Source organism: Hydractinia symbiolongicarpus, chromosome 5 (assembly GCF_029227915.1).
Source record: "Hydractinia symbiolongicarpus strain clone_291-10 chromosome 5, HSymV2.1, whole genome shotgun sequence".
Taxonomy (NCBI): Eukaryota; Metazoa; Cnidaria; class Hydrozoa; order Anthoathecata; family Hydractiniidae; genus Hydractinia; species Hydractinia symbiolongicarpus.
In genome coordinates, this window is record NC_079879.1 from 3,783,575 (window position 1) to 3,927,753 (window position 144,179).

A 144,179-nucleotide genomic window follows, 5' to 3' on the forward strand; every position below is an offset into this window, starting at 1 on the left:
ATAATGAGGTAGGACAGCGAGACAGTCTGACAAAGGTCAGCGACACTGTTTAGTGAAGGACACCAACTGGCGAAGGATAAGAATATTTAGGACTAGCGAAAAACCTTAATTTCACATGTGCATTATGTTGAACAAAATCAAAGTAATTGAATATTTGCATTACAAATCTCAAGTACACGTTTTAACTTGTAATTATCTTAATCTTCTTGGTTGTTGATTGCAAGAACGATATACAATCTTGTTTTTTTTTACGGAAAAACATATGAGCTTTGTTTTGCTGCTAGACTAAAGTATTAATCATCCAAAATAAAGTTTTTTTAGAATGTGCAACAATGTGGAATAAGTTCGATATAACAATTGTGCCTTAATGTTATGGTGAGATAACCAGGTCATTATGTAGCCTAAGAAGGTGATCTCTTAAATAGAAATCTACCGCAGGCAATTTTCTGTAGAATAAAAGCTTGCAAGTAGCTAAAGATATTATGCAAATAGGTTTCTTCATTTTTTTTTACGTGATTTAAATAATTACATCGTTTGGGTGATAACAAAATATTAATGCGACATTGAAAAATGTCGCCTGATACTATTGTACGTTCTTTTCCATGAGGAAGGATGAAACAAGATATAGATAAACGCATCTGAAGAAAATCCAAAGTAGTATAGAAATGGCAGCAATCTATCCAATAGATTGTGGACAGGTCGTTTTAGTATGTAACTGAAGAAATAAATCAGATCTGGAACAATGACAAACAAAATGAAAGTTATTATTAACAGTGTGGGTACTACGAAACCTCTCATTTTTCTAACTCTCTTTCTTCTGTTTTGGGTCCCAGTGTTGATGCAACATTCTGTCATGTCGAATCTTACCGACGTTGAAAGTCTCTGTAAACGGTTCTTGCGTATTAACTTTAAGACATAACTGTAAGTAAATGTTGCAACAATAAGAAAGATCAGTTCCGCAATAGGAAAATAATATACGTAACAAAATTTAAAGAATTCTTCTATAGTAATGCTCTGTTGAATGGCAATTGATATTACGCTGACGATAACACTAACCAACCAAACGAAGCACATTAAGTGTCTAGAACGTTTTCCATTCCAGAAAATAGGATAACGTATATTCAAATATACTTCAAAGAATCTATCCGCAGTTAGTATGATCATAATAAGGTAGTAAGCTAGGATGCAGCCTGTATTTTGAACTAATATCATATAAAAATCAATTTTTTGTGAAGTTTTTAGAGCGAATAAGCGTCTCAACAGTCCAATTCCAGCAATTAAGATTTCTGATAAACTCAAATTGATTAGGAATAACCTTTGACTTTCACTAACTCTTCGACATTTTCGCTGCAACAGCCAAACCACAGCAATTATATGCAAAACGACGACAAGTATAATAATTATAAATTGTAGTAAAGACCAGTTCATTTTGAATCAGTTGAACTGTCAGTTTTCGCAATAAAGTAATTGTAGAGCTACCAGCTAGTTCGTCATTTTTAAATAAACAATATGACGATGGCGGAATTTTCTACCTTGTTTACGTCTGATGAGTTTAATCGTCAACTAAAAAGAAGAAAGAATGAAGCCACGTCTGAATAGCGCTTACTTCGTCTTATTGAGCTGAGAAGTAAATATTTTGAAAAATATCAGGTTTAAATTATTTGATCGCTTAATAAGCCCTTTTTTATTGTGGCTTAATATTTTTATTTCAAGTAAGTTTTTCTTCATCTTTTTCCTTTTTTTTCATTTTCCTGTTCGTGTTTTGTAATTGAAATGCAGTAATAGTGTACTTAAAACAGTGATATGAGAAACATCTGCTTGAACATGTAAATCATAATGCTTTCCTGCGTTGCTTTTCTTAGGCTTTCGAAATGTGTTTTATTCATTACTATATTTGTTTGTGCCAAGTGATCTTTATTCAGTAGAGTGTTAGTTTAGTTGGGAATAAGAGTTCCAAAATAAAGGCGGACATTTAATATGCGTAGAATAAGGTCCCCTCGAACAAATAATCATGTTAGCTTCAAGTTGGAATCTGGAAAATTTAGGCAGCTTTAGATTGATATACCTTTTTTTATTTTTTTTTTATTTTACACAATCTTTATACAGGATAAGTATTTCAATATTTACAACATTGCTATTAATAACAGCCTGTTAAAATATATAACTTTAAAAAGTACTAAAAAAAAAGATAGAAATTAACAGCTATAGTAGTATGTTAACAATTCAGACTCTCAAAAAAAAAACTTTAAAAACTTAATCTAGATAAAATTAAAAGATAGAAACTATTAGTTCAATTATATAAATTAAAAACTTTCTTTTAGAAATCATTAAAATTTTCTGTTTTCCGAATTTTAATCGGAAGTTCATTATAGTAGTTGGCACCCATACAGAAAGAAACAGACATGGCGCACTACAATTTCCTTGATGGAATTTTCAGCATGCAGCCATTATTTATTGTTTCCCGATCATGGGATCTCATATCTTTTTAAATACTGGATGAAATTCCTTGAAATTTTGTGGCATTTCCTGACTTTTATTGGAATTTGAGAAAATAAATAAAAAAAATTCTAAATATTGTTTTGCCAATGTCACTTTGTCCTTTATTGACAGGTGGTCATATCAACTTTTGCTGTAGTGCTAAAAATAAATGTTTTCTAAACTAACCAGTCGTATAAATATGTTATTATGTATATGATAGTGACAAAAAGTCATCATACAATATCGAAATGCATACTGTGTAATTTACAGACCGGAATATTGGTAATATACAGACCGGAATATTTGTATTTTCCTATTTCTCTATTTCTATTGTCATATGATGACGTCATAGGTAATTTTATCACATGGCAATCCAAATTGTCTTGATTGAGTAGTTACTACCATAAGTGCTAATAAATATAACAAGTTTTCATCCATGACAGCTACTAAACCTAAAGTTTTCAAATAATGGTTTTTCAAAATAATGTATTGAAGATTTGAATTTTGATCGATTTCTATTTTCTCCATGGAGAAATCCTTTGTTTTTATGCCACCTGTTAATGTTCCTAAAAATATCTCACATTTTTATATTACTTTTTTAATGACTAGTACTGTAAATAGTTTTAAAAAAGATAAAAAAACAAGATTTCCAAGAAAGACATATTTTCTTCAACCATTGTCTCATTATGACGTCATCACTTCCTGTGATGACATGTCAACCCAAATATTTTATCACTAATTAAGTCACAAGATAAGTGTCGTCCCTTAAAACCAAACAGAACAAAAGTTACGGCCCGAAAAAAACCCATACCAAATAGGGTTAACGTGGTCGCCAGTTTGTCAATAGATTGAAGTTTCTGCAACTGTGTTTGGGTCAAATTGGGATTAATAGCATAATTGAAGGTAACACAGGGCAAAATCATTCCACGAAAGATCTTATTCATTGTTGGTTTGTCGAGATAATTGCGCAAAGAAAAAAGCAAACGTAATTTTGACATGGTTTTTTGTACATTTTATCAAAGTTGGTGGACATTGATAGGGAACTATCCAAGATTGTCCCTAAGCACTTGTACGATTGTGTATTTTGTATTTCTTCACTATCGTACTACAACGAAAGATCTTAGATCCACATTTAGTTTTTAGCACTAGTTACATGCAGGGCGTGTCATTTCGGTTACTATTTTGAAGGGACTATACTTTAAAATCTCCTGAATTTTGGACAATCTACACCGGTTTTTCTGAAGGTAAACTATATTTCCTTCAAGATCAAATTGTTTTAAAGCAGCTCTACCTGAAAGCAAAGCTTGCAATTTATTTCTTTTTTTAAATTTACAAAGGGCTAAAATCAACTTAATGCAATATTGTGTCGAATGAGTCTCCAATCTTGAAATAGAGGAAGATCGACTTAAAAAGGGAAATTTGGATTGGCAGCTATGGAAGCAAGTCAAGGTGCGTGTTCGATATGTCTACAATCAGGGACAAAAAATGTGGCCAAACCATTAAAAATAGTGAAAATATTACCTGTAGCCCTTCCCCCACTATCAATGTTCTTTTGTGTCATGCACTGAATTTCGTTGAAACATTGATATAGGGGGACAGGGGGACAGTTCCTGCACAATGAGCTTGTATTTTTGTTGTTTGGCCACATATTTATATCCCTGATTGTAGTTGCCGTTACCACAGCGTCCATATTTTATTTCTTTTTTTAACAAGATGTTAATTTTAGTACACAATTCCATTTTAAGAATATTTGCAGAGTTCCAGCACCTTTTTTTCGCAATATGCAGAAATTGAGGTAACAGGTGCAAGTCGATAACAGTTAGTTTTCCATGTATATCTTTACGTAGCATATGTGTTTTTGCTTTTACGCTATCGTCGAACAAAGAAAATCATAGTCTTAATTTCTTCATTTAGATCCGTAGCAGAGATAGTTCATTGATGATACTAAAGCTACGCATCTTCTTTCCAAGGTCGCTTTTCCGTTTAAAAAAAAAGAAAAAAATGCTGTCGAGAAGAAAAATTGAAAATAAAGCGATATATCGCTATAGCTACTGATTGTTGAATTTTCTGCTGATATTTAAAGCCGTAACATAAAACATGTATTTTAAGTAAAGAAGATCAATTTCAGGTGTTTATAATTGTGATTACATATTCTAAAAAATAGGTTCTAGAGGGACATAACAATTTATAAATATAGAATGCGATACAACAGCCTTTAAGTTACGTACCAAGAAACTAAATGAAAAGACATTAAAGTTATCTTCGTAGTTTACAAAAATAAAAAAAATATCTAAAAGATAAGTTTGCATACGGTTGGACCACAAAAAATCAATAGCAAACCTACAGGAAACTTTTTCTTAACTAGCGATGTACCACAAAACTGAGGTAGCGTTTATCTGCATTCCTAGAAAATAGGCGTAGTTTCTTATTATTGACTAAATTCTCCGTTGCTGCTACTAGCTACTGGCATATTAGAAAAAGATTTAGTTTTCGATAGCATTGATTCTCTGGGAGGTAAGAATTATTATTTTTTTATGTCGAAACTAATAAAAAGAAAAAACCCATTTGACAACAAACAGAGTTGCACAATTTTAAGTTATCCTAAAAATCTATTTACAATTAAAAAGGTTTATTAGTAAAAGGAAATGAGTTTCACCCACTCCAAATTTGTCATTCAGGATCATGGGAATTAAGTCCGTGGGCAGCTAGAGTCACCTTTAATACTAATGACAAAGCTACTAATTAAATTTCTTATTACATTAATTACGCAATAGAGCCCATTAGCACCTGAAAGTTGCCACATAGGGTAGACTTACTAATAAATTATGCTATCTTCTGGATTCGAATTTACGGAGTTCTAACAAATAACAAGTTACAAGATATGTCTAAAGCTGTAAGTGAAATGTCATTTGCCGCGTTTTTTTTCACACGAAGCCGTCGTGGTACACGGTTTTTAAAACACCCCAATGTCTCATTCGTAAAAATTGAGGGGGTTTCCAATGGTAGATTCTTACATTGGATCCAATTCAAGATTCGTAACGCATCTCTTTTTCTTCAACAAAAAATGGCAAGACAAACGGCTGGAACATTTACAATCAGCGTTAGAATCGCATTGACGAAACAGCATCTTGCAATGTCGCAACGAAAATTTTACTTTCTTTTTTGCCCATTTTATCTAAGATAAATTGGTTTGAAAGCATTATGATTTTCTTCGTGGAAACTTTTTAATATTTCAGTATTTCATATTCCATTTGCTTAAAATCATCCAATGAATACATATTGCTTAAGACGACGATAAAATACTAAAAGTATTAGAAAGCATAAAAATAGCTCCGTTTTTTATTTTGTTTATTTCCAGTTTGTATTTCCAGTTTTTCTTTCTTACTTATGACCTGCTTCTAACTTAACTGGAGAAGTTTTTGATATAAAGAAATACATTTTTTAAAAAATAAAATAAAAAAACAACTTTGGTGCGTGTTTAGCAGTGCTATCGTATCTAAGTCTATGTAGATCAAGACCTTACCAAAGCCTCTTCAGTTTTGCCTTTCACTTCCTGTCGCATTTCTTTCAAAACATCAGGAGGATTAACTGTGCCTTTTAATGGCGACGCACAGACATATCCTACCAGCAGTACGAAGAAGAAAATCATCCAAGCCTAAATAGATACAGACATTATATTAAACAAACAAAAAAATTAATAAAAAGGTTTTCTGATAAACTAAATGTTGATAGACATCAATTTTTAAAATTGATCAAATTTATTTTCCATGAAGAACAAAAAAGAAAATGAATAAAAAAAAATCTGCTCCATTTGTTGTTTAATCTATCGTGCTGACGAATTAGTTTTAAAAAAGAAAGTCAATTTTAAAAATAAGGATTAAATTAAAAAAAGAATTAAACAGTAAAAGTTTTTTACACTTGTAGAATGTAAAGTACACTCATAAGACGTTATTTAATATTCTACCTTATTCTGCTGTTACAGGTAAATATTTTTGTTCGTTTGTTGCTACATGTGACAAAATATGTTAATACTTACTGTTGTTCTAATTTTGTAACGACTTGAACATACAAAATGTACATAGCTACTTACCATTTTTTAGATATTTAATATTCCGAGATTTAGAGATCAAAAAGTTGCTGAAAACATGTGCTAACCATAAACTAGTGTTTCTAACGCAAATAACCGAATAAAAAATGTGCTGAAGCTAGAACTATTTTATATATTTCTGCGAGATGCTCCTTACCGCGCATGTCTATTTTAATTACGTCCGCCCACTGTCAACAATCAAATATAATGGATACTCAAAAGTGCAGTTAGATGTGTTAATTTTCATCCTCGTCAAAAGGATTATAAGGTGCACCGCAACTTGCTTTTTCACCCACGACAATATTTAGCATTATAATTTTCTTGCAAATATCGCCAAACTACATTTAGCTATAGGTAGTGATTGATTGACTTCCTAATCAGTGGCATGCCCATTTAGTAAAAATATTTTATTATGTAGTCTACAGTGAAGATTGTTAATGGGTGACGCTACATTTGTTATGACAATTTCCTTTATCCTATGCAATTGTCTCTCACTTACTATCAAAGGCGGTGATGCAAATTATTGTCCCTTTGTGCTTGCATAAAATAGGAAATATAAGCGCCATTACCACATTCAAACATTTTTATGTTTAGCGTTTACTGAGATTTTAAAACACAATAGTTGTATAGAATTCCGCTGTAATTAGCTAATCTTGCTCCTTTCGTAAGATAATTTCACAAAATTATTGTAAACACAAAATTGTTAGAGTTAGTGACATCCTTCAGTATAAATATCTCACCTCGTTTCGGATAAAATAATTTAGTGCGTCTGCTAACGGTATCCTTACTCTACGTTCGCTTTCTCTCTATTTTAAAAATTACATTTCCTTCGTGTGCTGATGGTTTTAACGGACCAGAATCTCATTTTTCTAGAAAAGTAAATGCAATGCCGAATAACATCGTTTAAAATAATTACACAAAGTAGAATGTTAAAAAACACGTTAGCAAAATAAGAGATTCTATTGAAGTGGACTTTGTGCACTATAGTTGAAAATCAAGTCGAATGGAAACGAGCGTGTAATAGAGAATTTACAGAATTAAACTGATCTTGAGAACTTACTAATGAAGACTACTGAAGTTAATAGTCAATATAAGATCGAAAGCCAATAACAACCACAATGATTTCAAAACTTTGCATTTCGTAAATATTTTACCTTCAAGAGTATTGCAAAATTTGAAACCACAGTTTTTGCAATAACACGATGCGAAAGGATAAGCGCATATAATTAAAAATTTTGTGGCTAATAAAACACAAATTCTCATTACAAATTTTTTTCCTCATTCACGATACCACTTAAGAATTGCAGATGGAATCACAATGTAACAGGTAAAGAAAGAGATATATTCTTAAGCAAAATAATAAAAAAATGCGTGGGGAAACTTGGATTTTTAATCATTCATATACCACATACGTTTATGTCATATCCTATAGCAAAATTTAGGTTAAGCATTACTTGTTCAGAATTACCATTTTTAAATTGAAGTTTAAATTTAAGTAATGTATTATGAAATGCAATGACTGTTACATATCGCACGTTAAATAAAAACAAGCGGTTTGGCACACCACGATCAGATATAATTTTTCAATCTCTGTACGTGATCGTGGCATACAGAATAATAATAATAATGATGAAAAACAAACGGGTCGCCAACGCCTTCATTACTGTTAAAGTACGCTATGCCTCTCAGTAGTTACAGCACAATGTCGATTGCAATTAGAGGTATAATTCTGGAGGTCTTTAACTTGAAGAAAAACATCTAAGATTTATGACGTATCTAGTGACCAATGTTTCATAAGTAGTTTATTATTAGCATGGAAAATATAAAATAAATTCACTGTGGCATGTTTCACTGTCACTTTTTGTCCTTCCCAGAATTCTATGGAAGTGGTACAATTACAACGCCGTCCAAAAAAAAAACAAGATCCCAAAATACAGACCGCCCTAGAATAAGGTTAAAGTTTCTTGTGTGAATTTAGAATTATGCGCTAACCAAATTATATCTATTTCTCTTGGTCGATCGTTTAACTTTGAGATTTGATGACATATTGAGAGTTTGAAAACAGTTTTGCTTGAAAGAGTGGTTTTCCACATTCTATCTCTACCTCTTTTTATTTTATCCGTATTTTCATCGATTTTTTTATTAACATTTAAAGCTATTTGCTACAATTACTTGTACATAAATGAAACAAACCTCTACCTACACAACACTTTGTTGGCATGGTGGAAAGAAATCCACAAGTTCCGGCCATTATGAAAAGATTTTTAATATTTTGCATTCCGTATATTGAGAATTGCATAGTCAGAAATATGATCCATATCGCATTCCTCTTAGCCAGTCCCGCTTGGAGTATTTTTTTCCTAACCATAACTGTGGTTACTTGGGAGCTCTTTGAACGCAACGATAGTTTGCACCTCAACTTACTATATTCTTTTATCGTGAGTTGCAACTAAAGCTCGAGTCACAATGGTGCTATAAGACCTCTTTATTACTTACTAGTCGATAAGGCCCGTGGAAAAATCCACTTAGGCAGAAGGACAATGGAAAAGTAGGTTGTTTTAGATTTTTTGCTGACGTCAGCAGTGCAATTACAAAAATATTTGGCGAAATTTAGTTTATTCGTTGCCTGTACTATGCAGATGTTAAAACGCTGACCAAGAAAATGTATATGATCATATCTTTTTGATAAGCAGTTAATGAGACATAAGGGTTTTAACATTTTGCTTATGTCAGCAATGGCCAGTCAAACCCCCCAAATTTTTTTTTTAGAAATTTGTATACCTGCTGCCTTCATCGCATAGATCTTGAAACGCTGATCAAGAAAATGTATAGGATCATGTACTTTTGACAAACGGCTGCAGAGATATTAGGGTTTGAAGGTTGTTTGATGACGTCATCAACCCGTGCATTCCGAAACGGATTCTGGGACATATGTTTGGAAAAATCACCCAAATTGGTCCTAGGTGGTCCCTAGTTACCCACGCGGTGAAAAATCATTGACGTCACCACCTCGTTTTCAAGTTATTTGGCCTCGAAATTTTAAGTGCACTGTAATGGCTTCATTAATTTAATATAGGATATTGACGTTAAAGTAGTGTTATTGACGTCGCGCCGTATTGTCAGAACTTTTAGCATATTAGACATGCATTTTTCGGCAACATCAAAGGAAAATGAACACATCCACTTTGCCTGTCACAGACAGACGGACACACTTAGCGTATTATTATAAGAGACTAGTCAATAAGGCCCGTGGAAAAATCCACTAAGGCGCAGAAGAACAATGGAAAATTAGGTTGCTTTAGATTTTTTGCTGACGTCAGCAGTGTATATACAAAAAGAAAATTGGTGAAATTTAATCATTTGTTGTCTGTAATGTGCAGAGGTTAAAACGCTGATCAAAATAATGTATAGTATCGTATGTTTTTGAAAAGAGCCTAAGGAGATATAGGGTATAAAAATTTTGCTGACGTCAGCAAAGTTCCTACCAAAAGTTCCAAAGAAAAATTTCTTCACAAATTCGTACACCCGTTGCATTCATCATATAGATCTTGAAATGCTGATCAAGAAAATGTATAGGAACATGAACTTTTGACAAACGGTTGCAGAGATATTGGGGTTTGTAGGTTTTGTGATGACGCCATCAACCCGTCCATTCCGAAACGGATTCAAGGACCCAGGTTTGGGAAACTTACCCAAATTGGTCCCAGGTGGTCCCTAGTTACCCACGCGGTGAAAAATCATTGACGTCACCACCTCGTTTCCAAGTTATTTGGCCTCAATGTTTTAAGTGCACTGTAACGGCTTCAATAATTTAATATAGGATATTGACGTTAAAGTAATATTATTGACGTCGCGCCGTAACGTTAGAAAATTTAACATATTGGATATGCATTTTTCGGCAACATCAAAGGAAAATGACGATATCCACTTTGCCTGTTACAGACACACGGAACTGGCGTATTATTATATAGACTAGTCGATTAGGCCCGTGGAAAAATCCACTTAGGCAGAAAAATCTAGTTAGTAGAAAGTACAACATTGACAGTCACAACCCAGACAGTTACGACAACAATAATAATAATGTCAGAAATAACACATATCTCAAATATGTATACATCTTATTATGTGATTATGTTGAAAACCTTCAATATTTTAATCTGAAGTGTCGAAAAGAAAGGCTTGCAACAGCAAGCACAGATCTATGAAATAAGTTCTTTAAGCATTTTAAACATTGTCTTTTCCCTAAATGCTTATACAACAATACAACCTGAACAATATCAAAAAGCCAAACTTAAACAAACACAAAACACCTAAAAACAAAAAGTTAAACTTTGAAAAATCATTTATTCGGTTGCATACCATCCTCTCCAGCAAAAATATGCACAAAATGTAAAAATTAACCGGTTAACAAAACAATTTTTTGTCTAATGATCCGTACTGACTTTACCAAACATTTTAACCTGAAATGTCGAAAAAGCAATGAGCAAGGAGTAAATTTCAAATCAACAAAAATTATTATTTTGAAAACATTGTATATATATATGGTCCTTCCTCACAAAAGTTTACAATAAATGTAGAACACAAAGGTTTATGAGGAGCAAATCAAAATATGAACAAAAATCAGTTCAATTGGCATGTTCTATATTGTCTTCAGCCATAAAATCTTCCACAAAATTGATATGAAACCCATCAAATTCAACTCAGAAAAAGCAGTCATTTAAGTGCATACAAAAATACAACTTGTAGAATATCAAATTATTATTTTTAGTATATATAATTGCATATGGTCCTTCCTCACAACAGTTAAATTTTTGCACTAAAATAGCAACGCAAAATACAAATTCTAAATAATTCCTATGGTTTTCCTCAAAAGTTTAATCAAAATATAAAAGATGAGAGGTGAACGACAAAATCAAAGTTTGCAGAATTTAATTATTTTGGTATATATATGTCTATTGATATATGCCCTTTATAACAATATTTCAATCCAAAATGTGAAAAAGAAAAACAGTTTGCAACAAAATCAGTTATTCTGATGATATTGCATACACTTTTTCTCCACAAAAGTGTAAAAAAAGAATGGTTGTAGGAAATACTTCTGATTCAACAAAAATCAGTATTTGCATCTTGTATATACTCATTAAATATTACCCAAAATTTCAAAAAACTGTGATTTGGAACGCATCAATTTATAAATAGAGAGGGATCAGTCATTTCGGTATGTTGTACAGAGTCCTGCCCGGCATGAATTTATACAAAATATAAAAAAAACACTTTCGGTGTTGTACTCCCTCAAAAAAGTTGAAACTTTTCTTAATTGAGACAAAATGCCATAAACAAAAACATTTTAGTCAGAACATCTAGAACAACAAAAATCACTACACTTAAGGTACCAGAATTACTACATGTTAAATAAAAATCGTTTCGTCATATTGCATGTAACCGATGTATATAAGTTTAGTTACACAAAATGTGAAAAATACATTATTTGCATACACAAATTGTGAAAAATACATTATTTGCTTAAAAACAGTCCTTAAACTCTTCTTAAATATTATGTAATACTTTTTTAAAAGTTGTTGTGGCTTGTTAATTTAAGCTTAAAATGTCAATTAAAATAAGTTACAGTCACATTCTTAGCAAAGACCACTAAGATTAGCTTACATGTAAAAAGCAACATAAAACTGAAGCTAACATAAGGTAGCTACAGCAGGTAATAGCTGGTCACTTAAATATAAACTGGAGACTTAGCTAGGTATAAACAACATGGCTACATATTTATAAATTCCTAGCTACCTAGCTAGTTGTTGTTGGTGTGGTTGATGCTAGCTAACAAACATGTCTCCCATCAATAATATCATCAAAACTGAAAAAAAACATAAACAAACCTTACAGAAACCTTTCTATACTTCATTTATATACCATGCCCCTTTTTAAATGCTTTTGTAAAGATTTATTTTGAAGGCAAGGGAAGACAAATGCTTAAAAAGGACAGCCATCTTTTTTGCAAACACAATTTCCGTTACTTTGTGCTAGAACTTCATTTAACAAACCACACAAAACTCGCGGCTTTTCACGACAAAGAAGACATATTTTTTTCGGCAACATCAAAGATTTTTTTCGGCGACATCAAAGGAAAATGACGATATCAACTTTGCCTGTTACAGACACACGGAACTGGCTTATTAATATATAGATGATTGACGGTCTAGCATGTGCTGTCTCTCTGTTTCTAAACAGCAAAGTTATGTTGCAAATATCGTCTAAAACATGAAATCTACAAGAAAATTTTAATCAACACAAACAAAAGAACTTCTTACCGTTATAAAATTTTATGTCTGTTATGTGTCTATGTTTTATACGTTGCGTGTCGTATCTGTTCTGTAAATTTTACACATAAGTTTTTACCTTGTTATTCTTAATTCTGTTATGGTCTACCTTACGTACGTAACAAAGTCGATTTGAATTTCATGTCACCCTTGTGTAGTGTAACGTAGCTCTGTTGATATTTATTGGGGGAATGATCTGCTGTAGCACTGGGGATGGAGGAAAGTGGGGGTAAGGAACACAAAGCGTCGGAGGCCACAATTTTATAGGTTACCCGCAAAATGCAAATAATTTTTCTATAAAACTTGACACACTGGTTCTTCATCACAATAAAAATAGTACTGACTTTTAATTTTGGTGTAATTACATAGTTGCCACCTGTTGAAACGTAATGAAGGGGTATTAAATTTTTTAGGTATTAATGAAAAATGTACGCTATGTTCTGAAAGTATAATAAGTATGTATAAGATGTACAAAAATATTATAATTATAAAAAGGTCTAATTAACGGGTGGCTAATTAAAAAAAACAATGGACTCTTTATTGTGACGTCACGGGTTAATAAACACAGAAAAAAGAAAGAGTTAAAGATCAAAATAAGAAATTTTTTGAATGATATGTGACGAACATGCTTTATTATTTTTTGTTAACCATCTGGATTTTTCAAGCGGGCAATACGAGCTTTTAGGCATTCTGATTGGCTTAGCGCTCTTCACGACGGGCTGATATTTTGCGGTATTGCCCGTCGTCAAAAAAAAAAAAAAAAAAAAAAAAAATGGTAGCTTGAAATGTAAACAAGCACGAAAAACAAGTTTTAAGAAGCATTGGAAATGATATATATAAATCTAACTCCTACAATACAGTTATCGCTAAAAACATTTTGATAGGGTAGAAACAAAAAAATAATGTCAAGTTTAACAGTTAAAATAACCAGATTCAGCAACATTTCGTCTGGATGCTTCTTCAACATAGCTAGTTAACTAGCTATATTGTTCGTAAAACGATGATCTGATATCCAGTTTTATCAAAAATACTAAATACAGAACGACGAAATTATAACAAATACGTCTCCTCTTATTTTCGGATTCGCTCCTTCAACTTTTTAGGTTACCGAGTCAATGTAAAACTCGGCCCATGTTATTCTTGGTTAGCTAGCTAGTTAAAAAAAATACCTCAATATTCGTTGTCACTATATTTTAGCTGCGCATTCAACTTTACACATTATTCTGTACGTGTCAAACTTCGTGATGTTTTGTTTACAAAGTTTTATTTTATGGGGACTTTCGAATTCTAAATAGAATGTTTGTTTCTAGACAGGACTGTTTCGAATTTTGACCTCGAATGTTAACAAAAGTAGTGCTAGTGAATTATATTATTATAAGAACACTAAGCTAAAATTCTTATTTTTTATTTTTATCTAACTCATTCGTAATTAAAGATAAAGGGATATTATCTGTTCGATTTGTTGTTTAGTGTTTCTGGTATTAAACTGGGTGTCCCCTCATCACAACAAACTTTATCGGTTAAAGGTAGTAGTATGTTGTGGAAAATTGATTCAAAACACAAAACAAATGTTGTTGGTCATGACAGATATTTCTTAATTTCCAAAAAGTTTAAACGAACATAGTAAGTAAAATATTTTTGGGTTTCTTGACTCAAGGATCTTGTTTCAGATGTTTCTTGAAAAAAACATTCAAAACAAACGTACTTATTTTCACCCTATACAACCACAAGAAAATATACGGATACTTAGTTGTGGAAAATATTTATTTATTTGTTAATATATTAGTTATCTTTGTAAATTTTAGGTTTTAGAAATTTATAATTTTCTTCTCTATCGCTTAAAATTTATTTTGTGACTGTCAAAAAATGATTTTTTCGCCTCTTCTTAAGCCACAAAACCGCAAAATTTTTTTATTTAAAGCGTTAATTTGTTAACGAAAAAAGTACAAAGGATATCATATCCGGGCGGAGGGGCGGTAGTTCCTAATTCATGTGACAAGATTTAAAGACATGAGATACACAAATTCGACTTTGTTATACGTGTTCTGTTACGTATAACTAGATTTTTATCAAATTAAAAAACGCATCCATTAAACAAACAGTCAGACACTTGGGAATTATATGTCGTGGTTATCGTTTCTAAATGTTCTTCTTTGCATATTTCCCGAGCCTTTAGGGAAGTGAAACGTACGAGAGCTAGAAAGGGTGTTATTGGATGGTTATTCGATATTCGGTGATATTTTTTTGAGCAAAAGTGCGATAATTAGGTTGTCATATAAACCGAGCAGAAATCAATTTACTTGGTATGCTCGGTAGACTTTCGTTCAATTTCTTTGTTCACTACAGCAAATTAAATGGGTACAAAATAATATATGAAATCGTAAAATTTAATTTTATGAAAATTTTTCCTGTTTTAAATAATCGATTCATAGAGATGCAATTGAATTGAAAGTAAGTTATAAACCTCTCTAAAGTCACCGTACACGAAGAATTCTCGGCGTTGGAGGGAACAGCTCCCTCATGGCAATCCAATGTCTATATGCGAACAAAAGATTAATTAAAACGTGTGAATATTTATTTTGGTTTTATAAAAAAATGTTTTAATTTTAGAATTAATTTCCCGAATAGTTCTCTTTATTTCAAGAGAACAATAACTTTTAATTAGTTAAGCAAAAAATATGCGATTTTTACACGCTCTTTCCGGTAGTAAACTTTTTGCACTGTCGAATTGCGAAATAAGTAAAAATTGTGCTCGTTTCTTGGTAAAAAAAAATATAGCGTACATTTCGTGTATATTAGATAATAAACGTTTATACAATTTACTCATTTAGTTAAAGAAATATGGAAATCTGCTAGACATGTGTGACGCGCTCTTCATGTACTAAGTAACAGACGTGGTAGTGAATCTGGTATTGTTGTTTTCAAAAACATCATCATTGTTTTTCGTGAAAACAGTCAAATTCAAAGCCATTTTGCTAATTGTTGGAGATCCCAAAATGGTGTTTTCAGTTGAGCTTCGAATCCTTGTGTTTTCAGTTGCGCTACGAATTGTCTTTGAAGTAAGTCCTGGTTTCCTTTTAATTTCAAAACTGATCTTTTTTCGTGTACACAATGTTAATCTACGAGATAGTCTTTTGATTTCCAACTTCATTTTAGGATGCATAAAAGCATATATGAATACGTTAACACAGCTATTCGCTGTGTGGAAGACCTTCAGAGCGGCGTTAATGTTAAGAAGTTTTTGATCAAATACCATTTTGGGAGGGATCACAAGAGAAACATGATATGACAGTTGATACAAGTCTCTCGGGTAAATGCAAAACGCAAAAACAGTGCCCATTGTCAACAGTAAACGCATAGCTCGCCTATTTTTTTCTTTTCGATATTTCTTCGTGACTTCGTCAAATCCCATCACATCTTTCCTCCGTAAAATAAGATACACCCTTGTAATTGTAGCAACAAAGATAATTAGAAACAAAATATCACTTATTAGCAAAGAGCAGATTCTTGGTATAATGTATGTTAATAAATGATCGCCGTACCCTTGACATGTTTTTTGACCATGGGATGTTAAATACCAAGTATAATCAAAATATGACAACATAGAAAGTAGCAACGCAACAGCAACTGCCTTATAGATGGTTTTACTTGAAAACGAACTTTTTAAAGGTGTCACAATTGCTCGATCACGATCAAGTGCCATGATTAATATAATTCCTTGTGACCAACTCGTTGCAACAGGACCAATTGTTGGAAAGATCTTACAGCCAGCCTCGCCGAAATCCCATCTGCCATATTTTGTAACTGTATAATATATAAAAAGGGCTGGATTTGCAATCGATGCTATAAAATCCACCACAGCCAATAATAATATCAATATTTCCTGCTTCGAACGCAAGTCTTTATATTTTGCACCAAAAACATAAATGACGAAAGAATTGCCAATAACACCGACGCAAAATATAAGGGAGAATAGACCAACAAGAGCTTCGTCTAGTGTACTTAAAGAATTTGATAGAGAGGAAGTAACATTGTTTGTTTCACTAGAAATATTCATTTCGACTTCTTTAAATTTATATGCACGCAAGTGTTTGCACAGGAGTTTACTGTTAACATTTTTCGTAATAGACCAGAAATATTGTTCTTTGCTTGTTCGCTAACTTAAACTTGTAATTTTCTTGAAACGCAACAAAACATTAATAACGAACAATTGTGAAAAATGTTTGATATTTATGATGCGAAACAAATGTCTCTTGAGAAACACCAATTGTGCTCGTTATAATATGGTGTTATGTTTTTTTACAAAGCGCTAACGGGCGTATTTAACAGAGCCAAAGAAAATCGCAGTTGTATTTAACAATTTTAAAAGTTATTTAAGTTATTCTATGCAAAAAAAATGTCGTGTTAAATATATTGACAACTATTCCAATATAACCGCGATTGTCGGCCACCTTTGATTGTTGCTTGGCATTTTGGCAAATTGGCAAATTTTACTCGCCACTCATTCTCTTTTCGCATTTCTTAAAAAACGAAAAAGTCTGTCGAACCCTTTTTTGTCTGTGAAAATACCCAACTGTGAATATTTTTGATAAGTAAACTCTCCGATATTGTGGAAACAAAATTATTTTCGCAGTCTTTGAAAAAGAATTTTGTTGGATGAATATTTTAAAAATACTAAAATCTGTGTAAAAGCAGTTCGAAAAAAGATCCCCCGAACAACTCAATAAACCACGTGGTAAATAAATAGACCAAGACTAATCAATCATGATATGTCAAAGAGAAATTTCAGTTAGACAGTTACTGCATAGGACCGTGTATGTCCAGTGACTGAAAAAACATTGAATCCGAATAATAACTGGTTTATTTAAAAAAATGTGGCAGAAAAATGCACCTGTTGTTTGCGTATAATTGAACGAGATATCATACCCAGATTTCGGTGCATTTTTCAAGCAATAGAAAACACCAGTTTTTTGTGCAGTATTGTCACTCGTGTAGGGTGAGCAATAAAACTGTACGCTAGAAATTGTAAAATGGTAAAACAGGAACACGTTGTTGTGTGTTGTTCTGAAATAGCAAACGTAGCTTTACAGTACTGCTGAACGTAAAATTAAACCTAATTGGGACCCAGTGAACTATAATTAGTCAAAATTTTTTTTATAGTTGCACGCATGAAATACCAGGACGTCTGAACTTGTAAACAAAAATTATGTAATAATTTTTGTTATTATATACCTGTCAACTCTTTTTTATATACAGTAAATCTAAATGTTCCGTACAACCGTGCAATAACTGACGCGATATTCCACGCTTGTTTTGGTATTTTCAATTTACAATGCAATGACTTCCGTAAAATGCAATGACTTCCGAAAACAAAAACGAAATCGAGATATCGTTACTCTCTTTCATGGACCTTCTATTTGGCAAAGATGCAATAGAGAAATAGAAAATGCCTGACAAAAAAAGAGATGTTAGGTATATAATAAAGCATTTATTACCCGGGAAAAAGGGCGGTATCGATATTTTCGAAAATCGTGCAATTTGATTGGTTAGAACTTACGTCATAATGGGCGATATTCCACGGTATTGCCCGCTACCATAGCAACGATTTTAAAGCTTAACATGGTAGCAATAAATGTAAGTAAACACGAAAAGAATTCTATGTTGTAGCTGCAATAAAAACCTATAATGCTTACACGATATTCGATTTAAAAAAATATATTTTTAGTTCGAATGGACGTTTCATATGGGAATAGTTTCTATAAAGACATGGTTTCTGTATCTCTATAATAATAGCCGTCGTCTGTCTGTCTCTGCGTGGACCCCCCGCTGAGTTAGAAAATGATGTTGCGGAAACACGAATATCAAATGCGATATATTTTTATCCACTTTGCTGCGACAGGTAAATATAAAGGACGGGCGACTAATCAACGACTAGTCTCTATAATAATAGCCGTCGTCTGTCTGTCTCTGCGCGGACCCCCGCTGAGTTAGAAAATCATGTTACGGAAACACGAATATCAAATGCAATATATTTTTATCCACTTTGTTGCAACGGGTAAATATAAAGGACGGGCGAACCCGTGGATTTTTCCACGGGCTAACGACTAGTCTCTATAATAATGGCCGTCGTCTGTCTGTCTCTGCGCGGACCCCCCGCTGAGTTAGAAAATGATGTTACGGGAAACACGAAATATCAAATGAGATATATTTTTATCCACTTTGTTGTGACGGGTAAATATAAAGGACGGACGAACCCGTGGATTTTCCACGGGCAACGACTAGTCCTACTTATAATGTTATATTTTTTATTGTAAAATGCAGTACCCGGATAATAATCCATATAATAACTCTGTCACGTATTGCCCTTGCAAGCTCGGGCAAAACTTTCACTTCGGTCAATATTATCCGGTATTGCTCACATAAACAGTTATTATAGGGTTAATATTGCATGCTCGTTCGTCAAATATCAAGATTTATCCACTCTTGGTCTCGAGATACGCACTTTATTAGTGAAAATTTTGCATTCGCACTACCTGTAAACCCGCCGCTGCTTTTAATGGGTAAACTCGTTTGTAAAACAAACTAGTGGGTATATGGAAAAACGGGTCCTGAAAAAATGTTCGTATTTAACATCTATGGGCACATTAAACCATGAGCAACGGTGAAATCCACCTTGGACCGCGCATACTTGAGCACATTTTGAAATTCGCCGATTTCCTTACCCGTGTCGCTAGGCCTAATTACCAGGTCTTCGAAGGTCGTCAAGTACAAGCGTTGAGCGTCAATCGCGCTGCCTTGGTTGCCGAGAATGCCGGAACTCGCGTTTTCTTGACTCTCGAGGATGAGGTAAGCGTAGAACCGTATACTTTGCGATAACCGTTCAAGACCTATACGAGTGAGACCCTGGGATTTTTCCAGGATCCAGCGGCTCCAAGAGTCCTCGTCCAGATAGCTAGGGCCCGAGTCGGGATAGTCCGAGCGATGAAGTTGCCAACTGCTGAAAAGGGTCTCGTTCCTCCATTCGTGTTCGCTGTCGCTTACCCCAAATTCACGAGCTAGTTGCCGGAATTTTTCCTTGTGGAAGGGGTTGTTGAGACGTTGGAACCTATCGAAGCCCGGTAGAGAGATGTCGAGCTCCGCTAGAATTTTGCGTATCTGGAAGTAAACGTGGAAGTAGTACACAGTACAAACTAGAGGCAAAGAGGATTGTAAATGCTGCATGGAAATGCCACAAGCGGATGTTGCGCAAAAGACGGCGAAATGAAGCTGAGTAGACCAGATATTGAAAGGGTGGCCCCGCCACTCCTTCACTACTGTGCCTGAATGAAATTCGTAGTCGACGAAAATGTCTGTTAATTTCACCATGAACGAGTACCCCTTTGTGTCAATAACGATGCTCTGTACTGAAAGGTCATCTCCCTTGAGCCTCTCCAAATAGCGCCCATGGGTAAGGGCGTACTTTTCCTTTGGGTTGTACGAGTAAATGTTCATGTTTGTTATAACAAAGGAAGCAACTCTATGTCACAGATATAGAAAAGCCTGTAATCTTCTCCGAGAGACTGGAGGAAAACACCAATATTACCCCGTGGTCTCTGAGTATCAGAGGAACGTGGGATAACCTATTCTCTAAGGGAAAATTTACTATACGTAAGCCGGGGTCTGAGACCGTTATAACGATTGAAGAAGGGTGGTATCGCATCGAGGACCTTGCAGGGATTGTGAATAGCCGGGCCGGGGATCGAATTCGATTTTTTGTGCTCAGAAATGGTATCTGCAGACTCCGTGTTGGTAATGGCTACACCGTGCAAATAGACAAGCATATCAGAGATTTGATGGGTTGGACAATCAAAAATGATTCATCTGAGAAGTTGGGTGCGAAGAGCAAAAAGCACGAGAGCATCAGACTATTGGCAGAGACCAAGCTCAACTCCATCGTTGACTTGATCTCGAGAGCCGTGGAGAATGGTGTGATTAGCGATTACGAGTTCAGTCTAATCATACAAGAGAAGCAAAAGTACATGGCGTTGATGGAGCAAGCCCGACAACGAACGCGCAAAATCGTGGACTCGATTAATGAACGGGAACGACAGCAGCTTGTCGCGCGTGGTCGAGAAGAGTCGAAGGAGGAACTGCTAAAAAAACTTCAATCTGCACAGTATGTCAGCGGTACTTAGAGGAGCCGCCCGCGTATTCATAGGGTCTACTGTGTTAAGCAACACACGAGATCACCTTACTCGATTTCGAGCACTTCCCCAGTATTATAGTCGATGATAAGACCACAGTCATGTACGACACGCCGCTGTCTTTCAGTGAGCTGTCTCGAGTATTCTTCGAGGTTCTTCCACCACGCGATCCTGACGCACGGTTCTCAAAAGGGGCCGTCTGTTTGTGTCGAAACGGACTTGTACTTGGCCTTACGGATCGCATCGAGAAGACGGCTCCTATTCATAATTAAGTAGCAAGGAACGCGTAGTGCTTTCGCTTCTTTTTTGTTCATATTTGTTTCTACGGCTAAAGATAACCATAGAACCCTTACGCGCCCTTACAGTATAGTGAAGCCCTCTTCATCATCATCAGAGTCACTAAAGTAGCAAGTGCCGTATCCCTCAACCTCCTTGTATTTGCACTCTTCCAAGTAGGTCTGCATATAGTAGTTTTTCCCTTGGTTGTATATACTCGCCAGCTTGATGATAGCCTTACACTCGCAGCTTTTTTGTGGTATCTTCTTCTTATGGAGGTTGGTTCTGACTTTACCATCCCACATCTTGAGCTTGGTGCTGAGGTACCGCCCTTTTTTCACGCTGGTGTTGGTCAAGCAAATCCCCTCCAAAGACTCCACCTTGTCCAAGATCTCCTCGTATTTTTCTAGCCACTCAGGATAGCTGGCCAGATCGAACGACATAGTTAGCGCGGAACCTCACTGTATCGAGAGACACCCTTGGAGCGGATCTTTTCAGGGGTCAGTATCAGTAACGGTGCTAGGTTGCCGTCTTGATCCTGATAGCCAATCACGAAGCGCTCATCCTTGATTTTGATTGCTGGTATGGAATCGCTCAGTACAAGGTTTTCGACTTGGACTTTTCGATTTTTAGTGGTTTCGAATGGGTGTAAAAGTCTTCGGATTTAACAGTTTTATCCCCGAATTTTATCAACATCTCTCTATTGTAGAGACAAAACCTCAACCAGGGTCTTCTACTCGGAGATAAATCGATGAATTTTCTGTCATATTGCCTACCTGGTGCATATTAAGTGGCCAACTTGGTATGCACACTATGAACAATAAGAGCACACTTTTGTAAATATTGAGTTAGAGAAGATTACGCTCTGAATATAAAACTGGCGACGAGTATTCAAGCAGTATAATTTACATTATGGCAGTTGCTAATCTAACTATTCCTAATTTTCCACAATTCGATACCACCGATGTTACCACAATCCCAACAAGACGGTTAAAATAAAAAAAAAGATTCAAGAATTTATGTGTGGCGCTCAATGTTGAGGATGATAAGCAAAAACTGGCTATGTTATTGAATTACGTTGGGGAAGAAGTATACGATATTTAGGATAGTTTATTAGTTCCTGGCACCGATGAAACACTAGATAACGCATTTGAATTATTTGACACACATTTCAACCCGAAAACGAACGTAAGCTATGAAATTTATATATATATAGATCAATGATACAGTGTGAAGAAGAAACCATCCAACAATATTTTATCAGACTGAAGCAACAAGCGCAAAAATGTGAATTTGGAGCAGCACTCGATACCGAGCTAAAACGTCAACTCAAAATCTCAACGACAAGTAACAGACTCAGAAGATACTCATTCCGAAATCCTACCTTAACTCTAGCACAGTTCCTAGTTTACGCAAAAACATTAAAAAACACAAACACCCAAACTATTTTAGTGGAAAAAGGCGACCAAAAGGATATTACACAAATCAAACAGGAAGAACCCAACCGCATCGACCGATCAAAGGAAACCACACCGGGTAAGAAAAACTTTAATCTGCATAGACAATTTTCAATCCACACCAAAATAAATGCCCAGCAACTAGTAAAACCTGTAATAATTGCCACAAAATCGGACATGTTGCGAGAGTGTGTCGTTCCACAAGCGCAAGCTCGTACCGCAGCTATTCTAGACGCAACCCCAGGCCACTAAACAACGTCGATGTCGATACGTCCGACGAAGAGCAAGTCGCGCGGTTGTTTTCAATCCACTCTCATGTTTTTAGCATTGCCAAGTTCCATTCCCGTGTAAAAATCGAAAAATTTCCTGTCAGTGTACTGATCGATTCCGGGACTACTTTTAACGCTATTAATAGACAGTTCAACGGAAAGTTGAGACTGAGAAAAACAGATACGAAAATTATCACATACGGGGCGGAAGGACCATTAAAATCGCTGAAAGGGGTTGTCACGATGTTAGTGGAATCAGATCGGAAACTTCTAACAACAGAATTATATATTGTGGACACTCATCACAGAATTTTATTATCAGGCGAAAGTGCGCTCAGTTTGCAGTTAATCCAGTTGCCACCCGTTGCAAACATCAAAGAAATTCAGCATATTTCAAAAGATCAAAAGCCACCTGAGAATGTACCGAAGCGCCTCCAATCTCTAGTACAGCAGTACCAGGACACGCTATTCAGCGGCAAAATAGGCCAACTCAAAAATCAAGAGGTGAAGTTTCACATTAACAAAAACGTAGTCCCAGTCGCTCAGAGAGAAAGAAGAATTCCATTCACCCTACGTAAGAAGGTTCAACAAGAAAGTGAACGACTCGAAGAGTTATGCATCATAGAAGACGTAACTGGCAAACCCACCCCGTGGTTGAGCCAGTTAGTAGTAGTACCGAAAGCCAATACCAGCAACGTTAGGCTATGTCTAGATATGTGAAATGCTAATACCGCAATAACCCACACAAGATACCCTACACCAACGGTCGATGATTTGCTTGTCAGCTTGAAGGAGCCACATGTTTTACCAAGCTAGACATGAATGCAGCGTTTCATCAGCTGAACTTAAATGAAGACTCAAGATACATCACCTCATTTCAAACAGAAGACAAAATCAAAAGATACAAACGACTTATTTTCGGCGCCAATTCAGCATCAGAAGAGCTTCAACATGCCCTGCGTACAATTCTATCTGACCTGAAAGGAGTCGCCAACATTGCTGATGACATCATCGTTTTCGGAACAAACATTGAAGAACACGACAGCAATTTAAAAGCCGTTCTAGATAGTTTAACAGCTAAGGGTTTAAATTTAAACTTACAAAAATGTATTTTTTCGAAAGAAAACATTGAATTTTACGGCTTTATTTTTAAGGCGAATGGCATGAAGCCCAGTCCCTCTAAGGTAGATTCCCTTCAAAACTTAAAAAGACCTGAGAATCAAAAATCCGTACGCAGCTTTCTTGGATTATGTAATTACCTGAAACGTTTTATTTCAAACTTTAGCACAAAAACTCACCCGCTAAGAAAATTGCTCAAACAACACGCCGAATTTATTTGTACCGAAGACTGCGAAAGCTCATTCCAGGCTCTCAAAAGCGCCATCACAACCGACTCGTGTGTAACTTATTTCGATAACGAAAAAGAAACTATTATTTATTGCGATGCAAGCAAAGTGGGAGTTTCAGCAATTTCATTACAAAAAACGCCTGGGCACAAAGATTCTAAAGTTATCAGCTATTCATCAAGATCACTCACGGAAACAGAACAAAAATTTTTGCAAATGGAGCGCGAATGTCTCAGTATCAAATATGCATGTGAACGCAATCGCCTTTACCTGCTGGGGAGAAAATTCGTTATCTACAACGATCATAAACCGATTGTAACCTTACTACAAAAACCGCTGTCCACTCTACCACTACGCATCGAAAACATGCTTCTGAGTATCCAAGGTTACCATTTCGATTTAAAATACGTCAAGAGCGAAGACAACATCTCGGATTATTGTAGCCGTCACCCTGTCTCAAAAAGTCTTCCGTCCGAAAAAAAGGAGAGATACGTAAACTTTATCTCCGATATATCCACACCCAACGCGATCACTCTGGATCTAATAAAAACCGAAACCGAGAAAGACGAATTCTTGCAATGCCTGATGACCTTAGTTTTGGAAGGTAACTGGCATATTTTAAACGAAATTGATAAACATCCACAACTTAAAAACGTCAACTCCACCCACCTGAAGTTGTTTAGCAAATTCAAATAAGAACTGACAGTCACCGCTGACCGAAAGGTTATACTAAAGGGCTCCCGTACTGTACTGCCCGCTTCTTTACACAAAATCTCAGTTATGCTCACTCCGGGCACCAGGGTCTAACCAAAACTAAAGCCCTAATGCGATCAAAAGTATACTTTATAGGTATGGACGAACTTATCGAAACGAGAATAACAAGCTGCGTAGCATGCCAAGCCACAACATCAAACAGGAAATACGAGCCCGTATAACCAACACCCACACCCCCCATCCTTGGCATACCGTACACGTGGACTGCCTAGGCCCACTTCCCAACGGATACTATATTTTAGTCTTTATGGATTGGAAATGGAAATTCCCAGAAATCGGGTTTCTAAAAGGCACCAATTCTGCAGCCGTCATTAAACTTTTCGAAAGAACATTTAGCCTATTTGGTTACCCGAACAAACTAGTTAGTGACAACGGACCACCATTCAAATCTTTCGAAATCCGTAAATACATGAAAGAAAAAGGAAATACGCATCGCAGGATCACACCATACTGGCCTCAAGCCAATGGTCAGGTCGAACGTTTTATGGGAGCACTGGCAAACAGTCTCAGAAAAGCCTCCATTGAAAACCGAGACTGGCAAATCGCATGCTGCAACTTCCTGCTATCTTATCGTACTACACCTCACAGTACAACCAATGTCGCCCCGGTGGACCTGATGTTCAACCGTATAATCAAAACCACTTTAACTGACTGGACAAATCACGTTGACATAAATACTGAAGATTTAGCTACTGGCCACATCCATAAATCGCAACGCATGTTTAACGAAGGTACACCAACGAGGCGGAAAAACACCTTCAAAATCGGCGACAAGGTACTAGTACGACTGCCCTACCGAGATAAATTTAGCACTAAAATTCGATCCGCATCCATACATCATCACACAAAAAAACCACTCCATGATCACCGCAACTGCTGCCGACAACTCTCATACTATCACGAAATAGGACACACTTTAAGCCATTGCCCAAAACGGCACCACCAACAAAGAGGAGCAGATATCGGGGAAGAAGACGAAAACAATGCAGAAGAACAACCAAGCGGAAGCAGCCACATAAACGAACCCACCGTCATACCACGCCCTCGAAAACAATACCTTAAGAGACGCATGAGACCAATAGAACAATGGAGAAAATACTAGCAGTAGATTTAGTTAACAGAACTGCACAGGACATATAAATGAAGAAAGGGGAGATGTAATATTGCCAACCTGGTGCATACCAAGCGGCCAACTTTGTATGCACACTATGAACAATAAGAGCACACTTGTAAATATTGAGTTAGAGAAGATTACGCTCCGAATATAAAACTTTCGTTTGGTTATCTGAAACCCACATGGGCTGCATGTTGGTGTAGTGGAGCCTCGCGAGTTGCGTCTCTTCGCTAGGATATTTTCCATTCTCCCTATACTTAAGTGGCACCTTGTGGTCAAACTGCCACTGCCCCCGGTTTCCCCAGTTTATCCCATCCCTAAACTAGGCCTGGATGTGCTTCATGAATGTAAAAATATTGCACCCCAGGTACTCTGTGGGAGCTATCTCTGTATCATAGTTTAAGGCCTTGTGAATCCTGCTCAGAATGAGGTGATGTTGATAAGCAGGGCGATCGCATTCCTTGCAATGGCGTCTTCGTTTTTGATGTGGGCATTTGGTTCGTTTCCGTAATGCCTTTGCAATCAAGGCAACCGATACACATTTTTGCTCGTTGTCCGTTGGGTTGGATCAACTTGAAGTTACATATTGGTAGGTTTTTCTTACAGTGTGTGCATGTTTTATCCTCCTCCATCTTTTGCGTTTTGTAAAGTACTACCCCACAAAACTCTGGACGGGAAAACCTCACTATTGTTTTGTGGATCATACAGATAGAAAAAAAATTTGTGGAAATGTATAATCAAACATGAGATTCTCTTGGCTTGGCAAGTTCGATTACCTATACAATGAACAAAATAAAACTTTAGTTCTGAACATAATCAAAAATACAAGAAAAATCGTTAAAAAAAAGACTGTCATTTTCTCACTTTTCGACCACGTATTTGTCGTATTGCATTCTACTTTCTCAGCTGCTTTCTTAGCGTCTGTACTCTACGATATCGTTTGTTTATCTTGTGCACTGCCGGTTGCCGAAAGCGTTCCGCGAACGAAGTTCGAAACACTCCCCACCGCAAAATACTCAACCTATAGTTTGTCTCTCTTCGGCCGGAATAAGCACTATTAGTCTTTGAACTGGTCGTTCTATTCTCGTATATCGAATACCTCCGTAGCTGTTAGCGTCGTTCTCGTGGCGAATGTTTTTGTAAGATACAGTTACACGTCTCACCTTTTCGTCGTCTCCAGGATGTGTCTCTGTGACCACTCCCATTTTCCATTCTCCTCGGAAAGCGTTACTGTCCTGGATAAGTACAACGTCATCTTTTTGCACGTTACGCCTCACAACATGCCATTTGGGTTGCATGACCATGTTGGGGAAGACATCACGGGACCACTTCTTCCAAAATGAGTTAACTACAGCTTCAATAAAGTCGAGCCTATGTTTGTTGCTAATTCTTTCTTTAAATGGCCTTTGCGGCGATTTGTTAGAAGCCCGCCCTAAAATAAGATCGTTGGGGCATAGATAAGAGCCATCGTCCGGTGTCGTTGGGTGCGAACCGATTGGCCGTTGATTAAGAATTTGGGCCACTTCAAACATGATGGTTTGTAGCTCGCTAAACGTCATAATTTGCTCTCCGATTGTTGCATATAGTACTTGTTTCACTGATTTTACTAAAGCTTCTGTCACACCATTGAACCATGAGCCATCGGCTGGAGAAAACCTCCACGTCGTGTTGTATTTTAGACCATATCGCTGAATCGACGACTGGCTCATACCTTGAATTGCAGTCTTTAGTTCGTTAGATGCCCCCCCCCCACAAGTTGTGAACCTTGATCGCTGTAAATCCTGCGCGGCCAACCCCGTAAACTAGAAAATCGTCGTAGCACTTGAAGAAAAGCATCTGTTGAGTAGTCGTGGCTTAAATCGATATAAACTGCTCTTGACACCATACATGTCATTATTACACCATAACACTTTCCTCTGACTCGTTTTTGCACTTCACCACGAATGAGGTATGGTCCAAAGAAATCCAAACTGGTTGAACTAAACGGTGGCGATGGGCGAAGTCTCTCAACAGGGAGGCTACTCATGACTTGAAGACTCTTTTCCTTGCGTTTCCTTATACAGATAACACATCGCGACAGTATTCCTTTCACTATGGCTCTCACTCCAATGATCTAGTAGTGCGACCTAATTCTTGATATCGTCGCTAATATCCCCAAGTGTCCACTCAACTTATGCTCTGTTGAGGCAATAAGATAGGATAGCCTGTGATTTGCTGGTAAAAGGATGAACTTTTGCTTGTTCCACGTCGCCTCCATCCCTCGCTCTGTCCGACCACCCACCACCAGAATTTCATCTTCATACTTCGGACACAGCTTAATATACTTTTCCTTCTTAACTCCGTCCTCGATAGTTCTCTGAGCTTCCTTGATCCAAAAATTGTCTGCATATTGCCGGTCCTCTATTGTCAGCTCGCCTTTGCCTATTTCTCTACCTTGGTTGGTCGACAGGAATCTTTTGTATAATCTTAGGATTCTTGCTGTCGTATTTCTAAGTAGCTCGAGTTTGCTGAAGCGCTCAATATCGATCCTCTCAGCTAATGTTTCCACAAACTGACCATCGGACACATTGACAAAAGAAATCTTTGGACATTCTGGTAATTCTTTTAAGGTGGTGGTACTTTGAACGGGCCAGTTATCAACGCATCGAGACAAAAATCGTGGTCCGGTCTGCCAAATGCTTTCCCTGTCGAGATCTTTTGGATGTTTTTCCCTGGTGATCCAATCAGCTATGTTTAGATAACCCTTCACCCAAAACCATTCTGATGGACTGGTAGAGTGTTGTGTTTCGCCAATTCTGTTTGCAGCAAATGTGTTGAAACCATAACTTTCCTTCGAGATCATCGCTTTTATTATTTCACTATCAACTATGTGATACACTTTTGAGAACTTCAATTTAGTCTCCTTTTTGATAAAGCATCTGATGCGCTTACTTAAAACAGCAGCAATTAACACCAAGCGCACAATGTCAATTATCCTTATGGGTGCGACTCTATTCTTAGCCACAATGATTCTACTTCCAAATGACCCGTCAATCAGTTCCCATCTGGCTTAAGCCACGGCACCATATGCTGTTCCAGATGCATCAGAAAATATGACCAATGCAGGTTCTCCAACAGCTTTCTCCGGTTTGATGGCTCGCGGGTAAGAAATCCTTTGTAATTCAGGTAGGACTTGAAAGAATTCACGCCATTCATCCGCTAGATTTTCCGGCAGTGGGTCATCCCATGATATTTGTCGATCCTTTGTCCATAGTTTTCTCATCATGATTTTGGCTTGTACGGTGTAGGGTGAAAGAAGTCCTAAGGGATCCTATATACCGTTGACAACGGATAATATCTCTCTTCTTGTGAATCTTGATGGCTCTGAAGTCTGTTGGAATCGGTAGAGGCGTTGACTTTGCTTGTTAATATCAAAGAGTAAGTGGTCAACTTTAAATTGCCATTTCACTCCAAGCACTTTCTCCGTATCCTCATTATCTAATTCACCAATTGGATGAGTTCCATCACTACCTGGTTTCTCTAACCCAGATATCGTCCATTCCTTAATCTTAAAACCATCCGTTGCAAGAATGATATCGATCTCCCGAGTTCGCTGAATTGCTTCCTCCGCGTTATCAGCGTTGTCTGTGATGTCGTCCATGTAACTGTTGTCTATAATTGCTTTACACGCTATGGGGTAGTTCTGCCTTTGCTTTTCTGCCGTCTTTCGTAGGGCGACCATAGCCATAGTCGCGGAAGGTTTGTCTCCAAAATTTACAGCTGTCATCGCATATGTGTTTGGTTCTTTATCTGTCTGAAGATCTCGCCATAAGAACAAGTGTGTCATCTGATCACGAATTGGTATTTTTATAGCGTGAAACATTTTTGATATATCACCAAGAAGGGCTACACGATTTTCCCTGAATCTCAGCAAGACCCCCAGCAACGTGTTCAACATATCTGGGCCTTTAGCATAATATTCGTTGAGGACATGGCCGTGGAAGTTGGCACTGCTGTTAAATACAATTCTACACGGTGTACTTTTAGAATCCGGCTTAAGGACGGCATGGTGGGAAATGTAATGAATTGGTCCGCGATACTGATTCAATTCTTCCGTACTGACTATTCTGGAAGCTCCCCTTTTAATCATGTCTTGAATTTGTCGATTGTAAGTATCAACATGTTCTAAGTTCTTTAGTAAGCGTTTTTCGGTTGACTGTAATCTTGCTAGCACAACCGATCTATTGTTTGGAAGTTCATGGGGGTCCTTTATCCATAGATAAGCCGCCTCCCACCTTTTCTCGGTTTCATCATATTTTAAGTTATCTTCAATTAGCCTGTATTCTCTCTCTTCCTTCAGTGTCATATCCTTTCCCCCTGAATGACAGTTTCCACATTTGCAAGAACCACATCTAGGTGTACACTGAATTCCTAAGCTTTCAATAGAAAAGAATTCGTTTAGATGCCCTTGAACGTGGCAGACCTGTGCATTTTCCACTCTTTTAGTCTCACCTCTTCTCACTGGCTGGCAACCACCTACTAGGCAACCAAATTCTGAAGTACAAGTAAATGTCCTGCAAATTTTATCGGCACTGGATGGAAAGCTGCGTAGTCGTATCCAATGAGACAATCTATACGACCTCCAAATTGCGGTCTGTTAATACTGGTATGTGGAATGTCTGCTGTCAGTTCAGGATTTTCATTCGTGTGCAATCCAGCAATGTCATTAGAAATAACGTCAATCCCTAAGACATTGATTCGAATATACCGATTGTTCTCATCAATGAGCGTAACATTGTATTTCATAGATTCGATAAGAGAAACTTCTCCACCGACTTTTGTTATCTCCACTCTTGTACTCCTTCCGCTCAAATTTAGTCTTCTGGCTGCGTCAAAAGTAATTAGTGAAATAGTGCTTCCTCCATCCCACAGGACATAACATCTTACTTCCTGGACTTGAAGAATGACCTCTCTTTTTTGAGCGAATGAGCGGCCATGAAATACAGCTCCAGAAGCGTGCGCTTCATGTAGAAGTTGGTGATGGGGCAATCCACACTCCTCTTCGCGACATTTGAATCCTCTCTTGCAATTGTTAGCCACATGTCCTACTTCAAGACATGCAAAACAAGCGTTATACTTTTTGGTTAGATCAACTCTTTCTTCCGGAGATTTGCTTTGAAAGAGTCTGCATCGCCAGATAGGATGGTCCCCGTTAACTTGGTGCAACCAGCAGCGCTGCTTCAATGTATTCTCAAGGCTATTTCGGGGATCTCGAGAGTCGCTTAGATTAACATTTCCCCGAAATTCATCACATGATCTGATATTGGAGCACTTGTATTCAATTCTTTCGCGATACGTTAAGAGTAATTTCAATAGTGCTTCCTCAGCCTCTGATTTCTGAATAAACCAATTAGTTTTTTCTTCCAATTCACCATAGACGTTATTTAGTTCCTCTATCTAATTATCTTCCGTTTCTTGCTGTTCCGATGCCAAGATCGAAACAAATTGATCGTGCTTCTCCTGCACCACTATCCAAGCTTGTCTGAGATCTGAAAATGTATTTTTAATAGTGGCGAGAATAGCATTATTTTCAAGAGATTTTCGTAAGTTGTTAGCTTGTCTTGTGTAAGTTCTTTTAGCTTGTATGCGTTCCCTTTTCGCATTCGACTGATCGGGTACATCGTTTTCTGTGGTGCTCATTTTTGGGGCGGATCCGCAGTTTATAGCTGGCCGGTCCGAAATAGCCCCAAAGTAGCGTTTATTTGTCTACAGTGCTAATTGAAGCTACGAAGTCGCTTCAAAATTTTGGCTTCCTCGTAATTTTTTTTAAGATGGCGATTTGGACAGTGTTCTTGCGTAACATTAACAGTGAATTAAGTACATATATAAATTCAATAAATTCGGATGTTCAGTTGATTTTATAATCGCCTTTGCGATACATCAAGTGTAGTCAGTAATCGAATGTTTTGTGGATCATACAGATAGAAAACAAATTTGTGGAAATGTATAATCAAACATGAGATTCTCTTGGCTTGGCAAGTTCGATTACCTATACAATGAACAAAATAAAACTTTAGTTGTGAACATAATCAAAAATACAAGAAAAATCGTTAAAAAAAGACTGTCATTTTCTCACTTTTCGACCACGTGTTTGTCGTATTGCATTCTACTTTCTCAGCTGCCTTCTTAGCGTCTGTACTCTACGATATTGTTTGTTTATCTTGTGCACTGCCGGTTGCTGAAAGCGTTCTGCGAACGAAGTTCGAAACAACTATGTCGTCGTTGCGCAATCGCAACTTCCACCATTGTACGTGATGTACTCCTGGTAGCAGGACCAGCAGAGCAGCCTAGCTCTTATGAAGAACCTCCGTCCACAGGAGCATCTGTCATAGGTTTCGAGCAGGCGTTCATATTCATCACAGTGTACCATTTATGTTACAGCCCGAGGGTTGTAAGATAACCAGTGATCTCATCTAATTCAACTCCCACGTGGACAACCAGGGGAACATTTCCTGGGATCTGAAATGCTCCGAGACATATTGTAGTAGCAAGGGCATCCGTCCAACAGACCCTGTACATGCTTGAGCAGCCATGGTACTCTTAAACCGCCCTGGTGTACATGTCTTGGGTCTTAAAAGCGTCTGGAACAATCCCGAGTATCTGGGATTCCTCTTCAACGGTCCCGATACACATTTCCTGGGTCATAAATGTTTCTGGAAGAAACCTGAATACCACAGGATCATTTTCAACCGCACTAGTGCACATTTCATGGGTCTTGAAATGGTCCGGAATATACCCGAGCATCTGGGTTTCCCCACTAACTGCCCTGGTATATATTTCTTGCGTCTTGAAAGTTTCTGGAACATGCTTGAGCAGCCATGGTTTTCGGGCGCACATTTCCTAGGTCTTGAAATGGTCCGGAACAATCTCGAGTATATGGGGTTTCTCTTTAACCTCTCTGGCCTACATTTCATGGGTCTTGAAATGGTCGCGAGTTGCATTCTCATGATGTCGGCTCATCTTTATTATTATATCCCAGGCTCAACTAGCACTGTCATGGCTTTGAATAGGGACTTTCCCCTACTCGATTGTGCATGCGCTAAATTTATCGGTTTCCGTCGGCTGGGTCACGTGTTACTGCGCATGTCTTGGAATTTGTCGGATTTCTCGGAATTTCCGGTTTTGTCGGATTACTTGGAATTTCCGGATTTGCCAGATTTGGGGAATTTCCTTTTGCAATGATGTCGTGTGCGTGCGCTTGAACGCACCATTTATATCTCTCTGGAGCGCTTAATAAGAGCCGTAAACTGTGTCACACAATCAGTTGGAGTGCTTTAGTACAGGTATACAATATGTTGTAAATCAAGTGAAGCGCATACACAATTATAGTGTTGCGACTATAACATATTTTTTAAAAGAAAGAAAATTTCCCCCAACGATAGCTGAAATAAAAACAGAGTTTACAAACCGTAGCTACCCCGTCATATCAAAAACAATCGGTCTGTATTATTTTATTTTGCGAAGTAAGATTTTGTGAAAGTTTAAAAATTAATCGTGACAACAGGCTTAGCGCTTATTACAGTTAAATGGTGTCGCACATGCGCATAGGGATAATACCCTTTTGAAAAACACTTCATTGCAGCCTCTGTTTAAATAAAAACCCAAGAAAGAGTCCATTGTTAACATATGGCTGAGCGGTTAGTACAGTTAAACAGAGTTGAACGGGCATATAGGCATATTACCGTTTTCCAAAAAATCTTTATCACAACTTCGTTGTCGTTACCCCGTCCAGTTAAAAATATCACTCAGGCATTTAATTTTGCAGAATAAGTTTTCATGACAATAATAAAAGGTGTAGCTACCTAACTGCATTTAGCATAATAATTTTGTTGTAGCCAGCTAAAAACTGCATTTGGCTGCTTTCACTATTTGCCAGAGATAGCTATGAAGATCTAGCCACAACCAAAACAAAATCAATATAACAAACTGAATAAGAACATCAAAAGAGTGAGGATAAAAAAGGCTAGCTATAGCTTTAGCAGAATGCTGCCTTGAAATGTATGTTCCTAGCTAAAATCTAAAAATTGGTTTGTTTAAAATTTATACATTGCTAAAAATGTGACGATATGTTCACCTTAACACGTAAAAACATCGAAATAAATATTCCTATAGATACAACGTATTTAGAAGAGAAACAGGTCAAAAGGAGATTTACTAACCGGTCAACATCACCTCCAAACTAAAATGGCTTTCGAGCATGTTTTCGTTATTTATCCGGTTCTGGCGTGATTCCGAAATTATTCCGAAATTATTCTGCGTCCAACCGAAAAACTGATGACCGTAAAAATCGGGCCCCGCGATAATTTTCCGAAAAAACCTTCGCGCAACCATTTTGAACAGAATACGGCTATTATTATAGAGATTACCAATACCAATTTATTCTCGATACCAAAGGTACTGGTAATTATTACCAATATTACCGATACTAATTTATTACTAATATTAAAGTGCTAATGATAGCTGGCAATTAAAAAGATTAATGCTATACACGATTAACCCCATAGCTCCCGATTGCACATAAAGAAGACTGGACACTAGTTTAGACAGGACAGAATTTTAGCACTAGAGTGTTCTCAAAAGGGTTTCAGGAGAGGAAAGATGTTTATTCGAATACATAGCTACAAAACTTTTATTTCTAAACAGTTTTTTTTAACTACAATAGGAACAGGAAATTGAGCTGTTGTTGGATGCACTAAAAACTTGAGGATATTAGATAAATGGAAAATTAGTCCTTGTAAAACTCACAATGGTGTGCTAAACAAAGAATAAGGTTGTGAGTAGCCTTTTGAATTATATTGCTATCCTGAGCCTGTTAGATATATGGAAAAGAGAAGAGAGTGGGTAAAGTTTATTAAAAACATTAACCAAAATAAAAGTGAATGGCATCCAAAACGCTGTGATCGTAATGCAGTGTTCATTTTGTTGAAAAAATACCTAGTGTGGAAAACCCTGATGCTACACTACATAGGGGTTACGAACTACGTCAAACTGCTTCAAGATGAACACTGTTTATAAACTTGTTACCCTCAGCAAAAAAATGTCCTAGAAAATTGATCAAGAAAACATTGGTATTACTACTGAAGCAAATGCAAATCTTTTTATGTTACGATACCATCATCTAGTCGTACCCCCAGGAGCCAGATTAAAGTCACAAATGACTTTTAGGGAATGTAGTAAAACAAAAACTATGGCAAATTTATGAATACATGGGGAAAGGTTAATACGGCGTATTAAAATCTATCGAATCCTACAGGCAACTTTAAGAGCTACAATGCTGTATCATGTTGATGATATTGTTCGTATATGTGCAGCACATTTTTTCACATTCTTTTCAATAAAAAATCAAGTACAACATCTGTCGGAAACTTATAGCCAACATGATACACCATCTTCCTCAGATACCCAACCAGAAGAGAGGTCCATTGGTATAGCGTAGTTATATTTGCATTGCAATGTATTTACTTCTATTCTCTTCTATGTTCAACTAATAGCTTGCTAACTATTCTTCGTTTAACTGCTCTTCCATCTGCGCTGCAGTTTTCACAGGCTTTACGTTGTTCTCGCTGGCAGCAAATACCCTTGCTACCAACTCACATAGCCTTTAAACCTCGCATTCTTACGTATGTCTTCAATTATTTTACTCCTCTAAACTAGTTACTAGTCTTTTCCTTCAACGCGGTTTCATGATGGTGGGCGGACGGAGTTAATTGGTGTATTGAAATGTCTATAAGGAAACTTGCGGTTGCTTATATTCTAAAACTCCGTATGCATGTGCAATTATGAATGAAAAAAGTAGGACCATTTTTTAAAGTTTATAATCTTATTATTCTAGGCTAACAATGCTTTAGATGCTTTCTAAGAATCATGCTTTTCTTTCTTACGATAAGAGATCTTAAAGATACAAATCTTTAGCATACAAAAATGAAACAAAAAGAATCATTCTGCAAATCAAATTATTCATAATGGCTCATGCCCGCGTTTTCAAGAATATTTTGCTTCAAAGTATTTCATGAAAAAAAGCCTATAAAATGTGAAAGCATCAATGGATCAACTTGAAGTTTTCAGAGACGTTTTCGTAAAGATCAATTATGTTCTAAACACATATTGATGTTTTTCCACTTTCTCTCAAGAACACAGAAGTTTTCTTGTGCTTTTAATGTTTACATATCCTTTAAAAGATGATTGGCTAATAAAATTTAGAAGCCACTTACACCTCAGCCTTCACAGAATAGGTATTTGGATGGCTTTTCAAAAACGTAAACAAACGCAAGTGGGCCGCAAATCTCTGTATATCCAGTGGACTTTGTATCGCGCATAGCTTCAAAGGACACCGCTTTTAACAGAAATGTAAATACCGAATTTGGCCTATGTGGTTCTTCTTTTCTTGCCTGTCAGTATGCGCGCGCATATACGATTTTTGCAAACATGTGCAACACGTCTTTTATCGTCTCAAAGATAATATTTGACAAAACTATTCAAATCAACTAAAAAAATTGAAATAATGTTGAGAGTACGCGGAGCCATGATGTATAAGAACTTAATTTACGGTTTTAATATTAACTGTAGCATTTTTAGCTAGGTAGGGATTTTAAATGCCACATGAAATCTCAGCCAAAGAACTATTTGTTTAAAATAAGTAATCAAAATACGCTTTTTAGAATATTTACCAATTTTATCAAACTTCACAATTTCTCTTTTTCTCTCGGAGAGGTTCGGAAGTTGAGAACGTCTATTTCTAACATATTAATAAATATTTTGACTCAACACGCTCAGTGCTGTTAAAAACCTGTCCTACCATTTTTTTTAACATGGTTCATTTTTTGTTAAAAGGATTGCATTTAAGGGAGAGGTTTATATTTTCTGCGAGATTTCACTTTAAGATGCTTCGGTCGCGCTTTTAAAGCATTAAATCAACTTACTATATTGAAAAATTTGTTGAGGTCAGAGTAAATATAAATATAGCTAATCATGTGGAATGAAAATGAATAATTGATTCAAAACAAGAAACACGAAATTTACGACATGCACTGCACATACTCCTGTACCAATTATGATTGGTTAAAGTTTTACACGTGATTAGATAAACACTGTTTATTGGGTATATTTTTGGACGATAATAGTAATTTACTGACGTCAATGGTAACTGGTTTTTCTTTCTTATATTATCTATGATGCTTCACACAGGACACAATAATATATTTTGCCACGTTTGTAACACGATGGATTTTAAAGTATTTTCTTTAATCTTATTTTTTTTGCTGTTAAATACATTGTCACAGATGATTATCTTCGAATCATTCACAACGTCAATTCCATTACTAAGGGGCGGATCATAAAGCATGCTGAAGGATATACAAGAACAACTTGTCTGTTAAAATGTCGTAATGATGAAAATTGCGACAAAGCATATTTTAAAGCAAAAAGGGGTGATAACAGCGTAGGAGAGTGTTGGTTTGTCAAAGAAGCAAACAACGATGAGTTGCAAATGAAGCAAATATCAAATGGTGAAAAAGTGGAATCATTTCAGGTAATGTTCATAAAAAAAGAAGAGAAGAACAAGGTTGAAATTCTCCTTTAATAGCGACTTATTATCTCCATCTGGCTCTAACACATTTCTGTTTAAATGGAAAGTATACCAAATATAGGTGTGGAAACATTGCACGTCAAATATTAAGTAAAAAGTTTAAAAATACGTGCAAAGGTTAGGATAATAAGCTATTTTTACCAATAGCAATTTTTACCAATATAATAAAACCAATGTTGACAAGTATGTTAGGTATTCTGCATAAGCGTGACAGGATTACTCCTTGTATAAATGCATAATATAGCCCTGATTCTTTATAATAAATTATCTTTGCCACGTACTAATTTTTCCTACAAAGTTAATACAGCTCTCTATTTTAAGGTGCTAAAAAATTATTCGTCAAAAATTTTTTTTAACTTCTAAGGTTGACCAAACACATAAAAATACTAATATTGGAAAAGACTAAAAAATTCTCAAATTGTGTACCAATATTGAAACACGGCCAGGTTCAAGCTGTAAAAATAAAGAAAAACTTGCTGAGTAAACTTGGGCGCTTGCGTCAGCATTTAAAACTTTTTTCATTATTGTTTACACCCGATATCTATGTGTTGTATTTTTAATTACTATTACATAATTTTTAAAAAAAGATTTTTTAATAATTTAGTCTCCCAAAACATTTTCTGACGTTCACCAAATCATTTCAAACGTACACTTTAATGTATACTTTACTATATACCAAAATATTAAATATAAAAAGATGATTTGCAGTATGGAAATATACCAATTTGTACCCAGTGAAACGTAAACCAAGGCCTTGCTGGCTATGTTAACTTATTTCCATGTAAATGATGAATATGATTTATCGACCACATAAACAGACTGACCATATATTCACTGAAAGAATACGTCTGATTTTAAGACTTGGGTATTTGTATCCTAAGAATATTCGAAATAAGTCTAGAAACCTATTTTATTGTTTATTATTGGTCAGTTTTCAACATATATATTAGTGATATTAATAATCAATAAAACACAATTTATTTTCACGAAGCTTTCCGTAATCTAAGTTACATTATCAAGTAAAAAATGATTATTTCAAATCAACTAGCTTATATACATATCTACCGTAGAAAAGTAATTCGTCAATTAATAGGCTACTAGCTGTTTCCCGTGGAAGAATCCACTGTATTCCATTTAATTTATGTAGCAGATATATGTCCATCAAAAAACAAACAATACAGCAGTGCGCATCTTACATCTGCATTATTATATAAATGACCAAAAAAATTAAAGGTTTTCAACAACTGCAGTATTTATGTGACAATTAAAATCTAAATCTACTAAAATTACTTGCTCTGACCATCTGACAAATGCGAAAATTATTCGGAAAGAAGTTTCCAAAAGCATTTCAACATACATCTCACCCATAAAATTTAAATCACTTAAAACGCCACATATATACAAAAAAGCTGATCAATGTCAAACACAAATCTCTCTCATTGTATATGTTAAAATCAGTTAGTTTATTGCAAACCCTGCCAAAGGTTGACACACAATGTGAAAAATAAACAATAAATTGTGCCTCTGACAGAACTTTTTATCTAAGGTGTAAAAAAAGGGATTTGCAAGGACAAATTATAATGCAATAAAACATTATTTGATATATTGCATACAGTCCCTCCTCACCAAACTTTAGACAAAATGCCAACAAAATAACGGTGTTTAAACCTAAAATTAATAAAGTCCTTTTAGCAATTTGCATGCTGTTTTACCATCAATAAAGTAAACAAAATTTCAAATCTCACATAGTATTCTGTCACAAATTTTCATAAAATATATATATAAGTCATAATGAGTCATGTTAAACAACAGCAATCATTCTGTATATAAGTTCATTTTATGTCAATTTTTGCACCAATTTTGCAACACAAAATACAAATTCTAAATAATACTAAAATCTCTTATTTTGGTCCTTCGCATACCGACGGTCTCCCACAAAAGTTTAATCAAAATGTAAAAAATGAGAGGTAACGACAAAATCAAAGTTTGCAAAATTTAACTATTTCAGTACATATATCTACTGCATATGCCCTCTAAAACAATATTTTAATCCAAAATGCCAAAGAAAAACAGTTTGCAACAAAAATCAGTTATTTCGATAATATTGCATACACTCTTTCCTCACAAAAGCTTTACAAACTGTAAAAAAAAAGAATGGTTGTAGGGAGTGCTTCTGATTCAACAAAAAAAGTTTTTTTGACATATTGCATCTAGCCCTTACCCATTAAATCTTACACAAAATTTCCAAAACTATATACGATTTAGAACACATCAAATTTAAATCGAGAAGGATCAGTTATTTCGATATATTGCACGGAGTCCTCCCCAGTAAGAATTTATACAAAATATAGAAAAACAAAGCTTGCAAGGTGTAAAATTGAATTCTTCTTCTGTGTATATATATATGGTCCTTCCTCGCAAAATTAACATAAAATGTCAAAAAGGTTCAGATATAACATCTAACACAACAAAAATCAGTTCTATCAGTATATGTCATGCCATTGTCTTCCACCAAATGTTCCCCTTAAAGTTTCACAGACACAGCCTGTAAATTAAAAACAACTAAGATCAGGTATTTTGGTCTATTTCATACCATTCTGTTCCAAATAACTTATAAAATGTAAAAATTGAGTGGTAAAACAGAAATGTCAAAAAGAAGAAAAAAATAGCTTACAAAGAGTATAAAATTGAAATCAACAAAGTAGCTCCTTTGGTGTATTAAATATAAGCCATACGCACAAAAGTTTACACTAATTGTAAGAAAATGGTTGTGTTTAGTAATTCTAAATTAAGAAAAGTCAGTTCTTTTAGCATGCTGATTAAGGTTTTTGCCCACAATTTGAAACAAATTAAATTTACATTTTAAAAATAAGTAATTTCTGAACTTTATTTTCAGAATATTTGGAGGAAAAGAACTTCGCAAACCAAAAAAAACCCAGGAAAATGTTTAAAATTTTCAGGGTTAATAACGTTTGATGTGTTTTGTGGGAATATATATACTGGGAATCTTTAGTTTAAAGCTAGCATTAGCTAGCTACAGTAGCTGATAGCTAGTCACTTAAATATAAACTGGAGACTTAGCTAGGTATAAAGAACATGGCTACATATATATATATATATATATATATATATATATATATATATATATATATATATATATATATATATATATATATATATATATATATATATATATATATATATATATATATATATATATATATATATATATATATATATATATATATATATATATATATATATATATATATATATATATATATATATATATATATATATATATATTCCTAGCTAGCTAGCTAGTTGTTGGTGGTGGTTGGCTTTTTATGATGCTAGCTATAAAACATGTCTGGCAACAATAATATAATCAAAACTGAAAATAAAACATGAAAAAACCTTACAGAACCTTGCAATGATTAATTTATAAAACCATGCTCTTCTTCAAATGTTTTTTTAAAGATTTATTTTGAATGAAAGAGTAGAGAATACTCAAAAAGAACAGCCATCTTTTTCGTAAACACAATTTCCGTTTTATGCTAGGAACTTCATTTAACAGTCCGTATGCTTTGTGAATATCTAATACCGTTTCATATGTAGCGATACCTATATATATATGCTAACATAGAGTTTTTTGGCATAAGGGTATATGTATTTATATCGTTATTAGCAGCGGGTTATATATTTACACCTTATGTGCGATTTCTATGCAGTACATCCCTAATTTTTTTAGTTAAATTTTAGCGTACGGCCACGTCATAAGAAAGTGACCCGTGATTTCCGTGTCGTGGACTCCCAGTTTTACTCACGCAAGGGAATTAATATATAAGATAAGATTATTACCCTAACGGAACGTATGAATGAGAATGAACAACTTATGAAACAAAAGAGACTAGAATGACGTAAGAAACAAAAGACAAAAAACCCCGCGAAATGAGAGGACGAGACACATATGACTAAAGAATAAAGGCAATAACAGCAATTAAAAGCTGGAACAACGCGAATAAATCTGTGTACGCGTAAAATGATGAAAGAAATCACGTTATGCTGTTTCTTAACAGAATAAGGCTTTTAATATCGGTCTGGTCGTTAAGAGATGGCTTTTCTATTGTTGCATAATACGCTTCTAATATCTTGCGTTTTCTTGTGTTGTTATTTGCTTTTGTGAGAATACGCCAAGTTAATTCATGATCTGGATATAGGACAAGATGTTTAGATGGTTCAGATTTTCCTTTGTTAGAGTTGTTTTCGTTCCATCTGATAGTTTCTCTTGGTTTCGCCTATATAAGATTCAGATCAGAAAAGTTGTCAATAATATTAAACGCTTTACGGAAGATAAAACCGAAATCACCTATACTTGGAAAACGTCAAAGATTAGATCATTGTTCCCACTTAAACATGAAGTTTCACACAAAAGCAACATTATTTATAAATGTTCATGTAGTGAATCTTATATATGAATTATATATCTTATCTACCTGAATATGAATCTTATATTGACGAGATGTATTACAATGTCAAAAAGATGTCCTAAGAAGAAAGCTTTTCTTTAATTTAAATTATCGATTTGAAAGCATTTTTAGATCTTCAAATCTATATAATAATACGCCAGTTCCGTGTGTCTGTCTGTCACTTTTGCAAAGTAGATTACATTCTTCAAAATTTTCTTTAACAAATTCTATAAAACATCGCCTATAAAATTGTTCTGTAATTTACCAAACTTTACCGATAAAATAGTATTGACGTCAAAGGAAAGTTAATTAAGATTAGTGAAGCCATTACAATGCACTTAAAACTTTGAGGCCAAATAACTTGAAAACGAGGTGGTGACGTCAATGTTTTTTCACCGCGTGGGTAACTAGGGACAACCTGGGACTAATTTGGGTAAGTTTTTCAAACCTGGGTCCCCGAATCCGTTTCGGAATGGACGGTTTGATGACGTCTTCAAAAAACCTTTAAACCTTGATATCTCTGCAACCGTTTGTCAAAGATACATGATCATATACATTTTCTTGATCAGCATTTCAAGATCTATACGATGAAGGCAACAGGTATACAAATTTCTAAAAAAATATATTTATTTTGTATTTGCACTGCTGACGTCAGCAGAAAAACTAAAACAACCTGTTTTTCCATTGTCCTTCTGCCTAAGTGGATTACTCCACGGGATTTATCGACTAGTATTAAATATTAACGCTAAAAAATACATGTGTTATTAACATGTGTGTACGTTTTTTTAGGAACTTTCTTATTATGGAGCCAAAAAGCCCTGCGAAAATTATTTACGTACACTTTATATTGTACATTATCATGCGCATAAAAGATATCTCCAACGTGATTGACAAAAGAGAAGAAATGTATCGGCATTTATCAATAGGCTACTTTCGTCTGTCTCTCGGTCTGTCTGTAACTGGTAAAGTGAATGTGTTCACTTCCCTTTAACCCTATTTGGTCCGGGGGGGAGTGGATTCAAAAGTACATGATCCTACACATTTTCTTAATCAGCGTTTTAAGATTTTGATCTTGATATTTTTTTTGTCTGTCGACGGGTCATTGCTTACGCCATCAAAAATAAAATGACGGGCTTTCTTTATCGTTATTCTGCCTAAGTGGATTTTTCGACGGGGCTTATCGATTAGTGTATTATGACCATTGCATTGCACAAAGATTGCAGCCAAATAACTTAAACAGGTGGAAATAACTGACGTCATCACTTTAGTGGGTAACTAGGGACTACCTGGCACCAAATTAGGACCAATTTCCTAAAGCTTCGTCAACATGCCCATTTGAAAACAGAGGGGTCAATGACGTCATCAAAAAACATTTAAATAAGTAAGGGTACTGTTCCTTATTGTATAAAAATATTTTTTATCATGTAAAAAAAGTTTTTTAAGAGAATGATATACTTAATTGTATTGTTTTAAAGTAATGAACTGTAACCTTTTTTAAAAATATATTCTGGAACGAAACTCTCTCTGTACACCTGACTAATATACCTTTCATAAGACCATTCTAAACTTGAAACTGAACAAAAATGTAATTGCGCGAAAAAATTGGTCCACTTGCAATCCAGTCTTCCATTGAAATGTTTATAGCAGTACAGTGTATTACGATTGAAACATTTTGTGTAAAAATAGTCTGCGACTTTGCGAGATTAACATAAGCTTAGAATTTCTTACAAAGAACAAACCGAAAGGTTTTTATGTGTATAAATCTTTTTTGACGGAAAAAGAATAAAATCCTTTTTATTTCCTTTCCTTTTTTTTACTTAATATTAGCTATTTCTTTTTCCTGATTTGGTGTTTCCCATAACTAAGACACATTGTTCCAACTTTAGCTTTGGCTGTGTAGCGATAGTAAATTTGTTTTAGAATTGAATTTCAAATAAATTTAAATAGTAATGGACTAACCAAAAAACCATCGATAAATTTTGTATCTATGAAACATTCTAGGCAAGGATTGGAAGTTGCAAGCAACGAATGTTTGTTTCGGTGCCAGGGATGACAGTTATGGCACTTTCATGTTAAATCATACTGGTACGCTTACAAAGTTGAAGCTTCAACATACAGGCGAGGCTAATTTAAAGTGTGATTATAAAAACAACATCAGTTCTCGGTGGGGTTGTCCTATCAGTCCAGAGGCTATTTACACTGTAATTACTGACAACGAAAATGCTATCAAAATTCCGAATCCACCTCCTCTAAAGCGTAAATACGAACTTGCTGGATATCATGGCAACTCGTCATTTGTTGTATTTGATAATTGCAGCTTACCGACAAGAATTGGAAATGAATTAAGAATATGGCACACTCAAGATTTATTAATTTCCTCACCATTTGTCTGGACAGAATTTGTCGAGATGTTCCGACTGAACCGCACGTCATCCCAGTTACAACAGAACAGTTTGCTTAACGCACTGCCAACATAGGAGACGAATACCGGCTGGATATTAAAGCCCCAGATTTCGGAAGAAAGGAGAGACTGAATTTTTTGATGTTAGAATAACGCACGTCAACTCCAAAGTATCCAGAAATCGAATTGATGAAAGAAAGAAATACAATTCGGTTCAACAGAGCAATAGTACCGTCTGATGCCTTAAATTTAGATGTGAATACAATCGATACTGCAGATGCTAGTCAGAACTAGACGAGGTGCTACTATCTTAGATGTCAGTCCAGGATCTACATGGATAGAAGCATTCGAGTGGATGAAGTCAGACGTATCAAAATTTCCTGCATACAACGTTAACACACTTAATGTGAAAGAAGATTCATCCGAAACAATGAAAGAAATTGCACACCATAAAGAATCACCAGATATACTTGTTTTCACAGGTTTAAGAAAACTATCTGACGAGGTGATATCCAGGTACGAATCGTCAAATTACGTTATCGATCCATTGAAACATAGATTCAGTAAAGTTATTCATCAGTAACTGTAAAAATAAATGTTTTACTACAAAATTAAATAAGTCCATCTTTCATGTGGAAACAATTATCTTGTCCAGTGATGACTTAAAGGCTGCCAGAGAGTACTTTTGGAAAAAAGCAACCGCTGAAGTTAAGAAATTCGCAAAAAAAGATTCATATGCTAAGATATCAAAAGAAAACAATAACATACTGTATTATACGGGACGTATTCTACCAGATCACAAGTTTACTAACACGAGCACTACGACAAATGTTATGTTAGATTTGACAAGTTCCACCTTTTTTGTACCAATTGTTGATAAGTATTTACCTATAGTATTATCAATGAGGTTCATTCACCTTATAGTATAATCAATGAGAGTCATTGGTACCACCTTGTTGCTAAGCATTTCGGTATCGAAACCATTCATCGATACGTCATGAAGCAAGTGAATATAATCGAAGGTATAGGACAAGTAAAAGCTATCAGAAAAAATTGTGGAAGATTTCGATATCTATTGGAACGTACAATCGAAGTTGCTATGGGACCGATCTCCAACAAGAGAACCACTGTAAAAATTTGGCACTTGGTGTTTTGCTGTACCACAACATCAACCATAAACATAAAAGTCATGGAAGATTACAGCACCTCAGGTTTCATCCAAGCGTTTATTCGGTTTTTATGTGAGGTTGGATATCCAAAAATCCTATTAGCAGACGAAGGAAGCCAATTAGTCAGTGGACGCAAGAACATGAAAATTACGTTTATGGATTTGAAGGGTAGACTTCACAAAGAAATGGGAATTAAATTCGAGACATGCCATGTTGGGGGAAATTTTATGCATGGTAAAATCGAAAGTAAAATTAAACTAGTTAAGGAATCTAAAACAAAATTAAATTCAAATGAGAGACTTTCTATACTCCAGTGGGAGACTCTGGGTACAGAAATAGCCAATTGTATTAATGATCTCCCATTAGCTGTTGGAGATGTCACAGTTGATTTTGAAAATGGTGATCTAATAACACCTAATCGTTTACGACTCGGTCGCAACAATGACAGGTCACCAGTTGGTCCTATTGTCTTGACTGATAAGCCTTGGAAATTTATTGACCAAAACCGTAAGATATTCAATGCATGGTTTGAATGCTGGTTATTAACCTATGAATGTAAACTAATGAAACAACCAAAATGGCTTCAAAATGATCTTAATATCGAGAATTGCGACATTGTCCTATTCCTAAAAGCAGATTTTAAAATCAAATTGCAAATATAAAGTTGCAAAGTTTTTTTTTAATCAAATTTCAAATAATTTACGTATGTTAAAGAAGTTATACACTCAACAATTTTCATCCTTTCAAACCCTGTAAAGAATAGTTGCTATACATTTGTTTTTTATTTTAGTTATTATTTATTTCAAATTTAGGCATTGTGTTTTTCTTCGTATTTTCATATTTTCTGTGTATCTATTTTAGTTTGAACCTTGTTTGATGCAAAAAGTTCCAAACAATTCTATCAGGGTTTTTTGTCATCCTGCGAAAACTTAACAGGCGACCCATAAAATTTTCCAGTGGAACAAGTAAGCGAAAAAGAGAAGGTATTTACATCGTATTTTGGAAATCGAACATAGAAATTTTACACCATTGATAGTTGGTACCAATGGAGTTCTTTGAAATGAGTGCAGCAAGTTTCTATCTATGCTAGCGAAAAAATTGTCGGAAACAAACAATGCAAATTATGGAGCTGTAATAACGGGGCTTAGAACTCGACTCTCAATGGAAATAACTCGTGGCTCACTACTGTCTAAGAGGTTCGAGAGTCCCATTCAGACAATATGAGAATATTGGGGACTAAGGTCTCGACACCGTTGTTAGTGGTGTTTGAAGTAACTTTTCCAATTTGTAGTAAGTTTCTGTGCGATTTCGACTTTTTTGGCCTCAATAGCGTCTCTTATGGCCTTATTCGTTCAATATATCTACTCATTTTTCCTATTGTGATATTCTTCAGCTATTTATGTATGTGTCTGTTTTTTAGCTATTATATTTAACACTCACCTGTATATATATATAGAACACATTTAGAATAACTTACTTAAAAATAAAAAATTTATAAAAAGAAATGGTCATGTGATAGTAGTAAAAGTCACTTATATATCACGTGGCTAAAAAGGGTAGGATAATTTAGTGTCAACTGGAAACATCCGATTTCCCGATTAGCCATCGTTAAAGAACAACAATGTCACTCCATCGCGGTTTATAAAAAAAAAATACGTAGTTTTGCTTAATCAAAAATTTTCGTAAATATAACCAGCTTATAATACTGTGAAATTGAGTCCTCCATGAATGAAGTGCTAGCCGTTTCTGATGTATAGGGATGGAATTGATATAAATGCGAAATACTCTCCACCGTAGTAGCTTTTTATAATAATTGCCTATAATAATGAGGAAATGGGCTTCGCTTTGCCCCGCAAAAAGTAGTCTCAAATTGTGGCATTATATTTAATAACAGAACAAAAACTTTGCCACACCTAGCTATAGCTTTGATAGCTAGCTAGCTAAGGATAAAATAATTTTATTTTAAACATCTTAAAAATTTTAGCTGAATAATTTTTATAAGCAAGTGAATTGCGAAGGCCAGGATTAAAATTAGATAAAAAGTTAAGGAACATGCTGAGAATATTTCTGGTCTTACATCTACGGCTATGATCCCTTCTCTTCACACTTAGCTAGCACCTTTCCCAGTTGAACTATGGTGAAAGTTTTTCCAGAAACACAATATGCTTTAGCGTGATAAATCAACCACTGATAAACACGATACAGAGGTCAAGGTCTGGTTCACCTTTTCAGACATTTGTTTGTAAAATAATTTATAGGTGCTAAACACAACCAGGTAAGAAACTTGTGATCAAGAAGGGCCTAGGAATCTAATGCCTGTCCCAAGAGGTTAGGACTTATTCTATTTGTTTATCGCTTAAATGCGTTATATATTATATAGCTAGCTACATTACATGTTTTCTTTGGTTCATACATTTTCGGGATCTTTAACATAATATCTTTTTGATAATTTCATTTTAGATGTAAATCCTTTTTTGTGGTCTTTTCAGACCCAAATCTTGTTTCGAAACGTGACCTAGCTAGCTTACATGTGAGTCGCATATATTATGACGCGTGAATAAATTATTTATGTCAAATGTAAACCAATCACATTACAGAACTCACCAGCCTGTACCAGGGGTTTCTTTGCCGCGGCGTCGATGTCAAAAAGGCAAGAACCCCTGGGTACGGGGTTGGTAATAAAGAGGCTTCTCTTGTAAACATGTTTTTAAAAATCGGATTTGACTTTCCTAAGCTCTTAAAAATTCTCCAGTTAAGAACACAATAAGAACAACTTCATCAATAAAAACACATCCACCTTCAGCTCAAATTTAGACATTCTTATCAAATTGTAAATTCACGAAATAAATTTCGGATATATATATAGTTAATATAAGGACAATTTTCTTTTCATTATAATTCGATTTCATTACAGATATAAAATATCTTGTATCTTCAATTTTATTTTTCTTCTTATCATCAATAAATTTTTGTTAATTTCTTCTTAAAGGCGAGAATAATTAAAACTGTTTTGACGAAATAGAAAACACAATTTTAATCGTCCGTGCACGTATAACATATAAAATGTATCAAGGGAATGATAAAAGTTCATTACCCATGTCTTTTGTAGAAGTAAGTTTTTAAATGACGCAAGGGCTTTTGTAAAAACACGCAAAAGACAAATAAATTATACCCTATTGCCACGCATATAAGCCTACACTGTTTGTATTTTTTTGTCGTTTATTTTCACAACCTCAGTGTTTTAAGTATAAAACAAGAAAGGTGGCTACCGTAAAACCTCTAATTTCGTGCGCCATTGAATTAATGCAGATGTCCTAATTATTAGTGCGGTTTTGAAATGCTAAAAAGCTAATTTATCCCCTCTAATTATTAGTGCGGCATAGCCAAAATAATTATTTTTTCTGTCGCACTAAATTAGAGGTTTTACGGTGAAGAACTGTGGAACTGTTCTATTTCTTTGACAGCGACTAGATGCAGCATGATATGGTAAAAGAACAATAGCTTTCCGCACACCCTTTTCATACGACCAACCCAAGGTTTCTTTTAAAACAGAAGTTAATGTAAAATTATAAGTTTGTACAAAGTTGGAGGTCGTGAAAGCTACTTATTCTCTTCATTATTGCATATTTAATAAATGAGTATAACTGCTGACTCAGAAAGTTAAAGTGGAACAAAACTGTTTATATGTGCCTTCAAACTCTTTCTATGTGCCTGAAGGCTAATATTTTCAGGAAAGAAAGATTGTATTGAATACACTGACTGAAAAATCTATCTGTTTGAACGGCTGAAAAAGGTTACTGCCACCTTAAGACAAAGTTTAAATTAGAAGAGAAAGTATATAATTAATAAACTTTTGATATCATAGATTTTTATAAAATATTTAAAAAGCAAGAAATAATAAAAGAATTATTATCCGGGAAAAATTGAGGCAAAATAAAAACGGCGAGGAAAATGTAAAAAGAAAAGAAAAATAAGAATATCATGCAGCCATTGATTTCATCTTTTGAACGCATGGCGCCTGACCTTTAAACCCGATCAACTGCGCATGCATAAGCAACGGGAAACATGTAATGATTTAGAAGAAAATTGTCCCGGCCTTTCTCTCACCTGTAAACTAATACAGAATTAGTTGAATAAAGTCAATAGCCGCACATTTAATTAGATAAAATAATTTCACGTGCCAAAAATTTCAATAATTTTGTCAAACGGATTATTTTCTGATAAGGTACGTCGTTAAAGTACATGATAATGCAAGCGAGTGTTTTCGAATACTATTTTTGATGTTATGTTTTACTGCATTGTTTACTTACGTTTTACTGCATTATTTTAATAAAAAATGATGGTGTCGCCCTTTTTCTGTAAAAAGCATGAGACAGACTGTGGGATCTAGTCCTTTTTAAGTTGAATCAGTATTCAAAGTTTCACCACTATAATATTTTTCGGATAAAATTTTAATTCACTCACTGCTTAAAATTTAATATTGAAAACCGTTGAAAGCAATAATGCTTGGTCATATGCTTCTCAGTAAGATAAACTCAAGACGAAATAAAAAACAAGGAAAAAAACTCAACAGTTAAAATGTTGGTGAGGTGAGTGGAATTTTCTTAAAAACTAAAAATGAAAAAAAATCCTATCTCGATACATATTGGAATTTAATTTCAACTTGAAATTCCAAATTACTAGCTATTTAAAACTTTTAATACTTTTTTCCCTACTTTGAAACACAAACTAGCCCTAGAAACCGCATTAATGAGACCCATTTTATTATGCACTTCATCTTAATTTGTAGTTATATTAGTTTTTCTGGCACTTAACTTGAACTAATCCGCGTTTAAACTTTAGAAAAAATACTTTTCTATCCACAGCAGACAAATTTACCATTTTAATTTTATGTAGTAAGGTATGTCCGTAAGATCATTTCAATAAAGTTCTTATTTTTAAGATCACTTCGACAACGCTTATCACATTTTTAGAGCGGCGTATTCGATTTTTTTCCTCTTCATTTGGTGTTACTTGTCACTTGGATACATCACACGCCTGCATTGTCGTCGCCATGGAAATTTCTCCATCATTAAATTAAACACAAGGTTTAATGGTATTGCGGAGAAATCTATGGATGGTTTGACAAGATCTGAATGCGTTTTATCATGTCTGACATGCGATAGTTGCTCGTTTGTCAATTATCACGCAACGAATCTTGCGTGCGAGTTAATGAACTCCGAAGGAAATGAAACACCAGAAGAAGGTTGGCAATTTTTGTCAACAAATTATGGAACGAGAAATGTAAGTGGCGAATATTGTTTCTGTCCAGTATTTGGTAAACTTTTTTTTTCGGGAAACAGAAAGAGCTAGAAAAATATGCTTTGATCTTAAAGCATGGAGATAAAAAATCTGAAAATAATTAATACAATAATTTATTGCCTCAATAAAAGTTCGTACTTGCAACAAAACCTGTAATTTGTTTTAGAGGGGACCAATCTGCCGTTCAATTAGTCCGTGTGCTCTCACAGAAGCTTGTGTTGATACTTGCTTTGAAGACGATCAAGTGGGCTACAAGTGCATACGTAAGTACCATCTTCATCAACTTTATACTGCCTCAGTGTTTGAAAGATACTAAAAAATAAAAAAAAAACCGGACGTTTTTTTCCCCACTTTAATTGGCCACAAAACCGGGAGATGTTGTACAAAAATTAACTATTTATTCTTACAAAAAACATGCCTAAAGCCACCTAACACTTCAAGTTAATTTGAAAAAAAAAAACAGCGTACAAACACGCGTACAGGTTAAAGTAAAAAATTATCACGTTAACATGAAATAATAAGCATTATCCAAAATTTAGACGAGTCTTTAGCATGTTCTAAATTATGCTAAAATACTGACAAAAAATAATAATTATTTCTGAAGTTAAGCATCCCTCCCTCCACATCCGAACATTCCAGAAATGTGCATTAGAGAGGAAGCCAAAAAATTACAAAGGTAGTCCAGAAATTACAAAGAAAGCCAACTATTTTTGATATGTTACAAGAAAGATTAATTTTTGGTGAAAAACATCAGTATTTAGGTTTCGTTTATATTGTGTTAATGGGAGGTATTTTCTTGTTCATTCTTCGATAAGACAGCCTCGAATTGCTACGGTTGCTGTGATGTAAAATTCGGTAAATCTTTATTTGGTAGGTTGGTATAACTATTTCTGTCTTCATTTTTTTCAGCCAATCAGTTTAAAAAATTGCCTCCTGCGATTATGGGAGCGTATCCGCATGATGTTTCACACCCAATAGGTTACTTACAGGACGGGAAAGATTATACTTACGCTGGAGCTCTGGGTGCTACCAACAGTCACTTTGTCATACATTTCAGTACGACAATACCCGTTCGATTTGTAACGATTCGTTTGCAATCGACTGTTCAAAAGGGTGTAATCACAGTTGATAATAAAATTTGTTCATGAATACCAGAGTTGGCTGGTGTTGAGTTTGTCGTGGAATGCAATTCATATTTATCCGGTCGAATAATTGTTTTCAGACATCTACTGGGCTCTTCACAATCATTGGCTGTGAACGAGTGGTATGTTTATGGTGACTTATAAACAAATCAAATAAGAAAATACAGCAATATTAATTGGGCTTCTGCTACATAACAAAGTTTTATTTTTTTTTTGACAAAATTCAAGGAAAGGTATCGTTAGTTAATGGTGTTGAGTACAACAGAAGCACTTTTTAACTTTGATGGATGTTGTGCTGAAGTTTTTGACCAAAAAGTGTTGAACATGATAAAGCGTAAAAAAATCAAATTAACTATACAGTTGTATCAACATAACTGATTTAGAAAATTTAACCCTTTTCAATGAAAAAGCCAATAAAAGATGAAAAATTGTATATATATTTTGTATGTGAGATTTTTGTGATGAATATGTTGCACCTTGTAGATAATTATTTAAAAGTTCGTTTTTTTACACATTAATACAGGTCGAAGAAAAAATCTTTAAAAATCTTTTTCTTGTAAAGTATTTTTTTTTTAGCTTGAAAATAAAAAATAAGTAAATAAATAAATAAATAAAAATTGCTTTCTTCGGCATTATTGGTAGGATATAATATTAATTCAATTTTTAATCATTAAAGGTCATCATATGTTGTCTGTTGAATACAACTTTCCGCTTCAATTGTGGGGGACGAGAGGGGGGAGGGAGGAAATGAATTCATTGAACGTTTATGCTGTTTTGAATTGTTGTCGAAGCTATATAAATCATTTATCAATATATATCGACTGTAAAACTCTTAATTATTAAAATTAGTTTTTTTAATCTAATTTGCTTTAACGAGCTTACTTTTCCTCATTGCACGCTATGTCGACTTTGAAAGTACGCTATAGTATTTTTTGTTTAAAATGAATGAAAATTAATTTATGTGTAAAAAATTGAATAACAACAGAAAAACAATAATGGCACTCGGGCAACTTACGGACAGTCTCCAAAACGTGGTTTTACTAAGCGCACCAACCTGACTGATAATAAAACATCCTGGTTTTTTTTATTCGTTCAGGTGAAGGATCGATTTTTGAAAAAAAGCTGTTTAAAATTTTTTAGTTGTATTTAAGTCGATATAGCCTCGCTTTCGTGATTTTATTCACCTTTTTAATTCGGTAAAACCCATATAAATAAATACGCGATCAACTATAAACGGCTTTTTTTTAAGTCGTCGACATATTATCTGTGGATTAAAAAAATATCCGATGACGCCACATACCCCTAAGTGGTGCGAACTGTAAAACACGACGTTTTCTTTGATTTTTCGTCATTTTCAGTACTTTGACGTCATTTTTACTACGGTGTCGGATTTTTTTCCCGTTATATTAAAAGACGCGCAAAAACTGCGGGAAAAGAAAAACATAAATATGGTAGCTTCAGCGGGAAATTTTTTTTGTGGAATAAAGTAAGAACGAATAACGAATATCATGGCAAACGTTTTTGAATGCGCTTTTATGCGTGCTGAAGTATTGAATGGGATGAAAAATATAAGTCATCATCACTGTGACTTGCGTTTTTCAAATTTTATGGCGATGTTTCCTGATGTATCCATAACGAAAAATCATTTTGACAGAAAGTCCAAGGAACTTACTGCGTTTGTGAGAAAAAAAAAGTGGAACGGTAAAGTAAGGGAAAAATACCTAGATGATTTTTCTCAAGACAATTGGAAGAAACTCAAAGATAATGAGAAGATTAGGCATACTATACATGCATGTCAAGCATGCAGTTTATTAGAAAAAAATAAAAATACATTTCCTGTTTCAACATCACACAGAACAAAAAAAATCAACAATGTTAAAAAACCATTAACAGATATATCAAACACTGTAAATAGTACGAATAATAAAACTCCAACTACAACAAATAATACGTCCACACCTGTAAATGTAACATATAACAACATATCAACGATTACTACTCCAAACAGTATCAACACAACACCAGTTCATCCAATCACCATAAATTTGACAATTCCTCAAACAAAGACTGACATGTCATATATGAAAACAACGGCAGAATCTGTACTTAATAGTATCAACTCAAAATGGGACAGTATATATGACACTCCATTCACAAAGGTTCTCACAAAGGTCAAATCAGCTAATATTGCTCAAGTGAAGTCCAAGTCTGATAAAAAGAAAGAGCTTAGAGAACGGAATAAAATAATAAAAAAATCCTTGGAAAAAAAATGTTTTGGTGAAAATAAAGCAACAGACACAATCTTTGGCATCAGACAATCAAAAGCTTCCTACAAAAAATCAAGATCGATTCAATACTTTGAAAGTAAAGAAAATTCAATTAAAAGAATGATAGGTATAGCTATATATATTTTTTAATTTTAATCTTTCACCTGTACTGTATCTCCATTCACCTACAGGCACTGGTTTTTCTTGAATGGTATTATTTTATTGTTGCATTTTTTGAATATAAATTTATAAATAATTATATACACGCATATATATATATATAAACAAATATTAAAATGAAAAAATAAGCAATCAACATATATCATGATGAAGTATATAACCCCACGAAATTAACACGCAGAAATAATTAAAACTATGTTATGAAAATAAGTTGCTGTGTGAATAAATGCAAAAAAAATAGCAAAAATAAATAAAACCTTAGGTTCGTAGAATTCAGTCTCGCAAATCATTATTGACTAAACTAAAAACTGTAAAAATTATTTTAAACAAAATATATTAAGGAGTTGTTTCTAACCATAGGGCGGACAAAATTACAACAAAATCAAGACGTAGATGACACACCAATCAAGAAAAAACGACATAGTCCAGATCCAAACAAATTAAATTTCGATCGTCATGCTCTACTTGAAGAAGTGTTAGGAATGGATGTTGGTAGTAAGGTATATCTTCATGTATCTGTTAACATTTGTGTTGAACACATTGCCATTTATATCATTGTCCAATTTTGAACAAAAAAATAACTTGTGTGACACATCGATTTATTTCCTCTTGCAGATAAATTACTCTGACTTGGCCCGAAAATATCATATACCTGGAACTACTGGAAATACAGTTGTTAAGGAATTTCTCGAAGATAACGGTGTTGATTTATCAAAATTTGCAAACAATTTTGTTAACCCATGCAAATATCGTCGAAAATATGAAAAGTTTCCAGGTGAGTACCTAAAAAAAAGAAGAATTGATATATAATGTACGCTTCCAACATTGTTTCTTGTCATCAAATCTGTATAATTTATAGCAAAAGATTCTTAAATTCTTTCAAGTGTTACAGTAGATTTCTGTGTGTAGAACAATGTTTACCTAAAACACATTGCATCTTCACAATACTTTTAGAAATATGTATTATACAAAAAGAGGATGTATATATCGTAGCGTTTGTACAATCAACTTAACATTCCTTGTTCAGAAAGAGAGATATTGAGAACATTTCATTTTTTACAGATGGAAGTGGAGTGTCGGTTCCTATGCCCCCTACATTTGAAAAAATAAAAGAGGAGATACTGAAGAAGATTGAATCTGGAGATATTCTATTAGGATCTTTGGTTGAGCCAAAAAAATATAAAAAAGCTGTGATAAAGAATGGAGTGATTTTCAATGAAGAATTCACAGTATCTGGTCGTTGTATACCACTGAGTGACATTCGCAGAAAGATTTTTGAAGAACATCAAAGTTTGGGGATTATGAGAAATCCAAAAGGTGCTTTGACAAGATACTTCATACTATGGTCTGATCATGCATCACTTTTGAGTGCTGGCCATTTACTATTGACTGTCAAAGTTGTTTACGATGACAAGTTATTTTATACAGATGAGGAAATGTATGCAAAAACAGGTATGTCATTTAGAAGTATTGTTATTGATCACCAAAATTCTAGATATCTAAAATCAAAAATATTTACTTTTTTTACTTTGATAGTAGACATTAAATGCCACTTAATAATGTTCGCTAAATTAAATTTTAGGAATTTGTCATGATGTTCAAGAACTTGTGGAGCGTCCATCCGTTTATATTATTGGTTTTGCCCAGGATAGCATTGCAGAGAAGCTTTCATATGTCGAAACCAGACTTAATGACATTAGAAAATTGTCTGACCCATTAATTGTCAATGATAAGAAAGTGGTTGATGTGATAAGGTTTTTTCATGGTATGTTGATGGAATTCAATTCACACAAGTTTAATCTGCATAATGCAACAATTTATTTAAAAAAGGATAACAGGAATTCATTTATATTTTAGGTGACCATCCTGAAATACAATACGAGAGTGGTAACTCTCATGGTGGAAACTTTCCCTGTCTTTGTGGATGCAAAAAATCAAGATTTACAGATATAGCCCATGTCTACAGTAACAAAATAGTGTCCTTGGAACAAAGAAGGAAGAAGGTACATAAATTTCAAAATAAGTTGTTCGTTATTTGTAATTTTGACAAAAAGTATAGAAAATTATTTATTCCAGGTAAATGAAACAAAATATGAATGACAAATTTATAGATTTCTATTACATAACATTAACTATTTTTAACTAACTATTTTTGATTATTTTAGGTAATATCAGGCCCAGCAGGACAACAACAAAAAGCTGTGTCTCCATTTCAACAACTCAATGTGGAGAAACTGGGTCTTGAAGTAAATTACAGAAACCTTGACCGTGACTTACCAGTTCATCAAAAGTTGCACAAAAAGGACCTTGAACAGCTACTAAAAAATCATTTGACAGGTTAGGGCTATTTTATTTTTGATAAACTAAAATAACTTTTGCAAATTTTGGCCTTTTTCGCAAAAGTTTTATATAAGTTGATGTTAGTTGATATTTGTCTGAAAATTTTTCTACAAATAAAGCAAAAGAAAATCAGATATGTTGAGGAAAATTGAAAAGCATAAAAACAATTCTGATTTTATTTTCAAAATTACACTCATTAAAATTTATAAATTCAGTCAACAATTTTTTTTAAAGGAATTATCCGTGTTCCAGCTCTTTGCTTTGGAAATGAACATAGTACAATGGAGTCCTTGAATCTTGCTAATTATGAAGTGATGCCGATTGAACCACTGCATGATTGTAAAGGACATATCAAGAATTTGTGGGATGTTTTGCATGAAGTATTGACACCTCAAGAGAATAAAATTTTTCAACAGTCCCTAGATGCCACATATGGTTCGAAGGACAAGGTGAGAGGATCTGACTATCGGCTGTCATCAATAGTTGTTTACCAATCAATGCAAAGCACTTGCAGAAAGGAAATCAAAGAGTTGTTGTACACATTGATGGAGCTAGTTCGGTTATCATATCTTAAATCCCAAAAAAGGTCCCCACGAATTATTCTACGATTACATAATATTAGTTTCCAGCATGCCATGTTGTGCCAAGATCTGTTTGGGCATAATCTATGTGATAATTAAATATATTTTGAAGTGCTTGACTTAATAAAAAGTCTGGTTTGATATTCAAACATTAATCTTTCTAATTTTGTTTAAAATTTTAACATGTGATAAAAAGTGTATGATTGTCATTTTGTTTCGAAATAAACTTTTTTGAATTTTCAGATGAGAAAAGAAGTTGTTTTAACATTAACTTACCTCTACGGAAATATCAGGCACACTTGGAAAGAATTGCAGATTTTTTGCTCTATGGTAATGGTGTTTGGTGGCATAGAGAAAATGATATTATCATATTTCATGATGGAAAAGAGGATGATGATTTCAGAGTTGAAGGGCCTTTGATGACAAATTTCAAACAAGACAACCTGCAATCAGTAGCAAAAGATGTAGAAGCTTGTTGGAAGAAATGCGTTGATCGTGGTATTGAATTGCCAATCACAAAGATAAATACTTTCGACGAAAATGGAGATTTAATAGAATGCAAGGCACTTGAAGAAGTAAGTAATACGTCATTCTTGGCTTACTGTCTGTAGGATGGGTATATTAATAGCCCCCAACTCAAATTCCTCTGTATCAAGTCTATCTCTACACTTTCTTACCCAATTATCCTCCTTCATTCTTGCAAGTGTCCTAACCAACTTAATCTACTTATATCTGGACAACATCTATCTTTAATTCTACAGATACCTAGCCTGCTTCTTAGCTCATATGAACTCTTTCTTACTCTCAGACTGGCGTTACAAATCCAAAAGCAAACATAACAAGTAATATCAAACTGATGGCTGATGATGATAATGCAGAATATGATAATGCGTATATATCACATGATAATAATGAAGAGATAGAAATGGAGATAGATATCACATTAGAACAGCAACCTTCCTTATTGGATTTAGAAGTTGACCAAGCTGTTCATTTTAAGAAAGAAACATCAAACACAATTACATTGGAACAACAACCTTGCATAGCTGACTCAGTTACTAATCCTAAAAAAACTGCAGAAAATAGTAAGTTGGAAAAGATCTGTAGAGACAGACAGACGAAAGCTGACCAAAACCCAATTCTTGAATCAGGTGTATGCAAGAACATAATGTATGTTCTTGGCTATTCAGATAAATTGAAGGACTTCGACCGTCATCATATGTCATATAAGCTGACTAAAAGTGAACATTCAAGAAAAAAATGTAGAGCATTTATCATTCATTTTCGTGAAAAAGTGATGGCTGTTCAGCATGAAGCAGAAAAAGCTACGAAAGATTGGGAAAAAGACTTCATAGCAAAAAATTTTAAGATGCCGAATACAGAAGAGCTTAAATCAAATAAAATTTACATGGAGAAATATAAATTAAATTACCACGCCAAAAAAATTCTTGAACAATGGAAAAATATTTAGTTTTTCAGCAAAAGGATCAATATGCGCTTTTAAATTTTAAGAAGCATATTTTTCAACAAATTAGCCAGAGCTAGCTAAAATAAAAACATTTGATATATATATATATACAAAACTTTTTTTCTGATACGTTTCGTATGGGAAATGTATTTTTATATTATTGTGGATCATCATTTTGCACAAACGAAAAAACAAGAACAACACGAGAAGGAAATTAATACCTTTAAAAAGATATCAAAGTATTTGTTGTTGCTTTGACGGGCTTAATACGCAATAATCTTGTATTGTGCAAAACTTAGAAGAAATAGCTAGCTAGCTAACAGTCTTAAAAAGGTCCATTTTTACAATCCATTATGTGGGTTATATATCTGCACCCTAAATCAAGAGAATACTAGCTAAACTGCTTTTCTAATTAAGCTACTCTTTCGTACAGAGGTAGGATTTGCACCCACAACTATTTAGCTAAGTAATCTGCAGTGATCTAAGAACTACATAAACAGTTTAATTTCTTGACTAACTGTTTTTATATTGTATATATCTATCTATGTATATATCTATGTATATAACAGCCAGAAAGGCTATGTATAGCTCTGACAGTTACAAAGTTTAGGTAAACACTTCCAGAAATATATAGCTAGCTTTTGCTATAGCTACTATATATATAATTTTGACAGGTAGCTATAGGCAAATAGAATATAGAAAATTTCAAATATATAGAATAAATAATATTACAAACCTTGTTTTTACTGCGTGATCACAAATACCTTAACAGCCAAATGTATGGTACAACCAACCATTTCTGTCAACACAAAAACACAAAAATGGCGGCACCTTCTTGTCTTCTTCACAAACTTGAAACGACAAAAAGCACGTCAGATAGCAAAACGCGGTAGACGATTATGATAAAACGCGGTATACCCGTGTTTTACCCGAAATAATTGGAGACTGTCCGTAAGTTGCCCGAGCAGCTAAGTTTATGTGCGAAAGGGACGCTTGAATGTTTATGTTCTAGATATGCTGCACTGAATTTACTTTTGTGAAAAATAAAATATTTGGCATTTTTAGTATAGCTTAACGTGCACATAAAATTAAATAGCTTTTAGTTGTCCTCAGAGGCTGGTATAGTAAGCTTCTGGTTTTTTTTGCAGTGCAGTTGAGGACCTCCTACCTACTAGACTAGAGCTAGAAAGCTAGCTATGCTAGCTTTTGTGCACAGGGTGTAGTAAAAAACACAAAGTAGGTTTGCTTGAAGACATGTTTAGCAGCTATCTAGCTAGCTCAAGTACAACACAAGGTACATACAGGTATACATAACTATTCCCATATCTCCCGAACAGACCTTCTTTTACACTCTAGCTAATATTCTTTCTAAAGGAGGCAGAACACATAAACTAAAAAATAAAATCATATGCTGTTGATTTGGTTGAAAAAGGGTAAAAAACTGGTTTAAGAAGTTCATAACACTTGATTAACTAAATAGTTATACGCTTAATTAATCTGTACGTACCTTCTAATTAGTCTGTTTTGCCTAATTGTTACAGATTAAATTAAAATCGGTTACAGATTAAATAACAATTTTCTCTGACTGCATGAAATGCAAAATCTTATGTTTTATGTCTTTTAATCTCTTAGTAAAGCAACAAACATAAAATTATTATTTTAAAATTATATAGACCGCAGTGGCCATTTAGTTATAAATAAGTTTCCAGGGACCCGTTTCGTGAAAACCAAAACTGCAATATGATGAAAAAGAAAGATGAAAAAGAAAGATATTGAGTTGAAACTTGTTGGAGATCCTTTTAGGCTGGTCTGATGGGATTAGCATAAAAAATAATTCTGTAATAGCTATACTTTTCAAATTTCAGAATTTAGGCATTTCAAGCAGGTTAATAGGATTTTTTTAAAGGCAATTATAAACTTTGACCTAACAATAACCAGCTAGGTAAAAAATTTGGACAATACGATTTTATTTAGGTGTATATGTACGTTACGACAATAACAAACAAAATGAGCCAGTTATTATATACGTCTAAACGTATATATCTGATCTGTATCTGACACATGGTTACGTTGATGACTCAATACTAGTATAATATTTAGCTACACGCCACCACAATGCCTGCGTAATAAAGCCTCAACTTAGGTTCATGTCAGCAATAAGTGGCCTGCAAGACAAAAATGGAATTAGAAAGAATGCATGTTCCTAAAAAACTACTAAAAACCTAAGTAGCTAGGCATCTTCTGTAATTTTAAACCCAAAATCTCTGGGAATTCTGTGGCTTGGTAACGCTATAGCTAGCTAAAAGTACTCTAACTTTTAACTATAATATAAAATAAAGATGGCTAAAATCATTTTTAAAAAAATGTTTAGCTACCTTGGTTTGCACAACCTTTGTAGCTACAAAAGTACGTCTTAGACCTTTGCTAGCTAGCTAGCTATAGATGGCTGAAAACTTTAAAGTAAATATATATTCAAAATTTATATGTAGCCAAAAAAAGCGAAAGCAACACTGCAATCATAATTTCTCGTAGCCCAAACTTAAAACAGTTTAGCTAACTTGTTTCTGATTAAAATAAAATTTAAAAATAAATTATAGCAATACGGTGTTCTCGGCGGTCTGCATGCAATTCTTAACAAAATGACTAATATTTAAATCAATTAAAAATCAGCACGAATCGTGCTGATTTTAACCAGCCTGGCCCAGGGTCATTTCTTCGTGCCGTCTCGGATATCAGAAAAGTGAAAAATTGCCCTGAAAACGAGGTTGCTTTTCAAACAATTAATTCTGATATATATCACAACCAAATCGCGGTATAGGTTACAGGAAATAGCATAGCACAGTTTCTCTGCTACGTAGTGTCATTCGTAAAGGTGAGCCAATGACATAAATATTTAGGACTTATATACATGGCACTTTGATTACACTTATAAGCGCAAGAAATGTACACATTAAATTTGGTACTTATTACAAAAATACCACTGGGTTTGTTTACAAAAGAAAATAGCTTAGGCGTTGTTTGATATTGTTCTTATATTACTTAATACTCAGTAAAATAGGTAAAGTTTGAATGTTGAACTTTTTCGCTATAGCTAGCTAGACTAAGTATGAAAGGGCAAGGCTGAGTTTTTTACCTAGGTTAGAAGTCACAACTTGAGAGGAATTTGGTGTCAGTGGTATGAAAAACTATGCTAAAACTAAGTAAAAGTTCTATTACTTTAGTAAAAATTCAAATAATGACTTGAAACTTGGTATTACATGTTTTTAGACCAGTTTGATGAAATGAACCCAAAAACGCTTTTACCACTATCATAGTTTCTGAGTTCCTGAATTTAGCCATTTTTGGAGACGCCAATAAACTGTTTTTTACAGCATATCAATTTTGACAAGCCATGTGTACAGAACACATTCAAAGTGATTCTCAGGATTCAAAATAATTCAAACAGAAAAATTGTGTCCCAGGTTTAGGACCAAATACCTTATCCAGCTCAGAGAAAGTGGAAATGCTCTTCTAAAGCACAGTGCCAAATACATCATAATCTAAATTTTATGCTGTATAAATACAAAGTGGTTAGAAATTTATTCTTTTGTCCACTTGGATCTGACAACGTTTACTTGCTCAGCCTAGTGCCAATCACAATTAATTTTTGAATAAGCACGGGAACTTATTCTACAAAATGAGAAATCCTGAACAACTGTATTTGCTTTGGAATAGTAACAATAGGCTTCATTATAATTCATTATAGTTCAATTAATTCCCACAGTCGATCGCTTCACTGTTAAAAGCGATACAACTTAGTAATATCGGAAGAAAATCACTAAATAATATGAATGAATGATATCTCGTCGGTACGTGTTAATAGAATTACTTATCTATAATGTGTTTGAGGTCGGACGTGTTTTTTACAAGAGCTGGATTTACTTGTGTTCTTTGATACGATATTACTTATTTAATCACTCACGAACTTGCAGCTATTAATATTGATTTAGTTGGTATTTGATATTATTATTCAGTGGGTTTATGATCGTTGGTTGTCTACAGAATTACAGTTTTTGACTCATGGAAAGTAAAATAACGTAAACGAAAAAGTTTGTCATAATTTTCTTCACGCAACAAATCATCTACGATGGAGTTCAAGTGTTTTCAGATTATTTTAGTTGGGTGGGTCAGATTTTGCTATCACTGATCAACAGCATACTATATCGCAAACCCCTAATGGCGGAAAAGTGAAAAGATGTAAATCTCGTGTATTGTATTATGCTAACCATTGTGCCACGCAACAACTTGTAATGAGTGGCGATGTTGAAAGCAATCCTGGTCCCGCACTCCAACGCGGATTGAAAGCTCCATCTTGTTCAATCTGTGAGAAATGTGTTAAATGCAATCAAAGACGATTCATTTGTGATACATGCTGGGAAACCACTCACGCTGCTTGTTTGAACCAATCAAATTTAGTACTCAATGGTAGAATTCCGAAATATTGGACCTGTTCAGATTGCCATTTTACTGTGCTTCCCTTTTCGAATGTACGTGATGTTTGCGCATTGTACTCATCTATTCTGAGTGATGGTGGTGAATACGAGGAATTAATAACCATACCAAGCAATCCAAAACATACGAAAATTTGCCATCTAAATACGCAATCCTTACCGAGCACATTTGACGAGTTCTCATACATGCTCGAATGTCATAAATTTGACATAATCACGTTGTCCGAGACATGGTTAAAAAATAATCAGGTATTGATTGATTATGTAAACATTCCAGGATACCAATTTGAATATAAAAACAGAACTGATAAACGAGGAGGTGGTGTTGGAATGTACATCAAGGACGAACTTATTTACAAAACTAGAGACGACATAACCAAACTCGACAATTCTATCGAACATGTCTGGATCGAAGTGAAAGGTAGAAATAAAAATTACTCATATCTAGTTGGAACATTTTATCAGCCATCTTCTATAGAAAGAGAAAAAAAAGATTGGCTAGAACGATTTGATATTCTTTTGCGTCACATCACCGCAAAATGGGACGGTATTATCATAATTACAGGTGACTTCAATATCGACTTATTACAAGGTGATAAATCCACAATCGAATTATATCAAGATACACTTATGACTTATGACCTAAAACAACATATTACAAAACCAACCCGAAAATCGACATTCCTTATTGATCATGTTATTAGCAATATACCGGAAAAGGTAGTTAGTGAGAACGTTTTATTGTGCGATGAAATTTCTGACCATGATGCCCCGCATATCGTTATGAATATCAAAAAGGATAAATTCGAAAAACGATACAAATTTATACGTGACGAGAAGCAGTTGAACATCGATGAATATATTAGTGATATCGAGAAGATTCCTTTTTCCTTGATAGATACTTTTGATGATCCGGAAGATCAACTGTATGTTATGAATGAACTCATACTGTCCTGCATTAATAGCCATGCTCCTTTGAAAAGGTGTAAATTTACACGACCACCAGCTCCCTGGATGAAGGACCCATCCATTGTATCGTCGAAACTGAAACTTGATGAACTTCGTAGTGAATTAAAATCTTGTGATGACAGAGAGGCTAAACATGAGTATATTGAAACGAGAAATAAATTGAAGAAGGCTATCAAACACTCTAGAAGAACCTTCTATCAAAAGGCTTTATCAAGTAACCGTTCAAAGGAAGTATGGAAAACCATAAGAACTATTATTAAACCACAGTTCAAACAAATCAGGCAGAATCCCGATACCATCAATGATTATTTCAATTCCATTGCAATAAAGTTAAGCAATACAAATGAGTTAAACATTTCTCCCACCATGAATGATGAGGCTGTACCGGCAATGGATTTATTTGACCTTCGTCACGCTACCCAAGAGGATGTTCTCAAACATTTGAATTCATTGAGAAGTGATTGCTCTACTGGTGGTGATAACATACCAGCGAAATTCATAAAACCAGTCGCAGCCCAATTGTCGCCAGTCCTAACAAAGATTTTGAATAACTGCATCGATGCAAACGTATTTCCAACATGCTGGAAGAAATCACGTATCTGTCCGGTACCTAAAGTTCCAGGTGCTTCGCAACTAGAAGATTTTCGTCCAATATCAATACTTCCTGTACTGTCGAAAGTATATGAGAAAGTCATTTTATCACAGCTTTGTGACTTCATTGATAGATATAACATTTACGCTTCAACTCAATCTGGTTTTCGCAAAGGTCACTCGTGCATCACGATACTCTTAAAATTAAAGGACGACATTTTGAAGGCTATGCAAAGAGGTGAAGTAACTTTATCAGTGTCAGCAGATTACTCCTAAGCATTTGATACTGTGAAATATGACGTTCTGATTAATAAGTTGAAGAAACTCCAAATGTCTCCTGCATTCATCAATTTGATCTCTAACTATTTGTCAAATCGCCAGCAGTTTGTGCAAATTGATGACAAAAAATCGGACACCTTGCTGATCAAATACGGTGTTCCCCAGGGATCTATTCTAGGTCCGATCTTGTTCAACATCTATGTCTCTGACCTATCGTTGAATTCGTCGTGTAATTCTATCCAGTACGCAGATGACACAAATCTCTACATACACTTCAAACTAAAAGAAATGGATATCGCAACAGCAAAGCTTCAAAGTGACATTAACCAAATAACAACATGGTCAAAGATAAACAATCTGATGTTTAATTCCATAAAGACAAAATCAATTATGTACTCGACAAGCCAGTTAAGCTGTATAAACAATTTAAACTTCAGTAACTTATTCAAATTCCATAGTAATGGTGCTGAGATTGAGCGGGTATCCTCTCTCAAAATACTGGGCATAACATTCGATGAACATATGACGTGGTCTACACATGTGAATAACATCATTAGATCATCATACGCTACGATTTCGACATTAAAGCGATTGAAACGTTTGGCACCTTTTCACGTGAGAAAGAATCTCGCTGAAGCACTGATATTATCAAAGATAGACTACGGAAATCTTGTCTATAATAATATTCCACAATATCAAATGAAAAGGTAACAAAGAGTTCTAAATGTCGCTGCCAGCTTTGTTCTTCAGAGATATGCTTCCACTAACGATGTGTTAGTAATACTGAAATGGCTGCCAGTGCAAGAGCGTGTAAATTTATCGATACTAAAACTGGCACACAAGGTGTTGTATGACGAATGCTCACCTGAATACCTTACACTGAAATGGTACAAAAATGGTCGAAGCCTGCGATCTGATGCAGAAAACAAAAATAAACTACAAAGCGACACATTCCGAAAAACGTTTATGGATTGCTCATCAGCGTTGTTTAATGATCTTCCTGGCAATATTCGTTCCGTTGTCAACCATAAAGAATTTATCAAAAAAGTCAAATTATTTTTACACGATAGTGCTTTGTGCAAACTTTTATCCAAATAATGTGAATAACTCTATGCATGTAGGCTACCTATTTCCCCCCATCTTTTCATTATAGTTCTACCTTTTTTGTGTGTCCTTACATCGGTGCCATCAATTTATTTATTTTTAATTAGTCTCTTCTTTTTTTTTTTTTCTTGTTCAATGTGTCTACTTACTCTACCGGCACCATTTCGTACTCTGTGAGCCCATTTATTTCATTATGCACTTAGATTCAATATATTTTTTTACTGATCTTATAGATTTTATAGATTTTTATAGTTTTTATTTTTTTGTAGGCAGAAGAACCATTTGTAAATTATGGATGCCAAATATATGTTTAATAATAATAATAATAATTTAATTATAAGTCCTGTGAATGTTGGTTTATGATGAATATATTATACCTTTAATGCTATAAGCGCTCCACTTGATTTGTAACACATTACACTATGTGTGATACAGTTTACCCTTTGCGAAATCCTAACCTGGACAGAGGCTTTAGGTCTTCCCGCTCCAAGCGAATATTACTCCTCCTTGCTATACTTTCCCAAATTTTGTTATTTCATAAAAGAAACCTAAAAATCTACAAACATTTATTTTTGAAAAGTAGGTTCCCGTTCAATAAAAGAAACCTCAACATTTGAAGAAATTTATTTATTAAATATAGGTTTCTGCTTGTCGTGACAACATATTTAACCAACATGAAATGCCTTGCATACCTAACTAGCTATATACTCAAGTCTTGACCGTTCATTGTTATGGGAGGTCCAAATACCTTAAGGGAAGAAATTATTTTCGGAAGAAATTTGTGCGGAATTTTTCTTTGCAGATGAGTGACCGAAAAATGACATATTTTGAGGAATAGATTTTTGCGGATAACGATTTTAAAACAGATATTGCGGAATAACTTTTTGCGGATGCAAGAAACATCCGATTTATGGAATATCATCTCTCTATTTTTTTATCAAAATACCCAAAAAAGATAACTAAGTTGTAACAAATGTAAGATCAAATATTGTCACGTTAACGCTTTACTTCTTCATTTTTCAACCCCACTTTCTATTCTCGTGTTGTAAAGCTAAAGAGGCCTTTCAATGTAAAGCAAAGTCAATTCGATTCTTTACGCATAAAGTATTTCGAAAAATTTGCGTAATTAATTTTTGCGGAAAAAAAATTTCAAAAGTTTTGCGGAATTTTTTTTTTGCGGAAGAACAAAATTCTTGACTTCTGCAGAATTATTTTTTGCGGATTTGGGCAAAAAAGGCGAAAATTAATTCCGCAAAAAAAGTTCGGCACAAATTTACTTCTCACTCTGGGGTATCAAATCCTTGTAAATCCAATGAAAAAAAATTACTTAAGACTTCCTCTTCTTTCCCTGGCACTACTCATAGCATTTCTTTGAATGTCTTTAGTTCAAAGCCACGATTCCTTAGCTTCCAATCGCGTCTCGTTCACAAGTTTGAGCGCTAGCCAATATGATGGACAACGTCGACCAGCCCTGGGTAATTTTGAAAAAATGTGTTTCTGCCTTAAAATGTTTTTGCTGATATCAGCATATTTTAGCCCTCGAGTGTCACACCTTGTATATATAGGAGTTAATTATCTTTAAGGTTTACTCCTGTGATTTCTAAAATGTAATTGATTAATAATTTTTTTTCCTTTACATTTTAAGTTTAAAAATTCTTTAAATTTTAAATCATCTAAACTTGTGATTTAAATTTACAATTTGTGGACTAAACAATCACATACAGATCAAAAACAAAAGTTTATAATTTATTGCCCATTGTGCATTTTCAATAATATTTCCCTGTGTAAGGTGGGGTCTATCACTTGTACAATAAAATTGAACAGATAATAAGTATATCTCACATGTATATCTTTTATGTGTCACAATTGGAATCAACCTTGTATACTGTACAAAGTTTCTCATAAGTAAGGTCAAAACATTAGTCTTTTTTCTAAAACACATTAGAATGGAGGAGGGGCAGCAAAGACAAAACAAAGAAGATAAAAACAAATAGCAGCTGGGGCCAATACTTCCTATTCCCAGCTACCATACTCAAAGAGGGTACACAAACATGGTACCCCCAGCTGCATACTACATATACAAAAATACCAAATCATATATGTGTTATAACTTCATGTGAGCCATCTCACACTCACACCTACTTTAAAGGAGGGTTTCACTGATGAGATCACAGTTTACTGAATGTTTTCAATGATTTAACGAATCCTAATTTTATGGATTTTATAAACGCATTGTTTCGTGCAATTGTCACATTTAATGGTGAAACACCGGTTACACGAACTTCCGTATTATTTGTCGCTTTTAACGCTATGCCGTTTGCATGCTCCGCAAATTCCTCGATAGGTACAAAATTTACGTGTGGCGCGTGGTTGTCTACCCAGAGTTGACTAATTAGCTTATCATGGAACCAGCATCCCATAAAACCTGTCAAGAAACATCGTTTATTTCACAATTCACTGTGGGTTGTGTTACAATCAACTTTACAAGTTTGTTGGCCATTTTGCTGGGAATTGGGAATTTTGAGACACATAAAAGTTTTTAAAATGTTTCTCTCTTTCCATTAATTCGAATTCCGTAATGGCACTACTTATAGCTTTGTGGTTATTTTGATCTTGCAATTCACACTCTTTGGAACAATACAACCTGCAACGACAATTTGAACATCTATATTTTACATTCTTTTTACAAACACAACAATTTTTGGAGGTCTTTACAAATTCAGCTCCTTGCCTCCTGGCTGAAGCATTACCTAGTTTTTTTCTTTCCATTTGTTTTGTAGGCAAAAGTATTTACAGTGTTCAATTGAACCACACAAGAAACAATGGCTACAACGTACAGATGAATTATTTTCACGACAAGTTTTACACTGGTACCTTGGACAAAATTGTTGATTTTGGAAATTTGAAACAGTATCTCTTAATTTTTCGACTTCATTGTTTACAAGCGAGAGTTTTCCCAGTTGTGCTTTGATGTCTGGTGTTGGATGAATCATTGGATATGTCGGCGATTTGAATTTTTCGTTTGGTGGATGTGTTTCTAGATGTTTAGTTTCCTCAGAAACTATTTGATTTATTTTTTGTAAATTATCCTCATCCGTTACTACTGGTACTGTCTTAATGGCGGTTTCAGTTCGAGTCTTACATAATCATTTCTAAGACCTGTCAATATGGTATGCAAAAGTAGGTTCATAACCATTGACTCTTCTAATGAACAATCTTCCTCTTGCGAAATTAAAATGACTTTTTGTCGTAAGCTCGTTAAACGCATAACAAATTCAGGTGCACTTTCATTAAGGTTTTGTGATGCATTGGTCAATTCAGAAAATAGGGTTGCTGCATTTTTTTCCTTGAAGTGACTACGCAAATATTTTAACAGCTGTTTTACTGATAAAAAGGTTCTACCCTCTAAATAGGTTCTTAGTGGCTTTCCAGGATTTATAGCTTTGATAACGCCACTGATAATTTCAGTTTTTGAAAGTCCCTGTTTATCTGCACTATTAATTTGATAAGACAAATTCAAAAAAGTCAAACGGTCCTTTTGTCCTGGTGTTCCTATTGATCCCCTGATTTTAAAATATCTTATTTTAAGCACAGGATATCATCTTCAAAAGTTAAACGTTCTTTTTTTGTAAGATTAAAGTTTGGAGAGTGGTGATTTGGAAATGATGTGGATGTAGCAAACGTTGTAAAAGGATTGTGTTGATTAATTTTGAAAGTAATTTCATTAGGTAGGTTTGAAGGTTTTAAAACATTGGTTGCACAAAATGTCTCCTGGGTTGGAAGGTTTGGATTTAGTAGTCGTGATATGGAGTTGTGTAAGTTTTTGAAAATCTTAGATGCTTTAACCGGGTTGGATTCAAGTTCTTCAGAATTTAAGTATCTCAGCACAAGTCTTAGGACAAAAGTACAATTCCCTCACTTTTCATTGGGTACCTGGATGTCCAATCTCAAGGCTACATGTATGAGGTCTTCCAAGGCAAGTACAGAGCACATTCCCATCAATTCACTCAGGATAGTATATATAGTATATATAGTATATATAGTATATATAGTATATATAGTATATATAGTATATATAGTATATATAGTATATATAGTATATATAGTATATATAGTATATATAGTATATATAGTATATATAGTATATATAGTATATATAGTATATATAGTATATATAGTATATATAGTATATATAGTATATATAGTATATATAGTATATATAGTATATATAGTATATATAGTATATATAGTATATATAGTATATATAGTATATATAGTATATATAGTATATATAGTATATATAGTATATATAGTATATATAGTATATATAGTATATATAGTATATATAGTATATATAGTATATATAGTATATATAGTATATATAGTATATATAGTATATATAGTATATATAGTATATATAGTATATATAGTATATATAGTATATATGCTATATATACTATATATTACTATATATAATCAATCATCCTATTTAAGGAATTTTTTTAAACAATAAATTAAGCCGTAAACAACAAACTAAGTAAATAAATAAATAAAAATACAAATATTATGTTTTTGTGATGCTAATTATTTTACTGCTGTAGAATGAAAAGAACTGCTGTAAAGTGTAATAAAACACAGTAACAAAATACTAAAAAAAAAAGCTCACCTAACCAAATATTAGCTTAAACATACGTACAACAACAAAATAAATTAACTAAAGTAGGAAGTATAGAGTTTTATTTTCTTTGCTGACATCTCTTACAAAACCATTCTTCATTCGCATAAGATTTTGAAACATTGGTGCAATCCCTTTAAAAAGAAATGTTGTTATTACTTTTTTATAATTTAAATTCCAAAACATAGCAAATGTAGATGCTTTAAAATTTACCAGTAAAACCGTTGTTGACATGTATCACACATTATCATATTGGAGTACTTGCTTGTTGCCCATATGCTGCAATCCCACGTCTCTTTCAATATCTCCACTAAACGAAAATATGCTAATTGTTAAAAATTAATGAAGAGTAGTGATGAAATATTGACACAAAACTTACGTACTTGCATCCGTAATAATTTCCCAACAATTTTATCGATATAAGCTTGCAGATGATCTATGTTTGCGTTTGTCAACTGAGGATCTGGAATATTGTCTGCATCCATATCCAAAGAAGACTTTGTGACAAAAAGCTTTTTTTCGGTGAATATCTTTTTAATTTCACTTTCATACTAGTGCGTAAAGGCGCTATTCAATACTTTTTCTGTTAGACTTTGGTATCTATGTATGTTTTAGTTCTTTTTTATGGCCACATTGGGTGTAGCATATGTCTGCCGTTACTTTACCGTCAGCGTGAAAAGTAGCTTTGATTGTGCTGCTACAATTTCTTTCTATTTTGCAGGTTCCTACGGTAAAAAAAAGACAATAAATTTAGAATTTCCTAAGTATTTTGTAAACATTGTGATATGTTCAATACCAATGCGTCTTTTTCCTAGCTGGTTCGGTTTCTATTGTCCACACCGATTACATTGATAATACTGTCCAGCTTCATTTAGCAACACTCTAAGCAAATTCAATTTCTGTCTTACGCTTTCCCGGCATTTTCTTTTTTGTGCTACCGAGGAAATGTAGCGTTTTAAATTAAATCAATTTAAAGCAGCTACGCCGAAAAGATTTGCACTCATTAGGGTTCACTTGCCTTTTCGTTCAGCTTTTTAAAGTATTTTTACTTTCAATCTTTGTATCACTTTTTGAATCATTGCTATTCAATTTCCTTTGTTGCGTGGTCTTATCTGGATCACATTTTTTAATATTCAGATACAAAGAAGCAACATGGGAAATGAAAAAAAGACACCACTTTTACTCTGGCCTTTTTTATGGTTAGTAAAATGTAACTGCTAACGTCTGCTACCTGTGGCCATAAATCAACGCGATGAATTTCGCTGTCCAAGTCTAAATCTGTTATTGCTTTATCATCCTAGTAATTAGGCAATGCAAAAGACACATCGATATAAATATAATAAATATAAATATAATGAATGTTCTCCTGATAAAAATGTTTTTCTATGAACGATGAAAGCACGTTCGCTTTGAAACTTTCCGGGGAGATTAAATGTAAACAAATACAAAAATATGTTGTTTGCTTACATTTTTCAGTAAAATACGTAAATCAAAATAGCGTGTTCTCATGTACGTGTTTAAACATGTTAAAAATCCCTGTTAGATTTCAAGAATAAGAAAGTTTTAAAGATAGTATGAACTTATTACTTATTGCTAGTTCTGAAGCATCGTTTAGGCAAAAATATTTGCAATGTAGAGAACAAAATGTGCATTATGTTTTTTATCGATCATACTACTTTAAAATAAAAAATATATTACATATTGGGTTAGTGGGTAATTGGGTTCGTCTGTGGCTCCCAGTTCTGGGTACCGCGGATCGAATCCCGCTCACTGCTTGGCAGTATGTTAGTGATGAACAAAGTAGTTCTTCTTCAATATGACTTACACGCATTATACTCGCCCGTCATGATCAGAGGTCTGATCGGGGTGAAGCATTCTCTGTTGAGAATGAAATACGGATGTGCTATGATAAATATTCACCTATATATAAAAAATATATTCTTTCAGAAGTCCACGCTTTTCCCTCGAATAATTTTAAAGTAATATTTTTATATACCTTAAGCGTAGTAATTTTCGCGAATTTGTGGAAATTTGCGAAATGTATATTTATGTGTCTTTACACGCAAACATTTTTACGTTTATGGTATATTTTTATTATCTTGTGAACTCCACATTATGTTGAAGAGATTTTTAGATTGTGTTTTGAAACACTTGATTGTTAGTGCTTCCGTAAATACGTCGATACTAAATTGACTGATTCCTTTTTTATGTCCAATTGCCTGAGGCACCCAATTGGTATTCCACTTCTTTAATTTCGACTTGCTCATAACCATCGTCTGAGGGACTAAGAGCCTGAGGGTTGAATCCATACCAACTTGCATCACACAGAAATTCCTTAATTCGATCATACCATTCGATCATAGTTTTTCAGGCGACCAATTTCTCTCCGTGCGTGTTTGTTCCATCTATTTGAAAAACCTTTCAATACTTTGTTGATTCTTCACTCAAAAATGTAACGTAATAAGTGTTAAGTAATTGATAAGATTGACTATTGTTTGTAACGTGAATTTATGTTGAAACTAAATAAAATATTGCAAAACTTACAAAGATTATACAAAATTCAGATATACATTAATGAATAAAATAAACGTACCGGATGGCCACATGCTTACTTGAGAGTGTGCATGAACCAAACTAAGTGGTATTTGAAGTTAAACGTTTATTTGACGCCTAGAAAATTATTCGAAAGAAACTTTGAATTCTCTCATATGTTTTAGTGACTTGAACAACAACTGAATGCAAAAATATAAAAAACCGTGAATAAATAGATTTTTGAAAGTAAGATAATTAGGCTAGAGAGTTGTTATTAAGTAATGCATGTAATATTTCTTTTATGTTTATAAATATACAAAAAATTAATCAATAATAAATAAATAAATGAATAGAAATAAATAAGTGGGTTTTACACTACACTCCCTCACACGTTAAGGATTGCTAAGTTCATTTTCACAAAACGAGCCTTGTAAAGCTCATTCATTATGCAAGTCTCAGCAAGCAGAGCGATAAGTAGTTCGTTTTGTACTTTCACCAGCGTTTTGATAACGAACGTTCACTTTTTGAACTTTTTAAACTCGACTCAGTTCGACAGAAGACAAAACCAAATTAATACGCTGAACAAAATACAGAATCTTGTTTTGTAAACAAGATAACGTCTCCTTTCTTTAAGTTGCTTTCTGGTTTGAACCATTTTGGCTTTGCAATAAGACCAGGTAAGTGATTGGTTAACAATAATTCAAACCATGTTTTGTAGACATTCTGATTTTGACGTATGATTTTACTGGTGTCATTTGAAACCATGAAGTCGCCAGTGGGACTTCTCTCGTTGTTACGCCAAGTCGCAGTCGGTTTGGAGTGATGATGTCCAAAGCTTCAAGGTTTCCATCGTAATCTCCAACTGCCAATGGTAAATCGCTGATGCTGTTTGCAGCTCTTGCACTGAAGGTCTCCCATTGAAGGAATAAAAGACTCTGGTTTGATTTGGAAATGGATGATTTTATTTTACGAATTTTTCTTTCCACAAGTCCATTCATGTTATGTCCACCGACAGGACACGTATCAAATTCAACGTGGTGCTCAGTAAATAATCTCCCCTGAATGTCGTGATAGTCGAATTGTAGGCTTTCACAGGCTTTTACCAGTTGACTTCCTTCATCGGTGAGTGTTCGCTTGGGGTATCCAACTTCGAACAAAAAACGAGTGAATGCTTGAAAAAAAGCGTTTGATGAGTAATCCTCCATGCATTTGATGTTGATAGCTGTAGTAGCACAGCAGAAGACGACAAGACAAATTTTGATGGTGGCTCTTTCGTTATGGTACGAATAAATAAAAAAGTGTCCACACAAGTCAACTTGGAAATTGAAGAATATTGGTGCTATCGTCAGATTGTGTGGTGAAATTGGGCCCATTGAGACATGTATCCCTCGTTTGACCAAGTATCGACATTTCTCACATGCTGATCTAATGCTCTTGACCAAATTTCTTCCTTCAATAATGTAAGATTTCTTGAGAACGTATCTCCATGTTGTTTCAACACCACTATGCGAGGCATTTATGTGATTCCAATGAATGTCGTGACTGTATCAGTTGGAAAAATTCGTCCAGCATATAATAAGATTCCATTCATTTCTGTTGAGATATTAATATACTTTGAAGATGTAATGAACTTTCAACAACGACTTCTCTGAAATGACTAATGCTTTAGGTTTATTTTACATAATGTGAACGGGTTTTAATCAATTTGGTAAACGTAAAAATTTTTAAATTTCTAATGAATTTAATTACGATGGCAAGTATTCGAACGACCACACTGAATTTTCGTTTATTAGTATCAATAATATAGAGTGATAATGAATACCTCTGATGAACATGCTCTAACGTTGAACAAGCCAAGTGAGCTGTTGTTTTGTAATCACGAGATATTTCGTTCTTGATTTGCTGTTGTTAAAACTGATTGAGTGATATGTCATTAGCTGATAGCACAGGAAAATCTCATGCTGGTTTCCTCATCCATGGGTAGCCATGAAACCATACAGATTTCGGTTGGATAATCTCGAGTGAAGAGTTGCGTCCGGTGCAAACGTCGGCAATCATATCTGATTGTTTCAAAGGACGCTTCTCATTGCAAATCCAGTGAAGTGAGATTTGACTGTTAGTTAATTTGTGACTTTGATGATTTTGTTTAAATTCTCTTCTAACGACTTCACCAGTGTGTGCGTTGAGAACTGCTGCAGACAATTCTGCCCTTGGTTGTGATGTATTTTCTGGGACCAATTTTGAATGTGAGAAGATGAGTTGGCATGAGAATCCATTTGTGGTTGGAAATCTGCTAAGTCAAGTGAGTTAATCATTAATGATGTTGCATTTACAGGGACGATGGCTCTTTTGTAGGTGATGTTTTTGATGTCCAAGGTCATTTCAAAGTGTGATATCCATAAGTTGCGTAGATTGTCAGGTATTGCATCATCCCATGATAGCTCACGTTTTATGAGGTCGTGAAGATTGATCTTGAGTGTGGCAGTGATTGATGTGAGAAGTCCTGTCATGTCGAATATCTCCGCTGTTTTTGATGTGCAGATTCTTCTTGACAACTTGTTTGGGACTTCTTTGATAGTGTCAACTTTCCTCTCGCGATATTTTTTAGCAAACTCCAATTCTTTGATGTTAAGAGATGGAAGGTCCTCCTTAGGATGCCATTTAGCTCCAGCGACTGAATTGGTGAGTCCATCAGATGACAGGGCTTTAATTGGATCCTGATCAGAAATTTTAACTCCTTTAAGTGTAAATCCACCATACGAGAGAATCTGTTCGATTTCGTCGGTAATCTTTATTTGACGATGCGGCCTACTTCTGGGAATTGATGTTGATATATTTTAACAGTTTCACGAAGTCCTCTCTCTCCCTGGTTTCCACTGGATTTTACTCCGTATATAAGCCCTTTGATAACCTTTTCTTTTGGTGCTTTTATTGGATCAAGACCTGCTTGCCAAAGATAACGTTGTAGACACCAGTGTGAAATTTTCATTGAATTGTACAGTTTTTGAATATCGGTATGAAAGGCAATCCGATATCCTCTCCAGCGTAAGAAAATTTCTAGTAGCTTGTTTATATTATTTCTTCCCATTGCAACGATGTTGTTTAGGGAGAAACCACTTGATGCATGGATCTATCAAACACAATGCGACATGGTGTCGTAACAGATGAATCTTTCCAAACTGCTCTCCATGTGATAAATTTTTTTAAAGGATTGAGAGAGAGCTGTTGCTGAGTTGATGGAGAAAGATTTGTGACGTAATCGACAAACTGAAGATCATGCAATTTCTGTTCTGATTTTGATCATTTCTTCTCTATCCCTAGGATGCTTCTGTACACGCTTTAATTGTTGAATGTAAACACGAAGAGCAATATCTCTATTTGGTGCGAGTTTGATGAGTGCATTGTTGATGAAAAATAACTTTGCAATTGCTATAGATTTGGTTGTATCGATAGTGACTGACCGATCTATCAGATCTTGCTCAATTTCTTCTTTGATGCTGACGGTTTCGTCTGAGTGGCTATTTCATTTTAAACAATTACGACAATCGATGAATTTGAAGGTGACTTCTGAGCCGATTGATTCAAATTCATTGTGAAAATCGATGTGATACGATTGCTTTTTGTACATTGTAGACGACTGATTTCTTGGCTCAGATGTGTGCTCATCAGTTGGACATCATATCGAGTTGTGCCGTGGTGGAATCTAAGAAGTTTGAGATCGGGTTGATATTATAGCCATTTTTCAAAGATCGAAGTTGAGTGGATATAAAATTGGTCCACCGATTACGCCATAACTTCCATCAACGTTCTTAAAATGCGACTTGTAAATTGTCAGCCTTTCCTTTTCGGGAAGTAACGTAGATATCTGATGCCGATCATTAAATCAACTGAACCTTTGACGTGCGGTGGTAATGATGGAAGTAGTTTAAATTACCTCCATGCTGTTGGCAACTACTTTTGATCTCATTTTCAACTTGCAGTGGGTACATGGGGAATGTTGAATTGATGGTATCAAGACAAACGCCTGTCATGATTGCATCCCGGCTGGTGATAATGGTAGAGCAATACTATAGATACCATCGACGATTCGTTTTGCTGGATCAAATCTCAATACGAAATTCGAACATCCAGTGTTGTAGAAGATCTTGAAGTTCTTTCCTTGAATCTCGACGGTTTGTATGTAAATTGCTTTGTCTGACGTATTATTCAAATCATTGGATTGATTTGATGCGAACAAGTGAAAGGAAAGATGGACGTTTTTTGAAAATTCAGGAAGATGTGGTATCTTGGTGATGCATCTTGATTTGTAGTGTTCTAAGAGATCCTTGTTTTCTTGTGATTCCTTGTGTTGGTTGCAATCAAGACATGTTTTTCGATCGTGTATTTGACATGTAAAGTCACGTTGGCAACGTCCTTCTTGATGCTTTCCAGTGTGTTGACGCACTCTTGGAAAGAAGAATTGGATGCAAAATCCCTTTGATCTTAGTTGAATCGTTCCAACAGAGTCATCTCTACGAAGCGTGGACATCCGAAGTACTGGACGATTTTACTTCCACGTGGACCAGCTGTAGCAGTATGATTATTGCTTTAACAAATTTTGCAAGTCAGTTGATTTGCTGATTGATCGGTGTTGTGATGATTATTAGTGTAATGACTCGACGACTGTTGGATTGATGGTGATTTTGGTTACGATCAATTGATTGTTTTGGAGATGCATTTTCTTGGATGAGAATTTTCTGCTGGTAAACACGTTTCACCTTGTCGAGGAATGATATCAGCCTTTGCATATTTCGTATTGTCAGCGATTCTCCGTAGCACAGGTATTCTTCAATACAATGTTCTTTGGCTAATTTTCTTACGTCTTTTAACACATTGACTATTTTGCATAGATTGTTGACCATTTTCTCCGAATTGGTCGATTTGTCAACGTCCATTGATGTCAGCTGTTGCAGACGTTTCGATAACATGATTTTTGGATTTCCGTACGCGTCTTTTAGGGGTTTCCAAATCGATTCGATGTCGGTCAAGCTCTTTACCAACGTTAAAGCTTTGTCATCAAAGAAGTTGGTTTTAAGCAGATCAGGTAAAAAATGTTTTGGAGTCGATCGAAGATGTAGCTTCTCGAAAGGGGATCGAAAAGTGTAGTAGTCAATGTTGCTATCGTAGCCAATGACCTTCTCCAACTTGATGTTGAGCATTGATTGGTTGAATTGCTGGTCTTTTCCCACTTCACGTGTGAAGATTTCGTCATTCAGCGTCTTCAAAAACTCTCTCATGGTGCCGACGAGTGATTTGCACTTCTCTCCAATACTTTTGATTTTGTCCGATTGATCTGTGACGGTGATAGGTGATTCTAAAATTGTTTTGTAGTCATCTGCAACTTTATCGAGATAGCATATCAGAGCTCTATTTGATTAGCTCCCCATTGGCTGCATGATTTGGGTTACTTTGGAGATCTTCATCCAGCTCTTCGAGTGCTCTGCTTATGTTGTCGATGAGAAAGATGTTTGATCTGCGTCTTTGGGTGATCTCGTCTTGCTTAATTTTGTCTTTGCGCAACCGTATTTAGCATGTTTTATCTCTCGACAATTTGATGTATACCTTGACGGTAGAAAGGGTGTTGTTTATGTCGTCTTGTATTTTCGTGTCGGTTTTGGATGTATTTAAGGTGATAACTTCCCTTCTAAGAGCTGAGAGAAGATCTATCAGTTTTGTGATTGAAGCTTGAGATGGATAAGGATCTTTATCTATTAAATCCCTGATGTCCCCGATCAAGACGGCGACGTCGATCTTGATATCGTTATTTGATGGAGCTTTTAATTCATCCCCGAGAGTCATGTTGCCAAGTTGCTCCGACAAATTGCGTTATTTCTCAGTTGAATTGAATCTCTAGTAATTGATTCGTTGACTACGTCTCAACATACGTTAATTTGATCCGTTTGAATGTTAGGTAATTGATAAGAATGACTATTGTTTGTAACGTGAATTTATGTTCAAACTAAATAAAATATTGCAAAACTTACAGAGTACACAAAATTCAGATATACATTAATGAATAAATAAACGTACCGGATGGCCACATGCTTACTTGAGAGTATGCATGAACCAAACTAAGTGGTATTTGAAGTTAAACTTTTATTTGACGTGCGTCTTTTACCGCCACTCTTACCCGCAAAAAGCGCAGAAAAATGTACATAGCGATGGAGGTCTTGCCATGCTGACGTCAGCAGGAGAGATCCGTAAAAAAACAATAAATGAATTCACGTAATCTGAGGCAAGCATTAGAAATTTAAGAATGGCAGCATGCTTTAGAAAACTCGAGACAGAACTGTGAGACCATAATGGAGTACAGAGCTTTGTTTGATTAGCAAGCACTGGAGAAACAAGAATGCATTATGTCAAGTTATACCATGATGATAATGCGATACTGCATCTCACTCTATCATTATGCGTTTTATTGAGGGGAATTGTCGCATTGCTTAATAAAGAAACCTGTAGAAATTCCTTGGATGGAAAACTGAGTCATTTTTTGCTTTACCCTTATATAATCACAAATTTTATTTATCAGTATTTTAATGTGATGCCTGAAGGTACCTAATCCAAAGACCTGATTGTTTTAAAGTTTTTTTAAATTGATATGGGTTGTTAATCCAGAAATGCCAAATCGAGCATCAAATGTGTGTCAGGGTTGTTACTTTATAATTTGTTATCTGCACAATTTTTTTTAAGAACCGTAAAATTCGCTGGCAGCTTTTATTTTGCGACATATTTTTAGTCTATTTTGTTCTTATTTTGTCTTTAATAATATTAGAACTTCCGAGTTTAGCCTCATATTGTTCCCATTTAGGGTTTTTTTTATCTTTAGAAATCTTTATTTGAAGCTAGGAAAATAAGTGTTTTTATTGTCAACGAAGCTCCATAATTGTATTCATAATCAATTGAGTCAATATGAGTATTTTTACGCAATAAGTAATTATGAATAGTTTGAGAGAAAAGATTATTTGCATCCTCGATTTTCCCTCTTCGTGAGAAAATTCAGATTCGGATTGTCTTAAAAACAAGGCGTAGGTATTTTGTGAGCGCGCACTTGGACAAACCTCTAATTTCATCCAAGTGACAAAAAGTATATGGGTCTTTTTTGCTACAGCAGAAAATGCAGCTCAATAGAAACGACCCTCCTTTAGGGTGTACCTATTTTCGTTAAAAAAATGAGGCTCATATTCTTATATAATTGAGCTTATAAAACAGTAAGCATGTAGAAAGCTAAGCTTCTAGCTTCACTACTGTGCTGAGTTGCGTTAACTAATTGTAGCTCTAAATCTATGTCCATCAACCTATAACGTTACTGGATATATCAGAATAATAAAGTAAAGAAGCCAAACAAATCTCCTAAAAAAATGTAAGAACTGAAAAATGGACACACGTACAATGTGTTTTTTAATTTAATTTTACGGCAAATATGACAGGGTACAAGAATCAATTTTTTTCCAAAAGTTCCTGAATGCAACAGAACATGGCATGTTAATGAAAACTCGAAAAGTCATGAATAAACTTTGCATTGTATTTCGTCGACTGGATTTAAAAAGTGTGTTTCTTCCAGTAGATAAAGTCTTGTTTAACACCATTTTGACCATCTATGAATCACATTTCTTAGCAGCTGGTAAACACGTTTTTACCACGAATCTGAATTGCGCTGAAACCAAGACTTTTGTGACGTAAAAGAGCTCAAATTTCAATGTAATATTCATTGCTAGAATAAACACTTTTGAATCAATAATAACTGAGTACAAAGAGTTTTAAAAATTCATGACTCAGTACTTATGAACTAAGCCAATGCGGGAACAGAAGTGATTTTGAAAAAAGCTTTTCGAGTAAGAACACTGACATAAACGGCACTAATTTGAAGTTACCAATTTTGATATTGACTTTCAAGACAACACTCACTGTTGGTTATTCGTAAGCCTTATCTTTTATTTAAAATATAAAGAGCTGTGTGTGTGTGTGTGTGTTTTGAAAGTTATTTTAACATATTTTAAAAGTAGTGCAATAGTATTTGTATGTTTTATTATTTTCAACAGCAACATTTGTCGAGCAAAATAACAAATGTTTTATTATCAGTTCAGCTAAATGTTGTGAAAAGACAGAAGACATGACGTTTAACTAACTTTATCAAAAGTTTTTATTTATGTGGAAACACGATTGTGTGAAAGTAGACCGTCTTATTATTTTTTTACAAACTAAATTGATCAAAGAATAAATAGAAATTTACTGTCCTTTTTCTCTGGTTAGTTATATTTTTAAAGAAATTAGAGTTAATACAAATCACTTTTTTAGGCTGAAAAAAACAATGCTGAAATTTTTTTAACACATCTATAAAATTTATGTCATTTAAGAGAAGAATCCTTTTAGAGCACAAACAATTATTAAACTATTCTTAACCATACTCTATGTTGAAATTTGTTTATATATATCTTATTTTAACAAAATGCATGTTTAGACAATCTGTTAATATAATACTTCAAATTTTTTTTTACATTGCACAACGAAACACATGGAAAGTTTTTGTTGGTGTAAATATTTATCGTTCTTCTTAATTTTAATTTTAATCTTTCAACCTTTACTTTTAACGTAACTTAAAAAATACATACATATTATTGCCGATTACTTATTTGAATTCATTATTAAGTATAAGAACGTTTCGTAAACATAAGAAAAGCATTTACTGCAAATAGTGATATGTTTCTTTTATAAAAATCCGTCTAAAAAAGACTTCGGGTCAAATATAAAAACATCTTTAGCACATTATTAACCTTAACAAAACAAGCAGAAGAAGACGATTGAAAAGGATATAAAGCCAGAAAAGTTCAAAACTGAAATTTTTCTTGTACCCTGAAAGTATATGCAAAATTAGCTCATCTTCATTACTCTGTATTTTTATTTGTTTCAGAAGGGCCAATAACTTACACAAGCGTATCCAAAGTTCACAAAAAAATTCAACATTTACAAACATTCTTTTAAAAAAGCGCCAAATAAGTGAGTGAGTTGTTAGTATCATTTTGTTGAAGTTTCTTTTACCTGGTAAGCTGTTTTTTTTGCAAATGAAAGATGAAAACACTAAAAATGATGCTTTTTGCTAGATAAACAGTTTTGTGCATATGTATGCTCCAGCCTGAATCGGCTTAACATTATGTTTTATGCAATCCAGGCAGACCATCTAAAGCATGGGACGGAGGCTGGTCGGCTTTAAGATATTGGTTTTATAAGCCATACCGAACCAAACTCATTTAAAATGTTGTTAATTCGATTTGGCACGACACAGTCGATATAGTAGACCTAATGAAATCAACAAGAAAAATAAAAACAACAATAATCTAAGAAGTTTGTGTGTGTGAATTTTTGACAATTTATTCAACTAGTGTTCCCAGAATGTTTTTATTTAATAATAAGGAAACATATGCTCGGATTTATACTATGTTACATGTTTGTTAAAAAAAAGAAATGGCATTGTCCTAAAATATTTGTTTCCTAGTATTTTTAAAGTTACATTATTTTGTTCCTAGTCTATAAAACCTTCAGACCACATTCTTGGTGTACTCTTAATATTTGGTAAAATCCCAACTACTAACTGAGAAAAAATCGTGACACAATGGTTATCCTGAAAATTGATATTGTTTGCTTACAAAACAGTAAAGTGTCAACGGGAACAGAAAAAGCGTCATATGCTTAAATATGTAAATAAAAACTTTGAGTAAGAAATTCTTATCATTCCACTGGTCGAAGATAAGTTTACATTTACAGTGGTTTGAAGTAACGACAAATGTTTATTAATAGTAAGTTATACTAAGTAGTATTAGCAGTATTATTAGTAATATTTATTAGTTATTACTTGTATTAGTAATAGTTAGTAATAGTAAGGAATATTATAGTTCTCCACAAATTTAATTTCTTAGGGAATTAGCTGCTATATCTGCTTCTTTTGTTATTTTAATTTGTTTGTTTGTTTGTTTGTTTGTTTGTTTGTTTGTTTGTTTGTTTGTTTGTTTGTCTGTTTGTTTGTTTGTTTGTTTGTTTGTTTGTTTGTTTGTTTGTTTGTTTGTTTGTTTGTTTGTTTGTTTGTTTGTTTGTTTGTTTGTTTGTTTGTTTGTTTGTTTGTTTATTTGTTTGTTTGTTTGTTTGTTTGTTTGTTTGTTGGTGCTATGAAGCGACTGTTGGATTTCGACTTTATTGACTTACACGAAAGTCCAGCTAATGGTGGAGGAAAAGTTTATGATCACTGAGGACAAAAACAACAACTTAAATCATCTTAAATATCATATCAATAATGGGTATCTAAATATAACTGAAAATGACAGAAAAATTGCCAACCTATATTGGACATCCATGATTTATTTATTCAACATGAGTGTTTAACTTGCTTTTAACTTAAACTGTACAATAAAATCAACTTAAACCTTTTAAACTAGCTAGCTAGCTATATCCTTCGAAATTTTGAATAGAGCATACAAGTTTATTGTACACAGGGCCAGTATGAGCAACAACAGTGACTTTTAAATCTTTTTAGAGGTATTAATTACCTTCCTCTAAACTAATAACATGTTCCCTCGTCAAAACAAACTTTCGATTTACTGAAATTGAATATATTTTGAATATTGAATATATAAACAGTAGCTTATTTTACCGCCAAAAAGGATATTGCGAAAACGTTTTTCTTTCTTTAGAAAATAGTTCATCAAAAAAGTTCATCATAAATAATTAACTATTCATAAACAGGTTATCGTCTAGACGTCTATGTGGTTCTAAAGTGTATATGATTTTTTGCACCTTTTCCTTTTGAGTGGTCCGTTTATTACACGCCATTCTTTAGAAATTTTTGGGGATTAAGCTTATGTAATCGTTTCGTAGCCCCTTTAAGCATTCTTGACAATATATTGTAAGAGAAACCTCCTTGACACAACACTTTCATTCCATATAATGTTAAAAAGTTTAAATGACGGTGTTGTGACATCTGCTAAATATATATATATATATATTTTTCTGTAATAAACACAACTAGCAGCTGTAGCTAACCAATAGCAAGCTAGTTGGACTGACGACAGTTGGACATTATTTAGCTATTAAGGTGAAGGACGTATCTTTGTTTGAAATAAATACCCTGTGATGAAGTACAAAAGCGAGTCTCTTTAACTTTTATTTTATTTTTTATTACTATTTTTTTTTATCTGGTTCCCCAATTTTATTTGGTCTTTTTACATTTTTCTTATTTTATCTTTATCTTTACACGAAACTTTCATGTCCCTAGTATGAGTTAAATGAAAACATCAAAACCCGTATATAAAAATTCGTGGTGAGCTTTCCATGGTTGTACTTACAAACAAAAACATATTTTACGAAATATGATACAACAAAGTACAAGGGTCATATACACAGCATGAGTGGAGTTTTTAACTTACAAGTTGTAACTTGATTTGATTAAAAAAGCTTATTCTTACTCTGTGCGCAATTAAAATTTATCGTGATGGATTTTTAGTTAAAAAAAGTATGCTACGGTGTATAGCATAGAACGTGGCGCGGATGATAGCAATATCCCTTATTCAAATAATGACCCTACGTGATCTGATGGCGAAACTTTGTAATCTAAAAATGGCACTATGATGCAAACAAACTACAAGACAAAGTTAAACTACAGTAGACTCCCGGTTATTCGAAGCCTCAAGGGGGATAAGAATTTACTTCGAATAACCGGGAGTTCGAATAACTGAAAAATTCGTTTTCCCGCCAGATTTTCAACTTAACCTTAATGGGATGGACTTTTCTTAAGTAATTGAGGCATTGTGGTTCAGTTGAGCGTGTAAACACAAAGAATTTTTACTTTTTGAAGAAAGAATAAATTTGAACAAATTGTTAACAGGTTTTAAAATATGAAAGTTATAAAGAAAATGTATCTAGTAAATACAAGGAGTTCAACTCTTAAAAAAATCTTTAATGCTACATTGTTTTTTACTATCGATGTAGTGTTTTTGACATGTACGTGTTATCATGTTTAACTGCTTTCTGATTTCAAGAGCATTCTCGCCAAACAAAGACCATCTTTCCAACAATTCTAAGGCCTCTTCCAACTCTGACTGCTTTGGCTTCTTCGGGGGGATGTCATGTGCCTCAAAGAAAAATTCGAATAACTGAGGGTGACTTAGCCTATAATTGGCCCCAAGGGGAATAAAAATCACTTCGAAAAACCGAATTATTCGAATAACTGAAGTTCGAATAACCGAGAGTGTTTTTGCCTGAGTTGGGTAAGCAGATCCAAGGGGAACGCCATCTCACTTCGAATAACCAAATTATTCGAATAAGTGCAGGTTCGAATAACCGGGAGTCTACTGTAAATGAGAGATGATCGCATTATCAGTGTCATATTATTTTGCATATGGAATATATTTATAATAAACGAACCTCAAGAAATATATTGCCACAAAGTTTCAAAATGTTGTTAGATAGCCAGCCATATGTATTGTATGTTTTTTTGTCCTGAAAATGAAACTGAACAATTAATGTTACACAATGAAGTGTAGTGTACTTTCTAGGGTTTTTTAAGTTTTGCTTTTTATGCAACATCGATATTATCTGTGTTTGTTTATTGTTAATACAAGAAAGTAAAATTTCAAATAAGCGCCCAGTTTCACAAGGTAGTTTTCGATTAAAAGTCCCCTTTTATTAGGTGCGCGCTTATTCGAGGGGGGGGGGGGGAGGGGGGGGGGGCTTAATAATTGCTAGGCGCTTAATCGGATCATTACAATATGTGGCTTTACCCTTTTATCTCGGCGGCGAAGTTTAGTACATTTTTATCACACTGGATTCGAATCATTGTTATTGCTCATTTCACTGGATGAATCGATTCTCTACTATTTTCTCCCGTAAACGAAAAGCTGATGTTGTGTCTTCCTGATATAAAGTTAAGGGAAAAAAACCTTTATCTTTAGCTGTTTTTATTGAAATATGGCTCTTAATTAAGATGAGAAAGAAGCTGTTGTTGCTGAATTTTTTCAAGCAGAAATGAAGTAAAATAAACAAACTATTTTATTTGTTTCCCAATATCCTAAAGTTGTTGGGATTTATAAATCCCAACACCTTTAGGATGAATTGAAAGGACGCTGTGTTTTAAAGTTCTTATATTACAATACGTATTTTTTCTTTGTGTTTGTAGAGTTAGTTAGCCAGAATTTAGATACTTTATGCAAGGACATCTTTCTTTCCTCTTTTCAGCGAAACAAACAAGCAAGCAAACAATTTACAATATGCGTATTTCGCAACGTAGCTAAGAATTTGTGTGTCGTATAATTTATTGTGCTTTAACTGGACAATGTTGTATTAACATATAATCTTCCAACTTCTTGAAAAATATAAAGTTTATGTTTTTTATTTTATTTTTTCACGTGCGCTATCAAAAAAGCAAAACTCATACTTAATTTTGCTTTCTTTCTGGGTATACTTTTCAAATAAGTTCTCACGCGCTGAGGAAATCCACTTGTGAAAAGAAACCCGGAGTAATCAGAATGTTCATAGAGATGGAATGTTTGATAAAATTTTAAAGCATGCAGAAAGTTTGACGACCTACACAGGCCATTTTTTCCTCTATTGACACACCGTGTTCTAATTAGTTTGAACTTGTTTGAATTTTATCCCGCCCTACTCAAATACAAGATTTTACGAGCATTCAAGTGCTGGAAACGCAGCTTATTACTTTTTTATTAATATCTGGATCGGTATTATATCGACATATTATTTGCAGGAACGCGTGGACTGAAATGTTTTTTCTTTTTAAGATGCGGTAGTATTTTTTGTTTGTTTGTTTTAATTTAAATTCCCTGAGTTTTGTCTTTGTATGTTTACAGCATGGAAATTAGTTTGTATTAAATAAACCAATCTACAACTGTAATTTTATCTTTTAGAATAATAAAAGTAGTATTTAAAATGGAGTCAAAAGAGCCACTTCCACCCAGCTATGCAGACTCACAAAATCAGCCACAGTATCCCCCGACACAAGCAGAGTATCCTCCAGTACAAGGGCAGTATCCTCCAGCTCAAGGACAGTACCCCCCTATGCAGGGTAACTACCCACCTCCTCAAGGACAGTATCCGCCACAACAGCCACCCCCAGGAGCTTACCCAGAGAAGCAAGGACAATATCCACCACAACAGCCAGGAGGATATTACCCACCACCAACAATGATGCAGGTGAGATTTGCATATATTTTTCATGACCTAATTGATGCTCTTCCTTAAATCACATTTTGTTTTGATAATAACGTAATCAGGTTCTTTTTCATTTACTTAAAATTATGGCATTAAAAAGTGTTATTTGGCTACGATGTTTAATACAGTTGCACAAGGTAAGGTGAAATTCCTAAAAATAAAATATATTTCAGAAATTAATCAAAAGTTGGAGGAATATATGAGATATTAATTATAGATCTCAAAAGGAAAAAAGCGCACATCTTAATTGGGAAAGAAGCAGTACTAAAACTTCCTAGTAATTCGACATTTTCAGTTTAGTAATTTTTAAAATTTATTTTGCATTTTATCACACAACGATTTGGTAGTGACTGCAAATGAAACGTTTTAAAAGAAATAAATTAAATCAATTAAATCATTTCCCAGATATTTAAATTACGTTATTTCATCACGTGTTTTGTTTCAGCAAATTAAAAATGTAAACATAAGGTTTTAAAGTAACTATTTTAACCAAGCAATTACACTCCCTATGCCTTAATCTGATATTCTAATCAAATGTCTCATTATTTGTTTACTCTAGCCAAATAAAAATGTAAACTAACTTTTTGTAAACACTTCTCTATAATAATAATAGCCGAACTCTGTCTGTTTGTGCGCAAATGGGTTACCGATATTCCTTTGACCTTTCCGATTTTTTAGAAAGGTTTACCTGTACACGACAGCGTCACGACTAATTTGTGAACTTTCTTGAGAATTTATTTCTGAAAATAAAAGATTTTGACCCACTGTTGTAAGAGGATGTGGTAGCAGCAGGTTGAAAACTATGAATTTTTTTTTTTTTTGAGCTAAAGTTTTTTTTTGGAAAATTATGCCTCACCCGTAACACTAACAGGTGTGTTCTCTTTACCCGATTTATGACATACTTTATGCTTGTATTAAAGCGCTCCGCTTAAGGTGGTTTTCAACGCCAGGACACAAAATTACTTGTGTCCTAACCCGACGAGTCTATTTAACAAAAACCGTATTCTGTTTGTTCAAATTGCTCGTAGTTTCATTCCAGGTCGCCTTGCAGTGTAAATACATTGCTGACGGATGACCCAGTGGATGTTCTAAGACGGGTAGAGACCAGTACTGGTCTCTATATTAATAACACCCGTATTTTGTCCGGCTTTCCGCAAAAAAACGTCGTGCTACAGAAACAAGAAATGCGACATTTACAGGACGGGCAACCCTGTGAGTTTAGTTAATAATGACTAGTCTTAAAATATTCAAATTTGCGTTTGTGAGTCAAAGTTGAAGCTGAGAGTAGCGACGGGTGAATAGCCGTGAATTTTTACACTCTTACCACTAGTGAAATAGAAATAAAAGATTTAAAATAGTTTTTTCTTGAAACATTTCCAGTGAAAGTAACAGATGCCCAACCAAAATAATCCATCAATTTTGCTAGGTGGTAAAAATGTTATCTGATTAAAATTTTAAACTGACAAAATAAATACTGACGGACTGTATATGCTCTGACAGGGTAACAACAGGTTGTAACTTTGCTCTTATCTCAGCTAAAGTCGCGGGAAAGTTATATTTTTGAAAATACATTATGTCGCTTAAATGTATCCCTAGGCTACTTTCTATAATAATCTGTAGTAATGTATAAAGGACGGGTGAAGTCGTGGATTTATCTGCGAACCACCGAGTAGTCTACATAATGATAGTCTTCATTTGTCCGTGAACTAATTAAAAAACCGGGGGATTTGTAATCAGAAACGCCATTAAAATTGCACCTATAATTGTTGTAATAATCCCCGTCCAAGGAAATATAAATACTTTATGTAAACAAGCGGGCATAATGCTCGAAACAACAATGCTGGAAATATAATCTCTCTAATACTTTTTAATGATAAATTAACAATTTATAAACCTGAGCATTAAGAGTAACAACGCTAAATGTTATAAATATTGAACTGCACTTAAAAATATCAGGTATATTTAAATCTTTTTCCGTTATTTTTTTTAACATACTTATAATTTTTGTTTAGAATACCAATAACACCACTGTCGTAACTGTCCAAGCGCAACCAGCTCCACAAGTTCACTGCGTGGCTGTTGACAATCATTCTGGTTTAGCTTGGTTCGCCTGTCTGTGTTGTTGCTGGCCGATTGGTATTGCTGCTATTGTTAAATCGAACGAGGTGAGCAGACATTTCCCTCTCATAAGTTGTCTTACCTTATTGGTACATCTGCGCTTTCGCGTAAAAACGGTTTGTTACTGCGCGAAACAGTTTACACTAAAACCAGTATTATATTACTGTGTTCTTGTTATATGAGGGAAAAGTTAAACATAACACATGCGAAACACGTTTATATCTCTATTGCGCAAAAATTAATACGTGTGAAAATCTTCAGATGATTTAAACACCATCCACTGAAACACAATATGTTGATGATTCGTAACAAAGATTACCAAGAAAATAGTTTGTGCACGTCGCGGCAGCTTACAAATTTAAATGTTTAAAAAAAAATAAACTGCAGTGACGTAAATACAACTAATATTTAAAGCCACACAATGCGTCAAAACTAATACTCTCTAGAGTGATTCTCTTTAGGATTTTTTTAAAGATAAAACCAATATCATTTATCAAATCATTTATCTTTATTTGTACTATTATACCTGTTTTGACCCTTTGAATCCTGGGGAAAGGTACATAAAGTGCCAGCTGGCTATATGTCTCAAATTACTTATGCTCATATGCTTGTGGTAAGTCTTGTCACAGTTTTACAGTTTTCATCAAATGTCAAAGATCAGAAATGACGTCAAAAATGTAGAAATAGACCATATTCCAGTTTTCCAGTAGTCTGATTTCTTACTGAGACTATGGCGTTAATTTTTAGTAGACTTGTGGACTGAAAACCAAGAAATCAGTTTGGGATAAAAAAGTAAATTTAAAAACGTCATACTAAAATTGACGTTATTTCGACAAGAAAGATTTTTCATTTTAGCGATATAGATAAAGATTGGTTCTCCTGTTTAAAATTATCGATGTAAGAAATTCACAATCGTATGCCTATTAAAAGCTATAAAGATAGGGCTATACAAAGAGGCTGCGGACACTTTACTACATACTCCCACCCTTGTCCCTCACTCTCCCACAGGTATAATAGTGATAAGTCATATTGTGTCTTGTTATTTGATTTATTGTTAGGTGCTGGTGTGACATAAATATCAAAATCGTCAAATGAAATCGAAATATTTCTACTTTTGTAAATTACTTATCAAAAACTTATTTAAAACAAAGTTAATTCCAAATATCCGTAAGAGGTGCCATTATTCCGCCTCTTGGTTGCAACAAAAACAAAGGTGATAATAGCCAACAATATATCAGCCAATACCTTCGAACAAAATGAAACCAATGGAGGGTGTTAATGACCTGCACTACCTCCGCAGCTATTAGAGAGCACTGTGAGAATTATGTTTTATTATATTTTAGGTTAACAACGCTATAGCAGCAGGAGACTTCGTTCGAGCCCAGCGAGCGTCGGCAGATGCACGGAAATACGCTATTATTGCCATCATAATTGGTTTAATTGCTGTCCCTACGATTATTGTCATAAACGTTTTGCGTGCGTCAAGTGCATAATAATCAAATTGAGCATGAATCTGAAACTTCAAACAGGATTAATTTCTTTTTTAGCTACCGATATTCACAAAGAAAATGTCTGCGCGTCAAAACAAAAGCAGATATAAGTTTTCTAGCATTAGGCGCACAAGCAACTAATATTTGTCTCGCATTTCTGTTTCTTTTTAATAGATAACTTTTTTAAATAATTAAATTTGTCGTATTAAAATTTGCAAAATCAAACACCTTATCTCTTTAATAATAGCCGTCGTCTGTCTGTCTGTGTGTACGCGAAAGCCATGTCCTGTAACGGAAACACGAAATTTTTAAAATGTGCACCAATACCAAATGCGATATACTTCGGTCCGCTTTGTTGCAACGGGTTGATTTATAGGACGGGCGACCCCGTGGATTTTTCCACGGGATAACGACTATTATAGGATATTAACATTTCACTTAATCAACGCAGTTTTGAATTTCGCGTGTTTATTAAATGGTCGTTCATTTCAATTAATGTAGTCTTAATTAACACGAGTAATTAAGGATGCATTAATTAAGTTACATGGTAATTAAATATACGTTAATTTTTTGAAATTTAATAATATTTTCACATTAGAGTCGTTATTATTGTAGCTGACAAATGCGCATAAGAAAGTAGATTTAAAATATTTTTGTACCGTCTTGTTCTTCCATACATTTTATTTTTTTCATTGTTAACCCTTTCAGTACAGTGAGGTCGCGTACTTTCAAAAATTTAACAATTTGCTTTGCAAGTTTCGCTGCGTAACCTTGATTCGCAATCAAGATGACTCGTCCGGCGTGTCACGGATACTGAATCAATAAACTGCAGCTATGTCTGTGGCGTATATACTGCAAACAAGATATACGCTTATCTATGGAGCTGTGGGACTGGCTGTTATGAATATGATTAAAGTATGTTGGGTCTTAGAGATTAATGAATGTATAAACAAAAAATAATGAATAAAACCGACACCTACCTGTAAAATGATAGCTAATAAGGATTCTATTAGTTGCCAAAGAGAGAAACTTAATCATCCAGAAAGCATCCTGCTTTAAAGTGTTTGATTTGCTTGCAAGAGGTTTTGGTATACTTTATTGACATTAGTACATCAAGATATTTAGGTGAGCAACTAATACCATTGATAATTGCCAACTCTCTAGCGAGATCACAACGAAACAGTCAGCACTGGAGCGCATTGTGAGGAGGTTTGGTATTTTTCGCTTACATGGTTTTTAACTTGTACAATATTCGAAAGTGACGATCCTGCAGTTTTAACACGTTGTAGCCAGAATTTCGTAAAAGTAAATTTTTTATAATTGGAATTAACCGATCGTGTAAAACAAAACTGAAACTGTTTTCCCCATTTGTCTTTCTTTAGACCTGCAACACACAAGAGCACATCTGTAGCTCCTTTAGATAGTGTGCAGATATTTCCTGATATGAAACATGCAATGAACGTTACATTTGATGGTATTTCAAAAGTTTTCCTGTAGCATGAAAAAAGAGGAAAGAACTTTCAGGTTGTGAAAGACTCTGAAACCTTCATTTTCTACCTTTGACAGAACTCTAAAGAAACTAGAAATGAGTAAGTAGGAATATCAAAAAATATTCCAAATCTCATGGATATGTAAATTCCGCTACTGCCATTCACGTCGATAATATTTCTCTATTTGAGTTTTTGTTTTGCTCTGAGATTTTTTTTTTGATTTTACACACGGGACAAATATCCACAAAGTTCTACTAAGTCAGTATTCCATGTAGTTTGTATTGTGGCAAAACAGCTATGTTTAGAGAATTCACGTAGCAATAAAATTAATTCCATGTTAAGGTTTTGGTGTTGCAATTCAACTGCATTTTTGCCATTGCGCAAAAAAGTTCACAAGTCTTTTATTAGTGCACTTAGTCAAAAATTTCAGATTTTGTGAGCCATGCAAGTGCAGGCTAAAATAAGAACTAATACGTTCTAACAAATTTATATATAATATTTCTCTCTTCTTTTTATCAATATTGACCTGATGAAAACTCTAAAGCGACCATTTCCACGTTTATAATACACTTTGGTATGCATCCGAATAGATGGTAGTTTAGAAAGTTTTCAACTTATAAAAAGTTACAAAAAAACAAAAATTATCATGATGTCATAATAGAAAAAGTATCTTGACACACAAAAATTACTACTATCTCAATTTCAGATACATAACGCCTTCTCTGTCTCCTCGAGGACTCGACCCTTTCCTTCCTGTTCACACGTTTCTAGTAGCAATACGATCTTTGATACCGGACGCTGGTATACGGTTCGTGTTGACGTTTAAACAAATACACTTAACCGTCGTCGTTTCATTTTTTTGAAAAGGGTCGATTTTAATGATTTTAACATCACATTTGTTGCTCGGATGCTGCATTCTACTCCAACATCCTTTACTGTACCTGCATCTTTGTTGAATTCTTCATTTGGTGCCTTTCCAATCGTCAATTTCATGATAAGTAAAGATTTGTGGTAGGAGAACTAGACTGTCACTATCTATAACAGTTTCTACAGACCAAGATCTGCTATTAAATATCGCTTATACTTCTGTTAGAAAGGTCGAAAGCATTCATCTTTCACACTTTGACTGTGGTTGTTAAGTAGTGACAATAATTATTTGTCGCGCCCAGAAACCACCCGTATGACTTGCTTGAGGAGTGTTGAGGTCCTAACCAATCCAAGCTGTGTTGTTTCTCAAAAGACATTCAGCAATATTCTGTTGGTTCATTTCTTTAACAGACTTTTTATTTCTACATAAGCCCCTACCAGATTTATCCCATTGTCTGATCGTTATGGACGTACATCTGCTGTTAATAAAACAACGTAGAGCTATGAAGGATTTTCCTCGAGACTGTTTATACTTCTCAAATGAATTGGTCGACTATAAAACCAGGTCCGTAGCGTTGAAGTTCTTTTCTTTCTTCTTTACTTGCGGGCTGACTTGCGGGCAGGTGGGTGTCATTACAAATACAAGTTTTCTGCAAAACATAACAAAAAACAGAAATTCTCTTTGCAAACAACCTGAATAATTGGGAGGGGTATGGGTGGAAAAAAAATGGGAGTAGAAATATAAAGAGAATGGATGTTTCGAGGAAAAACGTTGCTTTCTTCAGGTAAAACATGTCATGACAATGCAACATTGTCCTTAATTTTTTTCTTCAGACTGCAGTTGCCGCTCGATATGTGAAATCCTAGATAAGTGAAACTTTTACTAAGTGGAATCGTTTTTCTCAGTTCCTTGGATTTACCTTATTAAACTCTCTTAAATTCTTCCAATAAGTGAAAACCCGGTTAAGTAGAACATTGGCTAATTGGAACCATTTTTTAATCCCTTAAGCCAAATCACACTCTGACTTAACTGAAAATTTTGCACAATTTTTGAGACAAATTTAGGAATTCTAACAACATTTTTTCTACATTCGAATCAAGGATTTTCTAAAACTAGCACGTTCGTGATGATATCCTGCCCAACTGAGAACCCGGCCGGATTTAAGACGAGCCGTCCAATCTGTGAACCAGGTCCCCAAATCTTGACCAGTTGACCCATCGCTGGACAGGACCGTCCAGTCTTAAGACGGAGCAGTTCTAACTAGGAACGGGGAAATTGAAGCTTTCAAAAAAGTTGACTGTCACACTGAATCATGATTGATGCTTTTGTGAGCAGCACTCGTCAAGATAACAGACCTTAAAGAAATTAACATTTTGATGAATTGGAAATGAAAATCTTGAAATAAAGAAATTTAAATCATATATTACATGAAAGCAAAATATCAAATTTAAGAAAATATATTTGCTGCTACCTTACGTGAATTATTTTTCTCATTGACTTATTTTCGCGAGTCACAGGATTTGAAAAATTTCCCTTGGATTTATTTTTGCAAATCAAAGAATTTGAGAAATTTCCCTTGCATAAATTTTCGTGAAGAAGGACAACTAACAGAAAGAGAAAACAAAACAAATTACTGTGGAAAATCATTAATGTCGATAGTCTTTGCAACACATAACATTCACATTTCAACAACCTGGAAAGGGGGATCCAAATCTATTTTAGAAGATGTCCCGTGCTCTAAGTTTAGAAATGGATCAAGAACCCAGTGAAATCAAAGGACATAACACTTTTTCACAAGGAAAAAAACATTAAACTCTTTGTCTGTAGCACTAATAAAGTAATTTAAATTCACTAATTGCAATGTAGATTTTTCCTTGGAAATTATGTTTAATTGTACTTCTTTGATGGTACAAAACACTTACTATATAGAAACTTAGACAATAATAACATGTCAATGGCATGACTGTGCGACTTGTTATTGCATTTTTATTTTTTTTTAACCAATACGGGTTACGCATAGAATCACGCATGGGGCATCGAAAAGTATAAAAGAAATCGGATATTTTGAGAAGACAATATATTTGTTTAAAACCGTTCCATTGTAGTGATCACTGCGAATATCAAGATATGTATCTTGAGATTCTGCTGCGATAAAGAACATGCAGGGTTAGTAAATATTATTATAGTTTGGATGAATTGTCAACAGAAAACAAAATAAGACTAGTTTGTCAACCTTCATCGGCTCGCAAAGAGATAAAACGCTGGCCGTTACATGCTGTTCGAGAAAGAATTTATCTCATATAATACAGGTATATCATGCAGACAAAATAAAGATAAGTGTATTTACAAAATATGACATAAACAATATCACAGACGGAAATAAATAAAAATAGTCAATTTAGGACTACACAGCCACTTTTGCCTGCTTCGTTTTGTAATCATTTAATGCAGCTTTTATTGCATCTTCGGCGAGCACTAAAAATAGATAAATCATTATGACAATGTCATTCAAAGACATAAAAACTTTCTGTCCTGAGAGTTCTAAACAGAACTCGAATCTAAATATATATATTTTTTAGTTTGTTCATAAAATAAAACCGTACTTGAACAGTGAAGTTTGACTGGAGGAAGACATAGCTCTTTTGCAATATCCGTATTCTTAATGTTGGACGCATCATTGATCTGTAATATTAGATGGTAAAACCAGCTCAGTTCATAAAGAACACAGAGACAAAAATAGGGACACAAGATGCACACAATTTGTAATGCAGACGGTAAACATCGTGATTTTGTACTTATGGATAGCAAAAACGAAAAAAAAAGTACCTCAGAGAAAGCATTCTTTATGCCCTAACCCTAATCGTAAGACATTTATTTGCCAGGGTTTTTGAAGCAATATAAGCTATTTTAGAAAGATCTTTTTGTAAGGGAAACCTCTTTATAGCAGAGTCTTCTTGTGGTATCGATGGCGTCCGTCATAGAGACGGACGTAGAATGTTAAAAATAAGAACAGTTGGGCTTCAGAAAAAAACAGACGGTACTGGTGCATCTAAACTGATCACCTGTTTTCCTTTTATCCATTCTGTTGCCAATGAACTCGAAGCAATGGCTGACCCACAACCAAATGTTTTGAATTTTGCATCAACAATATTACCATCGTCGTCCACTTTAATCTGCAAAAAAGTACAACATAACTACACACGGAAAGAATTACCAGTGGTTACAAGGCTGTCGCTCACTATTATGTTAGGTCATACTATTGTCAAATGGAAAGAACTCCAATGGAAGTGTATACATAAATCGCATTTTAAATTAATTTTAATCATGTTCTTGCTTTCTCTGGAGTTTCATGTTAGAAGTCGCGATAATCAAATATAGGTGTTGTTATTTGTACAAAAAGATCTTAAAGTAGTATTCATATTCTCCTCCTCAACGGTGGTGCAAAATTGTACGAAATTGTATAGTTTTTTTAACCCTTTCCTCTGGTGTTTTTTTCATTTTTTTAAAAAGCTTTAAGTCAGGAATGGCAATTTGTGAGATCTGCAAACAAATAAACTACCTTTACACATATTAATAATCAGACACGCTAATTCACTGCCATACTAAAAAATTTAAAATTTGACATCCGTCGCATTGTTAAAAGAACAAGTTTATTCCCTGCTTTTACTAAATTTCAGCAAATTCCCTAACTTTTCCTTCTGTCTTTTTCTTAATAAAGGCATGCTAATTGCTTGACTATTCCTTGATTGTCCTGATCTTGCAGACATAATTGTTTTCTAAAACCATAATTGCATACCTGTAATTTCATTACATCCCCACAAGCAGGTGCACCAACTAAACCAGTTCCTACGTTTTTATCATTCTTATCCATTGATCCAACATTACGTGGATTTTCGTAGTGGTCAATCACCTGTGTGGAAGATAGTAAAAGAAAAAACATAATTTTTTGTTTGTGTGGTGTATTTTCCAGGACTTTAAATTTTATCTATACATACATTTTTATGATACTGTCTGGAAACCACTACAAGTGCTTGTCTTGTTAGGCTCAAAGTTCTCAATGCATGATTCAAGCTAAGAGACATATTTATTTTGCTTTCTCTAAAACAAAAAGCGCAACTAAAGTTAGAAGCAAAGTTTGCCTATCTATCCCCATCTCCCACATCAGAACTTGATGGTAAATCCTCACCTTCCCTCACCACTCCCTTATCTAAACTGACTTAAAAACTCAACTGAACTCCTGTATTAAAACCTTCATTGTTCAGAAATACAAATTTACAAAATCTGAATGAACCATCAATATGTTAAAACGTAAGAGGCTGTATATATGATGTTGAATTTATGGATTGATTACATATAATGTAGGTTAAAAATTTTCTGAAGTACCCTTACCAGTGAACATTTTCCAACTTAACAACTCAATACCACAGAATTATCAGAAATTGGTGTTGTTTTATTAAACTATAACTCATAATATGAACTCAATAAAAAAACTATCATTTATGTTAAGCAGGTGTCGATACAAACTATATTAACAGTGGGCTTAATCCGAAGTCTTAAGCTGTGCTAAGCGTTGACACTTCCTGGTACCTTATATGGAAAATTCCGTCACTAAAACATGTTAGAAAGTCGGACTAGCACATTTTAAACTGTTTAGGACGCCTACACATAAACAGAAATTGCAACTTCGCAGTCTGCCAGCCGAAGAGTATTGGTAAGTTGATAAAACTGTTTAAAAAATGCAGTTTTGCCAACATTTACATACTGATTGATGCCCTATAGTCCTGATAATTATCTTTTTCATATTGATATCCTAGAAATAAAATGAAATATATGAGTGTCAGGTATACGTGACAGACTGTACAATCAAGGTCAGTTAAAAATTGTTTTAAAATAGCTAGCGGTGATTTTTTTTATTAATTTATAGTGTTTGGTAAATATGGTCAAATAAAGGAGATGGTTTGTTGAACTTATTTAGGAAATTTGGGATTATATAATAGTCGTATATTCTTATACACGATAATATTCCTAATTATTATAAACACTGTACCAAACTCTCTTTCCTATAAATGTAAATTTTAATTATGGCACAGTAAAAATGTGGGTCGATGGAAGAAAATGGAGAGTAAGCCCCCACTAACTCAATGTAATAGAACTCAACCACACTGCAGAATAGCTAGAAAAATGTGAGGGCCTTCTTGAAGAACTATGACCAGTGACAATTTTTTTCCAGTACCATTTTTGCATGACAGACAGACATATACGGGTAAATGATATAGATGTGTATATTTTACATGGCTGGCTTCACAAATATAAAGGGAAACATGTTTATTATATGAGGGGCTAGGACTTAGACGAGGAGTCCTTGAGTATTTACTGCTCATTTTCAGCTATGCAAACCCAATTAGGGTCCTCATTTTGCCAGACAACTCTCTGCCACATCCAACGACCCACACATTGTGCCATCTCCACGATTTCCCTCACATGGCTGTGGTTAACCTGGGGGCTATTTTAACAATTACTCGCCCATATTAAATCATCGCCAAGGGTATTATAATAATAGATATGAATAGACTAATCAACTAAATAATGAAAGAAAATAAAGAGAAAAACAAATAAACGACAACAATAATAAGCACAACAAATCTTTTTCATTGTACCCCTGCCTTAGTGAATTTTCCACTGCCTTAAACGACTAGTAGAATACTAATTGGACAGAAGAAACAATTATGAAACTGAGAAATATAGGATGTTGGAGGTCAACATAATCTGGGCATTTTTAGTTAAAGAAAATTTTATTTGCATTGAGTAAGAGGATGTGAAATCGTAATACACGTAAAGAATGTGTGTTAAGGTAAAATTAAATTATCATAACTAAAGAAATCTGGCAACAATATAAAAGATGCGATTGAAAAGTGAAAAAAAACTAGACAAAGGCTATTTCTGGCAACATATATAATGGTTTAGATAGAATGGCATTATAGTCCCTTTAAGTACAGTATGGAATAATTAATTTGTTTAAAATAATGAATGCGTATAAAGATTTGAACGCGGATAACTTTTTTGAATTAAGTAAGAATTCCCTGGCAAGAGGAGACTCAAAAAAGATATATAAAAGCCTTCAATAAATTAAAATTTAACAAATTAGCAGGTCAATATTCGCAATTTGCAAATGGAATGCAAATGCTGTCTTTGCGAATCATTCTACCAAAAAAAGGTTAAAATTGCGTATGACCTAAAAACCTTTTTAAAAAGTCTATTTAACCGCATTTCCAGGCTGTAGTTGGGCTCCACACAAGTCAAAGAAGACTGCCCAGTTTTAAAACAACCACCAACATTGGAAGATCATACTAGTGGATCCATTGGATTACATTAGATTAATTTTATATGATAATCAAAAACAGCTTAGCGATACAGTAGACCACTTTGACACATGTTCAAAATATCTCCTTAACATGCCCCTTTTTTAAAAACATTTTTATATATTAGAAAACATTGATAAATTCCCTACAAGTATATATAAGAAAATAAACTCGTGAAAAAAAATTGAAATAAAGAAAAAAATTTCCAAACAAAAAAATGCCCTCCCTTGTTAAAGCTTTGGTAACTCCATCAATTTTTTTATTTAAAAATACATTGTTGTATTGCTTTTATTCAGCTCTACAATATTCTCAAGGTATAATGCATTTTGTCTAAAATACTACATAAAACCACGAATTTACCTCGTTTGATGAATCAATTCTCAATAACTCAATAATTATTCAAATTTTGAAATAAAAAAAACAGGAATTTGTAGCCAGACGTGTAACTGTTTCAAAAAAAAATGTTTCGCTAGTTTTTAACAAAAGAGGAGTTACCAACGCAAACAGGCAATGTATCGACCAAATTTCTTGTTGTGAGAAAAAAAGGCTTAAACATTTCTTTTGGTACCTGTGCAAAAGTGTGGCATTGGACCTTGTTAATAATTAATGAGTCGAAACATTTTTGGTATAAAATGAAAGTAAGTTAAAAATTTGTATTGATAAATGTGAAGCATAGCTTCTAAACGTACAAATAAAAACGATGATAACAGAAAAATAAATATTAAAAAAGCAGAAAAGCAGAAAAGAAAAAGTACAAATAACAATATAACTTTACAGTATTTAAAAAAATGCAGAATAATTTATAAAGGTTGCTAATAATATTGTACATGGTGAAAAAGTCTCAAATTATAATACAGAGTGTGGGTGTTTAAAAGAAAATTAAATTTGTGACTCATACTCAGGGCAAGATCAAAGATGTTATGAAGAAATAAATTTTCCCTGTTTTGACCCACCAAAATAACACTTTAATATTTTATTTTTTCTAAAACTTAATGAAAACTTAGCATAGAAGTTACATTCATGAAAAAAAAAGTTGAGAAATTCTAACTCTAAGGTGCTACCATATCGTTGAAGGCATTTTTTTCAATTTTTACAGGTACCTAATGAAAAGTTAATCATCAAACAAACTTTAAATAAAGCTATTCGAGTTTCTGATTTCGTTTAAACTTAAAGGATAGCCAAATATCACAATTTACAAAGAAAATTAAACTTTAGATATAATACTCTTAACAAAAACACTATTTAATTTGATCGCATGTCATTCCTGACCAGGCTTGCTATTACTAAATCATCTCAAAATAAACCTTTTGACTATATATTTACAAATACATAGATCTTTTTCACTTTAAAAATTCATAAATGCCATGGCATTAAATTTGGTATTCTCCATTTGTCTCAAAAGTAGTGACAAAGTTTGAGTATGATTCATTCATTATTGTGAATATCTGCAATAATCTTGATTTTTTGAGTGCCAAAAAAACTGAGTAACCCGACTATTTTAGATTTTTAGCACCTTACGTGATTGCTGGAGACAAAATTATGGGCTTTATCAAATTTAAGGTTATTCATTAGGGTTATATAATTAGAAACTAGAGGTACCCCACTTGGGGTAGTGCTTGGGGTGGTAGATTACAGACAAGATACAGACCAGATAATTATGTGCTTTTCTTTGCCGCTGACCGTCTTATTAAATTGGAACTGATTGGTTTCTATTAGCAAAAAATTTACACGAAAATAATTTGAAAAAAGGCTTCTCCCATAAAAGTTTTTCACAGCAAACCTTCTGGTTTTTAATGTTCTCTTGTCAACAACCAAATAACATGTTAGCAATTATTTTAGAAAGAAATAACTTGGAAAGGTTCTTATGACAATTTTTTCCTTATAAAGTTGTCTTTACAATGACCAAATAACACAGAAACGAGGCTAAAACTGTGCAAGAGTTTTACTATACCGCATACAGTTGGTTGCATTACATACATGTGACAACCATCCTTTAGGAACCCTGCTGTAAAACATTGTGCATATTCTAAGTGATCAACTTCACACAGTGGCTCAGTTTTGTAAAGGCATCAATCAGTCTTATAAATTTTATATGGCGATGCATTGTAAACCAAAGGTAAAAGTGAAACTTTATTTTTAAAAATTGGCACCATAAATTCAGTATGTTGAAAGCGAGCTAAGAAGAGCAGTTGTATTGGAGCAAAATTGAATATTAATGTATACTTTCACAATAATATACGCTTTTAATATTAATATTAGCTACCCGAAACACTACCCAAAATGCTACTCCAATTGTGGTATACCATGTTGTCAATTAACCTTGTGTATTGAATTTAAGAATAGGAGAGTTACACCATGCTTAAAAAAGAAAATTGTTTTCGATTTAAGAGATAAAGATATAGAGTCTCCATGAATGTCCACAAATACTATAATCAGTCAGGGAAAACTGTAACCTGTAACAGGATAGTTAGCTGATACAGAATAATTATAATGGTACATACAGTATAAATTAGGCAGTACTAAACTATGGAACTACCCAAAATCACCCAGAATCAGCCAAAATCACTTATAACCACCCATAACAAAGCAGAATTACCTAGAAAATTGAGAACCAGACAGAATCATTGGACTTGTTTATCTTTTAGACTTGCGCTCTGCTCGAACTTGGCAATGCTGATGGATACACGTTAAATAAGGACTTCAGGGCAACCCTGACCTTCACCCAAAAAAACCTGAGCTTCTTTAAAAAGATTTTTTTCCATTCTTCTTTTGTGTCAGCCTCCATTTTCGGGGCATGACAATAAAGAACGAATGTCAAGGAATAATATAGAACAAATAATATACAGAAAAACAGAACAAGGTATACGTGGATGCATTAGTACATCAATGTTCATTAATTTACAAACTGACGGGTACACTAAGTGTTTTCAAAAAGTTGCACTCTGCAGATGATTCTCCATAACTACAAGGAGCTTGAAAACTCCAAAAGCTATTTCACGCAATTTAAGCCTTAAATTTCTACAGGAACAATAGTTAGCTAGTAGATAGATAGATGTGCATATTTTACATGGCTAGCCTCACAAATATCGAGGGATATACCCTGTCTATTATTTCCAGAAGGGGCCATGGCGTAGATGGAGAGTCCTAGAGTATTTAATGCTCATTTTGAGCTACGCAGACCCAATTGGAGCCCGCGCTCTACTAGACAACTCCCGGCAACATCCAACGGCCCACACAGTGTGCCATCTTCCCAATTTCCCTCACATGGCTTGGGTTAACCCGGGGCTATGGTAACATTCACTCGCCCATGTTGAATCGCCGTCAAGAGGAATCGAACCCCGGTCTAGATACACAGTAGCAGTAAAAAGACGACAAGATAAAATGAGACAGTGAAAACGATCCAGGAAATCAACCATGCGTGCTGTGACCAGCAGTTATTGCTCCACTTCAGATGGCTCCACTAATTATGGCTGGTTCTGGTTCTTTCTGGCTGATTTTGTGTAATTTTGGGCGAATTTGGCTGGTTCTGGGTGATTTTGGGTAGTTCCACTGTATAGTAATGCCAATAAATTGGGCGGTTATATGGCTTATTATATACAGTAGATATTTTTTGTTTAAACTTCTACATTTTTCTAACATCTATAGTTCCATAGCATGCACTGCTTCAATAAAAAACAAAACAAGAACAAGAAACAACTGCGCTAGCCTAGTTACCTTAGCTTTCTTCAAGAATATCTAATTCAGTTTCTCTCAAACAAAAGCTCACACATAAACAAAGGTCACACCAAACCCTAAAATTCAAATTCCCCTCACAGCAAACTCTGAATTACAATCAACCAATGAGAACCATGTTACCCTCTTAAATAATACAACAATTAATTATACTAGTTGTTAGCCAATGGAAAATCCACGGGTTCGCATGTCCTCTTTATACCGCATTGTGTGCTTCTCGCTATTGCGCAGCTAAGCTACCATTTTGCGTGAAAGATAGACAGACAGACGTATACAGGTATTATATAGACTTGTTCAGGTGAGTGAAGTCATTCTTGTTAAAACAAAATATTTTCCGATATTGACCACATGGGCAAAGTACAATAGAATTAACCAATCAAAACGTGTTGTGAGAAGTCTGACCACAGAAAAATCGTTTGAGACCAAGCGAAAATTTTTCCACCTTAATTATTTTGATTTCCTGGTGGTAAGAAAAATTATGCTGGGTCTCCTGGCTACCACTGCGCAAGAAAGACATTCATTGTTCAAACTGATACAACTTTGCTAATACTGCATTGCTTCAGCATCATTATAACAAATACATGTGGCTGTTACTGTATAGTTAGCCAATTCAATTTATGATGCCCTTTAACTGTTAATGTACTACCCTGAGGTTATGGAAAAACATTAAAAGACTTAGTCTGGTAGTATATAAACTGTTATGAATTAAGAAGTCCCTGACCATGAAGAAAGAGAAATAATTTTTTTGCAAAAAATCTTGAAGTTGACAATAAAGAGAGAGGGGTATCCTGTCTAAAGTTAGGGTTACTTCCAATAAAATACTAAATTTTTATGCCATGAGACTAAAGCTTAGGTCAAACATGTCCAAAATTTCTTCCAACATTTTATCATTGTGTTGGACATTTGTTGGATGGATGTTGGATGTGAAAATTTTGCACCGGTCAAACGATCATACAACATTTCATCTAACAAAAATGTATGTCAAATCATTCTCTCTTTCTATAAAAACATGTCCATTCATTCTTTCTTTCAAAAAAAAATCAGATAGCATAGGGCATACAGAAGATGTTCCCTACTGTTTTATCAGAACTATTAGATTTTGAGGAAAAGAGGACTTGTTATGGGAAAACCAGAGAATGGATAAAAAGGCGCAAAATGTTCTTGTATTTCTTAAACGCTTTCCCTTTAACAAAAATGTCTGAACTATTGCTCATCTTGGCTTCGTCTGAGCCACGCATCTCTGTACTGTGATATTGACGTAATAAATAGTCTGCTTATTTTGCACAATATTCAAAATTCAAACGTTTTAACATTCGAAGTGCATTCGATTGCAATAGAATGACATCATTTACGCATAATGTTGGATGGAAAAGTGGTCAAACACATCCAACACAAAAAATGTGTTGGATGAAGCTGTAAATGTTGGATGAAAAGTTTGATCACGATCAAACTTTCATCCATCACATTTTTGCTTCTTCCAACATATTTCATTCAACTCCGTTTACTTACTTTTTTCAATATACCAAAACAAACTAACCAATCGCAGTAGCAATCATAGCAAATTCCATGTTTAGCATGTGGGCAAAAATAACTTTTTCGGACCGACCTGTACTTCAGATCTTGTGAACTAAAAACTTTACACTGCTACATGTTAGTTGCAGCTCTATATAATTGACAAACCTACTAGCAAAACAAGACGATTAGTCAAACATAGGCCTCTTTCAAACTAAGTGAAAGATTAGCCAAGGTGGTCAGATAGCTAGCGTTAGCTGAGGTAGCATATACTTACGTTTAGCTAGGAACTTGAGTTTAGCTAGCTAAAATCAAGGTACAGACGCTAACAATTTACTGAAAATCATTAAAAAACACTCGTATGGGGGAAAGTTGGAAACAGTGTAAGAAAGAATAGGACCAAAAGTTCGTTTCCTCAGTCTTGCAGCAAAAAAGAAGTGCACACGCGTTTCGCATGGTTCGCTTTTATTTACTTTTGCCTATTGAAAAGCGACGGCAGTTGATTTTGGTCCAACATCATTCCCAGATTCATTTTCTTAAAAGAGTTTGTATAATCCTTATCGCTCAGAAAACATTAGGCACGAGGATGGGTTTCAATCGCATACCGTTTGTTGCGTAACATAGTAAAATTTGCAACCTCGTCCCAACGACTTGGTATTTCTCATCAAAGGTGCACTGAATTGCCGGAGTTGAGCTTGAACAGTGCTTGTGCCGTAAATCCCGAAGAAAGCCCCCCCTATAAATTGAGAAATTTTTGCAAAAAAAAACATTCGCTAATAATGGCAAAAATTATTTTCTTCTCTTCTTATGACTATGTTATGTAATCAAAATTTGCATCCCATCGCAGTTTCAAGGCATCGTCTGGAACAGACTTATCGTCGCCGTTTGATTTTTCACCCAAAATAAAAACAACCGAACTTCCAGAAAAAGAGTTTAAAGTTTTCGGTATCTTTCTGGTTATATTGTTCATAAACTGCACACAAAATTCTGCTTTGGTAAACAGCAATCAGATATAAACAAACAGTATGCTCTTGTATTGAAATATTGCAAGATTGATGTAGATGACACACAAAAATTTGTTAACATCCGTGATAGAGGTGGTTTGTGGCGAGTCAATCAAAGGACGCAAAGTATTTTTTGGGAAAATTATTATTTCGTGCGAAAACATCTGCTTTAACTACCTAACTATGTGCCAAAGAATTAAGTTTGTCCATGTTAACCAACAGCACAGTACTGTCAAATTTCAGAATGATAGTCAAGGAAATTGATCCAAGAGAGAAAAAGAGAGAGCCCAGATAAAAAAACTCACACTATTTCTAGGTCCCTGAGTTTAAGAGTTAAGAATGTATGCCATATAAGAGATTTTAAGGAAATCGTACTCTATTTGTGGCTATCGACGAAAATTGCGACTCTTATACATTCCGAAGTAATTTTATTGCTTATACAAAGATTATTTTGGATTAGTTGGTTTATATGCAGAAAATTTAAACGTTTTTGGGTATTACACGTCCCGGTAAATTGCAACAATTTGCAAAACTTCTTATCAACACTCTATATCACCATGGTAACCACAATGTCTTATGCCGTAATATTAATAACATCACTAATTACTTTATGTATTGATTTTAACGATAGCATTGAGACCATTGAAATAAATGGAACGATTGTAAAAGGTGACAGAAGCTATAGTTACGTTATTAAAAGAGGTAAAGCAAGAGTCTCCTATTATAACAATACGTGTGCTACATTTAATATTATTTTGCAAAGTGGCAACGTGGAAACCAACCCAGGGCCCAAACCCCAAGCAACTAAGTGCATTAAATGTAGAGCAACTATCAGACGAAATCAAAAGCAGCTCGCCTGTGAAATGTGTTTTAATCGAACTCATGCAAAATGTGCCGATACCAACTTGACACATTCCATAATGAATTGTATTCCGGTAAAGTGGACATGTACTGACTGTACACACTTATTAATGCCGTTTGCGCGAGAGAATGATTTGAATTCAACTATTTCATCAACTATTTCAGGTGCAACATACAGCAGTCATCAACACGCATTGCATGAACATTATCAAAAATTGAGAGTACTGCACATAAACACACAATCGATGACATCTAATTTTAACGATTTACTGGTATTATTGGATGACCACCCATTCGACATTGTTTGCTTATCCGAAACATGGCTAAAAAATAAAGCTAATTTATTGGAATACGTCCGTATACCTGGTTACTCAATGGAATATGTGAATAGAGACCAAATTCGAGAAGGGGGTGTTGGAATTTATGTGAACAGTTTGATCAAATATCGCATTCGAAAGGATATTAATGATATGTACGAAAATTTAGAGCATATATGGATCGAGGTAGATGGCCGAAACAAGCATAGTAAACTACTTCTTGGGGTCATATACCGCTCGGAAAGAATCATCTCCTTTTCTGACTGGTTAACTAAATTTGAAGATTTGATAACTTATATCCAAACAACATGGGATGGCCTGCTACTTATAACAGGGGACATAAACATAAATCTTCTCAAACCAGAATGTTGCCAAGTAAGACAGTACAACAATATTTTATCTGCATTCAACCTTAAACAGATAGTATCAAAGCCAACCAGGACGACTCCTTTAAGCGCAACATTGATCGATCATATGATAATTAACAATAATACCAAAATTGCACATACTGATGTATTACCATGCGAAACTATTAGTGACCATGATGGACCTTACGCTATCATCAACATTAAATACGATAAGTTTAAACCTCGATATAAAATGATAAGAGATGAAAGGCAGTTTGATAGGGAATCTTTTGTGTCGGATTTCTCGAACCTACCGACATCAGTTATATACGCTATAGATGATCCAGAAGAAAAAGTGGAGATACTTCAAAGTTCATGCAAGATTGCATTGATAGACATGCCCCGTTAAGAAGAACAAAAATAACAAGATCACCATCTCCATGGATTCATACTTTAAACCTTGGAGGAAAGAATACGAAAGGAGAAACAACTCTTTTAATTCTATTGAAACACTGCGTGAGGTTCTAGCAGGTGTCTGTATAGAAACTTAATTTGAAATTTTGGCGGTTGTGTAACTAAATTATTCGTAAATAACAATTCGCAACTATGATTGGTTATAAAAACAAATAGATAATTTGATGAAGAATTTGATAATATTATCAAAACAAGAAGCCATATTAAAATCGGTAAAATTTCTTTTGTTCTTATGTTAACATAATTAGCGAAGAAGCACATGCTTGACACTTTTGTAAACAAAAAGAAAAAGTTTGTATCTCGTTTTAAAACGACGTTCTGTTATAAGAAGTTATTTCTTTAGTTAGAATAAACATTAATCCAGCACACATTTTGTCGGCACTCGTCCGGCGCATATCTATCTATATTGTTTATGATCAAAGTGGTATACTCAAGCCTGCAAAAATAGGTTAATATCATGGTTAAACGCTTATTTCCAAACGTATTGTTAAAGTTTTTAACAGCAATGTTTACCGACTTATATTAGGCACACTTTCCATACAAATATAACGTGCCTGCAGCGTGTTTCAGTCAGATTTCAATAGAAAAAAGTAAGCCCCTATTAAAGGAGAATATGGAATTTGATCATTTTTTTGCGAAAAAGACTCGGTCGAGCACCTCACGCACTGATTCTTTTGAAATTAAAAACAATAGAAAATTCAATGCATTAAAAGCATACAGAAATGAAGTTGTTTCTCCTTCCGTATTCTTTCCTCCAAGTTTAAACATAAAAAGTGACCAAACGAAGCGAAATAAACTTCGAAAACTTGCTCATGAAACTAACGATCAAATGATATGGAACGAATTTCGACAACTTAAAAACTCTGTTAAGAAAAAGATCAAGAAAGCTAAAGTTTCCTTTTATAGAAAAGCACTTAGTTCTAAAAACTCGAAAGAAGTGTGGAACACTATCAATCGAATTTTACATCCTCCTTTGAAGCCTCTTCATTTTGACGCTGATAGTGTAAACACTTTTTTTGCCGGAACAGCTGAGCGAGTTACTGGATCAATTCCAAAATCTGAAATTGATTTAAAGGAAGTACTCCAAACATTACCACCATCGACTTCCAAAATGTTTCAACTCAGACATTGTAATATATTTTACTAGGTATATATCGGATGCCGTGAGTTTCGGCTCGCGCTCTAAACACGATCCAAGATGGTGTCACAGCATCTGATATCAGACTTTATGCTTATATGTGATTAGCTTCTTTTATCAGAAGAATACTTTTTATCTGATGATAGATAACTACTACAAATTGGCGACGAGGATTCCAAGAACTCATGGAGAGGTATATTTCATAATTACAAAGCAATCTCGCGTGAAACAAGACGTGTGAATTTTCGAATCAAAACAACAAATTTTGTTGACTCTTACTGTGCGAAAGGAAACTTTGCTAGGCTGTCCTTTGTAATTTCAAGCGATAGTTATACTTGTGCGCGCGCTCTGAGCATTTCTGTGCAGCTAGCATGTCCGTTTTGCAACTTCCAGCCATACCACCCTTTGACCCAAATGGAGAACCGACTTCAGTTGGTCAACGATGGACGAAATGGCAGACCAGTCTTAAATACTACATACTAGCAAGTGGAGTTAGGGATGATGAAAGAAAGAGGGCAATTTTACTCCACATGATTGGACCTAAATGCCAGGAAATATTTGAAACTTTCTCTGATCCTGGAACAACATTTGAAGAAGCCCTCCATAAATTTGATGAACATTTTTCAGTCAAAAAGAACATACCTTTCGAAAGGCATAAATTTCACCAAGCCTCACAACAAGTAGGGGAAAGTACGGATCAATTCATTACCCGTCTACGACAACTTTCCTTATATTGTGAATATGGATCAGAAACTAACAATGAAATCCGAGACATGGTCATAGCAAAAACATCGAATATTAAATTCCGCAAACGTTTACTTATGGAAACTGATTTGAATCTCCAGAAAACACAGGACCTTGGACGACTTTTTGAATCTGCAGAACACCAAAACAAAGAAATAGCTAATGGTAAACAAACACAACATGACACTGAAGAAGAAAGCTCTGAACAAATCAACAAACTACATGGGCGTAGACCACCTCATCGTAGCCATAGGAAACACAATGCACCACCACATCGGAACAACCCAACCAAATCATTCAACAAACCAGAATGTGGTCGCTGTGGTATGAAGAACCACAAAAGTCATGAATGTCGGAGATCAAGAGATAAAACATGTAACAAATGTGGTATTAAAGGACATTTTGCAAAAATGTGCCGCACCAAAAATAAACAGCAAGTTCATCAAACCAACCATGAAAACTCTGATGACGAAGATGAGGATATCTACCTATGCAAGATGAACACTACGAAGTCAAATAACTTCCCCGTTCTAGTAAACAATAGCGAAATGACTGCTATCATTGATTCTGGAAGCACAACAAATATCATCGATTTTCGAACCTATAAACGCTTATTCAGCAACATCCAGCTTCAGAAATCCAATGCCCGAATCTACCCATACAATGCTACTAAGAAGCTCCCAATCACTGGTACCTTCAAAGCTACAGTTGCAGCAAATCACCATAAAATACTAGCAAAATTCTACGTAATACCTGGTCAAGGAGGCAATTTACTTGGTCACAAAACAGCTGAGCAGCTAGATCTATTACGAATTGGACCAGCTACAACACCCATCAACCATAGAACATTCCAGTTAGGTAGCAGAAGTCTGTCAAAAGGCATACCAGTATCAACAGAACAAGTCCTCAACAAAAACAACAAGGTATTCAAAGGAATGGGAAAACTTAACAACTTCAAACAGAAACTCCATATTGATCCAGATGTCACCCCCATCCAGCAACCAACTAGGAGACTGCCGTTTCACACCAGAAAGAAAGTTGAAGCAGAGCTCGATAGACTGCTGAAATTAGATATCATTGAGCCAGTTAATGGACCAACTTCGTGGGTTTCACCAATTGTCGCAGTACCTAAGAAAAATGGCAAAATTAGATTGTGTGTGGACATGCGCAGAGCAAACACTGCCATTATCAGAGAGAAGCATCCTATTCCAAAACTGGAAGAAATCCTACCATTATTAAATGGAGCCACTGTCTTCTCAAAAATTGACCTGCGAGAAGGCTACCATCAAATTGAGTTAGCCGAAGAAAGCAGAAACATTACTGCCTTCATTACCCATAAAGGAATTTTCAGATACAAGCGTCTCATATATGGTATTTCAAGTGCCTTTGAACATTTTCAGAAAAATATTGAAATGGTAATTGCTGATTGTGAAGGGGCAAAGAACATCTCTGATGATATTTTTATCTGGGGAAAAACACAAGCTGAGCATGACCGCAATCTCGATAAGGTTCTTCGTAATCTTTCTGAGAATGGCCTGCGTGTCAACCCAGAAAAATGTGAGTTTAGCAAGAATAAAATTTTATTTAGTGGATATACTCTCACAACAGATGGCATATCTCCAGACCCTTCCAAAGTCACTGCAGTCAACAAATTCAAAACACCAACAACATCGACAGAAGTCAGATCCTTTCTTGGTCTAGTAAATTATTGCAGTCAGTTCATCAAAGACTACAGTACATTATCAGCTCCACTGAGGAAACTCACCAAGAAAAATACACCATTCATATGGACAGATCTTGAACAGAAATCATTTGATTTACTCAAAGAAAAACTTTGCACTTCTGAAACTATGGCATTTTACAATCCTGAGGCGGAAACAGACATAATTGTTGATGCAAGTCCGTATGGTCTTGGTGCCATACTTACACAGAAACAGAAAGATGGAAACTTCAAGCCGGTAGCATATGGAAGTAGAGCATTAACACCTGTTGAACAGAGATACTCACAAACAGAACGAGAAGCTCTTGCAGTTGCCTTTGGCTGCACACACTTTCACTTTTTCATATATGACCGTGACTTCGATATCACCACTGATCACAAGAGTCTTTTGCACGTAATGTCACCAACTTCCACATCTCCACCACCGAGGATCCAGAGATGGCTTCTTCGCATACAAGGGTATAACTACAAATTAAAATACATTTCTGGTGCCAAAAATGCTGCTGACATACTATCAAGAGACCCTGTTTGTACAGACAGTGAAGGAGAAACTGACGACTCAATTGAATCCTTTATCAACTTTACAGCAGCAGAAGCAGTACCTAAAAGCTGCAATATCGAAGAGATACAAGATGAAACTGCAAAAGACATCATTCTTCAAAAAGTCACCAAAGCCATTAACTCGAAGGCCTGGCCAAAAGATTCTGCTTTGAATCCATACAGACATGCAAAGCATGAGTTATCCTTTGTGAATAACATTTTACTCAAAGGACAACGAATTGTCATCCCAAGCACTCTACAACAGAAAATGTTGCAGATAGCACATGCTACGCATCAAGGAACAACCAAAACTAAACTACTATTACGTGAAAAAGTTTGGTGGCCGCTGATGAACAAACAAATCGAAGATCTAACACTTACCTGTCATGCCTGCCAAGTAACTGCACCCTCCACCACCAGGCATGAACCGTCACAACCAACAGAAATTCCCAAACAACCTTGGAACACTATTGCAATGGACATTCAAGGCCCTTATCCCTCTGGTGACAACCTGTTAGTTTTGATTGATTACAGATCCAGATACCCAATAGTTTCTTCTATCAAGAACACTGGTGTGCAAAACATAATAAATGTTATGAAGCGAACCTTTAGTATTTTTGGTTATCCAAAAACAATTGTAACTGACAACGGTTCACAATTCACGTCCTTCAAATTCAGCCGATACCTTCAACAACATGGTATAAAACACCGGCGTACAACTCCATACTGGCCACAAGCTAATGGTGAGGTTGAGAGATTTAACCGCACATTGAAGCGACACAATCAAACTGCTGTCATCACTGGAAAGGATTGGCGTAAAACTCTTGACACATTCCTTTTGAGTTACCGAACCACACCTCATACCGTAACTAAAGTTCCACCTGCAACACTGATGTTCGGTAGACCGCTAACGAATGATCTTCCTGACGTTAGTCAACTTGTGAAAAGCAACAGTGAATTGGCTATAGAAGTAAACAAGAATGATGAAAAGCACAAACAGAAATCCAAGGAAAACACCGACCAGAACCGCAAGGCAAAAACTGTCACTTTTGAAGTCGGACAAAAGGTATTGTTGAAAAATCTTACCGACAACAAAAACAAACTTTCACCGCCCTGGTTAAAGGAAGTCTTCACCATCATTAAAGTATACAAACGAAGCATCATGGTTCGAAACAAGGAAGGAAAAACGTTTCTACGAGCAAACGGACACGCGAAACTGTATAGATCTGCGAAGGGTAAGCAATCGAGTGTTTCTAACGCGCGAAACAGGGCAGACCCTTGTACCTGCTCAAGCAATGCGAATTTTGATGAGAACCAACAATCTAAACCGAATGATGGCCATAACAAAGAAGAAGATCTATACGAAAAGAAAAACCACAAGAACGGTGCAAAAACCTACCCGAAACGACAAAGAAAAACTACAGAGCGTTACGTCATCATCAATCCGAAGCGCAAGAAGAAGACTTAGAGAAAAAATAAGAACGATAACAAGATAATGATAACAAGAACGATAATGATAAACGATATATATATAGCAGACGAACGATACGATGTATATAGTAAAAGACCGATGTGTATAGCTGAAGAACAAAAACGTTTTATGTACGTGCAGAGGAACTGAGTTGAAAAGCAAATATGTGAACATGTTATAAAACAAACAATCAAGAAATCAACAACAATAACTTCGAGAAAAAGAGGGATTGTAATATATTTTACTAGGTATATATCGGATGCCGTGAGTTTCGGCTCGCGCTCTAAACACGATCCAAGATGGTGTCACAGCATCTGATATCAGACTTTATGTTTATATGTGATTAGCTTCTTTTATCAGAAGAATACTTTTTATCTGATGATAGATAACTACTACAGACATGTTAAGTATGAGGAGGTACTTAAAGAACTTAAAGGACTACGTAACGATATATCAACTGGGTTTGATGATATACCAGTGAAATATGTTAAATTACTAGCAAATGAAATTTCTTCTGTTCTAACACATATTATAAATACGTGCATTGAGAAAAAATGCTTCCCGTGTCAATGGAAAGTGGCAAGAGTCGCACCTATTCCAAAAGTGAATGTTCCTACATCAATAAAAGAACTACGACCGATCTCCATCCTTCCTATTTTATCTAAAGTATTTGAACGTCTTATCCTTACACAAATGATAATCTTTATCGATGAGAAATCTTTATATTCCGAAACGATGTCCGGGTACCGAAAAGGACACTCCTCGACTACTTTGTTGATGAAACTTAGAACGGATATCAAAGAAGCAATGAGTAAAAACGAAATCAGTCTTGTAGTATTAGCTGACTTTTCGAAAGCCTTTGATACTGTTCAATATGAAACTACAATGAGGAAACTCAACCAAATCGGTTTTTCAAAAGAGTTTGTTGAACTAATTTTGAGTTACTTGTGTGGCAGAAAACAAATTGTGCGAATTAATGATAAGACCTCTGAATTTTGTAACATCACATCTGGTGTGCCGCAAGGGTCAATATTAGGCCCTGTTATTTTCAATTTATACGTCACTGACCTGGAAATGCATTTGACAACGAGTACGTTACAGTATGCTGACGACACCACTTTGTTTACGTCCACAAAATTAAATAATCTTGCGAAGGCAAAGGAACAAATAAACGGAGATATAAGTCAACTTCAAAGATGGTCTACAAATAACAATCTTGTTCTGAACAAGGAAAAAACAAAGTTAATGGTGTTTTCAACATCACAAATGTCAAAACGACACAATCTCAACGACCTCGATTGTACTGATATCAAACTGGATGACTTCCAGATTGAAAGAGTTCCAACATGGTCTGTATTGGGTGTTAAATTAGATGAACACCTAAGTTGGAATGATCATGTACAGAGTGTAGTATCGTGTTGTCATGGCATCTTATCTATATTACGTAAACTAAAACGCATGGCACCATTTAAGTTACGAAAACAATTAGCTGAAATGCTAGTCTTGTCAAAATTAGACTTTAACGACACTGTTTATATTCCATTAACAGCCATCCAAATTCGAAAGCTGCATAAAGTGATGATATGTGCAGCCAGCTTTGTATGGAATAAGTACAGCCATACTGAAGATATAACACGTTTAGGTTGGTTACCTATTAAACAAAGACGAGAATGGCATTTGATGATCACAGCCTTTAAAAGTGTTCATCAGAATAATTGGCCAAAGTATTTGAAAAATGAAATTGTTGTTCACAAAAGAACTCTTCGAAATGCTGACGAAATTCGATTAAAGACATCACTTCGCAAAAACACTTTCGAAGATGTAACAACTACGTCTTTCAATCGACTTCCTAAAGACATTCGCTCGATTAAAAAGCTGATAACATTTAAAAGAGAGACAAAATTATTTTTACTGAAAGAAATTTAAGTAAATTTTTGTGGATCATTCTGTTGTTATGCGTTAATTGACTTTTCCTTACTCAAATCGCGCACTTTCTCTTCTGTGTTTTTGTTTTTGTTTTTGTTTTCTCGTCCGTTTCTTTTAACAATATTATCATTAGTATTTTTTTTAATATATATTAGAAATTTCTTTTAGTGTAAGCATAATGTATATATATACATATATTTTAAATTTTATTAATCTCCTTGTTTAAAATTTTCTGGATGAAGAGCTATGTATATTTGTATATGGATATGCCAGAATATAGTCTTTTAATAATAATAATAATAATAATAATTTGAACATTTACTAACTTTGTTTGTTAGAAATCGCACTTTTTCATATGCTAAAGACGTGAAAAGCATACGGCTGCCAAGAGGAAAGGAAAGAAACGTTTATTAAGAACAGAGATGATGTAAACCAGCATCACATTTGACATTGGTCACTGAACTTTTCCAGTCCTGGACAAGGACTATAATAACTGTCAAAATGGCTATTTTTATAGTCGCACATTTTTTCTGGAACCGGCAAACCAAAATCGTGAGAAAATTTCCATTGAAAATCACCTCCCTATAGCGTGCACAGCATTTTTTCGGGGAAATTAAAAAACACACTTCTTACGGAAATAAATTTTTAACTCATACTTACTAATAGCCCTGCCACTGACACTGAAAATCCTCACAATATGTGGAGATTTGAACGTTTATGTCATATTTCTCGGTCGGCCGTAATATTCTTAAAACCATTGGCAGACATAAAGGCTACATAAAACTCGTGCGTGAGTTGCATTTGTGTTCGCGTGATATGTGTCATAATTTTTGGTTTAAACAGACATGCACCAATGCAACACCTATTTCTTCAAATGAGGGCTTTGAACGTCTATCAATTAAATATACATCAAGTTTTACTTTTTATGTATAAGATAAAAAGAAACGTAACACCAAAATTGTTAACTACTCAATTTAGTTCAATACAACATAAATATAATCCGAGATTTTCAAAACATAATTATGAAGTACCAACAATTTTATTAAAATCTAGCACATTTTCAATTAGACTTAGGGGATCATACCTTTGGAATACCTTTTTTATCTGATACAATTAAGATAAACGAAACTCTTAATATTTTTAAGAAAAATACAAAAACGAAATTATTAACGACAGAACTTATAGACAATTATAAATATTTTTAGATACACCCTCGTATATAAACTTTTGTATGGTTAACATATTTGTTTACTATATTTGATATCTATTTTAATATTATTTTAACTCCCTCTCTTTTGTTTAAAAACGGGGCTTCGTGATAAGGCAACTTGTGCCTTCTTTTTGCTCCAGCCATTTTTGTAAATATTTAAAGAAATTAAAACCTGTAACATTTATACAACAACGGAATATATATATCTATCTAAAAAATAATCTATCTAATTTGTAGCTGGCTTATGTGTTTTGATGTTGATCAGAGGAGATTTTTCCTTTCCTATGGTTTTTGGCTATGTAGCTTACGCTTTACGCGAAAACTGTGAATCCAAGATGGCACAACAAAAATCATATATAGGACTTATTTCAGAATTACAATCTTTATTGTTTTTCATATTCTTTTTTAATTCTTTCGTGACATGTGGCTAGATAACCCTCTGTTCATTGATCAATAGCTCTGATGTATGACATTTTTTAATAAATGTTTGGTCTATTATTTGTGTAAAATAGATCATCTATTCCCTTCCCATTCCTTTTCAATTTTGCTATTTTCATTTACCTAGTTTTAACATATATATATATATATTATATATATTATATATATTTGCATATTTTATTGACTGTAAATCTATCTAGCTAGCTATATATTTTAGTTCTTTTTTGTTCCATTTTTAGTGCGCTACATTCTGAATGTATTTATTCGGCTATATATATATATTTATTCATTTATTACCAACTACTTTTGGTTATTTTCCATGTTTCACCTTTTTCTGGCATTTAAAAATGTACTTTATTGTGTTTGTTAATTCTGCTTCGCCATTTTTAAACTTTAATTTGTGTTCCCACCATATAACTCGCGGGGAATATTGCGGCGTCGAACAAAAGTACTAATTTTTATACCCAATCAGATTGCGACGATGATCAGTCGGTGCCATGGCTAATTCCTGTAAACCATCCTGAGAATGAGGTTGGTGGGAACAGGTTATTCATTTTTCATGCAAATTTTCGTGTTCAGATGAATGCTCGCAAATCTAATCAGTAATACCCTCCACAAACTATTTAACTAATACATTATTGCGTTAATTATTTTAGTATTCTATACTATTATTACACCCTCCATGATGTCAACAGGTTAATTTTTTAATCAAATTGTTTAAGTGTAAAGTATCTTGGTCGATTGAAGTAATAAATGCACGCAACATTTACCTTTCGGTTGAAAGGGTGGTTTCGAGAAAGAAAGCCAAAATGTAATTTTTTGAAATAATACCCATTGCAGTTCTGCTTGCGTTTGGGCATGCATCAACTGGTAATGATGTTGATGAAGATGAATAGGAACATCATGAATATGCCGGTAGCAAATATGACGTCGGTGTCGCCAAATTGATGGACCGAAAAATGTGTTTAGCTAATTCTCCAGTCCTTTTATCGTAGACGCCAAAATGAAGGAACAACAGAATGCGTTTAACCGGTTTTCCAGTCCTTCTATCGGAGATAACAGAATGGATGAGCGACAGAATGCATTTAGCCTATTTTCCAGTCCTTCTATCAGAGACGCCAGAATAAATAAGCGACAGAATGCGTTTAGCCGATTCTCCAGTCCTTCTATCGAAGATGCCAGAATGAAGGAGCGAATGAATGCGTTTAACCGATATACCAGTCCTTCTATCGGGGACGCCAAAATGAGTGAGCTACAGAATGCCTTTAACTGATTTTCCAGTGTCCCTATTGGAGACACCCAAATAAGAAAGAAACAGTACGAATAGGATTTTTGTTTAGTAAGAAACCCCCAATAATTAATGTTAACGATTTTTCTCCAGACCTAATGAAAATGCGCTCTTAAGTAAGATTGCATTTATGAGGTGTAAATACCTCTTACATAAATAAGTAAATAAGTGCATTTCAAGCGTAACAAAAAAAGTTGTGCGTGCGTCTGTTTTAAGAAGCCCTTTTCACGTTGTCTTCAGTTCATTATAACATGTGTCATATTTTTTATGTTTGTGACTATCCTTTTTTTAAGTTTTTATTTTATATTCACAAAAGTAAAAAAACACCATTTAAAATTTAAATAAATGTAGTTTTTTTATGGTATATATATTTTTTTGATTTTGTTTTTGTTTTAACGCAATAAAGAAACAACATTAAAAGACAAACCAAGTTTAAGTGACAAAAGTATTGGGAACTAAGTAAATTGATGTACTCTTGTTTAGCACAGTCCTTTCTTTTCTTTAACATCTTATTTTTAAGTTCCGGGGGCAATAAGTTCGGAACAAACAGATAGTAATGAAAAAAATGTGGCAGCATTTTTTGACCCCATGTTAAAATATGCTTTCGTAGCCCATTAACTTGTTTAAAGGGGCTACGAACCGATTATATAAACTTTATACCCACATTTTTCGAACAATGGAGTGTAATGAACGGACCACTCAAAAAGTCAAGGTGCAAGAATTCATACACATATTTTGAACCGCTTTTGTCGAAATGAATTTGCTACTTTTTTATTTTCTATAAAAATAAAAATTTTCCTACAGTAATCTTTACGGCGGTAAAATAAATGTAAAATATATTAAAATTCAGGTAAATGATAAATTTTCTATTGACAAGGAACAGAGTCAACATAGGAAGCTGTATTTGTTAAAAAATATTACCTTAAAGACTTGATTAAGCGCCTCGGCGTTTATATAACTTTTCGACCTTTATGGGGCGGGGGCTTAATCGAGGGCGGCGTTTATTCGAGGGGGCGCTTATCAAATTATTCTCAGTTGGGGTATATACTTTTTGGATAACAAATATCTGAAAATGTTTTCAGAAAATAATTTTGCGACAAATAAATTTGAACGTGTTTTTTATTCTTTAAGCAATAATAACGAATAATAACGAATTACAAAATATCAACATCACAATCATCCTCGTCACCTTCTTCATCCTCATCGACGAGTAACTCCTCCGAAGCCGCTTGCATTGTGTCGTTCTCGTCAGAACTCGGCACAATGTTGATTGAAGGGTTTGTTCCACGATACATCTGGTGCCTGGATATAACGGGTACAACCACCTGGAATCAAAACAGGATCTATCTTCTCATTCTTCAGAGAGGTTGTTGCAAAACCTTCTATATGACACGAATATGTATCCCATGCCAGTAGGTGCCTAGAAAAGGAGAAACTGACTCGTTAATTCAGAATTCATTCAACCATTTGGTGATGATACAACAACACATTTCCCACGGAATTCTTTCTTCGAACACAATAACTGGTTTCATCTTCTTCCCACCTGCTTGAGCGGTTAAACAAACGGTTACGCGACTTTTTCGTGACCAGTTGATTTCATGGTAACACTTTTCGATCCAGTTTTCTCGACCGTATATGAAGAAATCATGTCGGACCAGACTGGAGTCTCATCCATAATGTAGATACTATCAAAACCGTAGTTATTTTGCAAACGTAGTCTTCGAATGTGTAACACGTATGCAACAAGCTTGGAAATAACCATTTGGATCCTTTTGACAAATCGAGGTTTTTCTACGCAAAGATAGACCATTTCGTCTCATGAAATTACTGCACCAACCCTTACTTGCAGAAAATTCAGTATCAAGTGAGTTTTCCATCGATTGGAAAAAAATGAAGCTTTTTTCATGATGAGAATCCGAGAAACACGCAATCCTTTAGCTCTTCGTTCCAAGACCCATTAAGCTATGAAGTGCTTTACAAAATCGAATTCACTGGACCTTATCGTGGTTATCATATTTACAAACATAACTGGTCACCGTCTATTGGGAAGAACTCAAATGCAAGCCAGATCTGAGAGATGAAGCTTTGACGTAAGCTTAATCGAGTCTTTACCGTATGTACCTCGCTTTAATATTGTTTTTCATACCACAAATAGTTTCAAAAGTAACTGCTGTTGCTTTGACTGGCTTTATATGCAATAAAAATTACGAAAATTATAGCTAGCTAGCTATTTCACAAAGTAAGAAGTCTAGTTTATTAGAAAACCTGAGTTAAAAACAAAGATAGTGCTAATGATCGAATAATTCATGGATATCCAATATATGTAGGCAACTTTTCTGTCATTTTTAGTTATCTTTGGATGCTCAAAATGATACGATAATGTTAGTTTTTGCCTTTGTCCTCAGTAATCATGAAATTTCCCACCTTAGGACGAAGAAGCATCAATATGTTGTGACTTAATTAGTGACAAAATATTTAGTTTGACATGTCATCATAGGAAGTGATGACGTTATAATGTGACAATGGTTGAAGAAAATATGTCTTTCTTGGAAATTCTTGTTTTTTATCTTTTTTAAAACCATTTACAGTACTAGTCATTAAAAAAGTAATATAAGAATGTGAGATATTTTTAGGAACATTAACAGGTGGTATAAAGACAAAGGATTTCTTTAAGGAGAAAATGGAAATCGACCAGAATTCAAATCTTCAAGAATTTTTTTGGAACAATCTTTTATGGGAACGTTAGTGTTAGTAGCTGTCATGGAATAAAACTTAATATATCTATTAGAACTTACGTCGGTAGCTATTCAATAAAGACAATTTTGATTGGCATGGGACAAAATGACCTATGACGCTATCATATGACAATAGAAATCGAGAAATTGGTAATTACAAACATTCTGGTCTGTAAATTACCAATATTTCGGTCTGCAAATTACAGAGTATGCATGTTAATATTGTATGATGACTTTTTGTCACTATCACATACATAATCCCATATTCACACAACTGGTTAGTTTAGAAAGCATTTATTTTTAGCACTATAATAAAAAAGTTGATACGACAATACGATACGCAATACGTTGATACGCAAGATTAAAAAAGTTTTGATATTTTGGCGTTTGCGTCTATGTTTGCAGCATAATTTTGGTAGTGTGAACCAGAAAACGCAAGTAAACGCAGACGCAACAACAAACGAAAAAATATTCTTTAGAATAAATATAAGAAGAATGTGGAAATTAGAACTGGTGGCAAAAAAAAGCTGATTTTAAATTATTTTTCATTTTTTAAAGCTACTTGACCTGCTAATTCGAGAAAAGGAAGGAAAGCAATGCAGACCTGAATAAAGTATTCCTTCTAACATAACACCCGTCTTTTATTACTCGATGGCTCCTCTAAAAGTCTATAAGTAAAAGGAGGTAAGAGGGGTCTATTATTCCTAGAATAACGTTTAGGAGGGGAAATAAAATAAAAAAAATCGATATCACAAACTTTTTTGCTGTAACATTTCCTTTCACTCTATTTAAAATTTTCACTTAATATCAATTCTCAATCAATTTTTAAGTTTTATGGCCAGAGTTTTGATCGCCATGTCGTCAGTGAGTTCGAAAGGATTGGGAAGAGTCAGTTTTTAAGTCCTATTTCCCCTTGAATTTAGCTGCACCCTGCTCGTAGGTTGGCGAGCCCTGAGGCACTGGATTTTATCATCACCAGTGCCACCTACCAGCAGTGTCAGTGCGCAGTATTTAAAGCAATCTACACTTATTTGACTTGATAGACTTTCCCACGATAACATAATCCACCGGAAATAACAGCTTGATCCATTTTGATGTTATTCAATTCTGATTAAACGCTGTCTACTATATGGCATTTAAAGAATCCCAAACTAAATGCCGTCGATTGAAAACAAACTCTCACGAAACCTGTTTAACCCACTTTTGGGTTAGCTTCTCGTTTATCTAAACATTTTTAGAACAACACATTAATTCTTAAACTTTTAATGCAAAGTTTGAAAAATTCCTTCACACCACTACGAAAATCAACAACGGGCTTTAAATTAGTGTCATAATCTTGGGCTGGTAATCACGCAGAAACAAGAAACTATGTTCCGTAGATTTCAGTGGGATAGTATTTGTTCATATTTGTTTAACCGTTGTCTAGGCAACGTATTATAGTTGTCTTAGCAACCATAATCAGACGAACCTGGCATACGATATTAACCTACCAATTAGGTGAGCGGTGTCATGCTAACTTACTGTTGTTTTTCGTTGTAGGGATAGTTTATTGTTCTACGGCTATAGCCGGAAGAATTTTGAAATGGGTTTCCTTTTTTTGTCGCCGTTTTTACTACTGAGATTAGAGAAGCACAGCAGAATACCAGAATACCTAGTGCAATGGTACGAGAATTACTAGTTTTTGAGTGTTATAACAGACTAATCTGTTGCACAAGGTATGAATACTTGTTATTTTTACAAATTGATCATTTTGAATATTATTTTATGTTCAGCTGGTTTTGCTAGTGCCAATCTGCCACGGTCGTTTGTTATGTTTTAAGTAATCTGTAATTTACCGAAGCTAGATTTGTATTTCGTGCAACGAGTTTCAACAGGAAATTCAAAAGGAATATATTTCTTTTATTGCTGTTTACGTTTCATTTTTTTTTGGCTTTTAACGAGATTAGTTGTCATTCGTAGGTGTCTCGATTTTTTATGGAGTATCCATTCCAAAACATTTTTATTTATTTCATCCTTCCATTTCGAAAAACCCTTCACCTCTTGATATTATATTCTTATATTTGCTTTTGAAGTAGTCATAAACATTTTTTGTGTTAGCATCGTGGTGTTTTCGCTTACTTTAAAAGTGAGTGTCTAACGCTTTCTCTTTTTCTATGACTCCGTTACGACGACTGTACTTCAACACCAAGGAAGGAAGCGTGCAACTAAGCGTCGGAACTTTTGCAGAGCACTTTAACTTTTACAAAAACATTTGAATAATATTCGAATTTTACCAAAACATTTAAAATTTGCCGAAACATTAAAAGTATTCATAGGTGAATTATGTATACACACCCTCCGGATAAACTATCTGAGTTCATCACTAACATAATGTCGCACGTAGTGGAGTTCGTTCGTCTGCGCTCCCAGTTCTGGGGACCGCGGATCGAATCCCGATCGCTGCCAGCAGTGTGTTAGTGATGAACAAAGTAGTTACATTTCAATATTAAACGTATTGTTTGCATGTTATGTTTAGCAACAAAAAATGACTTGTGCTTTTGAAATTTAAGATGCAATTTTGTTTAGAGTTTTCAACAGTCATAACAAGACATCGTGTTTATTTTGGAATATGGACACCTTCAAAAGAAGAAACTTTGTCGTGCAAAGATGCTTTTGATGTTTGCAGGAATGAAGTACTAGTTGTCATGTCCCAATGGAGCTTTGTAGACTTTTTTTACTCCTTAAGGATCATAAAGATACATGATTTAAAAGCCAATTTTACAGGAAAAAGAAAGCAAGAAATAGAACTTGTTTTCCTGTGCTTGTATGCATTCTAACTTCTGCTCCAGTAGGAAGTTGGGTTGCTTATTATTATTGCCCTGGTATTAGTAAGATAGAAAGCCAAGTGAAAAGGATTATGCAGAATGAAATAAAGAAACTTAAAGAGCGCTTCTCATATTTTTTATTGTACGCAAAATGCAAAATAGCTATTTCTCTTTTATATTTTTTATCTTACATTTAAACGGTCCATTTAAACTTACCGTGTATTTTAGCCTTTAATTTGAATTTTTCCACTCCTACTCTGAAGTACATAACGCTGCATATCAACGGCCTAAATTATACTGTTTCTAATCTTGAAAGGTTCACAAGTTGAAAATGGCTACACGCTTTTTTTTAAAAAAAGAATATATTCTATAAGAATATCGATGCTTGGAAAGGGTTAAAATTGAGATTTGTTAAAATGTTAAGAATAGTGAGGCTGAAACGAAAACACACTGTTCCTATAAAAAAAAGCGTGTAGTATTTGAGTAAGTCTCTACAACAGACATATAAGCTACAATTCGAAGTGTGTCTAGTATTTGAAGGGAAGGGTACCCCTTATGTCGTTAATTATGTATACACACCCTCCGGATAAACGGTTACGCGACTTTTTTGTGACCAGTTTATTTCATGGTAACACTTTTCGATCCAGTTTTCTCGACCATAGATGAAGAAATCATGTCGGACCAGGAGTCTCATCCATAGTGTAGATACTATCAAAACTGTAGTTAATTTGCAAACGTAGTCTTCGAATGTGTAACACGTATGCAACAAGCTTGGAAATAACCATTTAGATCCTTTTGACAAATCGAGGTTTTTCTACGCAAAGATAGACCATTTCGTCTCATAAAATTACTGCACCAACCCTTACTTGCAGAAAATTCAGTATCAGGTGAGTTTTCCATCGATTGGAAAAAAATGAGGCTTTTTTCATGATGAGAATCCGAGAAACACGGAATCCTTTAGCTCTTCGTTCTAAGACCCATTAGGCTATGAAATGCTTTACAAAATCGAATTCACAGGACCTTACCGTGGTTATCATATTTACAAACATAACTGGTCACCGTTTATTGGGAAGAACTCAAATGCAAGCCAGATCTGAGAGATGAAGCTTTGACGTAAGTTTAATCGAGTCTTTACAACATGTATCTCGCTTTAATAATGTCTTTAATACCACAAATAGATTCAAAAGTCACTGCTGTTGCTTTGACTGGCTTTATATGCAATAAAAATTCCGAAGAATATAGCTAGCTAGCTATTTCACAAAGTAAGAAGTCTAGTTTATTAGAAAACCTGAGGTAAAAACAAAGATAATGCTTATGATCGAATAATTCATAGATATCCAATATATGTAGGCAACTTTTCTGTCATTTTTAGTTATCTTTGGATGCTCAAAATGATATTTACGATAATGTTAGTTTTTGCCTTTGTCCTCAGTAATCATGAAATTTCCCACCTTAGGACGAAGAGGCTTCAATATGTTATGACTTAATTAGTGACAAAATATTTAGGTTGACATGTCATCATAGGAAGTGATGACGTTATAATGTGACAATGGTTGAGGAAAATATGTCTTTCTTGGAAATTCTTGTTTTTTTATCTTTTTTAAAACCATTTACAGTACTAGTCATTAAAAAAGTAATATAAGAATGTGAGATATTTTTAGGAACATTAACAGGTGGTATAAAAACAGAGGATTTCTTTAAGGAGAAAATGGAAATCGACCAGAATTCAAATCTTCAAGAATTTTTTGGAACAATCTTTTATGGGAACGTTAGTGTTAGTAGCTGTCATGGAATAAAACTTGGTATATCTATTAGAACTTACGTCGGTAGCTATTCAATAAAGACAATTTGGATTGACATGGGACAAAATGACCTATGACGCTATCATATGACAATAGAAATCGAGAAATTGGAAATTACAAACATTCTGGTTTGTAAATTACCAATATATCGGTCTGCAATTACACAGTATGCATGTCAATATATACAATATTGACATGCATACTGTGTACTTTTTGTCACTATCCCATACATAATCCCATATTTACACAACTGGTTAGTTTAGAAAGCATTTATTTTTAGCACTACAATAAAAAAGTTGATACGACCACCTGTCAAAAAGGACATTGACAGGAAAATTTTTGGAAATATTTTTTTTTCATTTTCCGTAACTTCAAGGTAGGAAAATTCACAAAATTTCAGGTAATTTGATCCAGTATTTAAAAACTTATTAGACTTTAAAAATGCCGCGGGCACTTTATGCCTCCCCCATACCAAATAGGGTTAAAAAACCCCATTGTTTTTTTCATTCTTTTGAGATGTGTTTAATCCTTTTCTCCTTGCGGTAATAACTTTTTGAAGACATTTTTTTTACACGCCTAGCCCTATGTTTTTTCGTTGTGTTTAATGAACTTACAGTAATGTGGTATAGCTAATTTAGGATATGTAAAGGCAGGTAAGTGTGGTTTTGTGCCATTTTTGAAAAAGGTTGCAGCTTTCTTCTAACTACTTCAGCACTTTTCTGAACTCAACAAAACCACTCTTGAATGACCCTTTGGGGATGTGAAACCACATAATTATACCCTTCCCAAATGTCATGTTTTTGGAAACTTTTCTTTTCAGGAGTCAGTATGGCTAATTTTGGCATGAGAATGAATTTTTATCTTGTTTCAGTCTCAGGAAATCCTGTTGTGGTGCATTACTATTACTGCCTAATGCCTAATTTCTTGACATTTTGGTATTGTAGCAGGGGCTGCTTTAAAACAAAATACAGTCGACAATACAGTTGTTATCTCGCATTTCACGGGACTAGTTAAAATAGTCAAGATAAGTAAAGTTTGTCAATATCTTGCACACATTAGCAAAATTATTTAAATTGTTAAGCCTGTTCAGGGATGGACTATTAATCAGAAGAATCAATTATAACTATTCTCACGCTGCATGTTTTAATCATTTGAAAAAATCAAAATGCTACTTTGCTTTTTATCAGATATTCTATCCTTATTTAAAAAGGATTCTAACCGTTGTAATAAAGAGTGCATGTTGTTGCTGTTAAATGTTTCTATTGCAGCATCAATCTTCCTTTCTAATGGGTTTTTCATACCCTTTAATTTCGTCATTGCCATTCTTCCCCTCTTTGTCGTTTACGTCTATTACAGATTGGATAATTTCTTCATCTGTGACCGGGTTATCTGCTGCTATAACCTAAAAGTCAATGTCAACAAATTCCCTAGCTGTTATCCCTTCAGGTAACAAGTTAGGATCCCTTTCTTGTAACTCGGTTAGGTCTTCTTTCAAATCTCTAAAGGAGTCATAATTATCTTCAATAGCATCCATTTGATCCTTTTGCCTTCCTAAAGCAATTAATAACCGTTTCTTTTGATACATTCTCCCATGAAGAAACAAGTAGCTGCCTTACACTAAGTATTGAAATTTTCGGCAAATCCTTTCCTTTATCCAGACGTTGAATCATATGAGCTTTACCAAACAACAGCGGTATGGAGCTTTCAGCCACTTAATGACTCCTTGGTTCATAGGTTGGGAAACTGGTGTTGTATTTGGTGGTATGAAAATAAGGTTTACGTTGATGAGATTATCAATGGTTGAGTAGGCGGGACAATTGTGAATTACCAAGGTAATTTTTCGATTTTCTCTTTGGAATTTCGATCGATCTCTAGAACCAATTATTCGAACAAGGAGCTTTCCATTAAATTTTCTGTTGGGACCTGTATCTGCAAGGCAGAGAACTTACGTTCTTAAAATATCGAGGGTTTTTCGATTTACCAATAACAAACATTGAAGGCTTCTCGCCAGCTGCATTGGCTGCTGCCATGCCTGTTATCCTTAATTTGCTGTGTTTCCCACCCGAGCACTTTTCAGACTTTAGATGAAATGTTTTGTTGGGTAAGCATTGGTAAAAGAGACTAAATTCCTCAGCATTTTATGTATCCTCAAGTTTATAATTAGACAAGAGTGTGGGCAATGTTATTTCAAACCAAGATGCTGTTATTTCAGGCTGAACGGAATTGTTCTCACCAACAATCGTATTGAAGGTTACAGAATGCCTGGAAAGGGAAAAGAATGTTTTTTACTTTCCTATCCAGATTCGAGTCCAAATTTGATTCGCTATTTAAATTCTGGTTAACGTAGAGTCTGACGAGTAGTTTTCAAATAGCAACACGTGGCATTTGGATTTAAACATAGAAAACGAGAATGCAGAAAATGCAGAAATGGATTCAGCAGAGCTGGGCTGAATCCATTTTCTGATGTTGGATCAACGAGAAACTCCCTTGGTAATAATAAGCAGTTTTGAAATGGTATATTATGTCAAGGGTTATTTCTCATATGGAAATATTTGGACTCGTGTCGTAGTGACCCAGTGTGACCCCATGCTAACAAAAACTACAAGACAGATACAGCCAGCTTTTTGACAATTTTTAATTTGGTTTACAAAAAATGTAGGTAGCTCCGCCCTGGTTAGTTAAATAAAGTTTCTAGCAAACACAAAATAAGAAATTTTGGAATTGTTTTTTAATATTATAGCCAGTTAGGTATCTGTTTATTGAGCATGAAACTATTAGTTTAGAAAAAAAACCATTGTTTTCTTTACTTGTGTTTAATGAGCTACAGTATTTTGGCTGTACTAGTAGCTATATAAATCTTGAATGACATAACTAGCAATTCCTCTTTGATCAGCACTGTGATATTTTTAAGACAAAATTAAAACTTGTGATGTAACTAGCTACCAAAAATAAGGTTTCTTTCTCTTTTGACTGACAACTTTTAAAGATGAGTGTACCCCACAACTTGAAGCAATTAAATTAATGGCCAAGTTTAAGTCTTGAACTTTCATGATATACAATCTTATGTCAATACTGAGTATCCTTCCTTTAAATAATTGTAAAATCAATATATCGCACCAGTTTAAAAAGTGAAAATACAAAAGAAAAAGTGAATAATTCTCTGCGCGCTGCATGTTTTTCTTAGAAGGGGGATATAAAATTTGTCCCTAGTTCTTCGCTAGTGCCACACCTGCGCGGTATGCAACACCGTAATTAAAACATTTAGCACTTATGGTAGCCTAATATTCTGTGTTCTTTTTTTTATTTAGGTGTTTAAAGATGCAGTTGTTCATTTTCATCTGGTCTGCATAATAATTATACTCTGTCGAATATTTTGTACGCTTTAAGAGTGTTTGTCTAAGTTTTATAGTTACCAACTTGTAGTGTTTATACATTTTCTTTAATATAAAATATCGTTTCAGCTATTACGTTATTTTCTCTGCCTGGTCTGCAAATATATGTTCTTGTCCGAAATTTCGTACAATTCTATGAAGTCTCTCAATCTTAAGAAGATTTAAGTTAGAAGTTGCGCAACCCCCCGTTGAAACCGTATAGAAATTTAGAAAACGTTGCATACGGCTGCTAGAAAGTCAAACGGGTATAGAAAAATTTCACCTGAACAACCTACTTATATTTTAATTCACGATCGCTTTCATCAGTACAGTGAGAATCGCTTTCCCGGATACTTAAAAAATACCCTGGGGACGAGGTTACGAAAATCTTACAATCATAAGAAAGTTTTCAGACCAGGCCGTCCAACTGTATAAAGCCTAACAAGCCCTGGGGACGAGATTGACAACCATCGTTTCAGTTCGTCATTTAATTTCTTAGTTATATATTGCATCAAAAGAAATCTCGGAATGTTTGAAATAAAGAAAAAAGAAAAAAAAGAAAGCGTGCACCTCACAGGAGAACTAATTGTTGACTAAACTAACATCAAGAGAAATTTTTTCGCACATAAATTTTAATTTTTGCGTAATTACCAACAAAGTGTACGCCAGAAAGACTTCCTAACATTTATCCTCTCTCGATGTGTTCCCAAGAGTTTATGTAAGGCGACGCGACATAGAATAAGGACATAAAATAAAAATAAATTAAATTTCACAGATATGTTGTTATAAAGTGTTAAGAAGAATGAATGTCCGGCGCACATGTTCCTATTATGCCGAATTCTGGCCCAGACTCAAAAATTTGCCCTGCGTCCAGTTCCCGAGTAATACCCCACCCCCGAAGTCGTGGATCCCGGGTCCCATTTTTCCCGTATGTCGTGAACGTGCACATACGTTAGCGATCAGGTAAAGCGCTAGCGGCTTGACATCAGGTAACAAACCCTGGGTACAAGGATGAGGGTCAGGAAACAGGCTCATGAGATTTATAGGCCCTTAGGTAGTAGTAACCACACCGTCGGTAAACAAAGGCCTCTTTAATTAGGCGGGCCGTGTGTCCGGTGTGTCCGTGAAAGGTTTTAAACTTCGAAAACCTATGTGCGTTTGACCACATACCACATTGTGCCAAACTGCACGAAAATGGAACGTCCTCGTTTTTCTGTGTGCAGAAATCATATAAAAGCCAGCTTGCTCTTGTGTTATGTAGAATTTTGGTATTGGTTTTAGTTTGTGTAGAGAAAATGTCAAAAGACCCAAGATTAATTTTGCTTCCAGTTGATGACTCGCCTCATAGCGAAAGAGCTTTTGATTGGTACCTTCAACATTTACATCGACAAGGTGATCAACTTGGTATTGTCCATTTTCATCAAGCACCTCAACCGACAGCTGAAAAGTATGGTGTGTTAAGTGTTGGTTTGGTTGATGATTCAGATAAATTTAAGGAAGAAATGAAAGCAAGCTTGCAGAAATCAAAGAAATTGATTGAGAAATACGAGAAGAAGGCTAAAGATTCTGGGATAAAAAGCGAAACATTGCTTACGAGCAGTGTTCATGGCCCTGGAGCAGGAATATGTGACCTTGCCGAAAAACGTAATGCTGCCGGAATTGTTATGGGATCTAGAGGTTTGAATTTGTTAAGAAGAACATTTTTGGGCAGTGTCAGTTCATATGTTATAAACCATGCGAACACTGCAGTCACAATCACACCGCCTGAAAAGAACCTATCAGTGTCATCAGGACATACGGACGAATCAGAAATTCTTACTTAGGTTTGATGTGAAAATAACTTTTATATTATCCAAATTAAAACTGAACTTTTAGGAAATGTAACGTATATATATAAATATATATATATATAGGAAAGAGGGTGCTGACTCACGGTATAATATAATTTTCCACCTTATACATATGTTCATATGTTGTGTTTCATACTACAACTACCTTTGATAATCTTGCGATTTAAGTTCATTTTTGTTGTGTTGCAACGATGATTTTTATTTGGTTTAATTAGCGACTCTTGTTTCCACTGCATCTGCAATTTTTCTGTGAGAAGGGTGGGATAGACAGGAGACACAGCATAATTTTTCTTACCACTAAGAAATCGGAATAGTTAAGGTGGGACAAATTACGCTGGGTCTTAAAAGATTTTTCTACGGTCAGAATACTGACTCTGCTTGTTGATTGGTTAATTCTATTGTTCTTTGCTTGCATGGTCATTAAAGAAAAAAACCTTGTGTTGAGCACGAATAGCTTCACTCACTCACTCACTCAGGGAACCCCGAGTTATATTATCATGTTGGACATATATGATAGAGCCTATAAAGTTAGTTAACAAGTCTGATGACCTCACAACTTGGGATCTGCTTAGGATTGGTTTGTCATCAAATTCTCGAGTAAACATATAGGACCTATACAAGCTCACCCAAAATGTTTGTTGCAAACCAAGTTGCAGTTCCCAAGTTATTGGGTCATTTAAAAAAATTTAGGAGACCTGGAAAGACCTAACGAATGTCATTTTGGCTAGAAAATTTATATTAATATATTTAACTTTAAAATATCTATGCATTGATAAAGTTTAAAAGTACATCATTTAACAGGTTTAAAACTACTGAAAACAGAAAATGTCAAAATTTGGTTACTTAAATATGACATCATAATTTATGCTGCATAATTAAGTCTGAGATTCTTTAAATGTGAATATCTTAAACAAAAAGACTTGCTCACCACTATTTAAAGCTCTATAATATAAGTCCAATATTATTTTATATTTCGGGTTCCCTTTAATACATATGTATATATATACAGAAATTGTCCTTGACCTACAGTTGTTGTGATTATGGCTTTAGAAATATTTGGGGAAATTATGCTTTAAACAGTCCACTAAGGCCAATCTTTCGTTTTAGTGTGCACCAGAATTAAATTATTATTATTTCAACTTATTATCGTATTATTGTAGAAAATTATTTCAATTTTCTGTTTTGATCAGAAAGGAAAATTTATCAATCAATCAAATTCCAAAAGTTATACACAGAAAAATTTAACCAGGGTTTAAATTCAACTTATATAATTAAGATGCACAAAAAATAATTTTGCTTATACTAAAAGAGTCATCTGTATTTGAAAAAAAGGTATATGGATGTAACTAGATGTATATATATATATATATATATATATATATTATATATATATATATATATATATATATATATATATATATATATATCAGCCCTCGAAATAGCGGTCGGACATCGGACATTGTCCGACCCAGACGCAAATATGTCCGACGAAAATCAGTTCTGGCCTGTCATTTTGTCCGGCACGTTTCTCTAGCTACATCTCCCCTATTATAACTGCAAAAAATAAAAATTGAAACATGCAAAAATAACGAGATAATTTAAATATAATCTGTCTCTTTTAATCAATCTTCGTTCCGCTTCACTTTCGTTTTGTTTTCATCTGCCATGTGCCATCATGGAAGTTTCTTAATCATGATCACACACACCACAAATAATAAATGTGGTTAGGCACCGTTAAAAAACAAAGTAAGGCTGCGCATTTTGATAAGCCAATTAAATCGCAAAAAAATGCCGTCGCTAAAAAAAACTTTAAAACATATAAACAAAATAGTTTTTAAGTTTGTATTTTCATAATTATTTGTAAAGTCATCACAAGCAAATAAGAAAAAATATGCTTCGTTTTCAAATTAAAAAAAAAATGTTTTAAGTTTATCCACGTGGCTTAAATTTTTAACAAAATTTATACAAAACAAAATATTATACCGCACGTGGGTTTCGTTTTTAAAATTGTTTGAATAGAAATGGCACTTGCAGCATTAAGAAAAAATCAATTAAATGGGACCTGCTATGGTTTCGAATTGTTTTGTCAAACGAAGAAAAAAATTTTCCTTTACCTGCAACACTCCATCGTCTTAAAAAATTATTTAATTCATTTTAATATAAAACATCTCTGAGTGAGATCATTCGAACTGGTAAAAGAACGCCGGTTGCTTGCGCTTTTATAAGAAATGAAAAAGTGTTTATTTCACATTTATCGCATGTAAGTTAGTTGCTCCTTCAAGTATGAGTGAAATTAATGATTTGCCTTGTTGTTTTTGCGAAAGAAGCACGAAGTATCGGTGTATATCGTGTCAAAAAACATCTTGTAACATATGTTCTACCGGTGTTAACAGTACAGTCAATGGGTACAGCGAAGAGGAAAAACGTGTTGGTAGATGTCCTGATTGCTCTGTTGTTATTAATAAGCAGCCGAAGAAAATCCAAAGAAGCATATTTTCAGCCTTTGGAAAAAACCCACCAACATTAGCGAAGCAATCAGCAACGAATATAGTAATTCTTCACTCTGTTATATTTAGTACTTTAATTTTCACAATATCTTTTGTGTCTCTTTAATTTTTTTTAATTGTTTATTTTGCAGACTACACCGCAGACCAAAGGCAAAACAAATCCGAAACAACACAAGCAAACAACATCAACAAGAACCGTAACACCTGCTACTGTTGAGAAGTGGAAAGCTGAGCTGGCACAACACAGCGTTGCTGAATGGCTGCTTTATGATATAAAAGATGGCAAGGTTAAGAACATGCGCTGTAAATTTTGTACGACGTATCAGTCCCAGATCAAAACATTGCCAAAGTACAGCAACATCTTCGTTGTTGGCACCCAAAACAGAAAAGGCTTTTTCAAAATATAAAAAGAAAAGAACACAAAATTATCTACAATTAAATCCATGATATAACGTCTGTTCCGCCTGTAAGTGCAGTTTTGCAGACTTGCTTCATCCGTGCTCCGTCGGCGTTCACCTCCGCATTAGTTAAGAACCGCATGGCTGGATTTCTTGTGTAAGACCTGGTTACCAACGACGAAGGGGCCAGGCAATAGAGATTCATGTCTACGTAGTTCTTTTAACTAAGTCAGGAGTTGGTGAATTAGCTAGGATGGTCAGGTTGGCTATGAATAGGCTTGCTCGTGGATTAAAAGGACTAGAACTATTTAATAATTCCGAGATCTAAACAAATGGAAGTGTCCGACCAAGACTGAAATCTATCGGACGTTTTGTCCGACGAAAGTTTAAAACGGGCTACGGACATGTCCGACCAAACTGGAAATGTGGCGGACATTTTGTCTGACGAGTCTCCAAAAATTATTTCGAGGGCTGTATATATATATATATATATAATATATATATATATATATATATATATATATATATATATATATATATATATATATATATATATATATATATATATATATATATATATATATATATATATATATATATATATATATATATATATATATATATATATATATATATATATATATATATATATATATATATATACCTGTTGATTTAAAGTTTTGTACATAATAAAAGGGTTATTCCAAGATTTACAATTTCTTCACCATTTATGAGTTGGATCAAATTTTTTTGAGGCAATTTGAAATTTGGATGACTTTTTAGGAAAGTCAAACAGCTTTTGTCATGGTGACTTATCATTGTTTTCGTATGCAAAAAAATTCGACTAAAAGTATTTTTGAAGCTTAAAGCTTTGAATTTTTTTCCTCTATAACTATTTTCGGCTGTTATGGAGTGGGAAAAATATTGATGCACGGAAATAAAATCTATCAAATTCAATTCCAGCCAAAAAAGGTTTTTCAACATTTGAGAAATTAAAGTCGCAATAAAATTGATCTTTTTCACCGTCCGCCTTTTCCCGCCAAAATCAATTATATTTTCCTTCGATTTTAAATATGATTGATAAAAAAATAGGACTTTCATGAAAAAGTTTTTGATTTTATTGGACGATTAAAACCCTGTGCTTGTTACTGTAAAGCTTGGTATCCATTAAACGTTAAATCGCGTTCACGAGGTTCGTTAATTGGAGTTGGTTCTTAACGCATAATAGAAATGTAGCGCGTCAATTTAAACTCAGATTATCGCGAGGGACAAATATAAAGAAGAAACTGAAGGATTTTAACAATTTTCGCAATGAAGGCAATAAAACAGCACAAGCTAGATAAGTTCATCAGGCGAGTAACAGAATAATTTATCAAAGCGCCGTGAACTAAATTAGGTATTTGAAGTGAAGCTTTAGTAATTTTGCTTCATTTACAACTTATCGCTTTTCCTCACGTCCGCATAATAAGAAAACCTGCGCTCTAAGCTGTGAATAATAATGAAATGGATTTTTTAGACTAATAAACCCTTCAACACGGTCCTTTATAACACCAGGAACATTTTATGACAAGAGTTGCTCGTTGTGTACCATATCTACTTTTCACCACAATGGAGCAAAAGTTTTGCTCCACAAGTTCGGCACAATATGGATCTGAATTTATTTTGTGCCCGGACTCCAGGGACAAAAATTGATGAAAGATATTGTTGCTTAGCAAGTCCTGCTCGTGTCCCCTACCATGTCACTTGGACAAAATTATTTGAGGCATAGTGTAACTGACCAATGAATATACGAGAAATTGTAAACATTGCTTCTCTTAAGAAGTTGAACATTAAGTGAAGAGAGAAGATGAGAAAAAATGTCGGATTACGGTGGCCCATATCTGCCACTATTGTTGAGCAGCAGAAATAAATCACTACTGCGCAGTAAAAGCAATTCTACTGCGCAGTAGTCATAGTTATGCTGCGCAGTAGTCCCAGATCTACTGTGCAGTAGAATTCGGTCCACTCCGCAGTAGGACATTGACTACTGCGCAGTAGAACTTGAACTATTGCGCAGTATAATATGAGGCTTTGAATTATATTTTAGACAATTCTTCTGGCATTCTATAATGGTTGACAAGATTTTTGAAACGCAAGTATATATCAAGAAGAATATAAGAATATTTAAAATCGAAAGTTTGAAATTCGATGTAGCGTTCTCAAGCTCAATTCCTTTTTATAATGTTAAAAATCAATTTCAAGATATCGTCATAAAGGAAGCCATGATAAAAATAACAGCACGAAAAAAAATATATCTACTGCGCAGTAGACATATTTCTACTGCGAAGTAAAAATGCCACTACTGTGCAGTTGACTTACTATTGTTCTTTCATTATTGCTGGGCAGTAGACTGAGTTTTACTGCGCAGTAGAACGTTGACTACTGCACAGTGAAAACTCGTCTACTGCGCAATAGCCACAGTTTTACTGCAAAGTAGAATTGTGATTATTGTGCAGTAGAAATCTATTTCTACTGCGCAACATTAAATGGCAGATATGGGCTTCCGTATCAGTCGAAAAGAAGCCATTCTGACGAGGAAAAGACAATTTTAATCGATTTTTACAAAGCAAATTCGACGTTTTGAGATAGTAATGATGTATACTACAAAAATAAAATCACAAAAGAGGCCATAAATCAAGATGTGGTGAATGCATAACAGCTCTGAATCATTACGCAGCAAATGAGAGGTGTCGTCACGAGAAGCATTAAAATACGCATGTTATGGGAGATGGGAGATAGCACGCACGAGAATGTCTCTCGTGTCCACTTAGCTTAATAACATCTCCGTTTGAGAACGCATTTTAAACTTTAAAAGTGGAGACAAACATACTTTTTGATTTGCGCCACATGAAGCGGAATCTTTAATATCGCCTGTTGACATAATAGAGACATCGCAGAGCCTGGATGCCACGAAGTTGATGATGGTATCCAGGCCACTTTAAGCTATCTGACTTGTTTTCAGTTTGTTTTTTAAAGAAAGTTCTGGGAAACTAAGGTATTATAATTTCTAGCAATAAGATACCTATTAAATGTGTCCTTGTTAGAAATTATAAACGTCTAAAAACATTATTTTATTCGTTTAATTCAAAAATCACTTTTTTCCGCACGTTTAAATTACGTTCTATTTAAACGTTTAAGTAGCGTATTAATTAAAGGGGCGATATATTTTTTTCGCTCAGGCGGAAATTTGGGCGAAGCGAAAAAATGCGTAAAGAGACAGCTCGGGGTTTAGGGGGCGCAGTAAGCTCCTCCCCTCCTCCCCCCTGATGGGTTCTGAAACACTATCGCCTATATACCTATTTCAGTACTCTAAAATGCAACACCAAGGACCTTTAGAGAACTATATTTTCGGTTTACTTAACGAAAACATCAGTGCAAAGTAAATAGAAAAAATAAAGTTAATAGCTTATTTACGAAGGCTATAACAAAAATTGTAACGTTTTTTTAAAAAAATGAGAAAGCTTGAATTAATAAGCAAGCAATTCTTCTTTCTTCTCTGTAGCTTGCCCATCAAGTAATATAAGTAGCCATGGACAAATTGAATTTAACATGAAATGGGTCAAATTGATCAAAATGCCAAAACCAACCAATGAATAAATGAATGAAGAAACATCAAAACTTATACTAATACGCTAAATATCATTACACCAGGTCAACATGAATACAAACAAAGATTACAAAAAATGATGTACAAGCAGTTAATTTGTAGTTATGCAGTGTGTTAGTGCAGTTTGAAGACCTGCAAATAGCGTTTTTCAAACAAAGTTTTTAAAATGTTTAATTCGAGTTCGTGTAAATAACGTTACAAAAATACCGTTTTAAAAACGTCCCACTAATAACGGTAAAAATACGTTATTTAAACAGTATTTACAAAACGTTATTCTAACACCGTTTTAAAAAACATCCAATTTATGTTTGGGCAAAAAACGTTGCAAAAGAAGCGTCATAAAAACGTTTTTAATGCTCAAACCAAAAACGTTGTACAATAACCATTTAATAACGTGATTTTTTGGTTTCGAACGTTGCGACTAAAAAAAACAACTAAAATCAAACGTTCTAATAACGTCATGTGTCCGTTGGAAACAAAAACAAAAATCAATCGCCTTCATATGGCTCTGGCTTTTAAACCACACATACTGGGTGTGATGTCCTTGGGGAAGTTGCTGATAACTCCAGGTATGAAAGGAAACTAAGCAACTGTCGTCATTGTTCAAAAACATACAGCATATTTTCAAGGGTAACCAATGATTAAACGTGTTTTTCCAAACATATGATACGATGGTTTCCCTCTGTAAGATACGCACGCAAATTCTTTACTATTATGTGCAAAATCTGTAATTTTAATGTTTTATTTTTTCAGTAGTATTGTTTATACACTTCTTTTTATAAGAAGTAAAAAATTTGGCTAAGTGTTTTTAACTTTTTAACTTGTTGAGCCCAGAATTTTACAGTTTATAACAAATTTTTAAAAACTATATCTGTTAATCGTTTCTGTAAAGAAACTCTACGTTAAAAGATATTTCCTAGGTTGTTTTTCAGAGAAAAGAAGAAAATTTTGTTTTTTTTGTTTAACAATTTATAGCCTTATCGTTTTTTCTGTAAAATTGTTGTTACAGAAAAAATAAGTGTGTGCACCTTAAGTTAGCTATGATTTAAAGTTACAATAATAACGGAGAATGAAATTTTAAAATTGTAGCATATTTAATGATTTTTCCCCCATATTACTCGCCTTTAAGGTCTACTTCAAAGTTCAGTACTTTTTCACATTATTGGAAATCTTTAAGCCGCAGGGGTTTTTAAGCACCAAGTGTTAAAAATAACTTGACTTAGACAGAGAGCTAAATTTTTTTAAAATCACTTTAAAGATTTAACGCGATGAGAATCCCTTGCTGAAAAATAAAAATAAGTTAAAAAACAAAATTACTTGTTAAAAAATAAAAGTTAGAAAATTATTAAAAGTTGCAAAAAATACTAGACGAATAAGATCTGTAAATGAAACAATTTCTCCTCGCAGAGAACCCGGAAGTTAAAAAAATCTTCGATATTGCGAGTTAAGGCGAATACAGATCTGTATGAAGATTTGTGTGCAAAGGTCATTTCTACAAAGTTTCTTTCCTAATGGTGGACAAAGAAATTCTTTCTACAAGACTATATAATAACTATTAGCTCGTGGAGAACGTGGGTCGCGCCTGTTGTACATATTCCTCACATTAATATTTCGCGCATCCTTGCCGCCAGCCTCGTTCCCAGTTTTTTTGTCTCTCATAGGTGCTGCGCTTATTGATAGGTCTGACGAAAAATGCGTCCGATATGCAAAAAGAGGTAACGGGTCCCGGAAACAAGATTGTTTGCAGCCTGTTTACATGAAGTGTCGTAATTAAATTAGACAGGGGTTATTACTATAATTGTAAGTGCAATGATGGGTGCAGATTCTGCCCCAACTCCCCTCCCCCCTTCCATAACTTTTGACAGGTTTTTCAAATTAAATCAAATTTGGCCCATTTATTGTACGACATAAAGGAAAGAAAATGCCAGCAATAAATTTTGCTTTTGTCAGCACAATTTTGTGACGCCATCAGAAGCTTCAAATTGGTCTCATATACCGCTATCTGCTAAAAATTTGACTACTTACGTTCTAGATCGAATTTTTCCATTCTGTTTAAAAATTCTGACTGCCAACAGTTATTTAACGTGTTTTTCGGTTTTTACATAGTTTATACGAATAAATGCCAACAATTGCTGAGTTTTTATGATTTTTGGGTAAGTTTTTTAAAAAATCGGGTAATCGGACTAATTAAATGATCAACATTCTCATCAAGATTTTCCTCAAGGAAATAAAGTGGTCTTGACAGTTTCAAGTCCTAAGGATAATCCTAACAAAAGTTATTATAATTTCCCGGTTATAAGGAGTTTATAAAGATTTGAAAGGCTTCAGCATGATTCTGGTAAGATTTACAAATGGCTAGAAAATGTAATGATATATATTCATCTTAACATGTAAAAACATTTAGAAAATAAAAAGGTTTAAACATACAAAATACGACTATTATTAAAGGGACTCGTCGTTAGCCCGTTGAAGAATCCACGAGATTGTATATGTGTTATTGTATATGTGGTAGTTGGTCTCTGAAGAGGTCCACTTATAAGCACTAAAGTTTTATAAACTATATTATTTTTATTATTATATATTAGTTTTTTGTTTTTATCATAGCCTAGTTTATCAAAAAGGCTGACATCTCGCACAAGGTAGAAAGACACTACGTTTTGTTAAGGTTTCCGGTCAAATACACAAAGCCAGGTTAGGGCACAACATATGACATGTTTGTAACAATTTTGAAGCTTTAAGAAACATAACATAGTAAGCACAAAGTAAAACAAAGTATATTGATTAATAAATAGCAACAACAACAAGTTGTTAAAAAAAAGAAGCCGCACGAACGAAACTCACCAGCTTGCCAGAAAAAACGTTTTGAGTGCCCTGTTGTAGCTGGACGTTAAATAACTTGAATTGACGTTGAAAAAAAAAAAGCTGGACGTGAAAACCGTGATGTAGAAGTCTCACCACACTTCGGAATTTGAGCAGAAGTATTTTTTTACATATTGAATTGAAATATAAATATATACTAGAAATAGCAAGATGTATGATAGACGTAAACTAGCTCGCAAAACACAGACGTTGACAGTCATAATGAATTTTGAGCAAAATTGCCATTCAATGTTTCCAGCTCGTGCTACTGCGCCTCCGTAACTTTGAAACTCTCTTAAATGTTAAGCTGATACCTTATAGGACTGCAAATTAACTTTCTATGCATGCGGTTGGCCAGACTTTTTTTTACTCTTCAATCTTCACAATTGGACAAACAATTTCTTTGCGTATTAAAAAAAGTTAAGTGTAGTTCAGTTGGGTTTGATCACGGGGCTAGGCTTTGAGATTCCTTTGACTAGCGTGTGCTCCGGTAAACCCAACTTTGTTCCCTCTTACGGCCCAAGCTATAGAAAAGCAACAACAAACTAATAGACACGCGACTGTAAGTGCCGAAACGTTGTAAATTTGTTAATATGATTTGAAAATAACCACTTTTCTTCTCTTTTTATCATTATCATTCGCTTTATGTTTCAGGGAAACACATTTTTAAGCCTCGGAATGAAAAAATATTCGCGACTTTCCGATAAAATCCTACTAAAAAAAAATGACCCATATGGAGTTCGAACCTACGTCAAACACGGGAGGTGCTCAAAATCAGTGAAAAATCCCATTGTGGATCTGACACCTAAGCTCCTTAGCAATATCTAGATTCTACGTGTTTGATAATGATCACATTGAGACATGACACACAATTAACTATACAACAATAAAAAATACATTAAGGAGAGCAATTACAAATGCACACAGTGATTGGTAACAGACAAATGGAACAAGTCAGACATTGAACAAAAATAAAAGAAATGCGGGACAAAAAAAACATGGTGGAATATTTGACTAACAAAATAAACGCAAGTTAACCAAAATTGTATGTACCAAATTCTAACACAACACGTTTATCCTAGGTTTATCAGAACATTAAAGCTGACATTCACCTGAAAGGTACTGTTATGTTATGCTGCCTTGTCGTGAAATACGTATATATGTACAATAATAATTAGCGATTTTAAGAAAGAGGCTGCCCTTGTCAATAGACTTTAAAACAGTTAAGAACATATAAGATGATCTCGCATCTAGCTTCAGCTGAAATTCAGAAATTATTTTATAAAAAATAATAGTAACTAAAAATAACTCGCGATCGACGTATATCCTGGACAAAAATGTTGTATTCTTCTTTTGCTTATGGATTTTTTATATTCCTTTTTCACTTTGATTTAGAATAAGCAGTATCAGAACTCTCTTTATAAAAACCAGCCATATTTGTTGACTATGTCTTTTCCCACAGTTCTGATAAGTGGAAAACAGCCTTTTAAGTTGCTTAAAAAGCAACATTCTATATATTTTATTTAAAATGAAAAAACGCATATTGCTTGACTAAAGGTTGGCAAGCGCCCATCCTCCAGTAATTCGTAATATTTAAAAAACCCTGAAAGACGCTGACTTGTTTAAGACGTTTCAGTGTAGTTTTAGTTTACGCTTGGTCTTGTGATGAAGGCTTGCGTGACAGATAACATGGAAAAATCTCAGGAATTCCACTTGATAATACTTTCCGTTGACAACTCTTTTCACAGCGAATGGGCTTTTGATTGACATTTACAGAACCTATCAATTGAACCAGGTGATAAGCTTGGAATCGTTCATGTCTACGACTCACCTTAGCCCGTCTAAAGCATGTTTTTGCCTGTGATAGAATGGTTGTTGAAAGTAAAGATAGATGGAGAGAGGGATTTCACAAAAATATAGCTGAATCTAAAGAAGTTATTAAGAAATATTAAAAACAAAACAAAAGATTTTGGAATGGATAGCGAAACTTTTTTTAACAAATAGCAACTATAGATCTGGGCTTGCTATATGTGACATACTGTTACTTTGGGACTTCTTTTTCATCATTGTGAAATTGTGAAATAAATATTACTTCTTGTCTTATGAAAAACAATAAAAATACATATAGTGGTTTTTTAGAGGACAATAAGATCAACAGTGATCTTCTCTTGCGTCTCATGCTGCAAAATTTATCATCTGAGCGGGAGAGCGCATGTCTTATACGACCACCGATTTTGCATAAAATTGTTTACACCTCTAAAAAAACAAGGGGATCTGGGGTGATAAATTAGGTAAAAAAAATGTATGAAGTAGGCGAAACACATTTCAATTTGTTAAATTGAGTTTGTCACATTAAAACGTACCGTTCCATATTTTCATTTTGATTACCCTTTTTTAATTTAACATGACAAATTTGAGTTTTATTTCTAAAAGCAATTGGTTGCAAATTTTTGATACAATTATATAAAATGATTGGTCGACACTGTTAAAAAGTTGAATAAGTGCAACATGTGAAATCTCGAATTCAACAGATTAGATTTGACAAGTTAAAACAAAATGATGACATTTTTTAAATTAGATTAATTTGACTTAACAAATTGGATCACATGTGTTGTCTACTTAAAAAGTCAAAACTTATGGGGCAGTTCTTTTCCTTTTCAAGATATTCGCATTTAAAACCTGTTAAAAAGTATACATTCCAATCACTATGTAGGGGTTACAGAAACAAAATGGAAAACATTAAAGTAATCCTCCAAATAGCGTTCGTACCCTCATTAAGTTTACTCATTGAATTTTGGCATATGAAAAATCTTAAATAGGTTTAAAACCTTACTGTGAAATCCACAAAAAAAAACAGTTACAGAGCAGTCAACTAGTGCCATTTAGAACTTTTGTTAGTATTTTCTATTTTGTTTCTGTAACTATGATATATTGACAAAGTTTGTATTCCATAGTCTTTTACAGGTACAAAATTATGATATCAACTAGTCGATAAAGCCCGTGGAGAAATCCACTTAGG

General features: G+C 34.4%; 11 protein-coding genes and 1 long non-coding RNA gene across 13 annotated transcripts; 7 read left to right on the forward strand and 5 right to left on the reverse strand.

Moving 5' to 3' along the window:
- Window positions 1–15,775: 15,775 nt before the first annotated feature.
- LOC130645898 (somatostatin receptor type 2-like) lies at window positions 15,776–16,951 on the reverse strand. The gene has a single exon (XM_057452022.1). It carries the CDS (start codon window positions 16,949–16,951, stop codon window positions 15,776–15,778), a length of 1,176 nt encoding a protein of 391 aa, XP_057308005.1.
- An 11,475-nt stretch (window positions 16,952–28,426) lies between these two features.
- LOC130645899 (uncharacterized) lies at window positions 28,427–29,578 on the reverse strand. Its single transcript, XM_057452024.1, has 2 exons — window positions 29,372–29,578; window positions 28,427–29,308 (listed from the first exon to the last, which is right to left on the reverse strand). The coding sequence occupies exons 1-2, from the start codon at window positions 29,576–29,578 to the stop codon at window positions 28,427–28,429; spliced, it is 1,089 nt and encodes a 362-aa protein (XP_057308007.1).
- A 45-nt stretch (window positions 29,579–29,623) lies between these two features.
- LOC130645900 (uncharacterized) lies at window positions 29,624–32,703 on the reverse strand. Its single transcript, XM_057452025.1, has 5 exons — window positions 32,658–32,703; window positions 32,232–32,341; window positions 31,795–32,058; window positions 30,833–31,689; window positions 29,624–30,728 (listed from the first exon to the last, which is right to left on the reverse strand). The coding sequence occupies exons 1-5, from the start codon at window positions 32,701–32,703 to the stop codon at window positions 29,624–29,626; spliced, it is 2,382 nt and encodes a 793-aa protein (XP_057308008.1).
- Window positions 32,704–50,453: 17,750 nt separating this feature from the next.
- Window positions 50,454–52,580, forward strand: LOC130646255 (uncharacterized). Its single transcript, XM_057452431.1, has 4 exons — window positions 50,454–50,564; window positions 50,949–51,258; window positions 51,443–51,539; window positions 52,186–52,580. The coding sequence occupies exons 1-4, from the start codon at window positions 50,554–50,556 to the stop codon at window positions 52,422–52,424; spliced, it is 657 nt and encodes a 218-aa protein (XP_057308414.1). The 5' UTR covers window positions 50,454–50,553; the 3' UTR covers window positions 52,425–52,580.
- On the reverse strand, window positions 51,374–52,488 carry LOC130646256 (uncharacterized). The gene is made up of 2 exons (XR_008982769.1): window positions 52,287–52,488; window positions 51,374–51,588 (listed from the first exon to the last, which is right to left on the reverse strand). It is a non-coding gene; the product is annotated as an uncharacterized LOC130646256 (long non-coding RNA).
- A 3,106-nt stretch (window positions 52,581–55,686) lies between the features above and the next one.
- On the forward strand, window positions 55,687–57,890 carry LOC130644247 (uncharacterized). The gene is made up of 5 exons (XM_057449779.1): window positions 55,687–56,317; window positions 56,448–56,630; window positions 56,723–56,868; window positions 57,031–57,202; window positions 57,440–57,890. Exons 1-5 carry the CDS (start codon window positions 55,951–55,953, stop codon window positions 57,883–57,885), a joined length of 1,314 nt encoding a protein of 437 aa, XP_057305762.1. The 5' UTR covers window positions 55,687–55,950; the 3' UTR covers window positions 57,886–57,890.
- A 46-nt stretch (window positions 57,891–57,936) lies between these two features.
- Window positions 57,937–60,121, forward strand: LOC130644248 (uncharacterized). The gene is made up of 2 exons (XM_057449780.1): window positions 57,937–58,361; window positions 58,595–60,121. The coding sequence occupies exons 1-2, from the start codon at window positions 58,206–58,208 to the stop codon at window positions 59,255–59,257; spliced, it is 819 nt and encodes a 272-aa protein (XP_057305763.1). The 5' UTR covers window positions 57,937–58,205; the 3' UTR covers window positions 59,258–60,121.
- Window positions 60,122–63,088: 2,967 nt separating this feature from the next.
- On the forward strand, window positions 63,089–65,580 carry LOC130645901 (uncharacterized). Its single transcript, XM_057452026.1, has 3 exons — window positions 63,089–63,142; window positions 63,244–63,246; window positions 63,412–65,580. Exons 1-3 carry the CDS (start codon window positions 63,089–63,091, stop codon window positions 65,578–65,580), a joined length of 2,226 nt encoding a protein of 741 aa, XP_057308009.1.
- A 15,289-nt stretch (window positions 65,581–80,869) lies between these two features.
- On the forward strand, window positions 80,870–92,399 carry LOC130645903 (proline-rich transmembrane protein 1-like). The gene is made up of 6 exons (XM_057452027.1): window positions 80,870–80,919; window positions 81,361–81,609; window positions 81,710–81,850; window positions 87,838–88,123; window positions 90,154–90,306; window positions 91,603–92,399. The coding sequence occupies exons 1-6, from the start codon at window positions 80,870–80,872 to the stop codon at window positions 91,750–91,752; spliced, it is 1,029 nt and encodes a 342-aa protein (XP_057308010.1). The 3' UTR covers window positions 91,753–92,399.
- A 3,770-nt stretch (window positions 92,400–96,169) lies between these two features.
- On the reverse strand, window positions 96,170–135,905 carry LOC130644250 (iron-sulfur cluster assembly scaffold protein IscU-like). 2 transcript variants are annotated; one of them, XM_057449783.1, is made up of 6 exons: window positions 135,901–135,905; window positions 98,103–98,206; window positions 97,904–98,017; window positions 97,170–97,280; window positions 96,711–96,789; window positions 96,170–96,582 (listed from the first exon to the last, which is right to left on the reverse strand). In XM_057449783.1, the coding sequence occupies exons 2-6, from the start codon at window positions 98,187–98,189 to the stop codon at window positions 96,512–96,514; spliced, it is 462 nt and encodes a 153-aa protein (XP_057305766.1). In that variant the 5' UTR covers window positions 98,190–98,206; window positions 135,901–135,905; the 3' UTR covers window positions 96,170–96,511. The 2 variants fall into 2 exon arrangements, with proteins under 2 accessions (XP_057305766.1, XP_057305765.1); XM_057449782.1 differs by lacking the exon at window positions 135,901–135,905 and having other exon boundaries at window positions 98,103–98,300.
- LOC130645904 (uncharacterized protein K02A2.6-like) lies at window positions 110,223–114,323 on the forward strand. Its single transcript, XM_057452028.1, has one exon. The coding sequence runs from the start codon at window positions 110,223–110,225 to the stop codon at window positions 114,321–114,323; it is 4,101 nt and encodes a 1,366-aa protein (XP_057308011.1).
- LOC130644249 (universal stress protein Sll1388-like) lies at window positions 131,042–131,857 on the forward strand. The gene has a single exon (XM_057449781.1). The coding sequence runs from the start codon at window positions 131,196–131,198 to the stop codon at window positions 131,721–131,723; it is 528 nt and encodes a 175-aa protein (XP_057305764.1). The 5' UTR covers window positions 131,042–131,195; the 3' UTR covers window positions 131,724–131,857.
- Window positions 135,906–144,179: the final 8,274 nt, after the last annotated feature.

Excerpts from the sequence above, each read along its gene's own strand:
- LOC130645898 (XM_057452022.1), bottom strand. The coding sequence starts at position 16,951 with ATGAATATTTCTAGTGAAACAAACAATGTTACTTCCTCTCTATCAAAT.
- LOC130645899 (XM_057452024.1), bottom strand. The coding sequence starts at position 29,578 with ATGATGAGAAAACTATGGACAAAGGATCGACAAATATCATGGGATGAC. Across the intron at positions 29,309-29,371 it reads CTGGAACAGCATATGGTGCC|AATAGAGTCGCACCCATAAG; the intron begins GTGGCTTAAGCC and ends ATTGTGGCTAAG.
- LOC130645900 (XM_057452025.1), bottom strand. The coding sequence starts at position 32,703 with ATGAACGCCTGCTCGAAACCTATGACAGATGCTCCTGTGGACGGAG. Across the intron at positions 31,690-31,794 it reads AGGAGAAGCACGATCAATTT|AAATCAGAGGCTGAGGAAGC; the intron begins GTTTCGATCTTG and ends TGGTTTATTCAG. Across the intron at positions 30,729-30,832 it reads CTTCAGAATTTGGTTGCCTA|CTTAGGAATTCAGTGTACAC; the intron begins GTAGGTGGTTGC and ends TTCTATTGAAAG.
- LOC130646255 (XM_057452431.1), top strand. Across the intron at positions 51,259-51,442 it reads CAAATTATGGAACGAGAAAT|AGGGGACCAATCTGCCGTTC; the intron begins GTAAGTGGCGAA and ends AATTTGTTTTAG. Across the intron at positions 51,540-52,185 it reads AGTGGGCTACAAGTGCATAC|CCAATCAGTTTAAAAAATTG; the intron begins GTAAGTACCATC and ends CATTTTTTTCAG.
- LOC130644247 (XM_057449779.1), top strand. The coding sequence starts at position 55,951 with ATGCCCCCTACATTTGAAAAAATAAAAGAGGAGATACTGAAGAAGATT. Across the intron at positions 56,631-56,722 it reads TGTGATAAGGTTTTTTCATG|GTGACCATCCTGAAATACAA; the intron begins GTATGTTGATGG and ends TTTATATTTTAG. Across the intron at positions 57,203-57,439 it reads ACTAAAAAATCATTTGACAG|GAATTATCCGTGTTCCAGCT; the intron begins GTTAGGGCTATT and ends TTTTTTTTAAAG.
- LOC130644248 (XM_057449780.1), top strand. The coding sequence starts at position 58,206 with ATGACAAATTTCAAACAAGACAACCTGCAATCAGTAGCAAAAGATGTA. Across the intron at positions 58,362-58,594 it reads AATGCAAGGCACTTGAAGAA|ACTGGCGTTACAAATCCAAA; the intron begins GTAAGTAATACG and ends TCTTACTCTCAG.
- LOC130645901 (XM_057452026.1), top strand. The coding sequence starts at position 63,089 with ATGATATCTCGTCGGTACGTGTTAATAGAATTACTTATCTATAATGTG.
- LOC130645903 (XM_057452027.1), top strand. The coding sequence starts at position 80,870 with ATGAATAGTTTGAGAGAAAAGATTATTTGCATCCTCGATTTTCCCTCT. Across the intron at positions 88,124-90,153 it reads CACCACCAACAATGATGCAG|AATACCAATAACACCACTGT; the intron begins GTGAGATTTGCA and ends ATTTTTGTTTAG. Across the intron at positions 90,307-91,602 it reads CTATTGTTAAATCGAACGAG|GTTAACAACGCTATAGCAGC; the intron begins GTGAGCAGACAT and ends ATTATATTTTAG.
- LOC130644250 (XM_057449783.1), bottom strand. The coding sequence starts at position 98,189 with ATGTCTCTTAGCTTGAATCATGCATTGAGAACTTTGAGCCTAACAAGA. Across the intron at positions 96,790-97,169 it reads AATGGATAAAAGGAAAACAG|ATCAATGATGCGTCCAACAT; the intron begins GTGATCAGTTTA and ends CTAATATTACAG. Across the intron at positions 96,583-96,710 it reads AGTCAAACTTCACTGTTCAA|TGCTCGCCGAAGATGCAATA; the intron begins GTACGGTTTTAT and ends ATCTATTTTTAG.
- LOC130645904 (XM_057452028.1), top strand. The coding sequence starts at position 110,223 with ATGTCCGTTTTGCAACTTCCAGCCATACCACCCTTTGACCCAAATGGA.
- LOC130644249 (XM_057449781.1), top strand. The coding sequence starts at position 131,196 with ATGTCAAAAGACCCAAGATTAATTTTGCTTCCAGTTGATGACTCGCCT.